The following is a 144,179-nucleotide window of genomic DNA, read 5'->3' as shown; positions in this document are numbered from 1 at the left end:
CTCTATTTTATCACCTATGTTCTCCGCCTATTCCATGTCAATTAGTCGTCGACCTTAGTCAGCATTTTCTTGGAGGATGAAGCCTAGAATGGAGGGCTGAGTCATGGTCCAAGCAAAGCCCATGGAGGCTAAATTGTGTGTTTGAAGATTCGAGGGGGCGTGATAGATGGTATCAAGAGGTTGAATGAGTCGATATTTTACCATAAGTAGCTATACAAGCATTACATAATGGGAAGTAGAGCTCATATTTCTTGCTCAACAGGTTCGAATAATCACAAATGCTCTCACTCACTTTGAATGATTAGTGTTCTTGCACTGAGATAATGGTTGTGATTGTAGGGATTGATAAGCGTGGGAGATAAGGGTTCTATTATTCAAGGTCTAAATGATATAGAGAGGCGCATTGAGAATGAGGAGTTTAACTAGAGAACTGACCAAGATGTGCTCATGAACATTGAAACAACACTCATTGATATGGTCAGTGAAACTACCAAGAAGCTACACATTGTGGAACTAATGCACTCAAGATGAAGAATATAAAAATATTAGAGTTTTGATGATAACAAACAAGAATGATTGGTTATATAGTTGCAACAATCAAAGAGAAGTCTAAGAGGACAACCAACCAATGTGAAGTCCATCAAGCCAATTGACAAGGCTTAAAATAGATCAAGATTCAAGTTACAAAGGAAGAACCTAAGCCCAAGAGCCAATAGGTAGTATATTTTTTAGACTTAGACTTAAATGTGAAGGTAGTTGACAATTTGCATGAAAGAGCTCAAATTTCCAACTTTCTAACAGGGTTGGGAATCGATTCCCTCTTCCTAGAAATCGTTTCCCTCATTCTGGAAAGGTTGGGAATGATTACCCAAGCCTGAGAATCGATTCCCCTTGCACCAGATAAAAAAATAACCGCTATAAACGGGCAAAAATGGCTATATTTCCCACAAAATGTATTTATACTCTTGAATTATGAATTTCAACATAACCAATCACTCTTTCCTTGATCAAAAAGTCATTGTTGATTGTTCTCGTTGAATCAAACATATTTATTGCTCATTCCTACTCTCTTTGATCACTAATACTCTTTGAGCCTTATCCTTGTGATATCGTCAACACCTCTAGGCCATCAATTTGTATTATTTGTACTTCAAGAGTACATAGCCATTGTTAAACACCTTCCCTTTATATTCTTGATTTGAGAGGGTTGTGAGACTCATTATATTTGAGAGGTATCGAAATATGTAAGTAAATTTGGAGTGAAGTGTAAGGTTTCTAAGAACTAATAACTAATAACTTGGAACATTATAGTTATTTATCAAGCACCCTTGAAGCTTAACCGTTAGTGAAAAAGTTGATCGAGCAGCTTCAGTCTGGACGTAGGTCACAAGTGGTGGTGATCGAATCAAGATACATGCATCTAGTTTGCAATTTATCTAACCTTCAACTCTTAATTTTATCTCTAAATTGCATTATTTGATTGAATTTGTTGTTCAATAGCTTATATATTGTTCACACATTAACATCTTCACTTAGAATTTTTTGTGCTAAATCAATTGATTGAAGAAATATTTTTTCAAAATATCAAAGGAGACATTTTACGAAAAGTTTTTATAAAATTAAATCACCCCTTTCTTGAGTTTTGAAGCCACTTCTCTCACAAGCGGTATTAGAGCTTAGACTCTTGTGTAAAGGGCTTAACTGCTTCAAGAGAATGGATGACTTCTTTGAATAATGAAATGCCCCTTGTGAGTTCTTCAACTCCTAGGCCTCCATTTTTCAAGAGAGATAATGGGGTTGATAGAATGATTCTAAAATTGTATTTTAAAAATTTGTATTATTTTTTAGTTTCTTCATTTTTCAAAAGCAACTAACACTCGGCTAAAAAAAAAAAAAAAGCATTTTAACTTTTGTTTTTTAAAATAGTAATTATCCAAACATCTAAATTTTTTCAAAAAGTTTGTTTTATAAAAAAAATAACTTTTTTTAATAAAAAGGTCCATCCAAACAGGTACTAACTTTCCCGATTTGATATGGTTTAGTGTATGAATTTCCTATTTGTGTATATACTTGGCATAACCTGGCAATAGGGTTTTACACAAGCATTCAATCAATTGTCTCTAATACCTGGCATAATCTTTGAATCCAAAGTAAGGCCTGCTGATAACATCAAAGACTAAAATGAAGGCAGAATGTCTAGACGCATCATTTCTTATCGGCAAAAATCTTATATTAGTTTCTCTATTATTGAAATATGCATTAATTTGGTCTCTTATAAGTTGAATTTGAAGAATATTTTAATTGCGAAAGAACTGAATTGTTGTATGTTTGATTAGTGATGGACTAAGTTGCAAAAAATAATTTGAGAAACCAACATTCAGTATGCAAGTGCTAACTTTGAACCTTTCCCTTGGCTAACTTCTATTGCTACAGAGGCCTTGTAGACTTGGAGAAATAGGGACATACAAGGAAAAGGGACATGGTAATAATCGGAGTCATGACATCAAACACTATAACAAAAACAATGATTGGTGTCAAATTGTCACCTATTAACTCATTGGCTTTTAGGGAGACACCGTTAGCCCTGTGATATTGCGTGTTTCTACTAATAGCTGCCCTCTTGGCAGTAAATTCACCAAACAATCTTTCATCACCAACTTACAAAAATAAAAACAAGAATATTATAGGCTCAGGTGTTGGTTATTTCCAGCCATAATTGTGCATGCATAGTAGCAATTCATAGTTTACTTCCTGTATGAATAGATGAATACTGTACATTGATTACTAAGGATTGAACGAACATAATTGCTTTGGACGTTGTTTATAATCTTAATGCCAATCACTCACCAAAATAGTTATACTGTAACTGCAAAAGAGAAAAGAAAATTGTTGAATGCCTTTGTGATTCACATTACAGTGTTGGAGGCTTTCCAACCAAAATAAGTATATATGTCACCGAACTACATTTCCCAACAAACTGTTTGTTGAAGGTGAGCTAGGTCCACTTAACCAAGTATCATGCACAGATGCAGGAGAGCCTTCCTTCACCTCCTCCATTGATTGCAAAAAATTATCAGTATTCTGTTGAACAATCAATGTCTCACTCCCTTGTCCTGCTCTCTCAAAATTTATACCACCCAGTGAATTCTCACTTCCATTACGAAGTGATGAACACGCGGACCCAACCGATGAAGCCGTGCATACAGTTTCCTCCATAGTTGCCCAACCACTGCGTCTGATGTGTTCTAGCTCCTCTGCCACTTCAATCATAGTAGGCCTCATGTCACTATGAAAAGCAAGGCATCTAAATGCAAGCTCAGCCACCTTGTGAACAGAATAGAGTGTCCAAGCATCCCTATGTGGTTCAAGGAAGGGATCTATGATCTCATCTACACAACCCCTCCTAATCCTATCAACAGCAAGTGCAGCCAAATTTATCTCACTCTGAGCTCGAGCAAAATCAACCACTTTCATGGCTGTTATTATCTCTACCAAAACCACTCCAAAACTGTAGACATCGCTTTTATCAGAAAGATGGAAGTTCTGGTGGTATTGGGGATCAACATAACCCGGAGTCCCTTGTGGGGCGGTTGAGATATGTGATGTTTCTGTCATGCCAAGCCTAGAAAGCCCAAAATCTGCAACTTTTGATTGAAAGCTATAGTCCAAGAGTATATTACTAGATTTTATGTCTCTGTGATAAATTGGAGGATCAATTGCAGAATGGAGATATGCTATAGCATTAGCAGTTTCAGTAGCAATGGTGAGTCTTACTGTCCATGGGAGTACTCCACCCCTCTCTCTCTGCAAATGTTGAGATAGTGTTCCATTGGGCATATACTCATAAACAAGTATCTGCTCTCCCCCTTCTATGCAGCAACCAAGGAGGCGCACTAAATTTGGGTGACTCACTGAAGAGAGGAGCTTGATCTCATTCATGACTTGGTCAACACTGTTGGTGTCTCTATACTTGATCTTTTTTATAGCAACGCACTCATCATTGTGAAGGTTTCCAGCATAAACTGTTCCAAAAGCCCCGGTTCCCAGCCTTTGTTTCTCTGAGAAAAAATTTGTGGCTCTCTCTATTTCTTTGTAGGGGTAGAAAGGAATACTAGAGTTTCCTGCAGCTTCTCGTAACAGGCGCTTAACTGTCATTTGTTTTCTCAGAAAAATGGAACGATGCTTGGCAAAGTAACATAGAAGAGACAGAGCAGCCACCAGGGAAGCTCCAACTGTGATCCCTGCGAACAATCATGTAGCATTGATCAAAACTCTGCATGCATGCTTTTGGATAAAAGAGAACGAATATAAGAGAATCAATGATGTATCAGGAAAATAAGAGAGAGATAAAGTAAATACAAGCTAGTCCTATAATTTGAAATTGGTGATTTACTTTGTATTCAGTTTTCTCCAACTGTGTTTAATTTTTAAGTAAAGACATGCATTCAATACTAGTCCACTACTAACAAGAAACTGTCTCAGCCAACAATGATTTTCGTATGAAACCCATTTATCAGGTAATCATTGAATAAGAAATCTATGAACTACATGTTATGTGTAAGATCATATATTAGCAGAAGTTACTGAGATTCTACCTCCAACTAGGACTCCAATTTTGATTGCTTTGCCACATCCTCCAGACCTCAGTGTTGAAGCATTGCATTTAGAAACTGATGAGAAGTCTACAAAAGAAAAAGGGATTAGAAAAGTGACAATATTTAAAGGGTAATATTACTCTCATGTAACATGAGAGTAGTTCTCTCATGTTACAGAGAGAATTCAAGTAGGACCCGCTATTTAAAAGCAAAAAAAAAAAAGAAAAAAGAAGGGACATGATCTTCGAAGTGAGAGAAAAGGAGATAACTACCTCATGTAAAATGAGACTAGTATTTCCCATATTTAAAACATAAAAGCTTACTTCTCCAAGGAAATCAAATAGTCAGTAATGTAGTTAATGCAGCTGATTTTTTTACACCTTGTATAATTTTATTCTAGGCACACATAAAATATATTAACCACCATTAGATTATTCATGTCTGAACAACAAAGTCAGTGAATTTATATCCCGTATCTAATAAGTAATTGCAACTGGATCTGCTGTGTATTCAATATTCCTGGTTGATTGAGTCAAAGCAGATTTTACTTGGATTTAGTTTATCAAGAACTCGTATCACACTCAGTTTCTATTGTCAGCATCAGCAAAACATAAATGATAAGCAAGTCGGTGATGTCCTGAACTTAGAAGTTAGCGGTTAATATCAGGTTCATTTCCAAATAACTCACATGGTGAGAATGTATTTGTAACTAATCTCTCCCCTTTGACCACTTATAACAGAATAAGAAATTAAAATCCATCCGACCAGACATGTGCTTTACCTAATATTGATCTATAAACAATCCAAATTTGCTACCAGAACATGTTGACTTTTAAAGGATTCTTTCTTTGACAAGTTACCTTCCAAAACAAGAACATACCAAGCAATGAATAGTTGCTATACTTCCATATTCTCTGCAAAATTAAGGGTGACAAATCCTCCATTAACTGAAAAAATCTCTCCATAACCTATTACCACAGAGAGGAAAGAGGATGTAGGCCATCATGATCTATTGGTCCACAAGAATAAAAAATAAAATAAAATTAACCTTATGCTTAAGTTAATGTCCCACACATGCTCCCAACAAATCAAATCTCGGCATAATGGACCAAGATAAAGCACACTGATCTTGAAAAGATTCCCACACTAAAAAAACTCAATCCTGAATAAAGCAACAACCAGATGTCAAACACCACTTGGTCATCATTCAACAATTCCAATTATTATTACTATTATTATTCCATGAAGGAGGATCAAAGTGTAATTAAATAAAAAGTATATTATATATGAAGGAGTGGACTCACTGCTCCGGCAACCGGTGCCGTTCATGAAACCATCTCCGACGAAACCTTCACGGCAGCTGCACCGGAAACCTTGTTTTCCTCCAGCAAGATGGACCACAGCACAGGTTGCATTGTCAGAACAATGACAAGGCCATTCAAGCCACCACCCCAACTCAACCACCTGAAATTGGATTGGAAGGTCTTTGCTCTTATCAACAGCAATAGCAGAGAACAAGAACTTGCACCCAATTCCTCTCCAATCATCTAGTCCCATAACATCTTGCGGATTTTGATGCTGCAATCGCGTGAAGCAACTGATATTATCACTTCTGCTATCACAACCTTCCACCTGAATCCCGTTGCCAATGAAACTCGATGTGGGAATAAAGCAACCACCAAGCTTGGTCTTACAACTCTGAACGAGAAAGCTGTTATTCCATGTTGGAGCAAAGTTATTGCCGAAAAGGGTGTCTATGAAATTCTTGCTACGGTTACATTTCGCTGGTAGACTTATGAATATGCTATCAGAGGTTACGTTTTGGACCTGTAACTCCCCGATTTTGACTTGTTTGCTGTTGCTGCAGCTTAGTTGGACTTCACAGCCATGAGAGAAACCAAAAGGGTATTGCAGAGAATGTTCTCCGCAACTGCGCTTGCAATTATGGTTGTTTTTTGCAGTTGTTGAGCAGAACATGAAGATTGTGAAGAGAATAGCAAACTTTGTCTTGTAATAGAACATGTCTGGATGCAAATTGAAACCGTAGTTTGTGGGAACAGGGTAATCATCACCCTTCTACAAACAAACAAAAAAAGAGTTACCCTGTTGAGATTCAACTTAATAGAGACAACAAAGTTTTGAGCCCTTTTCATATAAATATCTCGTTGACTATGAGAAGCTGGATTAAATGAAAAATTAAAGCTTGTGAAGGATGCCGTTGGGAAGCCATCTATCTCAATAAATGCTTAAAAGCTTCAATTTTATTCCGATGAAAAAGAAAAAAGAAAAAAAAAAAAAGAAATTGAAGGAACGGCTTTGAGGTAACAACAATATGCATGCATACCTTCAACTTCAAGGCTCTGCAACGTTGAAAATTAATGGGTATGGCAGTGGAAGGAGTAATTCACCAAGCAACTCGAAGATCGAGGTTGAAATTGTCATGTAAGAAAGAAACTAGAGTTATCTAAGTTAACGTTAACGTTGTTTGTTCCCAAGAAAACAATAGAATGAAACAGCAACGTAACATAAGCATAGGGAGCAATTTGAGGTGTTTTTCTAAGAAGCTTCTCTCGTTCACACACTGTTCTTTGGCGTCTGAGACTTGTCCTGGAACTAGAACGTAAAATACATGTCTTCATTTTACATTTTTTATTGAATGACGAATATAACCTTTTATTGAATTTTTCTTCTGCGTAGAAAAAAGCCCCTGCTATCCACGCCAAATTGTCTGCGCGTAACGTTTAAGTCAGCACCTGAACGCAAATTATTGAATTGCGTTTGAAATTATGGGGTGTTCCTTTATATTCACTTTGGGAGGGTCCCGTAAAAATATTTTAACGAAATAATATGATTAAAAATAGTAGTCTTTTTAGAAGGAAAAAATGTGTGTCATTCCAAAGAATGTAAAATTGTGTCATTTTAAGAGAGAGATAGATAAAAGAGGAGAGAGAGTTGACAAAAAAAACATAAAGGTGTGGATCACACCTTTTTGTGAGAGTGAAATGATATAAATTGTGTTATTTAAGAGGATAAACACTTTTTCCTTTCAAGAATAGTATTAGGGTTCGCTTTTTCTACGGTCAATGTAGATAACTTATCTACAGTGAGCCCAAAACGACGTCGTTTTGAAGCGGAAATTAAGGTATTTTTATAATTATAATTTATTTCAGGGTTATAATAGTCTTTTTCATTATAATTTTTTAATTTTTTAACCCAAAACGATGTCGTTTTGGGAGTAAATGTAAATAACTTATCAACATTCACTTTAGAAACATTAAAGCCATTATATTAATGATAAAAGAGGGGTGTGAAAAATATTTGGGATCATTGTTTCAAATGTTGTTCATATATATATATATATATATATATATATATATATATATATATAAGTATATGGAATCTATATTTTTTTTATATGTGGATCTTATATGTTTTTATACATGTGTAGTAGATAAAATTATTTCTTATAATAAGAGAAATATTAATAAAAAAATCATAAAAACAGAACCCAATTGGAATCAAACCAAATTGCATCGTAAAATAATAGAACCACTTTTATCTGAATCACTTTTATTTAACCTGATTTATGAACCAAACTAATTTTTAACCCTCGGATCCTAATTGAGTAACTCAACTATCCATTTCCTATCTCCATTAACTTCGAAAACCCATGGTTGTTCCAAAGTCACACTCTCGCACTTCACATCATTGTTCCAAGTTTCCAACTCCCTTCACCATTTTCCAGCCTTGGAGGACGAGATCACCATAAGGAGAAAAAGTTGGATCTAAGCGGGGGAGAAAATCAACTAAGAGAATGGCTTTTGAATAGATTGATTGATCTTTGATTTCTTATTCTCTTTTTTGGTGTAATTTTTTTTTTTAAAATAAAATGTGTGAATACTGATAAATGAATCGTATACGATATTTTCTCTGTCAGCAAAAGTAAAAGAACAAAAATAAGTTTTCTACAATTTATTTTTGGAATTTTTAAAACTATTAATTTATATGAAATATTTTAATATATTTTAAATCACTTTCTGAGTTCTTGTTTCAGTTCAAGTGGAAAATTGATTTCACATTGGGATTAAAGTTTTTCATATTATTAGAAATTATTTTTTACATATACATAAAAATGTATGGATTCTAATTTCTTTTTCTCTTCTCCTCATATGATTCTATACATTTTTATATGTATATATAAAATAAATTTATTTTGAACATCATAAAAAACTTTAAACCTTTTCACATTATACGAAATCAAAATTAGTACTCCTTACAGAAAATTTGGAATAGTCGTAAAATTATTATATTGTTACTTAAAGGTCACATGTTTGCTTACCAGAAAAAAAAATCACATAATTAAATTCAGATAGTTTTTTTTTTTTTTTTGTAAAAATACAAGGATGAAATTTCCCTTAATTACCCTTATATCCTCAATAATGGAGTTTAATAGAGAATGATTTTATTTTATCAATACTCCTTGTAAAAAAAGCTATCACTGCTTTTCAAATATTTCTTTTAGTCAAAAGAGAAAGATAAAATGTCATGCTAATAATGTCAAGACATGCGACGAGTGTTAACTAAAACTTACAATAATACAATAATATATATATGGAAAAAATATTTGTCTTTTTAAAAGATATAATTTTGAGTCATTTTAGATTCTAAACGTTGATTTTTGCCAATTAACAGTTAGAATTTATTGGGTTTTATTGCGAATTACTAATTAATTTATAAGTTTGACCCAATAAATCATAATTGTTGATTGACGAAAAATCAATAGTTAGGATAAAAAATAACACAAAGTTATATTCTTTAAAAGAAAATATTTTACCATATATATATATATATATATATATTATATATGGACTTATCATTTCTTAAGTTACTTGAGATAATTTTATCGACTACTAAATCATAACTGTATAAAGATGGATCAATGGTGATAAAGAAAAAGAGAGAAAAAGAAAATCATAACTATTCAAAAGTAAATCAAATAATATAAGAAAATAAATAAATAAAATGACATAATTAATTTTTGAATAAACAGAAATAAATATATCTCAAACTGTTTGATAAATGTTTTTCTTTTATATATATATATATATATATATATATATATATATATATATATATATATATATATATATATATATATATGACTTATTAGTAAAGAATTACTATAAAAAATCTATTTTCTTTTACTTTGTTCAATATCTTATTAATTAAACTAATTCTGATTGGTCTGATTCACTTAACATTTAGCATTTTTTACAAAATTGTCTCGTTCCACAAGTATTCTTTTACGGATTAGAACCTCATGAAATACTAAAGTTACTCTTCCCAATAGAAGGCTTAATCCCTGTTAGATGTCAAATTGATTCCAGCGAAGTGATTGCTAAAACAAAAAAAGGGTTTCCATAAAATAAAAGAACAAGGAAAAAGCTTGAGCTGAGATCCTTTATTGAATTGGTTGCTAGCTTTATTTATATTAAAAATAAAAGGAACGCTTGTGGGGTGAGCAATAAGGCGAAGTTGGAGACTTTTTATTTTTATTTGTTTTAACAATAAGGAGATATCTTCGTTCGACCCCCTTAGCTCTTTCAATTATTTTGATTTCGGAATACGGTTTTAAAGCTAACTTCTTATTAAAGCGTGCATTAAATAATTGTCACCGAAAAAAAGAAGATTAATCCATTATTAAAGATCAGAGCACAAAGATTTCACCTCTGGCCACAAAGAATTATGCTAAGAATCAAACCCAAGAATCAATCTTACACTTCTCTACGAAGTGTGTTACCCCTGCGATAAAGTTGGAGACTCTTTATTACGCTAGGAAGTAGAATATCATTCAATTTCTATCTAATTTGTCACTGTCAAATTAAGTATAGTGTAATTGTCATGCAATACAATTCTAAGAAGGAAAAAATAAATATTATGTTATAGGAAAATTTTTAGATTATGTCATAGGAACAATTAATTGTGGGATCCATTATTTTTAAAATAAAAAAATAAAAGAATTGATAGGTCAACTTTTATAATTGTGTAGAAAAATTACTTGTATTATAAAAAGAAAAAAACATTATCTTTGCAAGAGTCAATAAACCGTGTAAAGATACTCGAAATTTGTGACTCCGTGACTGTATATTTTCTTTTAGATATCAAAAAGTAAGAGAAAGGAAAATGTGGGACAGTGACATGGACACGGTTTCGATTGGGACAATTTAGCAGCAATGGAAATCTAAAAGTGGATATGTCACCTTTATGTTCCCCTGTAGGCATTTGACTGCAGTGGTAAACTAAACGCATCAAAAGGATATCGACGGAAAGGAGAATATATACACATAAATATTACTCAATTAGACATTAAAATATAATTTAAAAATGAATTTTTTTTATATTTTTATTGTGAGAGCTAAATTTTTTAATAATATAACAATATATAATTAAGTAATAATATAAAAAGATTTTAATTTCACAATATATCAAACTAAACTCGATAGTGTATAAATTTTTAATGTGAAAGAAGATAAACAATTTTTTAAGAGGAAAATGATCTAAACTTGACTTATTTTTAAAATGAGTAAATAAATATTTATTTATCTTTACTTTAAAAATATGCATAATAATTTTACCCATTAAATACACTAATTATTGAACATGTATTGATTTATTCGTTTAAAAAAAATTATTTTAAATTTTACCCTTTTATAGATTTAATTTTAATTAAACTTCAGAATAAAAAAAAAATTTATGCATATGAATTTTAAATGAATAAAAAAATTTAACCACAATAACTAATATTTAAAGAGGAGAGATTTTTTTGACTTCAGTATAAGATTAAAACGTTTTATATGTTATAATTTTCATATCTCAATCGTTGATCTTCAATCATTTAATAATTGTAATTTTTTGAATTATATCAATTAATTAATTATTAATTCTATCTCAATTATTGTTATTAGATGGATAAATATTAATAACTAAAATTAGGAATAAAACTTATTAATCTTACAGAAAAATCAACACATCCCTCCTCATATTTAAAATATCTAGCCTTTTAAATAATATATCAATGCACTGTTAAACAGGGTAAATCTTTAGAATACTCGATCAAATTTGAACTCAATAAGGGCGAATTATTACTTAGTGTTGTTTCCTTGTTTCTTAAGTTAAAATGCTAAAAAATGAAGCAAGATATCCAACTACTATTTCAATTATTTTATACTTACTTTTTATTAACGTTAAACGGGGTAATTAATTGCGCTCCACTATCTTTTTATTAACGTTAAATATACTTACTGTTTATTTAAAAATTATATATCTGTTACCAAAAAAAAAAAAAAAAAATTATATATCTATTTTTGTTATTTTGTTGTTTTAAAAATATTTCAGGTAAGCTTGAGGGTTAGCTCAAGTGATAATATATTAGGATGGATGAATAACTTAAAGAGTTGGGGTTCGAATATTGAAAAAGACATTTATTTGGTGTAAAGCTCAATAATTAGCATGCCTCTTGACTCAAAATTAGTTTTATACATGTGTATGCCCTCTTTTTTTATTTCAATCGTGCCAAATGCCAATATTCGAGAGACTTAACTTGCCAAAAATGAATAATTAAAATAATCAAATAAAAAAACTACTCCATATATAGTAATGTCACTCTCTAGTAAATCTCAATTAGGGAGGATGGGATAAAGAATACTTGTACGTAGCTTTACATTTGTATAATTACAAAAATCCAGTACTCCATATATAGTACATATATAAAAATCCAGCTTTAATTTCATATTTGCTTGGTCTGTTTGTTATCTTGATTTTATTGGTGGCTATTATAATTAGCAATAAATTGTACGCATTTTTCTTTTTTTAGTCATTCTCATTTTAATATAGTCTACTATAGCATATTTATTTTTTACATAATTCATCGAGTAGATAACTATATTTGATTTGCATAATATTGATCACTCTGGATAGTAGATTTTTGTTTATGATTGATATTTGCAAAATTCTGTATCAATGTTGTAGTTTTTTTCACTTGAAATATAGAACGAGATAGTGTCACCTGAAATATAGAACAAGATAGAATCATAGATTTTTATAAGTATAAGGTTTGCGTGCAATTAAACAACCACGGAGGACGACAAATATTTTGATCTTTTTTCTCCATGCATTACATGGGTAATACACTAGTTAATTTTAAAAAGCTATAACAGTTTAAACGCTATATAAAATAAAGGAAGTAGGTGTAATTTTTAAATAAAAATAAATATATTTGCTTGGTCTGTTTGTTATCTTGATTTTATTGGTGGCTATTATAATTAGCAATAAATTGTATGCATTTTTCTTTTTTAAGTCATTCTCATTTTAATATAGTCTACTATGGCGTATTTATTTTTTACGTAACTCATCGAGTAGATAACTATATTTGATTTGCATAATATTGATCACTCTGGATAGTAGATTTTTGTTTATGAGTGATATTTGCAAAATTCTATATCAATGTTGTCGTTTTTTTTACTTGAAATATAGAACAAGATAACTCCACCTGAAATATAGAACAAGATAGCAACACAGGTTTTTATAAGTATAAGGTTTGCAGTACAATTAAACAATCACGGAAAACGACAAATATTTTGATTTTTTTCTCCTTGAATCATATGGGTAATACACTAGTTTATTTTAAAAAGCTATAACAGTTTAAACGCTATATAAAATAAAGGAAGTAGGTGTAATTTTTAAATAAAAATAAATAAGTGTAATCAACGTTAATTTCAATAGAGACGAGTGTAATTATCTTGTAACTTTTATTTTTATTTTTTAAAAAGTATGAACATGTTGATGGTGATGGTCAACCAAGAAATTATAAAATGGTATGACCAGACCACTAGATGGAGCGAGTGGGATTTGTGCTGTGTGCGGACAGCAACTAGCCACAATTGGCTGTGCGTCAGGCCACACACAAACTCAATATATAATAATACAGTGATTTGTGAAAGGTTGGTGTAGGACAGCATCTTCAAGTGGACAAGTTAAAAGGCACCCATTATTTTATCATTGCCAAAGTTGTTGGATGCAATTTGGAGTGGGATGATGAACATGGACCTAGTCCAACACATAGCCTGGATGCTACATGTGTACTGATTTGGATACTAACATAGAATGAATGTTTCATTAACCAAACATAAATATAAGATTGCAGTTAACCAATATATATACAAACATAAATATAAGATGGCAGTTAACCAATATATATACAGAGGAGCGTTACATATATATATATAATATATATATGGCTTATCATTTCTCAAGCTGCTTGAGATAATTTTATCTCCGACTATTAAATCATAACCGTACAATGATGGATCAATGATGATAAAAGAAGAAAGAGAAAAAGAGAATCATAATCATTCAAAGGTGAATCAATTAATATAAGAAAATAAATAAATAAAACGACTTAGTTTTGAGGTAGCCGGAAATAAACTTATCTTAAGCTGCTTGAGAAATATTTTTCATATATATATATATATATATATATATATATATATATATATATATATATATATATATTAGAGCGTTATTTTTACAACTTAATTTTTTTACAACTTCTTACAATTTATTTTTTTATCATTGATTTATGTTAATCAAACGATTATAATTTATTAAAATTAATAATTAATTAATAAATGCGACCTAATAAATCATAACCGTTGGATTGACGAAAATTAATGGTAAAAAATAGATTGTAAGATTAACATTTCACACACACACACACACACACATATATATATATATATGGGGAGGGTTCTTTTGACTCAAGAGTAAGATTTTTAAGTCTTACTCCTCATCTCAGCCGTTGATGGACGGAAATCAATGATTGTCATTTATAATGTAATTAATAATTAATTAATTAATATAACTTCCTAAATTATAATCGTTGGATGGACGAAAATCAACAGCTAGGATATGGAGTAAGACTTATGGAGTAAGACTTATAAATCTTACTCTGGAGTCAAATGATCTCTCCCCTATATATATATATATATATATATATATTCTCTTGTCACAGAAGATAAAGTTATCATCTGCAATCCTAAAATTATGTCATTTTGAAGGTTGGGGAAATTAATGAAAGATATTTTGGTAAAATTCATATAATTAAAAAAAAAATTATCAATGGATAAAGTTTCTCTTGTCACAATACATAAAGTTATCTCCTGCAACCCCAAAACTACGTCGTTTACATATCTGAGCTGCCATTACCAAAGACAATTATACATAAAAGATAACGCAGAGTACAATTAACGCAGAGTACAATTATTCCATTGGGGGTATTAGCACACAAATTGTTTACATATCTGAGCCTACTTCCTACTCTTATTTATTTGTTACTTTGAGTAGGAATACAAGCTTAAACCTACTAATCATCCATATTAAATGAAATTGTTTCTATGCGATTCAGGTAAAATATAATAGCCATCCCTCGTGCTTTTACTAAAACATAAAACTCAGTTTTCTCTAAATCAGGAGTATTATAATGACCTTCACTATTAAGTCTTGAAAGAATATGATGATTCTGATGTAGATCAGTAAGTTTTGTCAGTTCTAAGATAAGTAAGTTCTAATGTAAGTTTTGATGAGTTAATCATGTGATTAACATGTTAAATATCAAGATATAATTCATGTCAAACAAGTTAAGCAAATATTAGAAAAGTTTGTGGTTTAAAATATAAATATTATGATAGTTTACGAACTATTTTGCAATTTAGCAAAACTTGGCCTATACATAATTTTGAAGATGTAATTAAATTATTTAGTAAATTTTGTGAGTTATAAGTTGTATTAATTTAAGTTAATTATGATAAGAATAATTAAGAAAAATAAGTCAAAGTTACGAAAATTATTAGCCAATTAGATTGGTTTTAATTGATAAAAGTCAAACTAAGATTACTTAGCCATTGAGTATGCTTGTCTTGTGCTCCAAGTCGGCCTTCGTCTCTATTTCTTCCCTCTCCACGCAGCTCTTCCTTTCTCATTTTCTTCATGCTTGTTCGAACCATGAAAGAACAAAGGGCAAGCTTGATTCATCAATTTTTAGCCACTTTTTATACTAAGTTCATTTCAAAAAAATCTTGTAGTATAAGATCTTGTGATCATAACCTATATCTTAGATCATCGTTTGAGGATGATATGAGTGAGATATTCCCTCTCTAAGCTTCGACCTACTTGCTACCCTAGTGAAGAAGATAGGTCATTTGATGGTTTTAAGGTTCAAGAATGGTTTCTAGGTCTTTGTGAAGATATTCAAGGTATGAACCCCCAATTTCTATGGTAAGAATTCATGATTTAAGCTTTGGTCTTCATGATTTTTGAAGAACTTTGTTGCGACTTCGGCAAGTGCACCGGTCGTAAAAGTAATAAAGTGTACTGAGTACGAGATCGTTCTCACGAGGATTGGGTTTTCAAGCACTAGTTCGCTAACAACGATTTAGTTGGACAATCAATATTTGGATTTGAGAGAATTGAATTTGAAAACAACTAAGAACATGCAATTTAGAATTTAGAATTAAAAAAAAATTGAAAAGATGATGATGATTAAGAATTTAAAAACAAGCGTAGTTAGGGTTTCGACTTTCCCCAAACTCCTCTATATGCTATGAATTAAACTGCCAAGAATCCGTTCTTAAAATATTGCCAATCAATTCTTTCTAAGTTAATTAGTGCTCAATTTCTTGTTACTCTAAATCTATGTGATCTCAGAAGAACCCTAGTTCCTCGGTTATTCCCCAAGAAAACATACATTAAGATCAAGAATTTAAAGATTGCACAATTACCCTATATCTATCCCTAGATCACAAGGATTATGATAAATTTACCAACTCAGGGTTCATGCACCAACATCCCTATTGTCATACAATTCCCCTAAATCAATCTATAAGGAGCAAACTCATAGAAAGCATTAAAGACAGATAAATTTATTCAAATATTAAAAGAAAAGAATTGAGAGATAATTTAATTCAAAGCATAAAATTCAATTGGGTTTCATCTACCCCTAACTACATAAAAATCTAGTCTAACATACTGAATTCAAAAGCAATAATAAAGAAAAGAGAACCCCAAGCCTCCATTGGTGTGATGTTGACTTGGTTCCTCAGTGTTCCAACGCTCCGCAACAGGATTCGTCCTTGTGCTGCTTCAGACGCCTCTCTGTTGTTGAATTCTTTTTAATTGGTCCCAAGGCCCTTTATTTATAGAGGAGAAACATATCTTTTAATTTCCATTCAAATCTCCTTCAAATCTTCATTCAAATCTTAATTTGGATATTGATAATAATTGGGCCTGAATTTTTACGCGTTAGAGCATTTTAGCGCTCATTAGAGCGCTAAAATGCTCTCACAGTATAATGTTGTCTGCCTTAGAGCGTTTTAACATTCATATGGGCACTAAAACGCTCTCTTCGAAAGAAACTTTGTGCTGTCAGGGCGTTTTAGTGCCTTGTTGGGCGCTAAAACACTCTCCTCCAGTGGATTTTGGCTATTTTACTTCTTTAGGGCGTTTTACCGCACTGTTGGGCGCTAAAACGCTCTCCATCAGTCTGCGAGTTGCTTGTAACTTGCTTTCTTTGAGGCTTTCTTCGGTATTCAATCATCTTCTTGCAGTCTTTGCTCCATTAGCATTCTTTTATGTCAAAATACCTTCAAAGTAAGCAAGATTACCACATGTTAGCTAGAAATCCATTCTTTATGATTTTATACTGTAAAACCTTAATTTCCATGCAATCTACTATGTAATTCTTGTATAAATTAGCCTAAAAACATGGTAAATCAAGGGTTTATCAAACATTCTCAAATTTAAATATTGTTGTCCTCATCAATCAATCAGAATAAAGTAAGGGAAATTGAAGTAGGAATTTTCAATTGTATGGAATTTGATAGGAAGGATTCAATCAGAGACATGATTACAGAGCATTCAGACTTTAAAGAATGATACATCAATTAACAAAATTCACAATTCATCAGTTAAAAGTTGCAATAAAATTTCTTAAGATCAAGAATAAGGAAAAATTTCTGAAACACTCCTTCACTAAGATTTCAATTCACTCACACTCAACTGTTTAGAGGGTTGGTGTTTCACTCGTATCCCACTGAATCAACACTACCATAGGCTTGCTTATATTCTCGCTCTCCACAGTTATTGTGACATATCTCACAGATCAAGAGGTCTTGTTTAGGGTTATAACTTGGTCTGGTTGAAGGAAGGGAAAATTTAGAGAATGAGCTCCAAGATTAAAATCCAAATTCAAAGAGAAAATAAATGTAATCGTTTAACAATTTGTAAACAACTTTCTTCTTCTTTTTGGTCCATTCTTCTTCTTTTTATTTTGAACTTTTCTCTTGTTTGTCGTTCTCTTTTCTCAGAACAAGTTTTCTTCTTTCTTTTCACTTCTTTTCTTTTTCCTCTTTCTAAGAAGTTTTCCTTTTCTTTGTTTGTTTCTTTTTCATTCTAACTAACCTTACTTCCTTAGCTTTTGCCTTTCTTCCTTGTACTCCCATACATCATAATTTATGTAATCATTTAATTATCATCTGTTTCTCAATTCAAATCTGAAAGTTAATCTCAAATAAGGTGAGGATTTATATAGGAAGTGGCTTATTCATCTTTATAGGTTTTCAAAGAATAAACAGGCCTAGGCTCAAAAGGGTTTAACTAAGGAATGTCAGCAATGGTTGGCTATTTGGCCATCTAGTTTAAAGAAAGAACATGCCTCAATCATATCCATAGAATATATCACATACCAATTCAAGCAAGAAACAAAGCAGGTTCTAGAGTATTTCATACAGTGAGATGCACACTCAATAAAAATTTTCTGTATAGGCTCAAAACCTCACGGCTATGAATGAACAATCATTTTCCTATTCTTCATCTCAAAAAATTTCATCACTATAGAGAATATTCAATGAATCATGAAAATCATTGCATTGATGCTCATTATGACAATTTATGTAAGTGCATCATCATGCTCTATATCAAATTACTAATCAAAATTCCTACCAATTTTCCATTTATTTGCACTGAGAAAATTTTAAAATTTTCACAAAAATAATGGCTTGGGGTTTTTCAAAACAAACTAAATATAAAAAATTCAATTCAAAAAGAAATAAGCTAAACCAAAGAAGAAAGGATTTGAGATAGTTCCCTGTTTTAGCCGGATGTTCTGTGTATGCTCATGAAGTTTCTCCAGCTTACTCAATTGTGCTTAGATGAACCGTGCGTTCCCCATTCCCAGATTTAAATGTTGCTATCCTCAGCAACATATTTAAATCTAAAAAGAAAACGCGTTGAGAAATAAAAACAACTAATTGTTCTCTTGTTGTTTGTTCCCTTTTCTTCACCGGTAAAATACACTCAATGATAGCCATTGGTCCCAACACCTTCTCCTATATTTTTGTATTTTTCTTTATTTAATTCAAAGTAAAAATAACTAAAACAGTGAAATTAAACTAAAACAGTAAAGTGTGGGTTTGCCTACCCTTTAGCGCTTGTTTAACCTCACAAGCCTGATCTAAGAACCCGCGTTAATTTAGGAAATTAATTAAATAAATATGAGAATTAGGAAATAATTTCATAATTGACCCTAATAATTATGAGGAGACATAAATAAGTATGGTAAGTGATTAATAACGTTGAAAGTCGTTATTCTGATGAAAAGTGTAGATACCGGTTCTGCTCCTCGGTATAAATGCGTACCGATGAAGTATCCCGAAAAATTATAATAAGTATGAGAATATTCTTAGAATAATATGTAGGACTAGTAAAACAAGTTTCAAGTCAAAATAATGAGATCTGGTGTCAGAACTGATACTGGCTTTGTAAACGCGCGTACCGGAAAAGTACTGCGAAAAATAAAATAAAAATATGACAAATCTTAGAAAAATAACTAGGTCAGAATCCTAAGTTTGGGATTAAAATGCTAAGCATAGCTATTGATGCTAATACAATGTGATTAACCTTAAGCCGCCTATAAATAGTGCATTTCACAGAATCCTAGGCTGATTCTATCAGCTCTACGTGCCTCCATTTTTCTGAAACTCCACCAGCCACCTTGCCACCCTCTTCCTCTCCACCTTGTGAGCCAAGAGGCCACCTTTCCTCTTGGTTTCTTCACCAAATCTCATTGTGTGAGTGTGCCTTAGACTTGTGAGGGTGAGAGGGAGCCTTTTTCTGGATGCTCAGCCACTGTTTGTGGGTGTTGTGAGCTGACTTCACTGTTTGGGTTGATTGAGAGCTTGTGTCTTGTTAGTGTTGATCCAAAAAGTCATTTTTGGTGAGAAAGAACCATTGTGGTGTGCCATTTTCGTGCACCTTCAAGTCAGAACCTTTGGAGCTAATTTGAGAGCTCCAAGAGCCACCTTGTTTCTGTTTTGAACCTTGGGTAAGCTTCATCAACCTTGATCATGAGTTTCCTTAGTTAAAAATGAAGCCTTGGCATGTTTAATAAGAGGAACAAGTAACTAACGTGATCACTGACCTAAAGAGGCTTAAAAATACATGCTTGAATGTTAAAATGGGTTAAAGGTTGAATCTTGTATGGATATCTTCGCGAAATGCAGAAACTGCATTCCTTCGCGAAATATCCGGATATGATACCCGGATATTGATGTCCGGGTATGGGCTATGTGATATTAGAATATGGATATCCGGATATCATATCCGGATATGCATATCCGAATATATGACCCCGATAAATATCCGAATATTCTGGAAAGTTCGAGACAGTAACAGTACTGTTCATACAGAATGATATTTTGGGTTTGGGGACCCATGATTGGTCAATGGAGACTTCTGTAATAATTAATCTAAGTCATAATGATAGGGATTAAGGGCTTATGGATTTGTTAGAAGCCTAAAGACATGAAACGTAAAAGGAATGTGTTGTCTTTATGTCATATGCTTGTAAAGTATAAATATTGATATGGTTATTGGTCCAAACAGATTGTGATTGTGTTGTGTGTGGACTTTGAGCGGGTGTGGACCTTGGATTGGATTGATTGCTTCGAGGTAAGCTTTTGTGTCCTCGGTTAGGCCATTGTTGGTTCCACCATACCCCATGGGGGAATGGTTTTATGAATGATGTGTTTTCATGTTTTGATGATTGAAATGCTTTTGAACTGTTAAGTGCAAGGGCCTTATAATATGCATGTGTTGTTCCATCGAAACGGTAAGCCTGAGTATGTGGCGTCATACAATACGGTGATTCTGTGGGTGGGTGAAAGTGGCGTCCTGCACTGATGTAGGCAATAGACGTATGTAAATTCTGCATTTCTCTGGCCAGTAGAATATCTTGACACACATGACATGATTATCTGTTGCATTGCACTGATTTTGGAACTGATATTGTATATTGCTTTTAGAACTTATATTGCACATGTAAGTGAGCTTGGGGTGGAGAAATCCTTGAGGACTCCTTGCCTTACTGAGATTTCTGTTTAGAGATCTCACCCCACGTTTGGGGCACATATTTCAGGTTCAAGTGACTCGGGGGTTGAGACCTCGGGCGGCAGGAGGCCGGAGCTTAGCTGACTGATACATGATGATTATACTGCTTTGATTGGATGCTTATTTATTCTTATTATCCTGTTATTTGACTTGAGACTCTGTTGGGCTTTTTTGCCTTATTGGGTGAGCATGGGGGTTGTCCATGCCACATTGATTGACTATGTTTAACTGTAGTATTGAGTTATATAATTGTATCAGGATTATGGTCTGGACTACGTGTTGTAGTACCGTGATTTAGATACTCACCTTTATTTATATATTGAGGTTACTCAGTGTAGTTAGCTTTATTGCAATTTACATACATGCAATATTTTGAAAAAAGATTAAGTAATCAACTTGGTAATATTAATGACGTCATAATTGAAAAGAAAAAGTTATTCCGCATTTTTACTTAAGCGTGGCTTAATCCGATGATATGATAACAAACCAGGTATACACGGGGTGTTACACTTGACGTACCTGATTTACTTTAATGGTGGTTCAAAGCATGAGCTTGATGATGACCAAGCTCCATCATTCAGAAATTGTGTCATCCCATAGTGCTCTTGTGCATATAAGTGAGATATAGTAGCCTCAAGAACTTTGAATTTGGTATTTATATGCTTTCCCTTGCTCCTAGGCTTCTCCATCTTAACTTTTGGCTTACTTTCATGAGATGACTCGTCATTGTGTTCTTCATCACCTTTCTTTTCACCAATATAGTAGACTTGATCTTTCGGTTGAGCTACAGATGAAGGGACTTCTTTGTCAAAGAACTTGAAAATTGCTTGCTCTCTGTCTACCCGTAAGATCAGCTCGCCCTTAAATACATCAATCAGTGCTCCTGAAGTTGCCAAGAAGGGTCTTTCGAAGATCATTGGAATTGTGCCATCTTCCTCTATATCAAGGATGAAAAAATCAACATAGATGATGAATTTGTCTACCTTTACCAGTATATCCTCAATGATGCCATAAGCTTGCTTTGAAGAGCGGTCAGCCAGTTGCACTATTGTTCTGGTGGGCTTCACTTCAGTAATCCACAGCTTCTTCATCATGGAGAGTGGCATGACATTGAGGCTAGCTCCAAGATCACATAAAACGTTGTCCACTTCCACTTTGCCTATAGTGCACGGAATGCTGAAGCTCCTTGGATCCTTGACTTTAGTAGGTAACTTATTTTGGCTGATAGCATTACATTCCTCTATTAGATTTACTGTCTTACATTCCTGCAACTTACGCTTCCTTGATAATAGATCCTTCATGAACCTTGCATAGATGGGCATGTTCTCTAAAGCTTCAGCAAAAGGGATGTTGATCTGCAACCTCCTGAATATTTCTAGAAACTTTGAATACTGCTGCTTCTGAATCTCTTTCTTTAATCTTTGAGGATAAGGGATTTGAGCATATGGGGAGAGATCCAAAGGCTTGTCTTGCCTTTCTAAAGCTTTCTTCTTCTCCCACTTAAATAGTTTCTTTTCAACTATTTCCAGGATTGCTCTTCTCAACTTCAATAGTATCATGTGCCTTTTCTTTAGTCTCTTCTTCAACCGATGCCTCCATATTTCTCTTCTTTTCTTCAGGTTGCTTCTTTATAGGATGAATCACTGTCCCACTTCTTGTGGTAATTGCGTTGCAGTGTTCTCTAGGATTAATGACAGTGTCTCCCGGGAAGGTACCCTTAGCTCGCTCAGTAAATTGCCTTGACAACTGGCCTATCTGAGTTTCTAGATTTCGGATATAAGCTTCTTGGTTTTGAATTGCTGATCTAGTCTCTTGCATGAAGGAAGATGTGTCCTCTCTGAAAGCATTTGCACCTTGTATGTAATCAGAAGTGGTCTTGCATAGCTGTGCAAAAGCTTTCTCCCACTCAGAAGTGTTACTTTGTTGTGGGGTATGTGGTTGCACTGGAAAGGGAAGATTGAGCTGATGGTTGGATTTGTAACTTAACCCTGGATGTTGATTCTGATTCTTCCACCCTTGATTGTAGTCATTCCCATACTGGTTCCTCCCTGGATCATTCTGGTTCTTCTCATCATACCAGAGTCCGTTTACTTCAGCAGTTTCAGGTGCTCTCATGAATTCACAGGCTTCAGTTGCATGAGTACCTGCACAAATACCACAAGTAATTTGAGAATTATTAACAGAAGAAACTTGAGAATTAGAAAATTGCTTTGTAAGAACATCTAATTATGCTTATTGTTCCTTATTTATTTGCAATATTTGTTCAATCTGGGCCAATATTGAATCATAGCCATAAAGCTTCAAGATCCCTGCTCTCCTGCCTGGCACTGGAGCATTATCGAACTCCTGAGAAGCTAAAGATTCCAACAATTCCAGTTCTTCCTCTGGAGTTTTTATTTTCAGTGATCCCCCTGATGCAGCATTCACCAAGGTTCTTGTACTAGGCGTCTTTCCTTGGAAGAAAATTCGTCCTTTCTCCCAAGCTTCAAAGTCATGTTGTGGACACTTCCTAAGCATTATTTTTAATCTTTATCATGCTTCGTACAAGGATTCACTTTCTTTTTGTTCAAAAGAGGTGATCTCTGCTTTGAGCCTTGCCATCCTTGAGGCTGAGAAGAATCTGGCCAAGAACTTGGTCGCCAAGTCATCCTAGTTGGTGATGCTTCCTTGAGGTAGCGACCGTAGCCACCCTCTTGCTTCTTCCTTCAGTGAGCATGGGAAGAGTCTCAACAAAATGGCATCAAGTGAGACTCCATTCATCTTCAATGTGTCACAATAAAGTAGAAAATTTTCAAGATGACTGTAGGGGTCTTCTGTGCTTTCTCTAGTGAACTGATATTTTTGAATCAGTTGTAACAGTGTTGGCTTGAGCTCAAAGTTGTTAGCATCCACGGTTGGTCTAACAATGCTTGTCGTCTACGAAACTCGGGCTGGCATCATGTAATCTCCCGAAGTGCTTGGGGGATTCTAAAGTGCATTGTTGTCAGCCATAGTTTCTTCCTTTGGTTCCGTAGAGCTTGATGCTTCTTCCGCTTTTCTTTCTTTTGTGCTTTTTCTGATTTTTCTTTCTGTCTTTTCTATCTCAGGATCACAATGCAAGATTCGTGGGTTAACAGTACCTCGCATAAACCAAGATTTAAAAGATGTGCATAAAATAAAAATTGCAGAAAGATAAAACAGAAAATAAAACCAGAAAAAGAATGCAGAAAACTAATGACATAAAAAAAATATGCAGAAAATTAATGCAGAATTATGAATGCATAATTTAATTGTAGAAAAATTAAAACGTCCAATCTAAAAAGTTTTTAATTACTTTTAATGTTGAAGGATCCAATACCCGACAACGGCGCCAAAAACTTGTTGCGACTTCGGCAAGTGCACCGGTCGTAATAGTAATAAAGTGTACTGAGTACGAGATCGTTTCCACGAGGATTGGGTTTTCAAGCACTAGTTCACTAACAACGATTTAGTTGGACAATCAATATTTGGATTTGAGAGAATTGAATTTGAAAACAACTAAGAACATGCAATTTAGAATTTAGAATTAAAAAGAACAATGGAAAAGATGATGATGATTAAGAATTTAAAAACAAGCATAGTTAGGGTTTCGACTTCCCCCAATCTCCTCTATATGCTATGAATTAAACTGCCAAGAATTTGTTCTTAAAATATTGCCAATCAATTCTTTTTAAGTTAATTAGGGCTCAATTCCTTGTTACTCTAAATCTATGTGATCTCAGAAGAACCCTAGTTCCCCGGTTATTCGCCAAGAAAACATGCATTAAGATCAAGAATTTAAAAATTGCACAATTACCCTATATATATCCCTAGATCACAAGGATTCTGATAAATTTACCAACTCAGGGTTCATGCACCAACATCTCTATTATCATACAATTCCCCTAAATTAATCTATAAAGAGAAAACTCATAGAGAACATTAAAGACAGATAAATTTATTCAAATATAAAAAGAAAAGAATTCAGAGATAATTTAATTCAAAGCATAAGATTCAATTGGATCTCATCTACCCCTAACTACATAAAAATATTGCCTAGCATACTGAATTTAAAAGCAATAATAAAGAAAAGAGAACCCCAAGCCTCCATTGGTGTGATGTTGACTTGGTTCCTCAGTGTTCCAACGCTCCGCAACAGGATTCGTCCTTGTGTTGCTTCAGACGCCTCTCCGTTGTTGAATTCTTTTTAATTGGTCCCAAGGCCCTTTATTTTTAGAGGAGAAACATATCTTTTAATTTCCATTCAAATCTCCTTCAAATCTTCATTCAAATCTTAATTTGGATATTGATAATAATTGGGCCTGAATTTTTACGCGTCAGAGCATTTTAGCGCTCATTAGAGCACTAAAACGCTCTCACAGTATAATGTTGTCTGCCTTAGAGAGTTTTAACACTCATATGGGCACTAAAACGCTCTCTTCGAAAGGAACTTTGTGCTGTCAGGGAGTTTTAGTGCCTGGTTGGGCGCTAAAACGCTCTCCTTCAGTGGATTTTGGCTATTTTACTGCTTTAGGGCGTTTTAGCGCGCTGTTGGGCGCTAAAACGCTCTCCATCAATCTGTGAGTTGCTTGTAACTTGCTTTCTTTGAGGCTTTCTTCAGTATTCAATCATCTTCTTGCATTCTTTGCTCCATTAGCATTCTTTTATGTCAAAATACCTTTAAAGTAAGCAAGATTACCACATGTTAGCTAGGAATCCATTCTTTATGATTTTATACTGTAAAACCTTAATTTCCATGCAATCTACTATGTAATTCTTGTATAAATTAGCCTTAAAACATGGTAAACCAAGGGTTTATGAAACTTCTTGGAGTTTTTTATGGTCATGTTTGATGGAGTCTGATGAGGTTTATGTTATGATATGTTAAAAACTATCAAAAAAAGATGTTGAAGACTTTGAAAAGATGACCTAATTCCTATGAGTATGATTCAACTGTCATTGGAAAGTCATGAAGAGTATTGTTTGATGTAAGTGAGTATGTATGGTTTAGCTTCAGTGATGTTTTAGTGATGGAAAACAAGTTGAAAATTGAAGAGAACTCATGGGATTTCCTAAAAGGCCTATTCGTTCAGCACAAGTTAAATAGGCTTGGAATCATTGTTTTGATGAGTTAAGTTATATTTGATTTCTCTTGAGTATGATGAAGTTAAATGGAACTTGTATTTATCAAAAGAAGTTTGAAAAGCTTATGTTCCCTTTGTAAGTGCCACTCGGCCGTAAAAGGGAAAAATAATGTAAGAAATGGTTTGATGATGTGATAAATGATGGAAGCTTATTTATAGATTTTGTAAGTATGTTAAAGTGAAATAATTTTGATTTATATGACATTATAACCTTGAGATCTAGAAGTCAAATTAGGATCTCTATCTGACATAATACTTAGAGGTACCCTATGAAGCTTAACAATTTCTTTTATATACAATTGTGCTAACCTCACAATAAAATATTGAGCTCTAATTGGTAGAAAATGAGCATATTTGATTTACCAATTAATAATAACTCAAATTTCTTTATAACCCTCTTGGGTTCTTGGCAAACACATCATAAAATTTGTGGCTACACTTTCCCACTTCTATTATGGTATGTCTAATGGTTGAAGTAATCTTGAAGAATTTTGATGTTCAATTTTTACTTTTTGACAAATTAGACACTTTGTATAACACCTCGGATTTCCTAAATGCATAATTATATATGAAAATATGGACTAAGGGGAAGGATTAGTGAAAATTCTGAATTAGGGGTCAAACTGCATAAGAAGGGCAAAATGGTAATTTACCAAACACGTAACCTTAGGCATGAAAAATTGAGTATAAGACCTGAAACGATAAAAATAATGCCGAAAATGGATTCAGGACAAAAAATCGAGTGGGCAGGCAAGTTTCGGAAAATTTGATGAATAGTGATTTTACCAGTGTAAAATACTGCGGTATAATTGTACCGATAAGCGCAAAAATAATATCAGTATTTTTATGAAGTAAAAACATGTCGTGAACGAGAAAAATACGTAGGCTATGAATTTATGATTTAAATTAGGTGCTTTAATAAAGTTAATTCGCATGTGGGACCCACTTAAGTGATTTAAGTGGACAAGTGGCCAATTACACACTCAAAAGCAATTTCTCTCTCCTCCTTTCCTCTTCATCTCACGCGGCCTCCATTGGAGAAGTGGAAGCCTTGCTTCAAAAACTTCAAACCACCAAAACACATCCAAAACCTACTCAAATCCAAAAGTGTAAAACATCAAAGTTGTTCCAAATCACCTTGTGAACATCTTTCCTTCCTTGAGTGAGCCACAAAATTGAATGTGCAAGAAGATCATTTTCCTATTGTGGGTGGCGGTTTTGGGCTTTTTTGTGGTGGTTGGTGGCGGTTTTGGACCGTTCAAGTGTTGAAACTTGTTCTTGGGTTGCCTAGGAGTTGATTGGTGGTAAGTTTTCACACTCTCATGGAGTTTTTATTGAGATCATAAAATGGATGAGTGTTTGATTATGTGTTGATTGGTTGATGTGGTTAGGAGCTTTTAATGATGTTGCTCCTTTGAAATTAAATGCTTAGAATGATAAATGATGAAAATTGATGCAATAAAAATTATTGTGATTTAGAAAATTATAACTTAGTGAAAATTGGAGTTGATATTGATGATTTTGTGAAATAACATGGATCTGGGATTGCATAATTGAATTATGGACCATTGGTATGAATTAATTATAGGACTAACAGATGTGTTTGAGTGTTAAATTGAATTGAAAGTCTTAGTGTATGCTTGATTGGGGAATTCGAACCATAGAGTAAATTTAGAGAAAAATGATGTGGAAAATGTGGTTTCATCAATGGTTGAGGCATTGGTGAATAAATGATGAGTTAGGTTGATGATTTAAACGCTTCAGCTAGTTGGAATGAATGGAAGATAACCATTAGGCCTATGAAATTAGGTGGGGGTATTATTGTTGTGTATGTGAATTTGTGATAATGTATGTGTTGATGGTCATTGTATTTGATCATATAGGTTGCCTCTCACGGAAACAATAGAGGTGGATTAAACTTGGAGCATACGTTGTGGAGCTTTGCTTTGGATAAGAGGTAAACCTTTAGAACTTGGGCTTTAATCCCTTGTGTGCTCCACCACACCTAGTGGAAGGTTGTGGTTGGATTTTGTGCCTCTGGACATTGTGTGAATATGTATATTCATGCATTATTGCTTGATTGTGTGACATGCTTGGAGCATGTTGTGTGTGAATTGTTTGATTTCTGGCTAGTAGATGTGTGTGGTTTGGACTTCCGCTAGAGATATCCTTTGGGGATTCCGGTCGAGTTTTGCCGTGGGGCCGACTCTGGGAGCAGTACCAGGATGATCCAAACGTGGGACTTCCGCTGGATAGGGCTCATGAGGAGTTCCAGTTGGGTTTTGCCATGTGGTCGTCTCATCCATGGGAGAGGCACCAGGAAGCTTCCCGAGAGTTATATGATGGGGTCCTTGAACGGAATCCTTATGTGGATGTTCTTGGATTTGTGCCCAGTTGTTTATGATGTTGTATGTTATGCATTTTACATGATGTTATTTGTTGCACATTGAGTGAGCCATGGGGTGGAGTGATGCTCTAGTACCCTTGGTTTACTGAGATATATCTGTATATCTTACCCCGCGTTTGGGAACATCATTTCAAGTTATGTTGAGCATGGAGGACCTTCGGGCAAGAGGCTCGCTTAGTGGAGGAGTTGAGCATGAGATGCATATGGAGGACATAACATATTGGAGGATTTCATTTGATGCATATAGCATAGTATTTAGTATTTTGGACTTAGGTTATGAACATATTTCATGTTAATATTGCTATGCTTTTGTGCGTTCATAACTATATTCTAAATCATTTGAATTTGATGTATATTCATGCCTATTGGTTGCATTGACATATTGGTGAGCATGGGACTTGTCCATGCCATTTGGATTATGCTTAAGAATTAGTTGTTGTAAAGAAGATTTTATGGAGGTGTATAATTGATGGAAGGATCAATGACATATTGAATGCGTTGAGCTGTGAAATAGTTAAGTAAATATTGAGAGGATAATTGATTAGGTACATGATTGGAAAAATTGGTAATTGTTGAAAATATAAACAGGGTGCTGCCCAATTTTCATATCCCATATGATAGAATTGGACCCCTTGGCCTTCTTGGAAGTTATAGATCTTTCTTTTAGCTTTCCAACGAGACCAAGATTGTGTAAATTGAGTTAGTATAACTCAAGTTATGGGCAAAATACCAAAGTAGGTCGAATTACCATATTTTGGTGTCTATCTCCAGACCTGTGGCGCTATTAGCGCCGTGGTGGCACTAATCACGCCAACATACAGAGAAGAGACGTAATCTTGGTGCTATTAGTGCCAAGTTGGCGCAAATCGCGCCGGAATTCTGGAAGTTCAGCATCACTCTCTTAGAAAATTCATAATTTGAGCTACGGTGCTCCAAATTGAGCGCGGTTTGAAACCACGTGAAGCTAACAAAGAAATATATAACATATTAAGGAATGAGGAGCACTTGAGAGAAATAAAATTGTTAGAGTAAATAAAAAGGCGAAGGAATTTATTGTTAAATATGGATAGAATGAGTTTTTAGCTTTGTTGGTTTATGAGAACTACTTAGCCACCTTCAAATGTAAACTGTATGGTATTAAGCTAATGTATTCATAATTCCGCTTTAAGTTTTTAGTTGTGATCACAGTTAATATATTGTCTGATACGATTATTTTAAAAGTGCGAACGTTATTAAAAAGAAAAAGTTTTTCCGTAATTTCAAATAACTGCTGTGATTGTGACTGCGCTTAATATCATAATTGTCGATAACACACCTGTCCGGTAACGGGGTGTTACACTTTGAAACATATTCCACAATATTTATTTTTATTCTTGGCCACCAAAATATTTTTTTTAGATCTTGATACATTTTAGTGGAATCAAGGTGAATAGTGAACTTACTTCTATATGCTTAATTTATACATCTTTCATCAATTTTTCTTTCCTAGGTATGACAATTCTTCCTTGAAATTTCACTAATTCATCTTCCCCTTTAATAAATCCTTCCTGTTCAAGAAATTTTTTCTAAACTTGAATCCTCCTGCTGAGCTTTTCTAATTTTGTCCATTAACTCATTCTCCACTCTTATTTCATTAATTCCCAAACTTCGAAGCAACACAGTTACAAATAATGTCATATCTCTAAATTGTTCTAATAACTCCAATTCTTTGATCATTAAATGTGACATGTGAAGAAACTTTCTGCCCAAAACATCAGCTACCATATTTGCTTTCCCTAGATGGTATTTAAGTTCAAAATCATAATCCTTCAAAAATTTCATCCATCTAATTTGCCTTATATTTAAATCTTTTTGGTCAAATAAATATTTAAGACTTTTATGATCACTAAAAACTTCAAATTTGACTGCATAAAAATAATGTCTCCATATTTTAAGTGCAAAAACCACTACAACCACTTCTATGTCATAAATTAGATAATTTTCCTCATAGGGTCTTAATTATATTGATGCATAAGCTATAACTTTTCTTTCTTACATTAAAACACATCATAATCCCTTTTTAGATGCATCACTGTAATCCTCAAATTTTTCTAATGGATTGGGGATTGTTAGAATTGGTGTAGATGTTAATTTATTTTTCAAATCTCGAAAACAATCATCATACTCTTGTGTCCAAACAAAAGAAATTCTCTTTCTAGTCAATCCGGTTAAAGGTAATACTAATTGTGAAAATTATTTAATAAATCTTTTATAATATCCTACCAATCCTAGGAAACTCCTTTCTTCAGTGATAGTCCCAGGCCTCTCCCAATACAATACAACCTCAATTTTACTAGAATCAATGGATACTCCTTCTTCAGATATTACATGAACCAAAAATTTAACTTTCTTTTTCTAGAACTCATATTTTCAAGTTTAGCATACAATTGCTTATCTTTTAAAACCTGTAAAACTATCCTCAGACAATCTTCGTGTTCTTCTTCATTTTTAGAATATATTAAAATATCATCAATGAACACTACTACAAATTGATCTGAATAAGGCTTAATAATCATGTTCATGTAATCCATAAATATAGTTGGAGCATTTGTTAATCCAAATGGCATTACTAGATATTCAGTGTCTGTACGTAGATCTAAAGGTTGTCTTTGGAATATCTAGTCTTAATTCTGATCTGATGATAACTTAACCTTAAATTTATTTTAGAAAACATTTTGGCTCCTCTCAACTAATCCAAAAATTCATCAATTCTAGGCAAAGGATATTTATTTTTACTGGTAACTTTATTTTGTTGCCTATAATCTACACACAACCTCATACTTTCATCATTTTTCTAGACAAAAAGCACTGGTGCTCCTCAGGGTGACACACTTGATATAATGAACTATTTTGATAAAAGTTCTTGTATTTGTTTCTTTAGTTCAATGAGCTCTAAGGGTGACATCTTATAGGGTGCAATAAAAATTGGACCTACTCCAGATATCAAATCAATGGAAAATTTAATTTCTCTTGTTAGGGGTAAACACAGAATATCATCCGAAAAAACCTCTAATTATTTAGAGACAATAGAAATACTAGTTATATCAGGTTTAACCTTTGTTTCTGAAAGATTAAAAAGAACATATCCTTGTGACTAAAAACCCTTCCTAAGTTGTGATCTTATGATCTTCTGGAATCTATTGAATTCAAAAAAAAAATTAGCTTTAAAAATTCATAAGTGTGGGTTCTGACATTCAATAACGGGATTTCCAATTTTATGGAACGCAATGCAAGAGACTGACCATTGTTGTGATCTACACGTTTCTAAGGTTAGGGTTAGGCACTAGATGTTGGGGAGTGGTGAGCTCCTTTAGAAGTAAATTCTTTTGTGCAAGCATCTATGGCATTGAGACAGAGCTGAATAAGCTTGTAACAGTAAGACGGTTCTCCATCGACTCTGTTAATTGGTCAAAGTGTTTATGTATCTCAGCACGAGTGTTTGCCAATTCCTTAGCTAAATCTTATACATGCATGGTGGGCGAGTTCAGAATAAAACCCCAAATGATGCACTCGAGGATCAAGAGTAACAGAGAATGAGAGAGGATAAAGTGAGAATAAAGGAAAAATAGTTATTATTAGGTATGAATTTGCATGCTCATATGAGTTGTAGCTAATTTATACATTACAAAAAGTACTCAACACCCTACACTTCTAACTAATCACTCCTAATTTTCTGCTTATTACAACAAATCCAAACAACTTTTTAATGGCATAACCAGTGGAGGACCCAAGACTTTATTTGAGAGGGGGGCGAAAATAAAATAAAAAATATTTTTCCAAGAATTGATGAAGTGAAGCCTTCCTAGCAATTGAAAGATTTGTACAGAAAGAAAATTCTTGATTAAAAAAAATGATCCATTACACAAAAACATTCTTTTCAGCCATCTCAAATATTAGTGATCTTAACAAATCATCACAAACAACAGGTTTGGATTATGCTTGAGCGCGCTCATGAATCGAGTTGGTGCCAGTACTAGGGATGATTTTCACACTTGGAATAACTGTAGTACTTGGACCAACATAAGTTCTGACCAAATTTGAAGGAAATGAAGGTTGACTCTGTGTGTAAGTGTAAATAGAGTTGTTCTGGCTCTGGGAGATTCCTTTGTTGGAAAAGGATATGAGCTAGCTCATTCGCTTTGACAGCATAAAAATCATCAAATACAATTACTTGGCCGACATAATAGATTATCAATGTGCAACTTTAGGTCCCTTGTTCTAAATAGTCATAAAGAGAAGTTTGAGATTTAGATATTTGAAACTCTATCAGGATTAAATCAAGGGGAATTGTTTTCTCATTTAACATCAGATAAAATAATTTTCTTACACAAACATAGTTTTATCTCATGTTAAATGAGATAAACAATTCCTTTAAATCAATATCAATTATGAACTAGTTTGTAGTCATTGCTAAAAAAAAAATTCTACTTGTTAATTGTTTTCAAAATAAAGTAAAGAAGCAAAACAACTCACCTAGAATTGATCAAGGTTGGAATCTCTTATGCTAGTAAACGAGGACGATAGGTAGTTTGTGAAGAGAGAAAACTATTGCCCAACATACAGTGGCCCAATGACATACAGCAGCTCAAGCCCAATTCCAAATCAGTTCCTTCTGATAATCACTTAATCAAAGAAACCAATCACGATAGAAAAGAGGACACGTAAGCAACACAGCTGGATCTATATGAGTTAGTTAGGAGGTTATGCAAACAGTTTCTAAATTAGTTAGTTTGTTTATTAGCTGTGTAAATGGATAGGTATATATGTAGAACTTGTACGCAAGTTGTATTCAGATTAATCATTTCAATGAATTCAATTTTTCCAATACTCTGTTTCTCTTCTCTGAATCTCAACATGGTATCAGAGCTCTAAGGAGCTCTGGTATCTGCTTCAGTGGATTATAGTTGCTTCTTGAATCATTCTTTCTCTTGTAGCTTTTCTTTCTTTTCTGATTAGTTCTTCTTGATAGCAATTCGGCTATGGCTAATCAAAATATCTCCCTGAGTTCTTGACGAACCCTACTCATCCTTTCTTTTTGCATTCCAATGAAAGTCCAACTCAAGTTCTTGTCACTCCTTTTCTCAATGGAACCAATTATCACTCCTGGTCTCGTGCAATGACTATGGCTTTGAGATCCAAGAATAAGCTTGGATTTGTTAATGGAGTCATTATGCCTCCACCTGAGCATGATCCTGAATTTGCAGCTTGGGATCGATGCAACACTATGATTGTAGGATGGATTCACAGATCCATTACACAAAAAATTGCCCAATCCATACTGTGGATAGAGAAGACATCAGATGTATGGAGAGATTTGCAAGATCGCTTCTCTCAGGGAGATATTTTTCGTGTTTGTGATCTTCAAGAAGATCTTTACAAACTCTGTCAAGGAGAAAAGTCCATAAGTGAGTATTTCACTCAACTCAAAATCGTGTGGGAAGAATTGGAGAATTCGAGATCACTTCCCAATCCTGTTATTCCATGTATTTGTGGTTCTGTAACACAGATGCGTTTGTATCGTGAGAATGATCATACTATTAGGTTTTTGAGAGGACTAAATGAGCAATATGCTCATGTACGATCACAGCTCATGCTCCTTAATCCACTTCCAAATGTAACAAAAGCCTTTTCTTTGGTGATACAACAAGAAAGGAAGTTTCAATCTAAGAATGTCACGAATTTTTCAAACAATCCACAAGCCATGGCTGTGTTTGGAGATCAGTCCAGAAGAGGTTCTTTCAATGGTAACAGAAGCTACAGAGGACGTGGACGTAGTATTGGAGGAAGAGGCTTTACCAGTCTAAAGTTTTGCACACACTGTAATAGAAATAATCACACTGTGGAGACTTGTTATGCTCTACATGGCTTTCCACCTGGTTACAGAAGGTATACAGGTCCTCCAGCTGTTAATGCTGCTATAACTGAAGTGCAGCAGGAGCCATCGTCCATAAGCCTCATTCAAGACCAATATCAACAGATATTGAGTTTGCTGCAGAAGCCTAACTCATCAGAAAATGTATCACAGTCACATGTTGCCAATGCTGCCTTTGTTTCTCATTTGCACAATGACACTAATCCATCAGGTATATCAGGTATCGATTGGGCGGTTGACACGGGAGCAACAGATCACATCACACACAACCTGTCAAGTTTTTCATCTTATCACTTAATTAAACCTATACATATCTCTCTTCCAAATGGTTCCAAAATAACTTCAACTATTTCTGGTACAGTTATCATTTCCACTTTACTTACACTTCATGATGTACTCTATGTACCTGAATTCGATATTAATCTGTTATCAGTTACCGAACTGTTTAACTCTATTCCTTGCATATTCACTTTTACTAACACTTCTTGTATCATTCAGAAGAAAAACCAAGCCTGCCAAAGGACGATTGGTTATGCTAAATGCAAGAATGGGCTATATGTGATAGTACAAGAAAATGAGAAGTCCACAACTTATAATTCCTACAAATCAATCTGCAATGCAGTCCAGAATAAAGATGCTTCTCTCCTTTGGCATCAAAGATTGGGGCATCTATCCAAGGATGTCTCACACCTTATGACAATTCAGTTTCCTTTTATACCATCTACCCACATCAGTCCATGTGATGTATGTCATCTAGCTAAACAACACAAGTTACCTTTTTCTTCAAGTATTAGACAGTCTACTCAAATTTTTCATTTGTTGCATGTAGACATATGGGGCCCTTATTCAGTTAAATCTGCTCATGGCCATCAGTATTTTCTTACCATTGTTGATGACTTTTCTCGTTTTACTTGGATTTTTCCTATGAAAACTAAAGCTGAAACTCGCACACATCTACATCATTTTATTCGATTTGCTAAAATTCAGTTTGATACTCATGTTAAAATTGTAAGATCTGACAATGGTTCAGAATTCATCATGAATCCATTTTATGCACAAGAAGGAATTGTTCATCAAAGAACATGTATAGAAACCCCACAACAAAATGGGGTTGTTGAACGTAAGCACCAACACATCATGAATGTGGCACGTGCTTTAGTCTTCCAATCTAAACTTCCAATCACTTTATGGTGCTATGCAGTAACTCACGCAGTGCATGTTATAAATCGCACTTGCTCTTCAGTGATTGCCAACAAGTCCCCATATGAAAGATTATACAATAAGCCTCTATTACTCACCCATTTAAAAGTTTTCGGGTGCCTTGCTTATGCTTCGACCATTTTGGCTCACAGAACGAAATTTTCACCACGTGCAAGAAATCAGCATTTTTGGGTTTTAAAAATGTCACAAAAGGGTATCTTTTATATGATTTACAATCTCAGGAACTTTTCCTTTCTAGAAATGCCATTTTTCATGAAACAATATTTCCATTTCAATCATCAACATATCTTATTTTAAATACTTACATTCCTGTTGATAATAACTCATCCATTCTTTCTTATGATAATCCTTCTTATCTTGATCCTGTTTTTTACCACCATATCCATTAAACCCACCTACTCACCACATTCATCCAGATACAGCAGACCAAGCCCAAATAGCAGCTCCTATCAACCCACATGAATCTACCCGTCACTCCACTCGTTCCCATCAACCTCCTTGATATCTGCAGGACTATCACTGTAGCTTATCTGCAATACATCAGGATCACTCGTCATCAGGTAATCTCAAACCACACCATATTCATCATCCCTTATCTCATGTTTTATCTTACAATTGTTGTAATGCATCATATAAGCATTTATGTCTCTCTGTCACCACTCATGAGGAACCTCGAACATACAATCAAGCAATTAAAAGTGATCAGTGGAAAATTGCTATGGATAAGGAACTTTCTGCCCTAGCTATCAACAATACATGGACGTTGGTTGATCTGCCACCAAATAAGACACCCATTGGATGTAAGTGGGTCTATAAGATTAAGTGTAGATCAAATGGAGACATTGAACGGTACAAAGCAAGATTAGTTGCTAAAGGTTTCACTCAATTAGAAGGGGTGGACTTCTTTGATACTTTTTCACCGGTTGCTAAACTCACTTCTCTTCGTGTTCTTCTTTCTGTTGCTGCTTCACAAGGTTGGCTTCTGGAGCAACTAGACGTGGACAATGCCTTTCTCCACGGTGACCTTCACGAAGAGGTTTATATGGAGCCTCCAAAAGGTCTTCCACTCACTGCAACCAATCAAGTATGTCGTTTAAATAAGTCTCTTTATAGACTACGACAAGCTAGTCGACAATGGTATAGTAAGCTGTCTTCGGCTCTTTTGTCCCTTGGCTATGTGCAAGCACAAGCGGATCATTCTATGTTTACTTTACAACAAGGATATGATTTTACGGTCATATTGGTTTATGTAGACGACATTGTTTTGTCTGGAAATTCTTCGCGTGAAATACAACGGGTAAAAGAGTTTCTTCATAGCAGGTTTCACATTAAAGACTTGGGAGCACTGAGATATTTCTTGGGTCTTGAGGTTTCTAGATCCAAACATGGGATTCACCTCAACCAACGTAAATATGCTCTCGAAATCCTATCCGATGTTGGTCTCTTAGCTGCAAAGCCATGCATTACTCCCATGGATTCTACCTTGTCCCTCAGTCGAACCAATGGCGCTCCTCTTGCAGATGCCACTGGTTATCGTCGCTTGGTTGGTAGACTTCTTTACTTGACTACAACGCGTCCTGATATTTGTTTTGCAGTGCAACAATTGAGCCAATTCATTGCTCACCTTCTACAAACTCATGCTACCACTGCCACTCGTGTTCTGCGCTTCATCAAAGGATCCCCAGCCTCTACTTTGTTCTTCTCAGCACACACGGACACTCAGGTTCGAGCTTTCAGTGACTCGGACTGGGCATCATGTCCAGATACCCGTCGTTTAGTTACGGGTCTTTGTATCTTTGTTGGTTCTTCATTGGTTTCATGGCGTTCCAAGAAGCAATCAACGGTTTCGTGTTCTTCCTCTGAAGCAGAATACATAGCTCTCGCATCTCTGACTTGTGAACTGCAATGGCTCCAGCATTTGTTTCATGATTTACATCTTCCATGGCTTAAACCCGCTTCGGTTTATTGTGATAATAAATCAGCCATATACCTGGCTCATAATCCAGCTTTTCACTAGCGTTCCAAGCACATTGAGATCGACTGCCATGTTACCCGGGAGAAAATACGTTCTGGTCTTCTCCATCTTCTTCCTGTGTCTTCTGCTGCTCAGCTTGCCGATGTCTTCACGAAGCCATTGCCTTTGAAGGCTTTTCTTTCCATCATCTTCAAGTTGGGCCTCATCAACCTCCTTCGTCCCACTTGTTGGGGGGGGGGGGGGGTATTGCCCAACATACAGTGGCCCAATGACATACAGCAGCTCAAGCCCAATTCCAAATCAGTTGCTTATGATAATCACTTAATCAAAGCAACCAATCACGATAGAAGAGGACACGTAAGCAACACAACTGGATCCATATGAGTTAGTTAGGAGGTTATGCAAACAGTTTCTAAATTAGTTAGTTTGTTTATTAGCTGTGTAAATGGATAGGTATATATGTAGAACTTGTACGCAAGTTGTATTCAGATTAATCATTTCAATGAATTCAATTTTTCCAATACTCTGTTTCTCTTCTCTGAATCTCAACAAAAACCTATAGCTGTCAGGTTTAAAAAAAATGTCTAAAGAGAAACATCACAAAAGCATCTGAAATATTAACCCAATTTTTAAACCGAAGAGAATAAATATTTAAATTTAGCAATTTTAGAGGGGGTGGCCGCCAATCCTACCCCTCTAAGATTGCCCGTGGGCATAACAATACAATTCTATTGCCACATCGTAACTCGAAATCCTTCATGAAGTGGAATTATCTTCACACGTGCAGATTTACTTCTCCTTATCCTGCTTCATCCGCGCGCGTAATGTACACGCCCTGTATAATGGTCACTCCATGCTTCCCTTTCTGCATCCAATTTGTATATCATTTTCTTGCTTTGATTGGTTGGTCCACCAAAACCAAAACTTTTACTTAGTCTTCTACGGAAAACCCATGCATCCGCCAGAAAATTCTTAGCAATATCCATGTGCATCTATTGACTTGCATCGACTTTGTATGTCCTTTTTCTTATCGCTTTTGCTTGTTGGCACTGTTGCCATTGTTAGAAATTAGAATAGACAATTGCGTGTCTCTCCATTCCACAATTACTGCTTATCCACATATGCAAATTCATATCTTCATGTCAATTCATTTGAAGCCTATGATCACCCTTTAAATGTAACGGGTCAGTTACTAATAGGCTCCTTTTCTTATCTTTTTCTTTAGCTGACGTTATTAGACCAACTTCATGTGGATCGTGTGTGCATATGTGTACATACACACACTCTGTTTTTCCTCAAAATGGTTTGGTTGAAAAAACTATTTTATCAAAAATATTTAATCAGCAGTAAGAGTAATGATTCGAGTCGACACTAATTAGAAAACATGTTAAAATCTTTGACACAAACACGATTTATATATTTTGTATGTTAATGCGACATGACACAAATAATTTGTTAATTTCAAAGTATGTCTCTTATTATACGAATTGACATAATACAATACAAATAACATGTCAATCTCAAAATATATTGCTTATTATTCAGGTTGACACGGTACCATAAGACATGAATAACTTATATACTGAATCACCAATGTTGTGCTCACGAATAATTTGTAAAAAAATTGATGCGGGTCAATTTCATGTTTGACAGTCGATTTGCAAAACGATATGATTTTTTTTTTTTTTATCAATTTTTTCCCAAATGAACACGACATAAATTTAAAATTGAATTAATCTGAGCACGAATTTTTTGTAGCATATTTATATCATGTTAATGGGTCATGTTGAAAATTATCCCTAATTTAAAACCACAATGCAGAATAACATCATCGCTTGGCTATCAACATTTAATTAGATGCAGAAAAAGAGGGATACCATATATAATGACCGTTAGGTGGTGTTTGGTTCACAGGTATATTTTAGTTCACTGGGGAAATATAATAACTCAGAATCCACAGAGAAAGTGAATTAGATGGAGAAGTTAAAAAAAGTTGTTTGGTTGGACAAAATTTTACTAGAAATTTTTTTCAAAATTTTGTAAAGCTATGTTTGGTATGACAAAAAATATAGATGGGTAAATGATATAAAATTACAAATTTATCCCCAATACACTTCCTATTAAACATACAAGTGGAGACCGTATGCCATTTGGGGGACCTGTGTGCTAAGTCTACATTTTAAAATTGTACCATTTTCTTTTCTGCAAGATATTGTGCTCGCGCGACATAGACTAATTTCTTTATGGAGCACCGTATGCCACAATTGAAAGTAAACTTCAGCTTTCAAATCATTTTCACCGAAAAAGTTTTCAATGTAAGATGGACTACTACTTTCTCATCTGTGTGAACAGCTTAGGTGGTTTACTACCTCCAACTGCACTAAAAGCAAAAAAACCACCACTTCCTTGGCTGCTAAATGCCCCAAACCTACGCAAGGAAGACAAGCCAACTCAACGCTCGCTGCTCACCACACAAGGATGTCTCTTGCCTTTTCAAGGGTACAATGGGTGTTAAAAAAATTTGTGAACAGTGGTTTAGCTGAGTTTTCACAAAAAACTACCTACAAATAATCTTTCTAAATAGTGCGGAAACCAATCATTCGAGGCAAAGTTGAAAAAGCAAGGGAAATTGCATGGATGGAATTTTTGTGTTAAATCGTTGAACCAAACATTAGCTTTGGCATAGGAAGCTTTTGAAAAGCAGTGAACCAAACACCACCTTAAAGAGCTTTCTTAAATAGGCACCGTGTCACATAAGCCGACGATACTTTCAATGGCCACAACGACTTCTTGTCCACCTTTATATAAAAGATTAAAAGAGCTGCAACCTACTATATTTTATTATTTTTAGCCACACTTTTGATCTTATCATTTTTAAGGAGGTGTTGATTCCAATTCCACTACGATGAAATGCAAAAGGATGATGCCCGCATCATGTATATGTAAACAAATAGCTATTTGAAAATTTAATTCGTTGTTCAATTGTGTGTAATTTTCTTTTAAAAGTAATATTTGTTTGGTATCTATATGAAGTAAAATTAAATGAAAAGTTTCAAAATCCGCACATGAAAAATCACTTGATGCGTTCAGCAGTAAAATAGCTTTTATTTGAGTCATTAAAATTATAATAGTTTATTTTATTGTTGTATCACTAGTTTTACTCAGTATGCATATATTCAACATTTAAAACGATATTGTTCCTAACATGTAAATCTTTTGCTTAATTTTCACCTTTTAAACTACTTTACTTTGGAGAAGGATATATTTATCATTAAAAAAGTTTATCACATTTACAATCAATTTAATCACCGTTGATTTTCGTTAATCTACTGTTATACTTTATTGAAAATTATTGGGTTATATTAATTAATTAATTATTAATTCTCAATAAATTATAACCGTTAGATTGATGGAATTAACGGTGATTAGATTGGTTATAAATGTGGTAAATATTTTTTTGTAGTAAGTATATCATATCTCTTAAACTTTCAACATTAACTATTTCCAAAAAAAGAAAAAGAAAAAGAAATTTAAACATTAACTTTTTTTTTGTTTATTAAACATACCATCACTCATGATGACAGTTCTATTTCTTCTTCTTTTTTTCTTTTTTTGAGATTATTCACTCGGTAATTTCATAGGTTTTCAATAAATTAATCCGGAGTTCGGATGAGTTCAGGACTAAAACTTTAAATCTCTTCAAAAATAATACTGAAAAATACTATTACCCTCACTTATCTCATACGCCATGGTTGACCAATATTTGGTAGCCCATCCGAAACAACTGAACGCAAAACCGAAGCAAAAATAGGTTATTACTTTGGTTAAGGGCCCTAATAATGCAACAACCCAATCTTTTGAATAGCGCGATTGGTCCCATCAGCGACATGGACGAGCCCATGGGCGCCATTTCATTTTTCATCGTACACTTGGTTGGCTATGGCTGAAGAATTATGACACATGATTGGGATACACTCTGAGTCTGTGTATATGACAATAATTCAACTATTTAACAGATTAAGTTGAAATTTTTAGGTGATACTATATTAATAGTTTTATATTTCTTTAATTTACCTCATCACATAAGAGTCTATTAGATTTGAAAAGTGAATGATGCATCAGGTCTAGCTAACGTATGCGAAGAAATTTTATAATATTTAATTAATTTTACTAATAGAATTGGGTGATAAAGATTGAACTCATTTCCTTTTAGTTATGTCGACTCTGATAACATATAAAAAAAAAAATTATTTCAACCCAACAGCTTAATCTCTTAAGTGAGACTAAATTAATAATTTTATATTTCTCTAACTATATTTATTCTTAAATTGTATAATAAAATAAATATGTGCTTAGGCATAAAATTACCATAAATTCAAGTCTATCTCATTTGGCTGAAAGGAGTGTTACAACTATTAGTTATACGAGTGGGTAGGAATCTGCATAGAGCGGTTTGGTTTGTTTTTGTTTTTTTAAAGCAAATCAAACCGATTTTAATTGATTTAGTTTTTAAACCAAACTAATTTTTTTTTTTTCAAATCGGTTTTGGATTTTTGAAACAAATTTGAAATCAATTCCAAAATCGGTTTATGGTTCATAATTGATTTTGATTTAAAATCAATTTTGAATCGGTTTTAACTTAAAATTGATTTTAAATTAATCAATTATTAAGAATGATGCAGACTTTTTGTGAAGCAAATATGATATTACTTTAATCTTTTTTCACTTTTTCTATTTTGAGTTATGAGAAACAACATGGATTTTTATTTCAGCTAATTAACAATGGCCAAATCCAGAGCAGTGCTGAACACAAACATCGCAAGATTGTTCGTTGCGTTTTGATGCAACATCAGAAGAAGAAAATGGTGATGCGAGAGGCTGAGATAGATTTCCAAGACGAGTTGGAATCGCCGCTAAAAAACGAGGAAGAGCTGAACAAGAACCATTCGTTCTCATTGCTAGGAAGACAATCATCAATATACTCACTCACCCTCGACGAGTTCCCGCACAGTCTATGTGAGAGTGTGCTGTTGTGCTCATAATATTTGTTATACAAGAACCAACTTATATACACTATTGTGCTCTGAATATTTGAAATTCAAAGCAAACAAAAAAAGGGTTTAAGATGGCAAAAAATGGATATCCAATTACTTTTATGTAACAATAAATAATGGTTTTAAAAAATAAAATACAGTTTAATATAAAACCAATTTTTTTGGTTATGTATTAGTTTGAATCTTTTGGATATTTTGATCATCCCTACGAGTGGGAATCAAATGGAGATGCAGGATTGCTTCCAAACAACATTTTTCAAATGATTACAACTTATTAGAATTATGACTACCTTTCTCCTTTGTGCTAATATGCATTATTGATCATTGTTTCGACAAATATTTTAGAGGCTATAATTCATTTGCAGACAAACTTTTTTGTCAGACTATGATGATAAGCAAGCTGAAGTAGTTTTAAGGAAGAAAAAGTCAAACAAGTAAGGGTGAAGAATTTCATCTCTAGGGGGCGTTTGGTTGAAGATAAATTTTTATGAATCATAAGAAAATGTGATTAGTAGGAAAATGGTTGGGAGGTGAGTTTGATAGGAAAATGTAAAAATAGTTGTTTGGTTGGGAAAAATTTTACCGGAGAAATTAGGTAACTTTTGTAAAGTCTATGTTTGACTTTTGATAAAATATAGATGGAAAAAAATGTGCTATTACGAAAATAACCTTATTTTTCAAAAATGAATCAATTATAAAAACGGCCGTGAATTAAAACGAACAGCTAAGGTATTCAAATGTGTTTGTTTTTTTCTTTATAAAAAAAGGAAAAAGAAAAAAAAAGATGAATTACGGATAGTAATGCATGGACATAAACAAAAGATGGTGTTTGCTAAAATAATAATAAATTATTTGTCTTTTATAAGAATCAAAAGTAGATAGCAACATTACAATATTAAAATATTAAAACATTGAACTACGCTCGCAACATAGGGTAAGTTGGTTGTTTGCTTATTACACCCACTAAACCAAATACATAGTTAACCGCAAATACCACATATGAAAAGGGTTTTTTTGGCCGGCCATCTCTTCCCAAAATGATAGACAAAATGGTTTGCTAGCATACTCATTTAGGTAGATAAATGTGGAACCTCTCTCAACCAAACATGGGCACCCAATTTCCTCACTTCACATTTGCCTATCAATCTCCTCAAAAACCTCAAACCAAACACACCCTTAGGGGCCGTTTGGTACACAGATTTTTTCCGGATTCCCAGGAAACTGAAATTTTTAAAATTTTAAATTTTCAGATATTATCGTAAACTGAATGTAAAAATCATATTTTTGAAAATCGAGATTCCCGAACAAATAAAAATTTCTCCTGTACCAAACGCTATTCATATTGCCTTTCAGCCTATAATTATTTTTTCGATTTTTCTCTTGTCATGAACCTACTATTTTCAGTGAAGTAGCTCCTCCTCAATACTTACAAAATTTCTTAAATTTCTTGAATAGGCAGAAAAAATTGAACTAATCTCACAAAAAGGGCGTACACAATAATGTAGGCCAGGACAGAGTCTTCCCTTTAATCTCCTGATTCTCCTCTCAATAGGATCTGACATTTTAATGGAGCAGATCATAGCGATAAAGTTTGGAGCTGAAAAAAGATTCTGCAATGTTAAATAAAAGTTTGTAACCCAATATCCATTCATAATAGATGTTTGGCCCATTAGGCCCTACACAAGAACCTAACACACACTAACATACACACACATATATATATTGAGAAAAACATCTATCCTTTTAAAGGATATAAATTTATATCATTTTAGATCTTAACCGTTGATTTTCGTCCATCAACGGTTATAATCTATTTGGTCAAACTTAATGGGCCAAATTTATTATTAATTAATTAATAATTTTGATCCAATAAATTATAACCGTTGATGGACGAAAATCAACGGTTAGGATCTAAAATGATATAAGCTTATATCCTTTAAAATGATAGATGTTATTCCCATATATATTTATATCTGACAAGTAAGATATACAAATTGTATTTTCTCTCTCCGCCACATCAGTCGACAATGTCTGATGAGAGAAAAAAAAAGAACAACTTTATTGTTATGACTATGTCGAACTAGTCAGACTTAGTTAAAAAGGAATAGTAGTAGATAATGTTATCTAAAGTAGTTGTAGAAAGATTTACCCTATATATATATATATATATATATATATATATATATATATATATATATATAGACTGCGAGGTATTCGCAGTCTAGAGAATGAAAGTCTGTTATTTATTTGAGCTTTATGTTAACATTTTAACATGTGTTAGAAGCATGTATGATTGTAGTATGATTGTACCTCTCCATAATCCTTGATACCCTATATATATATATATATATATATGGTAAATATTTCTACAACCACTTTAGATAATGTTATCTACAGCTACCCTAAAAACTACGTCTTTTTGATTAGTGAAGGATGTTTCTGTAATTTTAGGTGAATTAATGAAGGGTGTTCCCGTAGTTTTTTTTTTTTTATCATATACATTTTACTGAAACACCCTTCATTAATTTATCTAAAATTACATAAACACCCTTTATTAATCAAAACGACGTAATTTTTGGGCTAGCTCTAGATAACATTATCTAAAGTGACTGTAGAAATATTTTTTCTTATATATACATATATATATACATATATATATATATATATATATATATATATATATATATATGTATAGGTTCTAGACTTCCAGCAAACTACAATAGATCACATAATTATGTGGGCTTATAGGAAAAATGTTAGATCATCCATTCAACCTATTTTAGAAAACAAATCATAACACCCAAAAATTTCTAACATTCTCCTAATAATATTAATTAAGTTTTATTTATTTTAAAATTTATTTTGAAAATAACTCTCAGATTGAACAACTGTGGCCACTATAATAACATAAATAATTATCTGGAATGAAAGAGCTTATGATGTCTGGAGAGATTTGCAAGACCGTTTTGCTCAATCCGATATATTTCGAGTTTCAGATCTGCAGGAAGATTTATTCAAACTGCAGCAAGGTGAAAGGAGTGTAAGTGAATACTTCACTCAATTGAAGATCCTTTGGGATGAACTTGAGAACCTGAGGCCATTGCCAAGCTATAGATGCGATATTCCTTGTACTTGTGGAGTTGTTACACTTCCAAGAACATACAGAGAGAGTGATTACGTGATCAGATTTTTAAGAGGCTTGAATGATCAATATTCACAGGTGAGGTCACAAATTATGTTAATTGATCCCCTTCCAAATGTGAATCGAGTTTTCTCCATGGTAAGTCAACAAGAAAGACAGTTACAAGGAGGAAATGTTCTTGAATCATCTACAAATACAACTAATGCATTTGCTAACTCTGCTACTCAAGTTTTCCATAGAGCAGACACTTATGGACGAGGACGCGGCCGTGGCAATATCTTTGGAAGAGGACCAAACAATGGTGGTAAGCTCTACACACACTGTGACCGGACAAACCACACAGTGGAAACCTGCTTTCATAAGTATGGTTTTCCACCAGGATACAGAAGTAGATTCAATCATAATGCTCATTATGTTGAAGTCTCATATAAAGGCATTAACCAAGAAAATTCTCAACAAGCCACAAACAATCCTCCCACCTTATCACATGACCAATACCAACAAATACTGAACCTCCTACAAACACAAACACAAGATACCAATATCAATGCACATTACTTAAACCTTGTTCAAGTTTCTGCCGCACAGGTAGAAGCAGATACATCCAATCTTTTGAACCAACCAGGTAAATCTCAAATCAAGTGGCTTCTTGATACATGAGCCACTGATCATAAATCTCATGAATTATCTAAAATTTCATTCCTACAGAAAATCAAACCCATTTCTGTTATGTTACCAGATGGCCATTATGTATTGGCAACACATTCTGGAACAATTCACATTTTTCCTCATTTAACCCTTTCAAATGTATTATATGTTCCCAATTTTTCTGTTAATTTGGTTTATGTTAGCAAACTCTTGCAGAATACCAATTGTTCACTAATATTCCACGGTTCCTCTTGTTTTCTACAACAGCCCCATACCAGAATGAATACTGGTTTAGATGAGCAACAAAATAGCCTATATGTGATAGTCTCTGAAGACACCAAAAGACCAAACCATCAAGCATGTACTCACTGCAATGTTGTCTCAAAGTCAAATAATAATGACAAAGCTGCAATCTTATGGCATCGTCGACTTGGCTATGCTTCTCAACAAGTAATGCAGCAGATGTCCACTTGTTTTCCACATATTTCTTTTAAAAATTCTATAAACCCTTGCGATGTATGTTTCCTAGCTAAACAGAAGAAATTACAATTTGTACCTAGCCATACAAAATCAAATAAACCATTTGACTTACTGCATGCTGATATTTGGGGGCCATGCTCCTTGCCTTCAATTCATGGTGAAAAATATTTCTTAACATTAGTGGACGATTTCTCAAAGTTCACTTGGGTAATCCTTATGAAAGCTAAAGGTAAAACTCGACAACATATCCATAACTTTGTTGCCCTTATTGAAAACCAATTTAACACCTCCCTCAAAGTCATTAGAAGTGACAATGGCAGTGAGTTCGTAATGAAATATTTTTACCTTAGAAAAGGTATTATTCATCAAACCACATGTGTAGAAACACCACAGCAAAATGGTGGTGTGGAGAGGAAACATCAGCACTTACTGAATGTGGCCCGTTCCCTCTTCTTTCAAGCCAAACTCCCATCATCTCTTTGGCCATATACCATTTTGCATGCTACCCACACCCTTACTGAACAATTCAACTCCATAGCAAACCTTACATGGCACTCCACCCACCTTTGATCATTTACGTGTATTTGGTTGCCTATATTTTGCTTCAACCATATCTGCTCATCGCTCAAAATTCTCACCTATATTCCACAAATGTGCTTTCATTGGTTATAAACCAGGAACTAAAGGTTACACTGTATATGACTTACTTACTCATCAAATTCACACTTCAAGTAATGTCGTATTTTTTGAAGAAATTTTTCCCTTTCATGACATTAACACACCTTCCATTTCCACACCTTTACCCACTTATGACCTTCCACCAACCCTTGCCCCTCCACCAAATCCTACCATACCACTGGCTTTAATCCAACTACTCAAGTACCACTAGCAAATACCATACCAGAGAATCCTCTTCGAAGATCAACCAGAACTAGACAAGCCCCACATTATCTTCAAGACTATCATGTTGGGCTACTTGCTGCCTAGATAAATCAGTCTCAGTCAGGTACATCTTCTCTTCCTTCTTCCACCTTATATCCTTTATCTCAAGTTTTATCTTACTCACAATGTTCTCCCATGTATAAACATTTTTGCCTTAATGTTTCTATTAATATTGAGCCTCAGACTTATACCCAAGCCAGTAAACATCCACAGTGGCTCTAAGCAATGAAATCTGAACTAGCAGCACTTGAGCACAATAAAACTTGGTCCCTTGTTGACTTGCCACCTGGTAAGAATCTCATTGGCTGCAAATGGGTCTTTAAAATCAAATACCATGCGGATGGTTCCATAGAGAGGTACAAGGCACGTTTGGTAGCAAAAGGATTCACTCAACTTGAAGGTGTTGACTATTTTGACACATTCTCACCTGTTGCCAAAGTTTCTACCATTCGGGTCCTTCTCTCAGTGGCAGTAGCTAAAGGATGGCATCTTCAACAACTTGATGTGAACAATGCCTTCCTTCATGGTGATCTCCATGAGGAAGTGTACATGGTTCCACCTCCTGGACTTCCTTGCTCTCGACCAAATCAGGTTTGCCGTCTACAAAAGTCCCTGTATGGTCTCAAGCAGGCCAGCTGTCAGTGGCATTCCAAACTTTCAATGGCACTGTTATCTCTTGGTTACAACCAATCTACTTTTGATCATTCATTATTTACTGTTTCTCGGGGATCTTCATTTACAGCCTTGCTGATTTATGTTGATGATATAGTATTATGTGGCAATGATCTCAATGAAATCACACAAATCAAAGGCTACTTGGATGCTCAATTTAAAATCAAGGACCTTGGTTCTCTTCGATATTTCCTTGGCCCAGAAATCGCTCATTCTTCAACTGGTCTCATTATCAATCATAGGAAATACACGCTAGAAATTTTAGCAGAAACCGGGTTCCTTGGATCTAAACCTGTCTCCGCTCCTATGGATTCTTCACAACTCTTGCTGATCCTACTGCTTACAGACAATTAATAAGAAAACTGCTTTATCTCACAACCACTTGCTCAGACATCTCTTTCTCAGTTAATCGTCTCAGTCAATTTGTATCTAAGCCAATGGATATCCATTTGCAAGCAGCTCATCGTGTATTGCGTTACTTGAAAGGATCTCCAGCTGCTGGATTATTCTTCTGTGCATCAAGTGATATCAGCCTTCGTGCCTTTGCTGATTCTAATTGGGGGTCATGTCCTGAATCTCGAAAATCAATCACAGGCTACTGTGTTTACTTAGGATCTTCGTTAGTTTCTTGGCGCTCTAAGAAATAGGCTACGATATCTCGATCATCTTCTGAAGCCGAATACCCTGCCTTAGCCAGTTTAACTTGTGAATTACAGTGGCTACAATTCCTTCTTCGAGACTTAGGCATCCCCTGGACTCGCCCTGCAACAGTGTATTGTGACAGCATATCTGCTATTTCTCTTGTCCATAATCCTATATTCCATGAAAAATCAAAGCATATTGAAATTGATTGCCATGTAACTCGTGAGAAAATTCATTCTGGTCGGTTGCATTTGTTACCAATTTCATCTGATGCTCAGTTAGTAGATTTTTTTACGAAACCTCTTCCTCCAATGCTGTTACGGAAACTTCTCTCCAAACTGGGTATTCATGACATTCATAGCCCAGTTTGTGGGGGGTATCAGCGCACAAGACTCGACTCAAGCCCAAGACTCAACTCAAGGCTTAGTATAGTTAGTTCATTCAATGCCTCCTGGCTTTTCTGTTAATGCCACCTGGCCTTTCTATTTTTACAGCTATAGAGTAGTTAGTTGAGTTTCATTTTCAGTTGCTCTCTTTTAGTTGTAATCCTTGTTTCTGATGTAGAGTAACAATGTATATAAGAAATGCTAATGAATCAATACAAAGTAACAGTTCATTTTATTAGAAATATGAACTCCAATACATCTTGAGATAAATACAGTAGAAGAACTGCTCAATAATAATTGCATTTATAATGATATAAAATGTTTAACATGAGCACAAATTCATCAAGTCAAAATTACGTTAGTCAAATGTAATAAATGCAAACATAAGTAATTACTCCCTCAAATCAGATACATCAAAGGACCTTACAATACCCATATTCTCAACATATTTTATAAAGACTATGGGTTTATGTTCCTTGGTTAGGGAATCAATAAGCATCTCCTTAGAGGCTTTTATGATACATTTTTTTAAGCTAAAAACTAAAGAAAAACTTATTTTAAATCACTTCAGCTCTTGATAGAGATATTCTCTTATAATGCAATGATTAAATTATAGTTATATTTGTTTTGGGTGCATATCATTTCATTTTATTTATATATTCATATATTTTTTAAAATGCCCACTAGGAGAATAGATAACATATCCTCTAGGAACACGTTACTAAAAATCGTAAAAGATGAGTCTTCAAAATTTTCCTATTTTCCCCGCGCATGACACTGGCTACTCACAGTTATGGGTATAAAATTATAATCATTCTTATGATACATACTTCTTGGGTGAAAATGTAACTATAAATAAAAAATTGAACCAGATATACAAATTACTAAATTGAGAAATTACCTTTATTTAATCTAGACAAAATACGTAGTCTTGTCCAACGGACAGGTACCAATTATTTTTTGTTCTTTAAGATAATCATATCAAGGGCTTCACAGAATTATATTCATATTTTTAATTAATAAAATTCTAAACATTTTACATTTATTTGTTGAAACATATTTAATATTTGTTTATAAGATATACATTTTTTGTGTCAAGTATTGAAGATTCTATGCATCATGCAGTTATTTGTTCATAATCCGTGAAAAGCACGGGTGTTACCACTAGTTACATTTTATAAGCAACAACAAACTTATTCGATTTTTCCAAATAAGAGGTTTATCTGCAGTTTCCTCCCGGAAATATGAAACAAACAAAGGGAACAAAAAGCTACGTTATACATAACAGATTTTGTTGCAAGTGAAGCAGATGCTATTTAAGATTTGAGCCAAATTTCTCGAGGCACAAAATAAAAATTAATTCGCCGGATCAAACTGAAGTAGTACAGGTTTCGTAACCTGAGATACACTAGCAAAGTTTAGTACTTTTCCACACTCAATATACCAATTGAACATTGTATTCAAAGCATAATGACATAAGAGTCATCTGAGGCTATTTTAATAGGTGGGTAGGGAGTGATTATTTTTATAGTTAAGGAGCAGAAAAAATGTCACCATGTTGGAGCCACTGTTGTTCTTGGGCAGAGGCTGTATTGGCTTCTGAGTTGCCCAATAGAGTTTCAACTGCGCTTTTGGCTTTGTTGTAGGTCTTGCGTTGCCGGATGCGTCGGAGGACAACATGTTTGTCCAAGTTTTGAGAAGAGGATTCGGAAGACAACGAAGACTTCAAGTGGAGCTGGCTTGAGATGCCACCATCACCAACTGTTGCAGAGTTCTTAAGCTTGTACTGTAAGGCATCAAGGTTCTCCTTCTCGCTCCCTGGCAAAGCTGATTGAGCTCTAGAAATCGTGAAAGCCATTTCTCTATCTTTTTTGTTTGAAAATCAGAATGGTGTTACAACCTATTGGAGAATGGAAATGACAAAGGAGGTTCACATATATATAGTGACACAAACGGAAATAAGTGGTTTACATAATAACCTTTTTTTAATATGAAAATTTTGGTTTTGAGTTTTGCTAGTAATAAGTGGTTTCGCTTTCTTTCGAGGAGCCTGTTGTTTTTCTCAAACAAGGGTTGCAACCGGAAAAACGGGGGAAGCGACAAAAAGCGGCGTGGCAGAAGGATTGACACCGTGAAACCACCAGAGAGAGTCAGATGGCTTTGTTAAGCGGTATGTGTCATATACATGATGAAAATTTTCATTTTTCCCCACGTGGCTTAATTATGGTGAACAAATATTTCATTATGTAATTTGCTACAGAACTGATGCATTTGCTTTGAGTTAGAAGCGTCAAGCCGTCAACAATGCACTGTTTACTTATTTTTTACTTATTTATTTTCTGTCAACATTTTATCGAAAGAACAGAGAATAGTAACGATTCAATTTTAAATCGCTTAGTTATTGAAATTGAAACATTATTTTATGAATTGATTCGCACACAAAAGTTTAATATGTGAAGTAAAAACATGCTAATAGATTTCTATATTACAGTAACTGCGTATAAGAAACAAATGATGTGAAGATTTGTGAAAAAGAAAGGTATAAGTATAAAAGTAAATATTATTAAATCCGAACTGTTAATTGAATTGGTCAGGATACAGAGTTACTAGGTCATTGATTGAATCGCATGACCCGGATATATATAAAATAAAAATTTTATACTCAATTACATAATAAATATTTTAAATGGTGCAAGTTAATTAACAATCTAATGTAGCCTCATGATTAAATACTATGATTTTTATCTCCATGATAGAGGTTCTCGATCCTCACTAGGTGCAACTTTTGAATCATGGTTATGTTATCCTCGTGACATAAGTTTGAATCCTAGTGGCTACAACATAGTAAATATTTTGTGTATACATTTTCAAAATTGATTTGAGGAAGAAAACTAAGATTAGCCTCATCTATTAGTCAAAAACGGAAAATAAATTATCCGATAACATACAACGATAGAGGTAGGGTGCACGAGCTATAATTGAAGGTTACTTGAAAGGATGGTTGATAACTCTTCGAAAGTGACAACAGAGAAGAAAAACAATGGGCAGGTAAGTTGTTTTCAAGTAAACCGAGGGCTGTCCTCGTATCTTTATGCTTCTTGCACTTTACATTTTAACATCAGCGCAAGCAACACAGCTACGATATATATAATTTTAAATTTCAAATCCTACTTTGTCGTTTAAAAAATTGGAAGTTTGAAATGCTTGTCATCTCTATGACAATCGCAAACATTGACTAGAGATGAAGAATGAAAAAAAGAGCATAGAGTACATAACTAAAAGATATACCATTTCGCTGGGTGATCAACTTCCGTCCATACAATGATGTAAGTACATATAAACAGGGTCCCTATTTAGATCATCAAGATGCTCCCGTGCATCAATTTCCAATACTAAAATTATAATACTTCTCATATTGATGGAGTTGACGAAACTATTTGGTAAGAGTTTCGATTGCGTACAGTTTAGGGAAAAGTAAGATCCTTTTTTTCTTATATACATAAAGTAAGATCCTTATTAGTACTATAGTTACGCATATAAAAACATGATTGAATTTATGAATTCTATTTTTCTTATATTATAGGAGATAAATATCTTCTACTATAGACATAATATGATGAAGCCCACCACCCATTAAAAAACAAATTGTGGCACAATTTTCAATGTGAAAAAAGTATGAGATAACTTACTCGTGTAAAATGATAACTTTCTCATGTACCAAAAAGAAGGATGGATTAAAACATATTGCTCGATCTGAAACCAGCGAACTCACACCTCCAGAGGTAGGACGCTTTATACTACAGAAAGATAGGCTATTGAATTTGAACATAAAACTAATGCAAGTATGTTACGTATATTCTCATGCACATGCTGAGCTAGCTCATGTCAAGCCACAAACGGGACTTAATCCATTACATCCTATTTCCTTTTAACCTAAATAATGACAATTGTAGAATTTATTCATCAACATTTTGATCAATGTAACTCAATAAAAAACCACTAACTACTCTTCGTGCTACAGGATTGGGAATACTACGACACAGACGCCCGTCAATATATGCCAACAAACCAGACAAGACAAATTTGCCGATGCCCCATTTTCGAATGAAATTCACTTTCTGCGCTTCTTGATTAGAGTTTGCAGGCACATCTGCATGACTGTCAACCTCTGACTGCTTTTTCCACTTTATGCTGAATATAAACTTATTAGCCTGCTTTCGCAGTATGCGTATTGCGAAGCTAACAAAAAGATGTTCGCACAATGTCAAGACCGTTGGTCCTATTTTCCATTCCTGCCACAAATATCCCTGAATCAATGACTTGATATATAATTGAGAAGACTACTTCAAGATTATGCCAGTAGTGATTGTCTATCAAGAAGCATTCCGGTTTCCCTTTTCAGAAACAAGTCAAGCACTCAATATGAAATAAACTTACAACGTTAACATCATGTGTGAATTTGAAGCACCTCCAAACTAAACTAGTGCATTCCAGGCATGAAGAGAAATATTAGTTTGGGAAGCTTTAGCACAAGATCATAGATATATAAACCCACATAAGAAGAGACCAGGATGCGTTAAATGTAAAGTAGAGAATAAAGGTGAGCCATCATCATAATCATGAAAAATTATTACTGTGATAAAAGATGGTAATGTCACATAGCGATACTAAAGAGAGAAAAAAAAGTTGAAATAATAAGATAAAAGAGGCAAGCTAACAAGAATAGAACATACGCTTTCTCCACGAAGGCGGCGTAAAGGGTGGGATGTAGTTGAGGGATCTCCTTTTAGCAATGCCTTACTCACAAGGAACTCCTTAACACGATCCGTGATCTCATTGATAAGAGAATGATTTGGAGGTAGGTTTTTCAGGATAACCTAAACATGCATAAGAAGAGGACTCCATCACAACCATACAGCAAAGGGCATAATTTACTTTTCATTTTTTTAATAGAAAAAGGAATTCTCTAAGCCAGCAATGAATTACAGAGATAGGGAATATAAGATGTCCTCCACCATAAAACTAATAAAAGAGAAAATACAAAGAACCAGCAAATCAAAAAGCAAGAGTTAGAAATGCACAATGGCAGGCAAATCTCTATGCAGGTCAGAAACAGAAACCCCCTTAAGAAGATGTCCTTCGTGCATAGTTTAAAATATTTTGTTCAATAACTTCCCTATTTTTATGCTTTTCGGTATTAAAATCAAACCATTACATCATGGTACAACATATACGTGAACATCATTCTTAAAACAAGGTTCTATTGTTGAAGTTCCATTCAAAAGAATGTACTAGTGTTCTCTCCAAGCCAAGAAATGCAATTTTTTCCAGATAATGTCTAGCCTGCAAGATAATCTTTCATGCATACTTGTCCAACTATATGTAAATTTAGCTCAACAACTACCTGATTGTCAATAACTCTGACTCTAAGGTATTCTTGTCTATAAACTGTATCCAACATGGCTTGGATATATCCTTCAATGTATAACTGCAGCATGCCACATATGTAATTAGTAACCGACGACCAAATCAAGATGGAAGAACTGAAAGAATAAATATTCCCTTTGTTATGCATAAATATATAAATGCACATGAAAAACTGAAGTCATTAATATAATTAGTCAATATCCTTAATATTATCATGCCTCTTCGTGAAATTTGTTAGAATGTCTAGAAAAAAAATAAAAATAAAATAAAATAAGGGTTAGCGCTTTGTCGTTTGTATCACATCAATTTACACGAGAATCTTGTTACAAGTCTCATGCATGTGGGAGCATGTGTTGCCCCTTTTCCGGCCACCTTCACCTCCCATTGTCTTCCCTAGTCGTTTCTAGTTAGATTCATCCCCCTTCGCTCCTGTATGCCACCTTCCAATGGCTGTTTGGCTCCCTTGGTTGCAGTTTTTCCATGTTTGGTGGTTGAATCCGATATGTTTTCCTTCTCTCTGTCAAGAATGACATGTTTGGGCTGTTTCTTTGCATAGTTTGTGGTGGTTATCTCCAGTTTGTCATTGTTTTGGCTATTTTTTGGCTCTTTTCCAATGCTTGCACATTATTGAGGGGAGAAAGCTGGAAGGTGTTAGTCCTGCCGGTCTCTTCTCACGATGATCATTCTGGTGGTTAATCATACCGGCAATGACTTCCCTGTCCACCGACAATCATTCTGGTGGTGACTTCTTCCCCCACGGATGAATCATTCAAGTGTTGACATCTCTTCCCATCAACAATCATTCCAATGGTAACTTATGTTGGCTATGACTCACACAAGCCTTTAACAATTTAATTTCGAAGTTTATTAGGTCTCTAGTCTCTTACATTTTCTTCCTATTTGGAGCTTCCAAATGTTTTTCTTGAACTTGGAGTAAGTTTTTGTTCTTGCTCTCTATATTCGCCAGCTAGGAATTTTTCATTGAGCATTTTTCTACTAAAGTCTCATCTTCCTTTGTCATGCAGTATTCCAAACAACTCTTCAACATGTTGATCATTCCACCCATCAAGTTGAATCCTCCTAGTAATGTGAATTATGTTTTATATATTGAATGTTGTGATGAAGTGTTTGATAATATAACCTGAGGAAATAGGTTGATTGTGTGGGTTATTGGCCATCAGTGTATTATAGACTATCCCTGAAGGAGATGTATTCGAAGAGGTTGCTGTGAGGAGTTCCATTGGACACTCAGTTGATGGGTGATTCATTGAGTGGCCCTTGTGTACGGGGTGCACGGAAGGCTGGTATGCCTACTTGTTCTTTGGCCAATAGTCTATGGTATGGGCTTCCCTTTGGGGATTGGATCCACTTAAGATTAAAGAATAATTGTATATTGAATAATCACATAGTGTATTACAATGTACAAGAGCTCTCTATTTAAAGAGACTAAAAGACCTAATAGGTTGAGCTCATACGATGTGGGACTATATATATACTGAACTATTTTTACAACTATTCTAACAGTCCCCCTCAAGCTGGAGCATATATATTGTAAGCACCCAGCTTGCCACAAATATATTCAACCCGAGGACCCCTAAGAGCTTTAGTGAAGACATCCGCGAGTTGATCATTGGAGTTGACAAATTCCGTTTTGATTTCTCCTGACTGAATCTTTTCTCGAATGAAATGACAATCGATCTCTATATGTTTGGTTCTCTCATGAAATACACGATTAGAGGATATATGTAGTGCAACTTGATTGTCACAAATGAGAGTCATGGGTTTTTTCTGTTCACAAAGATGGAGCTCCTGAATCAACTGCTTTAACCGGATTAGCTCGCAGGTAGCAACTCCCATTGCACGATACTCGGCCTCTGCACTAGATCGGGTAACAACAGTTTGTTTCTTACTTTTCCAAGAAATCAGGTTTCCTCCAAAGAAAACACAATAGCCTGAAGTAGAGCGCCTATCCGAGGGTGATCCTGCCCAATCGGCATCTGAATAACCACAAATTTTTGTATTTCCCTGATCTGAATATAATAAACCTTTCCCTGGTGCTCCTTTGATGTAACGAAGGATCCTAACAGCAGCATCCCAATGAGAATCACACGGAGAATCAAGAAACTGACTAGCGACACTAACAGCAAAAGAAATGTCCGGCCTAGTCACAGTGAGATAATTGAGCTTCCCAATCAACCTCCGATAACGTCCAGGATCAGATAATGGTTCTCCTTGTCCGGGTAGTAATTTGATAGTAGGATCCATGGGTGTGTCAACTGGCTTACACGCCAACATACCAGTCTCTTCTAGGATATCCAAGGCATACTTCCTTTGACAGATAGAAATGCCCTATCTAGATTGTGCTACCTCAATTCCCAAGAAGTAACGCAGCTTTCCGAGGTCCTTAGTCTGAAATTGACTGAATAAATACTGTTTTAACTGACAAATTCTAACTTGATCACTCCCGGTGAGGATGATGTCATCAACATAGACTAACAAATAGATGCACTTATCAGGAGATGTGATCCTATAAAACACAGAGTGGTCAACTTTACTGCGAATTAAGCCAAACTCCTGAACAGCAGAACTGAAGCGACTGAACCATGCTCGAGGAGACTGCTTGAGACCATATAAGGATTTGCGAAGACGACACACCTTCCCAGACTCCCCCTGAGCAACAAAACCCGGTGGTTGCTCCATATAAACTTCTTCTTGTAAATCACCATGAAGAAAGGCATTTTTGATGTCAAGTTGAAGGAGTGGCCAGTGACGAATAGCAGCAAGAGCAAGAAATAGGCGAACTGACGCCATCTTAGCGACCGGAGAGAATGTATCGCTATAATCAAGGCCGAATATGAGTAAAACCCTTTGCAACTAGGCGGGCCTTGAGTCGATCAACATGGCCATCAGGTCCAACTTTCACAGTAAACACCCAGCGACAACCAACTGTAGACTTCTGTGGAGGAGCAGAAACAAGGTCCCAAGTGCCATTGGAATGAAGTGCAGTCATCTCATCAAGCATCGCTTGGCGCCACCCTGGATGGGAAAGTGCTTCACCTGTGGTCTTAGGAATAGAAATAGAAGAAAGACTAGAAACAAAGGTGAAATGAGGTGAAGAAAGACGGTCATAGCTCAAAAAAGTATAAAGAGGATAAGGGTTACGAGTAGTACGGGTACCTTTTCTTTGAGCAATGGGAAGAGCCTCTGGTGAAGGATCCGGAGAGGAAGAAGCAACAGTAGTGGGCGATGAGTCAGCAATCGAGTCGACAAGAGGCATAGTTTTGCGACGCTGATAGGTGAGAAGTGGACGGTCCTCAGGTATAGAAGCAATAGGTTGCTCATTTGGAATAGAAGCACCTGCAGCTGGCAAAGACAAGTCAAGAAAAGGGACAGGAAGAACATGATCAACCTGTGACAACTGAGATGGAATAGAATTAAAGGGTTGTTGATCAAGAAAAGTGACATCAGCGGAAACTAAGTAACGCTTAAGATCGGGAGAATAACAACGATAACCCTTTTGAAGACGAGAATAACCAAGAAAGATACACTGAAAGGCTTTGGATGTTAACTTATCCTTACCAGGAGTGAGATCATGAACAAAACAAGTACAACCAAAGACATGTGGAGTTAGAGGATAAAGAGGAACATCTGGAAGCAATAGGTTATGAGGAATGTCATTGTTGAGCACAGATGAGGGCATGCGATTGATGAGAAAACAAGAGATGAGTACAGCATCTGCCCAGAAGTGAAGGGGAACCTGCATATGAAGAAGAAGGGTACGTGCAGTTTCAATGAGATGTCTGTTTTTACGTTCAGCCACCCCATTTTGTTGTGGAGTGTGAGGACAAGTAGTTTGATGTAAAGTACCTTGTGTGGCCAAGAAATTAGAAAAATCAATAGAAACATATTCCTTAGCATTATCACTACGTAGAATACGAATAGAAACACCAAATTGAGTATGAATCTCAGTATAAAACTTTTTATAAATGGAAAATAACTCAGAACGATTTTTCATTAAATAGACCCAAGTGCAACGGGAAAATCATCAATAAAGGTAACGAAATACCGAAAACCTAAAACAAACAAGGTACGACTTGGACCCCAGATATCTGAATGAACAAGAGAAAAAGGGGCATCAGCTCGTTTATTGACTCGACTGGCAAAAGAGGAACGTGTATGCTTCCCTTGTTGACATGACACACAATCTAAAGACTGAAGACCGGATAAAAGAGGAACCATTTTCTGCAACTTCGAAAGACTTGGATGACCGAGGCGACTGTGGATAAGTTGTGGAGATTCTGTGAGAGAGAGTGCCACTGAAGGACGAGGCACATCCAGATAGTAAAGCCCCCGTGACTCACGACCCACTCCAATCATTTCCCCCGTATCCGGATCCTGCACAGAAACAGAATGGTTAGAGAAAGTAATGGTGCAAGTGAGGGAGTGGATCAACTTACTAATAGAAATTAAGTTATAAGGGATGCCAGGAATGTAATAAACAGATGTCAAGGCCAAGGTAGAGGTCGGACGAGCTTGTCCAATCCCACGAACTGGGGCTTTGGTTCCATCCGCAAGGGTAAAAGAAGGTAAATGATCAGAATAAGTAAGAGATGTAAAAAGTTTCTTATTACCACAGAGATGATCGGTAGCACCTGAGTCAAATATCCAAGTGCCAAGTGATGTAGAATGAGAAACACAAGCAACAGGATTACCAGTATATGGTTGAGACTGAGGAGAAGCCTTCTTGAGAAGAGTTTGGAGTGCAGCATAGTCCGCAAGTGAGAGAGAAACTGAACCAAATGATGCATTGTCTGACTGAGCTATATTCGCAGCAAGAGAGGTAGAATCCTTCAGTTTGGAAGATGTAATGGGCCCAATATTAGTAGAGATGATTCCTGAGGAAGTTTTGACAGGAGGACAAGGAGAGTTAACCTCCGAGAGATCAATGGACGCTGCTGCCATTTAAAAACAGAATATAAAAGCCGTAAACGAAGGCAAACGATATCCAATCAAGGAGAACCACGCGTCTAAAGTGAGACCCACAAAGAACCAAGCACAGATCCAGAAAGAGGAGAAGAAGGCGAGAAGTTCTGTCCAAGAACGGCCGGAAAAATCCACCGGAACAGTGCACACGCGCCGGTTGAAGGTGGCGCGTGAGCACCACGCGCAGAGGAGAAGAACGGCGCGTGGAGGCGCGTGGATGACACGACGGTGGTCGGACCACCACAGAACTGGTCGCAGGGATGAGACGGTCCTGATCGCAGGTAGTCTGGGCTGAAAACTCGCCGGAACAGTGCTCTGGTGGCCTGAACAGTGACGAGCGGCGGTTTTTGGCGGCTGGAAGTGGTTCCGGTGGCCTGAACAGTGACGAGCGGCGGTTGTTGGCGGCGGGAAGTGGTTCTGACAGTTGAAGAAAGAAGCCGGAGAGACACACGGCTTAGAGAAAAACTCGCCGGAAGAATGCACGACAAAGTAGAAGAGAACACCTAAGCAGTGGGCTTAGGGTTTTAGCGGAAACGGATCCCCAGAGCGAAAAAGCTCTGATACCAACTTAAGATTAAAGAATAATTGTATATTGAATAATCACATAGTATATTACAATGTACAAGAGCTCTCTATTTAAAGAGACTAAAAGACCTAATAGGTTGATCTCATACGATGTGGGACTATATATATACTGAACTATTTTTACAACTATTCTAACAGATCCTAAGAATGTTGACTCTTGGAAGTCCCATGAGGGCACCGATTTGAGTGTGACTCATCAAGGGTCTTGGTGAGTGAGGTGCACAGAGCAATCAATTTTAGTTTGCCGCATGGTCTAATGATATATTGAGAGGCTTGACATATGAGTTTATACTCTACAACCACCAAGTGGTGGGATAATTAAAATATGCAAAGAGTGATATGCCAAGGTTTGGCTCATCTCTCTAGAGCATCTCCAGGCCCCGAGTTTCCTTTCCTACCATGTTATATGGAGACTACTTTATTTTATGTTGTTTTTCTTTTTAAAGAATTAATTTGTAACAAGTTTAAAGCATAGTATACTTTAACTTAAAGGAGGTTAGAATAACTAGAAAATATCTCATAATATCTTTTAATGTATCTTAGAATAAATAGTGTCTTAGATATCTCATAGGAGTATTTTCATATTTCATTTTTTTCTTCATTTAATTAGGATTAGGAGTCTAATATTACTGTTAATAGGGGTTAATGTGTTGCCTTTTGTATCACATCAACATACACACAGAAAATTATTAATGTAAAGAACCTTGGGATACACCACCCCAAAAGCTAGCTCAAGAGGTGGGAGTGCCCAAGGCCTTATAAACTCCACATTAGTTGCTCATTCAACCAATGTGGGACTATATATCTCAACACGCCCCCTCACACAAGAGCTCATTGGGCTTGAAGAGTGGACAATGCAACAGGCCCACCTACCTGTGCTAAGAAACGCCACAAGAGAAAGTGGGGGGCGGCGAGGCTCTGATACCATGTAAAGAACCTTGGGATACACCATCCCAAAAGCTAGCTCAAGAGGTGGGAGTGCCCAAGGCCTTATAAACTCCACATTAGTTGCTCATTCAACCAGTGTGGGACTACATATCTCAACAATTAAAAGTCTTGTTCTCTGCTTTCCTCCTTCCCTATCTAAAACCATATAATTTTAACAAATTTATTTGGCACTTTCGGAGTCTCCAACTTTAATTTTTTTTCAACCAATCAGCAAAAAACAAACTAGTTGCTAAAGGCTACACTCAATTTTTTGAACTTGATTACAGCAACAAATTCTCTGCAGTTGCTAAAATAGCTTCTATTCAGTTCCTACCCATGGCCATGAATCACTAGCCTCTACAACAATTGGACATTAACAATACATTTCTTCATGGTGACTTAAAGGAAGAAGCCTATATATAGAGCCAACACCAAGGTTTATGCTCAACGGGAGTAGGGTCAAGAGCTCAAGACTGCACATAAGTCTTTCTATAGCCTCAAGCAATTCCTGCATGCAACTGAGTTTGAATTTCGGCAAAAAAATTTCCGGAAGAGAGCAATGTATCGCTATAATCAAGGCCGAAGGTTTGAGTAAAACCCTCTGCAACTAGGCGTGCCTTGAGTCGATCAACATGGCCATCAGGTCCAACTTTCACAGTAAAAACCCAGCGACAACCAACTATAGACTTTTCTGGAGGAGCATAAACAAGGTCCCAAGTGCCATTGGAATGAAGTGCAGTCATCTCATCAAGCATTGCTTGGCGGCACCCTGGATGGGAAAGTGCTTCACCTGTGGTTATAGGAATAGAAACAGAAGAAAGACTAAAAACAAAGGTGAAATGAGGTGGAGAAAGACGGTCATAGCTCAAAAAACTATAAAGAGGATAAGGGTTACGAGTAGTACGTGTACCTTTTCTTTGAGCAATGGGAAGAGCCTCTGGTGAAGAAGCCGGAAGGGAAGAATCAACAGCAGTGGAATCAATAGCAATGGACGATGCAGGAGCAAATTTCTTGTTAAGATTTAGAAGACGCTGATACGTCATTGATAGATCAGGATCCCCACTAGTCAAGATAGTATCCCGGACATTATCATACTCTTCGGGGAGACCAGAAAGTGTGGCAACCATAAAGAAATGTTCCGCCTGTTTCTGATATGCAGAAGCATTAGTAAAGTAAGGCAACATATCCAAATATGCCTGCATCAAAGATCGACTTTTGCCAACATATGTCTCCATCTGAATGTCAGATGTTTTGCTCAGTTCCATAAACTGAGACATGATGAAATGGAGCTGCTGAACATCATTAGTGTAGAGGTGTTTTGCTTCCTCCCACACCTCAGTGCAAGTTTGAAAAGAATAGAAGATGTCCAAGACGACTGGATCAATAGACTGCCAAAGGATACTCAGAAGTTGGTTGTCAATCTTTTCCCAATCAGATTTTTCCTCCTTAGGAACATCAGTAGATTTAGCCGTCAGATGGTTCCCATATCCCTGTCCAAAGAACCAAACTCGAACAGAGGTGGCCTAGTTCTTGTAATTAACAGAACCCTTCAACTTTGAAGAGGTAATGAGCCCAACATTGGTGGAGATGATATTGGGAGAACTTTTGACAGGAGGAGAGGGAGAACTGACCTCCGAATGAACAGGAGAAGTTGCTGCCATTATATTAAATCACAAAGGTATAAACCGAATAAATAGGAATGAACCTGATGACCGATCAAGAAGAGGTGCGCACAAAAAGTCAGACCCACAGAGAACCAACCACAGATCTGGAAAGAGGAGGAGGAGGCGAGCTTCTCTATCTAAGACCGACTGGAAAAGGATACCGGAACAGTGCACACATGCCGGTTGAAGGTGGCGTGTGAGCACCACGCGCAGAGGAGACGGGCAGCGCGTGGAGGCGCGTGGCTGACGCGACGGTGGTCGGACCTCCACAGACTTGGTCGCCGGGAGGAGACGGTCTTGATCGCGTGTGGTCTGGGCTGAAAACTCGCCGGAAAACTTCTCCGGCGGCCAGAACAGTGGCGGACGGTGGTTCCGATGGCCGTTGGAGGTGCTAACGCGTTTGGAAATTACTCGGAAGGGGCTTACACCCCTAGATGGTTTTCCAGAAGGACGCACGGCAAAGAAAGAGGACTCCTAAGCAGTGGGCTTAGGTTTTAAAGCAAAAACAAGGTTTTAAACGGAAGCGAGGATCCCCAGAACAAAAGAGCTCTGATACCAACTTGATATAAAATAATATGTTGTTGTATTAATCTGATACAAAGAGTTACAATATATAGAGACCCTAATGGGCTTAAGTGAGAAGTCCAGAACTAATCCAAAGGAATATTTACAGATAGGAAGTAATCTAATCATATCTAATCATATCTAGTCATATCTAATGGGCTTAAGAGAGAAGCCCAGAACTAATCCAAAGGAATATTTATAGATAGGAAGTAATCTAATCATATCTAATCATATCTATTCTAACACTAACATTAAGGCACAATATGTGAAAAGGTATTGAAATAATTTTGTTTTATATTGTTAGAGAATTGTATAAACCATTAAAAAACTCTCACCCAACAACTTAAGCTTTTGGGTTGAATTGGTTCTTTACACGGTATCAGAGCCTTGGTGTCACGGATTCAATCCTCAACGCCCCCCATTTTCTCTTGTGGAATTTTCTTAGCACAGGTAGGTGGGTCTGTGCATTGTCCACCCTTCAAGCCCAGTGGGCTCTCGTGTGAGGAGGTATGTTAGAAAATAGTATAAACCATTAAAAAGCCCTCACCCACTAGCTTAAGCTTTTGAGTTGAATTGATTTTTTACAATAACAAAAGAATCAAGAGATATTCTTTGGTTCAAACATACATCCAATGAAATATAGAGATTTTCAATGTAATTAAAATTAATCTTAATATACCATAGATGCAACAAAATATTATGCAATACCTCATCAACTCCAGGACTTCGATCAAGCAATATCTTTTTATCAGGGCCACCTTCCATCAATGCAGTTCCCAGAACTGATGGTTCCATAGCCAATTTTAAAATTCCTTGGTGAAAGCCACTCACCTTGAAAATTAAATGTTAAAAATGCAAATGCCCAAAAATTAATAATAAAACACAGAATAAGTACCTTCCAAACTGAAAGTATAGAAATTAATAAACAAAAGTTGGTAATTCAGTACCAATCCATTGAAACCATTTGCCTCTGCACCTTTCAGAACGGAGTCTGATATTTCAGCTACAGCTGCAAAAGCTATATTGGAACCAGCTGATCTCAACTGCTGACCATCATAAATTGATTAGTAAGATGACACTCCATGATCATAATTGTTATTCAATGAAAATTTGATAGACAACAAAGAGCTAACTTACAGTTTTCCCTAAATCACCAAAGTAGCGTTTTGTACCCGAAAAACCTTCACCTTTGATGCATTTACTTATAAATTTGAAAGTACCTGATCAACAGCAAAGCACAAAAAAATAATACAAATAATTAGTAGAAACAACATTGGATTACATGTCCTAACGTCATATTTAAATAGTATAAGTAACTATCTATCTGCACATCAACATTGGATTACATGTCACTGCAGAAGTTTAAAGCCCAAAATTAATTGAGAAATAAGTAACCCTCCCACATATCTATTTGTTCATCCAAGTCTACACACACACAGTTCAAGGAAATATCGTTGAAAAGAAAATAACTCAGTTCATGTTGATACTGAATCTCCTAAAGATGGGGAAAGACCAGAAGGTGGTGCATAATTTGCACGTGTAGAAAATCGAGAGGTTGGCAAATGGAGACGGACATGAGCGTTATTCTAGCCAATGAGAAGAATGAAATTTTACATCAACGAAGCTTCGATTGGTGAAGTGAGACCACAAGCCACCTCATATGGTAATTTCCGGCCATCACACAAGCACCGTCACCGGAAACCATCCCACTCGCCCAGATGCGCCTCCACACTCACAGTGACCCTTCGACACTTGTAATACACACATCACCAAGCCGAATGTTTTCTTCATCGCGTTGTGTGTGTCGTTTGGTTCGTCGGCTCCTCCTTTTCTTGACTCAGATGTCACAACTAAGTTAGAGCTATTTGATTTCTAGGGCATCACGCCAATCTCACTCTTCTATAGAAGCGTCATTCTTGAAATTTTTTGCATCATCATCTTCCCGCAATATCCAATCCTTTGGAGAGAATTTGGCTATACAAAATATTATTTATTAGTTATCGGTTCAATGGTAAGAACTATATGCAATCGTCTCAATTGGTCAAGATGATCATCCGGGCTAAAGGGCATGATGGGTTATCTCACCTGAAAAGTCAAAAAACCTGTTGAGAATGATTCCAAATATGAGGATTCAGAGATTAATAACTCCTTGGAGATGACTTGGCTAACCAAATCCATGGAATCGAAAATTAGTCAAACTTATCTATTCATTGATGCCAAGGAGATTTGGGATGATATCACACACAAAATTTCAGATTTGGAGAACATCTTTCAGGTCTTTGAACAGAAAAACAAGTTAAAAGATCTATATCAGAGACGTATGACCGTTACTCAATATTTTAATGAGCTGAAAAACCTTGGCTAGGACTATACCTTCATAATGCAATGACCTTGGAGATTTGAAAGGTGATGTAAAATTCAAGAAGCATTTGGAGAAAGAACGGATCTATGAATTCCTTGCCAGCCTTTACCGAGATCTTGATGAGGTTAGAAGGGCAAATGTTAAGACAATACCTTTATCTTCCTTTGCTGAGGTGTGGAGAGAAGCTAATAGAAGGAGAGTTATGCTGGAAGAGAAAAAAAATGTGAAAATGATGATGTGTTTACCTTGACTGTCAAAGGTACTATTGACTGCCTCTCTAGCGATCCGAAGTACCCAAAAAAATGTTGGGATCTTCATGGAAAACAAACAAATTGGAAACCAGAGAAGCAAAATAAAAGTCATGCATATCAGGCCTCAGTTAGGAATAAGAGAAAGGAACCCCGTGGCTCAGTTGACTCGAGCGAAACATACTCCTTAGCAAGGCTGAGTATGTGAAACTTCAAAGGCGCTTGAAACAACCCACTATGGCAGCTAGCAATGTGGCTCAACAAGGTATTGTAGTCCATGTTGACAATAATACTCGTTGGTTAGTTTATTCTGGGGCATCTGATCACTGGATAGGTACTATTTTGTTCCTACACTACATGTTATGAGCCTGCCCGAGTAAAAATAACATATAGAAGCATTTCCCAAATTGTTGGAAAGGATCAATCAAACTCTTCTAGCACATATTGCTGACTTCAATTTTACATGTTCCTACCTTGGCTTGCAATCTCATTTCTATTGGCAAATTGACTTTTGAGTTGAATTGTCTTGCTAAATTATCAATGAATGGTTGCGTCTTTCTAGAACAAGATTTAAGTGTGACTGACACTGCTAGAGAGGAGAGAGGTTACTACTTTGGGGATGTGAACCATGTGGAGAATGATCATCTTCTCATTTCAGATTCTAACAATGATGTTATGTTGTGGCATCGTAGGTTATGCCACTCCATTTTCAATTACCCTGAAAAGTTCTTACCAAACTTATTTATTAACAAAAGTCTGAATTCTTTTTCGTGTGATATTGGTCAAATTGCAAAACATTCTCGTGTTCAATATTCCCCTAGACCTTACAAAGCATCTTCCTCCTTTACTCTAATTCACAGTGATATATAAGGACTAACCCATGGAAAAGAATTTCAGGTGCTCGGTGATTTGTCACATTCATGGTGACCGTTCCAAAGTTTGGTGGGTTTATCTTCTCAAGGAAAAATTAGATGCCAAACTTACTTAGAAAAGTTTCCATGCCACGGTCCAAAACAAGTTCCAGACCTTCGTTAATTGCAACACTGCCCTTGGAAAGAATTTATCCCAAACAGGATAGCCAAGAGAAAAAATCATCATCTTCTTGAATTTGCTCGATCCCTTATGTTCACCTAGCATGTTCCTAAATACTCGTGGGGGGAAGCAGTCCTTATTGCCTCATATGTTATCAACCAGATGCCTTCCCATGTCCTCCAGTTTCAATCTCCAATTTCTCGCCTTGTTCAAACCTTTGCCTTCCTTTAATCTATCTCCTCTCTTACTCCTAAATTGTTTGGTTGTGTTGTGTTTGTCCATATTCCCTTGCATCAGAGGTCTAAGCTTGACTCTAAGTCCCTTAAGTGTGTCTTTATTGGCTACTCTTCAAATCAACGAGGCTACAAGTTTTATTCTCCCTTTTTACGTAAGGTTTTTGTTTCTATGGATATCACTTATTTTTAAACCTAGTCTTTCTTCTCCCAGACTTCTCTTAAGGGGGAGCCTATAGGTGAAGATAAAGATAAGTAATAGGAACCTGCAGAAGCCAGAGTGTTACCACTAACATTGGAAGAAAAGGGATAACCACAAGTGAAACAGGAAAGGCTTAACCACGGATTTGTAATTGGAGAAAGTCTCCTCAAAGTGTAAATAATCCCAAACCTCTACACTGTCAGGAGAAGCTACACAGTGAACTGATCAACAAAGTTTATGTCTCTTACCAAGTTCATCCGCTGATGTGTTAATTAAATGACTTCCTAAAGAGAGGTCTTAGGATCATCCTGACAAGCTAGGAATGTAGTCCTCTACATCTATCGTATAGATTTCCCCACACAATATTTTCTATCATTTTTAAATCATTGTAATTATTATAAAATATTATATTACCATAATTTAGTCATTATATTAGGAAAGTAATTATTTAGCTAGGTCTATATATAAGAATAAATCCATATAAAAATTTATTTAGGGATAATGTTCAGTATTTTTTCCATTCAAATTAATATTTTCTCCAATTCTTCCTTTTTCATATTTTCCCTAAAATTTAAACAATGGTTGCAATTAAATTCTCATGAAATTTAACCACCACAGTCTATTAAGGAAAAATACAGAAAAAGCACGAAGTGGAAGTTGATGCCAAGTAGATAACAGAGAAAAAAAAAATGATAACAGACAAGAGACGAACAGTGTAAATTATTAGAAAATAGAAGTAGGAGCAGACACGAAACTATACAATAGTATATGACATACCCAAAGTGAACCTCGGAAGATTCGGCAACCCACGGGATGGATCAAAGAAGACATCAAGAGATGATGAAGCCAGGTCATCAAAAATTGAAACAAAATCTGGCGGAAGCAAGGGGCTTCCTTTAGCAATATACATGGCTCTCATAGCATACCTGGACAAGTTCTTCAAATTTCAGCCATAATACAAAACTAAAAAGCATGAATATCATAGGCTTACCATGAATAATGTTGTGCACATTTAATAACTAATTCACGCATTGTTATCAGTGCATGGGTAATCAGGACCCCATTCAGTTCTACTACCATATTTTTAACAGTAGGCACCTGAAAAGAGAAAATAAGGATATAACTAATTCCATTAGCATACATCATGGTTTATAAGAGAGAAAAAAAGGTCAATAAAGTATGCTAAACAAACCTTAACCACACTATGAATCAAGGACCGCAGAGCCTCCTGTGCTGAGCTATAACTTGAACGCAATTCCCCAGGAATAAAGTTTGCGGTGATCTACAAAATACAAGATAGATTCTGAAATAGTAATTAAGACAAAGTATTCAAACTAAAGGATAGATAGACATTAAGGAGGAAGGAAACCTTTATTGGATGGATTTCAAAATGATCAAAGTAAAACAACTGGCTTGGTGAGTCACTAAGAGATGTTCTCCAAAATGAAGCAATTTTCATTAATGTCTCCTCATCAAGGTTCAAATCAATTGGCTACACAAAAAATGTCAAATCATACAAGAGTACGACCAATTCATATATGGAGCAGTTAAATTCATTTCGTAAAATTGAATAATATAGGCTTCAAATAATCTAAAAAAGATTAAAAGAAAGTAGAACCAGGACACAAGAAACAAAAGGGAGAAAAAGGTAGACTCCAGCTTTACCTGAAGAAAAATTGACGAATATCTAAATTGCTTAACACTGGAATCGGATGTAAGTAGAACAAGAACAACTTTCAGTACACTATCATTTGAGTCATTGTAATCTAATTGATGTCTGCGAAGCATTGATGCAAAAGGAACTCCCTTCCACTTAAGCTCCAAATTCATGTACTTGATCAATAACAAATAAGATGTGATCAGTAAAGCCCTTAACTGGAAATTTCTAGACTAAGTATATAAAAATATGTGCAATAAAGAGTTCAGCCATGCAATTGCATTAAGCATTATTACTCATAATATTAATACCTGTACACTGAACTGGTTATATTTGTGGTGGTTATTAGAAACAGTAATCATATGCAAATTCCCAAGCTTTGCAACTACAATTGGTGTAAAATCTTTGTGCTCATTCTCATCTTCCTCCTTCAAAATAGTAGCTTACAATATCAGTAGTAGCAACTAGCAAGTATGAAAAGAAAAGTGGAACTTAAAAATTAGAAAAAGGCATAACCATACCTACTATGCTTTCATTATGAATTGAATACAGTAACTTATTACGTACAAAAGGAAATATTGCCACCCTTTTCTAACGGCTCATGACACGAGAAAACATCATAATCACTCTACTTCTGGCAGTGTTTGAAACTGAGCCACTGATATATAATATGTATAATCCTTGATTACATATACATGTGAAATTCCCATTTTAATTTTATTTCTTTTTTAAGATGGATGGACTTAAGATTCCGTACAAACTACAAACTGAGAAATGCTATGATCTGATAAAGAAGGGAGCTATATATGTCTTTTGTGCCAAAACTAAAAAAAAAATCATTTAAGTTCACACCACACATTAGCAAGCATAAACTGTGAAATCCCAAGTGCAATTTCAACAAAAATCAACAGACATTAGACTTTGGTGGATTCAAGCACTCAACAAAAGCAAGAATACCTGTTTTACATGTTCAAGTAGGTGAACCGCAAACTGAGAAACTCTCAGTTGAATTTTTGCACACAAATCAAGAACAGTATCTCTCTTGAAACTATCAAAGATCTCACAAATTCGCAGAACTCGGGTTGGTCCCTCTGCATATATTTCATACCCCACTTTTGCCATCTCCATGCCATTATGCTCACTGAAACTCGCCATCTGTTCTCTTGATCTTTTGTCTAAAGGCAAACGTGGAGCCAACACTCTTTGTTGCCCAAGTTTGTAAAAAGTTTTCCATGCTCGCACCTTATCCAACTTAATCTCTCGTAATTGAAGGCTATCTACAACAGAAAACAACAGTGCTATAGATTTTAATATAAACCACTCTTGTACCGCTAGCCTACTTCAAACTTCAGATCCACCTATACACTAAAACAAGAGAGGAGTTAATAATAACTATGAAACAATGCAATTAGCATGCTTTAGTTTTCTTACTTCTTTTATTTATGATGAGTTTTATTTGGGTTTGTTGTAAATAGAATAGTATAGAGTAGTTTAGTGAGGGACAAAGTCCCACATCATATATATCTCTTTGTAACTCTATCAGTTAGTTATATAATAGAGCCTTTGTTGTGTAGTTAAGACATACGGATTTCATCACATATCTCTCAGGTCCTGATATTCAATATGGCATCCAGAGCCTAACCAAAGGAACCCCAATGTGTCTCGCTGATGTATCCACTATCCACTGAGTAAAGTTATTTCCAGAAATTGACTTGAAAAAGGGTTATGAAATATTATTGATTTTTTTTTGAATATGTACATAGGGGTCTCTATTTATAGAGACTTCTTGACCTAATTTTGACCTAATGGGCTTGATCCAATATACAAGTAACGGACTAAATAAATACAAATAAATGACTACATAATTACTAATAAATGACTACATAATTACTATTTACAACACTCCCCCTCAAGCTGAGGAATAGATATTTATCATTCCCAGCTTGCTAGCAAGTTCTTGAAATCTATCTGAAGGAAGCCCCTTTGTCAATAGATCAGCTAATTGACGCCCAGTGGGAATGTATGGAGTGGTAATCAACCTGCTATCAAGTTTCTCTTTGATGAAATGGCGGTCGACCTCAATATGTTTTGTCCGATTATGTTGAACTAGATTATGAGCTATACAAATAGCGGACTTATTATCACATAGCAGCTTCATAGGTCCCTCACATTTTATTTTTAGATCATCAAGTACAATTTTCAGCCACAGTAACTCACAAATGCCTTGAGCCATAGCTCGAAATTCAGCTTCTGCACTTGATCTGGCGACCACATCTTGTTTCTTACTTCTCCATGTCACCAAGTTACCACAAAGAAACATGCAATAACCAGTGGTAGAACGACGGTCAGTCACGGATCCAGCATAATCAGCATCTGCGTAGACTTCTAAAGATAGATTGTCATCACGTCGGAATAACAACCCTTTACCAGGAGTACCTTTCAGATACTGAAGAATTCTCTCTACTGCCTGCATATGTTTCTCCTTTGGATCGTGCATAAACTGACTGACAACACTAGCAGCATAAGCTAAGTCTGGTCTAGTATGGGCCAAATATATCAATTTCACAACTAGTCGTTGATATTGTCCTTTATCAACTGGAGGACTCTCCTCTTCATAGCACATCTTGTGATTCTGCTCAATAGGAGTATTAGACGGTTTACACCCGAGCTTTCCTGCTTCTTTGAGAAGATCAAGAACATATTTCCTTTGGCTGATAAAGATTCCTTTGCTCGAATGAGCTACTTCTATCCCTAGGAAATATCTCAGTTTCCCAAGGTCTTTGACTTCAAACTCGGAGGCAAGCCGTGTTTGCAGAATCTGTCTCTCCACAAAATCATCACATGTGATAATAATATCATCAACATATACAAGGAGCATAGTAAGCTTCCCATTTTGGGAGTGCTTGAAAAAAAGAGTATGATCTCCTTGACTTTGTTTATATCCTAAGGTCATCATAACCTTAGTAAACTTTCCAAACCAGGCACGAGGTGACTGCTTCAATCCATACAAGGCCTTTTTTAATTTACAAACTTTATTTTCTCCCTTCACAGAATCAAAACCAGGCGGAATTTCCATATAGACTTCTTCTTCTAACTCACCATTGAGGAAAGCATTCTTCACATCAAATTGGTTTATATCCCAATTGTAATGGACAGCAAGGGATAACAAAATTCTCACCGTATTCATCTTTGCAACTGGAGCAAATGTTTCTTCATAATCAATGCCATAAGTTTGAGAGTAACCTTTGGCAACTAATCGAGCTTTGTATCTCTCAAGAGTTCCATCAGAATTATATTTCAGGGCATAAACCCATCTGCACCCTACAACTTTCTTTCCAGTAGGTCTATCAATAACCTCCCATGTTTTATTTTTCTCCAATGCATTCATCTCCTCTTGCATGGCTTGAGCCCAATTCCCATCTTTCAAGGCTTCATGTACTGATTTTGGGATTGCAATAGAGTCTAGTGCTGAAACAAAGCTTTTGTGCTGCACAGACAGATTAGCAGAGGAAACAAAATGGGAGATAGGGTATTGAGTACAAGAGGAACAAGATTTCTTAGGACATGATCTTTTTCCTTTTCTAAGAGCAATGGGTAAATCATCAGAATCAGTAGTAATGGGTAAGTCATCAGAAGTATCATGATCAGAAATATGAGATTCAGGACTTACCAGTGGTTCAGACGATTGAGGTTGCTGCTGAGGCAATGTGGGCTGTGTATCAGTCATAGGAGGATCAGTCACAGGAGGATCAGACATAGACACATTGGGAACAGGAACAAGAGGAAGAGACACTGACTCAGGTGAAGGAGTAGACACTAAAGATTCAAATTCAAAGAAGGAAGGTGATGAGTCTTCTAGTGAATTATTCTGCCCCTGAAGATGAGGACCTTGGAAAAAGGACTCAGATTCCTAAAATGTAACATCCATAGAAACAAAAAATTTCCGACTACCAGGGTGATAACACTTGTAGCCCTTCTTATCAGGAGCATATCCAAGGAAGACACATTTAAGAGCCCGAGTGGGTAGACGGTTGATCAAGAACGCTGCAGTAAGAATGGCATCTCCCCAATAGCATTTGGGTACATGTGTTTGAAACAGTAAGGCACGAGCAACTTCAAGAAGGTGACGATTTTTTCTTTCAGCAACCCCATTTTGTTGAGGGGTGTCTACACATGTAAGTTCATGAATCATACCTTGATTTCGTATAAATTGGGAAAAACTGTGATTAACATATTCAGTACCATTATCTGTTCTTAGTCTCTTGATTTTTCTACCAAATTGGGTCTCAACCATTTTATAAAATTGAAAGAACAGATGTGGTACCTCAGACTTTTCATGCATTAAGTAAACCCAAGTTACACGAGTGCAATCATCAATAAAAGAAACAAACCATCTATTTCCAGAAGCATGAGGGACTTTAGAAGGACCCCAAACATCAGAATGAATAAGATCAAAAGGTTCAACACTCTTAGTATTACTAGAAGGAAAAGACACACGATGATGCTTAGCAAACTCACAAACATGACAATGAAAAGACTCAACAGGCTTAGATAAAAACAATGACGGAAATAAAGACTTGAGTAAACCAAATGGAGGATGTCCCAAGCGCTTATGATGAAGCCAAATCAAAGAATCAGCAGTTGATTGACCATGAGACATCAAGATGTGATCTGTTACTTTATTTGCAGGAGATTGTGACACCAGATAGTACAGCCCACCTTGCTCTTTAGCACTACCAATCGTCTTCCCCGTGGCGAGATCCTGAAAAACACAATGGGTAGGGAAGAAGGTTACAGTACAATTCAGATCTTTTGTAATTTTATGAATAGAAAGAAGATTCGTGGAGAGTTTAGGAACATGAAGAGCATCTTTAAGATGTAAGGACTGCTGTAAGTTTATGTCACCAGAACCCGCAACTGATGTATGTGAGCCATCAGCTATGGCTATAGTATGAGTTCCAATGGTAGGATGATAAGAAGCAAAGGAATCAGCACAACAAGCCATATGATCAGTAGCACCAGAATCAACAACCCAGGAATGTTTAAAATCATTACATGAAGAAAGGAAAGAATGAGTTTTGGGGCTCATACCAGTCAAAACCAAAGCACTAGTATCAGATGGCTTACTCAGATAATCAAGGATGGTTCGAAGCCGTTCTAACTCATCTAGACGAAATGCAGGTTGGGTCTCATTAGGTGTAGGAGTTATTCCAAAGGAAGTAAAATGCGCTTGACCACGCATCCTTGCCATCTTTTCTAAGACAGTTTGCTTTCCATGGAGGCGAAAGCATAAATCCTTGATATGACCTGTTCTTTTACAATAAGAACACCATCGATCATCTCTCTTAGGTTTAGAAGATGCACCATCATAAAACTTTGTAAAGGAACTCCTTTGAGAAGAGGCCATACTGCACAAAAAACAGTCAACGAAAAAGGCTCTAAGAAGCCAAAAAATTCGGAAAAAATACCAAACGATGTCCAATCTGAGAAAACAACACAGATCCAGAAAGAGAACAAGGAGACGAGAAGAATGGTGGTGGTCCGGTCCAGAAACACTGCCGGACGCGCCTCCACGCGCCGGAGAAAGTAGCTGCGCGTGGGCTTCACTCGCGGACAAAGAGGCGGCGCGTGAGAGCGCGTGGCAAGGCTTCTCCGGCTGAAATTTTTCCGGTGTGGTCGTCCGGTGAGCGCGCACCTGTCTGTGGGTGGTTGCAGTTGAAAAGTCACCGGAAAGGGTTCTAAACGGTGAAGACAGAACTGGTTTAAGGCGGTCGGAGGTGTTTGGGTCGTTTGTGGCGGAGGAACGTTGCGTAGAATGATAGAACGAAAAAAAAAAGAAGGTCAACAGTAGTCCCCTTGGTCCAAAAGGTCCCCGGAAAATTTTTTCCGGTGGCGGCTGATAGCGGCAAGAGGCAAAGAAATTAGGGTTTTGTAAAAAAAAAAGACAATAGGCGCGGAAGTAGAGCCCTCAGGATCGAGAGCTCTGATACCAACTTGAAAAAGGGTTATGAAATATTATTGATTTTTTTTTGAATCTGTACATAAAGGTCTCTATTTATAGAGACTTCTTGACCTAATTTTGACCTAATGGGCTTGGCCCAATATACAAGTAACGGACTAAATAAATACAAATAAATGACTACATAATTACTAATAAATGACTACATAATTACTATTTACAACAAATTGTCACGCCCGTCAATTTTCAGTCTCAAACTCCCTCCAGCAACGATCACAAGGTCCCTATCTTTGCCGTCAATGATCGCTGTCACCGGGAACTTTTCTAGCAAAGCATCCATGGTTTTGATCGCCGTAACCAGAAACTCCAAGCCACGCGTATATGACAAACGCGCGTTTCAGGATCTTGCAGTGGCGCATGGAGGCATGTGCCATATCCTCTCCAAACGCTACTTGGACAAAGAACTCACCCTCTCGGTGATTCCAGATCTGTCCAGATCAATTAATTTCGACGCCATTGCGGACTTCACAGAGACTTTTTTACCTTTGCATTACTATTCACGCCTTTTTTCTTCTTCTTTTTTTATCTTTGTTAGATGACCTATGGTTGACTCTACACTCCGTGACGCATCTAAGGATGCTCCGAAGCCCGAGGAACTAGTTTTCACCAAATTATGTTAATGCTCCATATGCATGGACAAGTTGAGTGGCTCTAATTATAACTCTTTGGGCTTCTAATCTCAAGCTTTGGCTTGATAGACAAGATTATGCTGATCATCTCACCACTAAGACTGAGTTTATTATGGCGGATGACCACCTTTAGTGAAAAAAGGTTGATGCCCAATTATCTAGCATCATCAAGTCTATTATCCACCTGTCATTGAAGCAGATCTTTTGTGCTCACTTACTTGTGAATCTGTTTGCGTCAAGGCAACGCGCTTAATACGAACAACACTTAGCATCTCTATGGTGTCTGTAAAAATTTGATGGCTGTTATCGCTCCCCGACACTTTGATGTTCCTATGTCCACATATTTGGGGAAGGTTCATGGTTTAATTCCCGACTTCAATGAGCTTCTATCGCCTGCTAAGGAACTTGAGAAACGAAACACCTTCGTGTTATTGGCTCTCTATGGCTTGCTCCTGGAGTAGTTTGCCAACCAAGATCAAATTTTGGGCTCTACCAATGTCTTGACTATGGATTCCATTTGGTCTATATTGCTTAGGATCACACCTAAGCCTGCTACGGAGCTTGTAGTGCCTGCTCCCTCTCCGTTTAATTCTTTTAATCATGTCTCCAAAGGTTCTGGTTGTGGACGCAAATCCTCCAACGATCGCCCTCACTGCACTCATTGCAATATACTATTGATCGTTATTGGGATCTTCACTGTCACCCTCCTTGCTCAACTTATGTTGCTCAGGTCTCATCCTCTGCCTCTAACTAAGTTCATTGCTGCACCACAACCACATCAGTTTATTCTCACTAACTTCAAGCAATGGTATGAGAAAAAATGTGCTCCCAGTCGATTGTCTATATTGCACACGCGGTAAATTCCTTTGTTGGCCTCTCGCAATCACACTCTCTTGGGTCTTGGGTTCTCGATTCTGGTGCGTTAGGTTATATTTCTAGTAATAAATCTTTATTCACTTTTCTCTGTACATTCGGTCCCCAGCCCAGTATCACCATTGCTAATGGTTCATTGGTTCCGTCCCAAAGAGATTGACATTGTTCTCCTCCTTCCATCTATTTCCACTGATAATGTGTTTTATGTCCCTAATCCTTCTTTCAACCTTATTTTCATTAGTTGCTTAACTCGGTCTCTTGACTGTAATATTTGCTACATTAAAAATTGTGATTTTGCAAGTCCGGAGCTTAAGGAGGACAATTGGCGCCGGATTTGAGTCCAACAACCTTTATCTGCTTTCCACCTAATTCCATGTGCGCTTTGCTGTGGATTCTCCAATTACTATTCACATTTAGTTGGGTTATCCGAGCTTTGCTAAACTCCAGAAGATGGTGTCGCGTTTCTCTACTTTATCTAGTTTGTCGTGTGAGTCATGTCAATTAGGAAAACACACTCGTTATTCATTTCCCCCACTGCGTCAATCGTCGATATTAGTCTCCTTTTCTTTGGTCTATTTAAATGTTTGGAGTCCTAGTCGTATTGTTTCTACAATGGGATATCGGTATTTTGTAAATTGATGACTACTCTTGATGTATTTGAATATTTTTAATGAAAAGTCGGTCTGAATTATCTTTTATCTTTCACGAGTTTTCTAATGAAATACTTATTCAATTTGGTGTTCCCATTCGCATTTTTCGTAAAGATATTGCCCATGAATATTTGTCTCGTCAATTTCAAACTTTTTTTTGCATCTCACAGCATCCTTCACTAGACATCGTGTTCACACCCCCCACCCCACGCAAAAAAAAGAAGAAAAACATAGGGATGTTCAACGCAAAAATCGTCACCCCATTGGATTACTCAGACCCTTTTACTCTGTGGACATGTCCCTTCCATTTCTGGGGAGATGTTATTCTCACTACATGCTATCTCACTGATCGCATGCCCTCCTCCATCCTTGATAACTAGGTACCACACTTTATCTTATTTTCCCATTAACCGCTGCACTCTCTGCCTCTCACGTCTTTGATTCTATTTGTTTTGTCCATAATCTTAATCCGGGTCTTGACAAGTTGTCCGTTTAAGTCCCATAAATGTGTCTTCCTTGGTTACCCTCTGTCACAAAAGGGTAATTATTGTTACACTCTCAGTCTTCACCGTTATTTTATCTCGACGGATGTTACTTTCTTCGAGTTTGTGTTTTTCTTTGACTTTACCTCCTTTCCCAAAGTCACTATCAATGCTGAGTTAACTATATCCCTTGTTTCAATTAAATATGCCCAACCACCACCGACCCTAACCACTCATCAAAATGTTTCGGCACCACAATCCCCTCCAGGTTTACCACCGTTGACCGCATCCGCCTATACCCCTGATTATTGACCTTGTTGTTGAAGCTCTAATACTCTCATCCGACGTCATCTTTTTCTACAGCTCCAACCTCACCACCCGACCTTAACCAGCCCATTGCTCTTTGCAAAGATATTCGTCATTCTCATAATCTCTCACCTCATTATGTTACTTTGAGTTATCATCATTTTTTTCCCTCGCATTTTGCTTGTTTATCTTCTTTGACTTCTGTATCTATTCCTAAAACTATAGGTAAAGCATTATCTCATTCCAGATGGTGACATATTATAATTGACGAGATGTGTGCACATTAGAGTAGTAGTACTTGGGATCTAGTTCCACTTCCCTCAGGGAAGTTTGTTGTTGGTTGCAGATAGATATACACTGTCAAAGTTGGTCCTAATAGTTAGGTGGACCGTCTTAAGGCCCCAGTTTGTGGCCAACAGATACACTCAGATGTTTGGCCTAGATTATGGCATCACATTCTCTACAGAGGCGAAAATGACCTCTATTCACCTCTTTCTTACTATGACTATTATCCGTCACTAGCCTCTGTATCAACTGGACATCAAGAATGCTTTCCTCCCTAGTGATCTTGCGAAAAAAGTTTATATGGAGCAACCTCCTAGGCTTATTGCTTAGAGGGAGTCTGACCTGATTTGTAGTCTCTGCAAGTCCCTATATGGTTTCAAGCGGTCTCCATGGGCTTGGTTTGGAAGATTTAGCACTTGTATACAGTAGTTTGGCATGTCTTAGAGTGAGGCTAATCACTCGGTATTATATCGTCACTTTGTTTCATAATCCAATTATTTGGTGATGTATGTCAATAATATTGTCATTATAGGTGATGATCATCATGGCATAACTTAGGTTAAACATCTTTGCCGTCATTTTCAGACTCGTTATTTCTTAGCGATAAAGGTGGTCCAATCAATAGATGGTGATATCCCAAATTCTCTAGGAGACAACTTAGTTGGATGCTAAGTCAATCCACACTCCCATGGATCCAAATGTCATGTTTTCGTCAAATCAGCAGAAATCATTCTAGATCCAAAACGGTATAGGAGATTAATTGGGAAGCCGAACTATCTCAGTCACTCAACCAAACATCTCTTTTGCAGTCAAGTAGTAAGTCAGTTCTTGAATTTTCCTTATGAAGATAACTAGAATGCATTGATCCGTATTCTCAAATAGATCAGGATGACTTTAGGAAAATGTCTTTTCTATGGAAACAAGGTCATACTAGAGTTATGGGATACTCAGATTCTTATTCGGCATGTTGCCCCACTAATAGGAGATCCACCTCTAAGTATTGTGTATTTGTTAGAGATAACTTGGTTTCCTAGAAAAGCAAGAAACTGAGTGTAGTTACCAAATCGAGTGTTGAAGCAGAATATTATTCCATGGCCACAGTAACTTGTGAACTCATTTGGCAAAAACAACTGTTTAAGAAACTCAAGTTTGAAAACACTGGATCGGCATCTCTCATTTGTAATAATCAACTTGTTTTACATATTACTTCTAATTCAATGTTTCATGAAAGGACTAATAACATTTACATAGACTATAATTTCTTTAGAGAAAAGGTCCTCTCAGAAATATCGTCACCAATTTTGTTAACTCAAATAATCAACTAGTTGATGTATTCACTAAGTCTTTGATAGGTCCTCGAATAGATTACATATGTAACAAGTTTGATGCACATCATCATATACTTTAGCTTGAGGGGGAGTGTTATAAATAGAATAATATAAAGTGGTTTACTATGAAGAACGAAGTCTCACATCATGTATATTTCTTTGTAACTCTCTTTCAGTCAGTTATATAATAGAGCTTTTGTTGCATAGTTAAGACACATGGATTTCATCACATACCTCTCGGGTCTTGATATTCGAAAGGGTTCACCGATTGCCAACCTTAACTAATTCGGGATAAAGGTAATATTGAAGTTGATATTTTATTTATGATGAGATGAGTATGTATCAAAATAATAAAGCCCAAAGTCCATATAATACTGTTAAAGATTGCAAGAGTAGTGCAGTAAAAGAGTGAGATCTTGTTGTAAATATTAGGTCTTTTATTATTATTAGTATTTGTTGTATTGGGCCTAGCCCATTAGGTCAAGAATTAGGTTTTTTAGTCTCTATAAATAGAGACATCTTTGTATCAGATTAATACACAATTATAATAATATTTTTCTGATTACTCTTTTCAAGTTGGTATCAGAGCTCTCGATCCTGAGGGCTCTGCTTCCGCGCCTACGAAACCTTTCATTCTTTTTTTTTTTTTTTTCGTCTCTCGCTGCCATCAGCCGCCACAGGAAATTTTTTTCCGGGGACATCTTGGACCGTTCCTCTTATTTTTCCTCTTTACTCAGCACCCAAACAACACCAGATTATTTTTTCCTCACCCTATTCACTGTGTTCATCGTGTTTCAAGAAAAAAAAGCATCTTGTTCATCGCGTTTGACCATTTTCCGACTGACTTTCAACTCTGAACAACCACAGACGGGACCGCCACCTCCGGACAACCTCACGGTGGAAAGCCCAGCTCCGGCCAACGTCGCACGCGCTCTCACGTGCAACTTTTCTCTCGGCACGTGAAGCCCACTCGCAGACCACTCCACCGGCGCGTGGGGGTGGTTCTCGGCGGCGGACCAGTGCAGTTCTTCTCGTCTCCTTGTCTTCTTTCTGGATCTGTGTTGTTTTCTCAAATCAGACATCGTTTGGTATTTTTTCCGTATTTTTTTTTGGCTTGGAGCTTTTCTTTGACCATTTTTTGTGCAGTATGGCCTCTTCTCAAGGGAGTTCCTTTACAAAGTTTTATGATGGTGCATCTTCTAGACCTAAGAGAGATGATTGATTTTGTTCTTATTGTAAAAGAACAGGTTATATCAAGGATTTATGCTTTCGCCTCCATGGAAAGCAAACTGTCTTAGAAAAAATGGCAAGGATGCGTGGTCAAGCGCATTTTCCTTCCTCTGAAATAACTCCTGCACCTAATGACACCCAACCTGCATTTTGTCCAGATGAATTGGAATGGCTCCGAACCATCCTTGATTATCTGAGTAAGCCATCTGATACTAGTGCTTTGGCTATGACTGATATGAGCTCCAAAACTCATTCTTTCCTTTCTTCATGTAGTGATTTTAAACATTCTTGGGTTGTTGATTCTGGTGCTACTAATCATATGGCTTGTTGTGCTGACTCCTTTACTTCTTATCATCCTACCATTGGAACCCATACAATAGCCATAGCTGATGGCTCACATACATTAGTTGCGGGTTCTTGTAACATCAACTTACAGCAGTCCTTACATCTTAAAGATGCTCTTCATGTTCCTAAACTCTCCATGAATCTTCTTTCTATTCATAAAATTACAAAAGATTTAAATTGTACTGTAACCTTCTTCCCTACCCATTGTGTTTTTCAGGATCTCGCCACGGGGAAGACGATTGGTAGTGCTAAAGAGCAAGGTGGGCTGTACTATCTGGTGTCACAATCTCCCGCAAATAAAGTAACAGATCACATCTTCATGTCTCATGGTCAATCAATTGCTGATTTTTTGATTTGGCTTCATCATAAGCGTTTGGGACATCCTCCTTTTAGTTTACTCAAGTCTCTATTTCCATCATTGTTTTTGTCTAAGTCTGTTCAGTCTTTTCATTGTGATGTTTGTGAGTTTGCTAAGCATCATCGTGTGTTTTTTCCTTCTAGTAGTACTAAGAGGGTTGAACCTTTTGATCTTATTCACTCTGATGTTTGGGGTCCTTCTAAAGTCCCTCATGCTTCTGGAAATAGATGGTTTTTTTCTTTTATTGATGATTGCACTCGTGTAACTTGGGTTTACTTAATGCGTGAAAAGTCTGAGGTACCACATCTGTTCTTTCAATTTTATAAAATGGTTGAGACCCAATTTAGTAAAAAAATCAAGAGACTAAGAACAGATAATGGTACTGAATATGTTAATCACAATTTTTCCCAATTTATACGAAATAACGGTATGATTCGTGAACTTACTTGTGTTGACACCCCTCAACAAAATGGGGTTTCTGAAAGAAAAAATCGTCACTTTCTTGAAGTGGCTCGTACATTATTGTTTCAGACACATGTACCTAAATACTATTGGGGAGATGCTATTCTTACTGCAACATTCTTGATCAACCGTTTACCAACTCGGATACTTGACCATGTAAGTCCTATTCACTCTATAACTTCTTTTTTCCCTTCCAACTATGAGTCTTCCTCCACGAGTGTTTAGGAGTGTCGCTTTTGCTCATGTTCATAAACATCATCACAGTAAGTTGGACCCTAGGGCTATTAAATGTGTTTTTCTTGGTTATGTTCCCGATAAGAAGGGCTACAAGTGCTATCACCCTGGTAGTAGGAAATTTTTTGTTTCTATAGATGTTACATTTCAGGAATCTGAGTCCTTTTTCCAAGGTCCTCATCTTCAGGGGGAGAATCCTTCAACAGAAAGCTCATCACCTCCCTTCTTTGAGTCTTCAGTGTCTACTCCTTTACCTGTGTCAGTGTATCCTCCTCTTGTCCCTATTGTTCCTGTTCCTTCTGTGTCTGATCCTCTTGTGAGTGATCCTCCTGTGACTGATCCTTCTGTGACTGATACATCAAGTTCACCAGAGATACGGAAGATTATGACACCTAAGTTGGTATATCAAAGAAGGAAACAACACATTGCCTCAGCAACAACCTCAATCGTCTGAACCACTGGTAAGTCCTAAATATCATATTTCTGATGACTTACCCATTACTACTGATTCTGATGATTTACCAATTGCTCTTAGAAAAGGAAAAAGATCTTGTCCTAAGAAATCTTGTTCCTCCTGTCCCTCTTGTACTCAATACCCTATCTCCAATTTTGTTTCCTCTGCTAATCTTTTTGTGCAGCACAAAAGCTTTGTTTCAGCACTAGACTCTATTGCAATCCCAAAATCAGTACATGAAGCCTTGAAAGATGGGAATTGGGCTCAAGCCATGCAAGAGGAGATGAATGCGTTGGAGAAAAATAAAACATGAGAGGTTATTGATAGACCTAATGGAAAGAAAGCAGTAGGGTGCAGATGGGTTTATGCCCTGAAATATGATTCTGATGGAACTCTTGAGAGATACAAAACTCGATTAGTTGTCAAAGGTTACACTCAAATTTATGGCATTGATTATGAAGAAACATTTGCTCCAGTTGCAAAGATGAATACGGTGAGAGTCTTGTTGTCCCTTGTTGCCCATTACGATTGGGATATAAATCAGTTTGATGTGAAAAATGCTTTCCTCAATGGTGAGTTAGAAGAAGAAGTCTACATGGAAATCCCGTCTGGTTTTGATTCTGTGAAAGGAGAAAATAAAGTTTGTAGATTAAAAAAGGCCTTGTATGGATTGAAGCAGTCACCTCGTGCCTGGTTTGGAAGGTTTACTAAGGTTATGATGACCTTAGGATACAGACAGAGTCAAGGAGATCACACTCTTTTCTTCAAGCATTCCCATAATGGGAAGCTTATTGTGCTCCTTGTATATATTGATGATATTATTATCACAGGTGATGATTTTGTGGAGAAACAGATTCTGCAAACACGGCTTGCCTCTGAGTTTGAAGTCAAAGATCTTGGGAAACTGAGATATTTCCTAGGGATAGAAGTAGCTCATTCAAGGAAAGGAATTTATTCAGTCAGAGAAAATATGTTCTTGATCTTCTCAAAGAAGCAGGAAAGCTCGGGTATAAACCCTCTAATACTCTTATTGAGCAGAATCACAAGATAGGCTATGAAGAGGAGAGTCCTCCAGTTGATAAAGGACAATATCAACGGCTAGTTGAGAAATTGATATATTTGGCTCATACTAGACCAGACCTAGCTTATGTTGTTAGTGTTGTCAGTCAGTTTATGCACGATCCAAAGGAGAAACACATGCAGGTAGTAGAGAGAATTCTTCAGTATCTTAAAGCTACTCCTGGTAAAAGATTGTTATTCCGACGTAATGACAATCTCTCTTTAGAAGTCTACACTGATGCTGATTATGCTGGATCCGTGACTGACCGTCGATCTACCACTGATTATTGCATGTTTCTTTGTGGTAACTTAGTGACATGGAGAAGTAAGAAACAAGATATGGTTGCCAGGTCAAGTGCAGAAGCTGAATTTCGAGCTATGGCTCAAGGCATTTGTGAGTAACTGTGGCTGAAAATTATACTTGATGGTCTCAAAATAAAATGTGAGGGAACTATGAAGCTGCTATGTGACAATAAGTTCGTTATTTGTATAGCTCATAATCCGGTTCAACATGATCGGACTAAACATATTGAGGTCGACCGCCATTTCATCAAAGAGAAACTTGATAGCGGGTTGATTATCACTCTATACATTCCCACTGGGCGTCAATTAGCTGATCTATTGACAAAGGGCCTTCAGACAGATTTCAAGAACTTACTAGCAAGCTGGGAGTGATAAATATTTATTCCTCAGCTTGAGGGGGAGTGTTGTAAATATTAGGTCTTTTATTATTATTAGTATTTGTTGTATTGGGCCAAGCCCATTAGGTCAAGAATTAGGTTTTTTAGTCTCTATAAATAGAGACCTCTTTGTATCAGATTAATACACAATTATAATAATATTTTTCTAATTACTCTTTTCAAGTGATCTAAAGAAAGCTTTGTCAACTGTTTCATACCAAATTTTTAACATGAAATTTAAGACTAGACCATCCACTTTTAAGTTGCATGTCAAATATTTTTTGTTCGAAAAAAAAAAATTAATTTAGGAACATTAAACACAGGAGTGGTTAATGTAATAATCTCATACCGAATAAACCACTTAACTGGTTAATTTTCATAAATTGGATTTTTTTTTTTTGCCAAAATTTCATAAATCATAGCTTTCCCAAACATAAGCACTGCCCCAGCAGTACTGATGTAAAGAATAAATTGAAGGAAAAGAGTCTATAACAAGATTCAAATGAGCACCATTGATCCGGACAATCAGTGTACGAGGAAGGGTTAAATCATCCCAGACATAATCAGCACTGCATGCAGGTCCCAGAACCTCTGGCTCTAATGAACCCTGGAAATTTCTCAAATGATGTGAGGGACAGAAGAATAAAAAGGTGAGCGATCGAGTGAAAATGGAAAACAAATAGAATTGTTATACAACCTTTTGATAATAAGTTATTGATAGACCATGCAAACAATTCTCAATTCGATATGGCAGACTCAGATTTGGTGGCTTACAGAAACTCAAAACAAGAGTAGAACCTTCTTCTACTACGTGAACAGCTGCAAATTGTGTCATTGTGTTGTCTGAAATTGTAACTTCACTAGTCTGTTTTCGGAATTTTAGGAAAAAATGCCCTAGTGAAGCTATACACACTGGCCCAGACCATCCAAATCCAGGCTCATTTGTTTGAATCTGAATATATAGCAAGGAATTGTCACTGGAACTTCTGTGCTTTCTGATGAAATGCTCAAATACACTGAACTCTCTTGTCTTGCTAATTCCTTCCTTCAGTTGAATTGGCATTCTCTGTTTGCTGTCAACGGAGATAACACCTGCCACCTCGTCCTTCACAGACAGCCAAGTTACTTTCAAGTTACTGAAGAAAAATACACACTCACATACACACTTAAACTCGCATGTACTTAAAGCATACCTGAAAATAGCATTGGCGAACAGTGATACATCCTTCAGATTCATTACAAATAACATATCGTGGAACCAAAGTCACCGTTTGTGATGGCACAACAATTTCTCCTGAAGAAGGACCAATAGACACTCCAAGCTTTGTTACAGATTTAATCCCAGATCCTTCTTCTTTCTTAAAGCTTATTTCTGCAAGGCCTGATAAAGAACCCAAGTCTAGTCGTGCGTCAGATGTATGGTCATCCAGCAATTTCAATTGCACTCTTTCAGATCTGGAAACATGGAGTAAGACATTGTAGAAAAACACATAACATATTAACTCCACCAAATCTAGATAGCATTACAAGAAAGCACAAATTTGACATATTAAACCAATAAATGATGGACAGTAACTCATCTTACTTTAAGAACCATGATCTGTTTGACTTTGGAGGCAAACATGTGCCTAGCTCCGATAGAATGTTTGAATTCAAATTGTCTAATTCAATTCTGCATTCGAAGTGCCAACCAATATGTCAAGAATGGACAAAGTAGAGATTAATGTTCCTATTAACAATCTAAAGGTGTAGGAATCACCTGGATAGAGGCCACCTTTTAGTTGCAAGAACATAAATCGGAAAGTCTGTATCATTCTTCATGGAATAGGATGCAAAAATAACAACCTGCATGCAGCTCCACAGATTCACAAGATACTAGAGTAACCAAACCAATCCATATGGAACTTCACAATTAGATATCTATTCTACTCAATGTTAATGAATACAAAGGCTAGCATAATAACCTCCAGCATGCCCCTGTTTCCACGGTACAGTCTCAAAGTTGCAAAAAAATTTCCTTCATCAAAGTCCAAATTTATATCCAGATGTTGGACATCATTGTTCTGCTTCAGTAACTTCTTCACACAATCCCCACTATTTATGGGCTTGGAACTTAAATTAGAAGAACTTAGAGTAACAGTGAAGTATATAACTGCTGGATTGGCATAAAAGTCAACAGTTGAACCATATGATATAGTTGCCTGCTTCCCAATTTTGTCATATCCGACCAGATTCAACTGATCTGCATCACAATTAAAAGTAAAAGTTAATTCAGTGTCAAAAGAAAAACATTCTTCAAAGCATGCATTTCTTTACCTGTTTCACTTAAAAGGACATCTATCTCAGAATGCAATAGATTGGTCATCCGTACAGTAGGAAGAAGATATATTTCTTTCTGCTCTAGCAATGAAACTGTTGAATTCTCGTTTTTTAACACAGCTGCAGACTTTTCATGTGGTGCAATTGGGATATCTCTGGCGATTGTCTGAATGAGAAAATGCATAGTGCCTATACATACACCCTCAGACTTGAGGATGCAATGTGCTGTGCTAAAGGAACATTTAACTGATTTTACAAATAAAGCCTTGCGAACTTTGTAATTTAGTTTTTCAAATATTCCAGATAGACGGACAGCTTTTCCACCTTTAATATAATCCGACCATTCCAATGAAAGAGAATTTTCAGAGTTTACCAAGTCCTCTGTTATTTTTGGTCTAAATGAAAATAAGAAGTTACCTGAAAATTAATCATTAAACCACATCAACACAGTATAAAGGTCAATTGATACAACTGAGTCTCAGAAGAACAGAAAATAATGAATGCTTGAGAAGGAAACATATTTATCCAGGAAAAAAACAAACAAAAACAAAAACTAAGACATAGTAAACAGTATTCAACTTAACCCATTGATGATGAATCTAAAAAAAGAAAAAAACTTTACTCTGTTTGGCCCTGAACTATGCATTTAATTTAAAATGCCCTTAAATGTTTCTTTAATTTAAATGTTAGATATATAATAAAGTGATTTATTATAAGTCTTTACCTAAAAACATAAGCTTTTGGGAGAGTTGATCCTTAACATAGTACCAAAGTGATATGATCCACCATGAGCTATGTCTACGATTCTACTGTATTGAGTTCCATAGAACTCCTGTGTATGTTCTTTACCATGTCCCCCCCCCCCCCCCCCCCCCCCCCCTTTTCCCCCCAAACTCTATTTTTCTCTGAAACACTCGTGTTTTGAGGCTTGTGATAGTGTGAATCTGCTTCCGGTACTCTCACAGGTGGTGGATGTTGGTGGTTGCAGCCAAGACCAGCAAATGGTTGGGAGAGCTCATTGCCGGTTAATAGCTGCATTTGGCTGGAGCTCATGCTAGATTTTCAACAAATTGTTTCCCACTTTGTTTCCTTTCTATCCTGTATTTCAGATTCATTCTTCAAGTTTTATCTTTTTTCTAATTGTTCTTGAAATATTTAGGTTATTTCAGATGTTCTTATGGTTAGGGAATCCCTGTCGAGTTGCCTTTTCTCATTGTTTCTCTCTGCTTGTGTAGCTATTATTCGTTGATTTCCCAATCACATCAGAGTTTGTCTTCCTCTCAGTAATCTATTTCGGTGCTGTGGTGGCTGTCAACAGCCTGTGGTGATTCCAACTGTGCAAGCTAATTGTGATTCTAGGTGTATTTGCTTGTTTCTTTGCTTTGCTGTAATGGGTGTGTGGATTGAAGATTTTGGACAATACTAAGGGCCTTGTCTGTATTATAGGGGTGGTGTGAGACTGATCCACTGTTTTGAGACTAGTAATGAGGACCATTAATGAAAAAGGTTGAAGATGGTTGAATAATATGTTGATAACACCTTCTACTTAGGGAAATAGTTCCAAATTCCTATTTAGGAATTGTGTAAATATTTCAGTTTTTATTTTGATTTGATTTGATTTGGTTTGGTTTCCTGATATTAGTGATTGTAAATCTTTGTATGTAAAATGAACGAGAGTGCTTAGGCATTCCTCAAGCATTTCACAAATTCTCATTTTACATGGTATCAGAGCTAGGTTCATCAAGCCATCAGAAACCCTAATTACCTTCACCTTTTTGCATCCAATCAGTACCATCCGTCGTCTAGGGTGAGACCTATCTTGCTAACAAGGTCCCTGTCAACCCAGAAGCCATTGGTCGGCCACCCTTTAGAGCTACACCACCGAAACCTGCATCACGTGCCACCATGCACGGAAACTTCTATCAACGTATGAGTCTTCTGTCAGCGCACGAATCCCTTGCGCCACCTTGATAGTGTCTATTCTTCATGTCGTCGGTCTCGTCCTGCTCGTCAAAGACTTATCGTCCGGTATTTATGGTTAGCATCCCGACTTTGGTTCATTTTGGCAGTGGGTCATTAGTTTCACTCATTTCTTTTGTACCATCATTTCTTTCTGTGCGTATCCAACCATGTGCCACTTGTCTCAACTGCCTGTATTAGTAGTTAGGGCCTCAAGATCCAGAACCCCTTCTAGTTCTAAAGGTTATCGTTCATCCAGAACGTCAAATCAATCTCATAATGTCTTCTCCAGTAAACCATCTTATTTTGTTTCAGAAATACAATTCCAAGAGTATCTAAAGTCGAAAGCTCAGTCCCCTACTACAACTATTTCTCATGCAGGTAATCCTATGGTTTGTATTCCTCATACAAGTAATAATTCAACATTGTGGATTCTTGATCTAGGTGTCTCTGACCATATAACCAAGAATCGATCATTTTCTTTCTTCTTTTTCTCTACCTGGCCTTTCTAATTGAGTCACTCAAGATTTTAAAGTGACTACCCAAAGTATTGGTCTTGTTTCAACCATGGAATCTATATGATTAAAATAGGTCTTATTTATACTTGGATGTCCTATTAATTTGATTTCCTTAAGTTAGCTTACAAGAATTGTTTAGTAACTTTTAATTTTGATTCTTTTGTCACACAGGATCATGGTACGGGACAAACAATTGGTGTAGGATAGGAGTCATACAGACTTTATTATCTCAAGACAACACCTCATCTGGAGTATGTTACTACTAAATCTCCTAGTTTCCTCCATTAGCGTCTCTGTCATCCTAGTCCTCTCATGGTATTTTGAATAAATATTTGTGTCTGCACATACCCTCAACAAAATGGAGTGGGTGAAACAAAAAATCATCATCTTATTGAAATTGCTCATACAATGTTATAACAACCTAAGATGACTTTGCACTTTTGGGTGATGTTGTCTTCAGTGCTTCCTACTTAATCAATCATATGTCCTCATCTATTCTAAACAATCAAGTTTCATTTTTTATTTTAGAACCCAAACATCCTTTATATACCGTTCCTACTCAAGTGTTTGGATGTACTTGTTTTGTCCATGATTTTTTTCCAAGTCGTGATAAGTTATCACCTCGGGCTATTAAATGTGGACCTCCTTGACTATTTCAGGTTGCAAAAAGGATATCATTATTCACCTGTGACTCGTCAATGGTATACCTGCTAATTTCACCTTCCTCTAAGACATGTCTTCATCTTTTGAGATTTACTTGTTCCCATATTTTGGTCCCCTTGTGTCTCCTTTGCAGGTAACACTTACAAAATCCACAATTATTCAATCTATGCAAGTCCACTGCGTCTCACCTCAACAACCCCTTATTACCTATCAATGTCCTCCAAAGGAGGTCATTCCTATGACTGAGGGGGCAGCCACGGATCCTTGTCAATCATGTTCTATTGCGGACCTAGCCTTTCTCACTTATCCATTTGACCCTAGTGAGTCTATTAGTGATTTTCCTATTGTCATTCGAAAAGGTTTTCAATCCACTCGCAATTCACATCCTATTTATAACTTCTTCAATTTTCCCCGTTTATCTCCATCATATTATGCTTTTGATCTTCCTAGTAATCTGTTAAACTTCCTAAAACTATTGGTGAGGCCCTTTCACACTCTGGTTAGAGACAGATCATGATTGATAAAATGATTACTCTTGAGCACAGTGGTACATGGGACTTGACTTTTCTTCCTCCTAAGGAAAACGATTATTATATGCATATTCTGTCAACGTAAACCCAAATGATCACATCAATCGTCTCAAAGCTTACCTAGTTGTTATGGCCTTGAATACATTGACACATTTTCTATGGTAGCCAAAATGCCTTATATTCGCCTCTTTTACTTGACATGGCAGCTTCCTTCATGATGACCTTGATGAAGAGATTGATATAGAGCAACCATCTGGGTTTGTTTCTTAGGGAGAGTTAAGTTTGGTTTATAAGTTGAAACAATCTCTTTATGGGTTGAAGCAATCCCTCAAGCTTGGTCATACTTATTAATCGCAGATAGCAGCGCATAGCGCCTGACCCTCCAAACTGCTATTGCGCTATAGCGGGTAGCGCTACAATGCTACTGTGCAAAGTGTACCTAAGTGATACACTAAATTGTACTCCACAAATATAAAACTTCAAATATGAAAATGTGACAAAAAAACAAGTTTGAAGGATCTCAAACTCAAACATAAATGATTTCAAACATTAAAATTCAAATCATAAGCAAATTGAAGGAATTAAAGTCTCAAATAATGTAACACAACAAAATAAAGTGGCAAAAATAGTCAAAATTCAAACTGCCACTTAAATGAAATGTCAAAATCAAAGAACTTAAAGGAACTAATAATAATTGAAATCATGAACATCCAAATTTTCATCTTCATTTTCACTTGTATCTAAGTTGTAAATCTCTTCCTTCTACAACGAGAACACTTTTGCGAAAACTACTGTAGCAGTAGCGCCGCGATTCAACCACAATAGCGGCCGCTACACTTCGTCTGACAGTCGCGGGGCGGTCTGTGGCGGCCAGCCGTTGCACTGCAACGCAACTCCACTATAGCGCGCTAAAGCGAGGCTATTCACAAGTATGAGCTTGGTTTGATAAGTTTAGAGTTGTTGTGCATAAGTGTAGGTTGAGACGGATTGTAACTGATCATTCAGTCTTCTATCGACGCTCCATTTGGTCGATGTATTTATCTGATGGTTTATATTCATGATATAGTTATTACAGGGAATGATCATGAAGAAATATCACATTTGAAGGAGATTCTGTTCAGTCACTTCTAGACCAAGACTTGGGCAAGCTACTTTTTTGGTTTTGAGATAGCTCAATCCATGAATGGTATTGTGATTTTACTAAAAAAAGTATGCTTTGGATATATATTATACGAAACCAGTATTCAGACTGCACACCTATTAACATCCAATGGATTTGAAAAAATAACTATCAGCATTGTATCAAAATAAGATAGCATCATTTTAAAATATTGATTTTTCTATCCTTTAATGCCCCCTTCCTTCTCTTTCTTGGTTCCAACACAAATGCTTTCTTGCTTCCAGCAGGCTGTTCCTTGGCATCATTTATGTGGTATATGGCTAATTAGGAAGGAACTTAATCCAAGACTCCATCTTGAATTCTAGTAAAATTAAATGTCTAGAAATCAAGAATAACAATTTGAATAGCAAAGTTAAGAGAAAATCCAGCATAATTAACTAAGACAAAAGAGCTACGAATACTAAGCAGGCACACACACAATCATATTCACCTTTCATGTAGCAAAGCACAATGCATCAAAATAATGATAGAACAATATTTAAAAAATAATGCTAAAATATCTAGGAGTGATAGTGGTGCATCTGAGAAGTAGAGAATAGGAAAGAGGAGAAAAGATGTTTGAAATGAAAAAGAATAGCAAACGATAAAATTACATAGAGATGAAAGCGTATACCAACACTTAAAGACATTAAAGCCCTCTTTACTCCCCCAGAGAAGTTTATAGCGTCAAACATCGCCATGCAATCATCAATTGAATCCCCTGGTTTCAACAACACAGAAGCAAACTCATCCTCCTTTGGCTCAAGTCGCTGGAATTGAAGTTCCATTGAAAACGCAGTTTCATTATGTATTCTGATCAAAGGCGAAACCACAACAAACAAACCAACCTAAAAAAAAATATAATCATTAAGCCTTATTGATGTAGATGAGAAAATTATCTCTATGAATTATATATATATATATATATATATATATATATATATATATATATATGCACACAACTATTTTTATTTTATGATAATTAGTAACACATGATGCAAATCGATACAAAACAAAAACGATACAGATCAAATGTGTGAATCTAAATAGACCATGATGCAACTAAAATTGGCTTGAAGTGTCCGTGTCTGCTTACGTGCATCATTTTGGGCTTTTTAGTTTATTTTTTATTTTTAATAACAATATCATAATTTTGCATTTTTATTTTAATTATTTTCTTATTTTAGGCTTACTTTTTTGCTGATTGATTTGTAATAAGCTATCTTTAAATTAACAACATATAGAAGGGTGTCGAGGACTCAAATTATAGGTTAATACATTTTGAATATTGATTATTGGTTTTGAGAAGAAGGGTTCTCCTTATCAATCTCAAATTCGTTTGTTCAGTCTCTTTTCTATGTGTTTCGACATTAGTTGGTATCCAGAGCTCAGATTGGCTTTCGCTAATGGCTGAACAGAATCATGTTGGGCATGGATGGCAGGTTCACAATGGCTGGGGACATGGAATTGCTCTAGAGACCAAGATGAACACTCGTATCAGAGAGACCTACACGACATAGAAAACAAAGACCTATGACAACGAGTTGAGGAACTAGAACGACAATTTGCAAGATCACAGTTGTCTGTTCAAACTGAAGACAAGATGGAATCCTGAGATGCATCTGATTACGAGGAGAGAGACGTCAATCTCTTTACGGTTTTGAATCAAAAGCGGAATTAAGGAATTTGTTGCAAAGTTCAATCCTCTCTTCCAAATATTGTGAAGATGATCAAGATTCCTGAGGTTAAGGGCAAAACTCATCTGGATGAGTTTATCAATTGGTTGTATACCGTTGAGAAGATCTTTGACATGAAAGATCTAACCGAACACTAGAAGGTCAAATTGGTGGTGATCATATTGAGGAAGCATGCCTCTATTTGGTGGAAGCACGTGAAAATACGTGTTAGGGAGGGAAAATCAAAGATTATGATATGGGATGAGATGAAGAAGTTGCTACGAAAGAAGTTTCTGCCTAATTATTACAGGGAGGAAGCATTTATCAAATATCACAACATAAAGCAGGACGATTTAACAGTTGAACATAAATCAATGAGTTTGACCGCTTGAGGATGTGTTGTGATGTGGTTAAGGAAGATGAACAAACGATTTCTTGATATTTGAAAAGGTTGCGAATTGAGATTTCCGATGTTGTTTAGTTGTATCAATATTGGAGCTATAATGATGTGTGTAGATTGGCTTTTAAAAGTGAAAGGGTAGTGCAAAAGGAAGGAAAACAATCTCAAATTTTAGAGTCAGTTTCCTAAGTCGGTGACAATTGCTAATCCGACACCAATGGTAGCCAAGGAATCCATTTCCAAACTTGTTCTTTCAAGGAAGAACGAAGTAGTAACAAATCTACTAGAGGGGGAGCTATAGCCGAGATGTGCTACAAGTATCAGTGGATTGGGCACTTCGCTACGTATTGTCTAAATGACGAGATTTTGACTCTTATAAAAGCTCCAGCATATGACGGGATCCTTCTCTAATATAAATCCAATGAAGAGCAGCACAATGAGTATCCACTTGTTGAGGCTCCACTTTATGACGAGGTCCATGTCTATGATGAATTTGATGGAGAGCAAGATGATGAGAATCCAATTGTCGATACTCCAGTCTATGACGAGTTCCCTGTCTATGATAAATATGATGGGGAGCAGTACGATGAGAATCCAGAGGCAGATGAAATTCTTTAGTGATTATGGTGAGTCCCTAATTGCCAATAGCGCTTTAAATGATGCTATAGAGAAGATGAATTGTGGCTTAGGCATAACATCTTTCAGACGAAGTGCACTAGAGGAGGCAAGTTGCAACATGATAAAAGAGAGAGGGAGCTGCAAGAATGAAGGCTTTAGATGCAAACTTTAAAATGAACATATAAGATATTGGTTTTCATTATTCACATTGTACTTTCATTGAAAATGAAGTATTGGTGGAAAGTCAATTACTGAAAATCCAAATATCTTAGACAAAGCTAAAGATCAATCCAAAGATGCCATGGGGAATGATCCAAAGACTTTACTTTGCAAGCAAAATTGTGAACTTGGGCACAATCGACATAGCAACCTTGTGCTCCATAGAGATAATGATTTAACTTTTGGTGGAAGTTTAAGTGGAGGTAGTACGCGACAATGGAACTTGATGTTACCTCAGGCAGAATTTGCCTATGATGATTCACAGATACGATCATAAAACCGAACTACAGGCAATAGTCCTTTTGAGATAGTCTATGGGCATAGTCCAGTTACTCTTTTAGAACTCACAACATTTCAAGTCCCTAGGCAGTTTAATTCAAATGCAGATGAATATGTCAAGCGTATCAACGAGTTGCATTCATAAGTTCTACCCTTAATTAGGGAATTTAGTAATATTGTACCAGAAGAGTCGTCACTTGGGTTACCACCTGAAGATGTTGATATCAATGAAGACAAATCAGATTCGAGAGGGAATCTTTTCCTAGTAGGGGAAGATGATGCACCTAGAAGAGTTGCATTCATTACTGTTGACGATTGATGAGTAGGAGAATAACTTGTTTTAAATTTGGTTACTTATGTATTTCGTTAGTTAGATTTTATTTTGGAATTTGAATTTTTATGAAATTATATAATTTTAAGTCATTTTTTATTATGTTTTCAAATATATAGTTCAATACGATTCACGATTCATGACATGAATTGCGATTTAACAACCTAGTTTTATAAAATTATAAAATGTCGGATTATATTTAAATTTGTAATTTAATTTTAATATTTTTAAATAATGTATATTATTATTGATTGTATTTAATTGATTTATTTAATAATTTAATAAAAGGAAATTATTAATATTATATATATATATATACATATATAAATACATACACTCATTTTTAAATATTTTATTTTATTGATTATAATAATTCTATTTATTACTTTTAAAATTTATATTAACCCAATTTCATATTTGCAACAAATATATGTTATAAATGGAAAGCAATTATTTAGGTATAGAACAATGACATTTGCAGATACCTCTGAACTTCTAGAAATGTTAACCACAAACATTGGCCCGGGGAATGTTCTTGAATCTGTTCAATGAAAAATAAAAAAGATAAGGACAGCTTGGTAAAATTTGCATGATCTTAAATATTAAGCCAATGAATAAACCACAAAAGTTAAGAACATGCAACATCCTTGACCACTCAATTCCTTAGCCATGGTTAACAATGTAGAGTAATGAATAAATATGAAATATCTTGTTTACCAATCATTCTCCTTCATGATCAGATAATCGTATTTATATTGTATGTCATAAATGATTCAAGAAGATATAATATGAAAATTGATATTTCACTTAAAGCAACACACTACTTAAGAAATGTAATTTATGTTAGAATATACATACAGGATTTGGGAACAGTGTCCAAAATGCCATCGTTCCTCAACTTTTTTCCCTAAATACCACGCCAACAGTGTTAATTTCCAATATGCCACGTGGGCAAGTTCGCTGGGCATTGTAGCGAACTTGGTTGCAATTAATGTACGTTTTCACCTGTCACGCCACGTGGCAGACATGCAACGAAGTTTGCTGCCCGCCCTAGCGAACTTCATTGCATGTCTGCCATGTGTCATCGTGGCAGGTGGAAACGTGCAGGTGCATTAATTGCAACTAGGTTCGCTACCTGGAGTAGCGAACTTCGTGTCCACCAGGAACGTGACACATCAGCAAACTGAGTTCATTACAGTGCCCAACGAACTTGTCCACGTGCCATATTGAGAATTAACACTGTTGCTGTGGTATTTAGGAAAAAAAGTTAGGGAACAGTGGCATTTTGGTCACTCTTCCCAGTATGTGTTATTTTACTAAGTCGTGTAAATAGGGCCCAAGCCCATATAACTCATTATTATAAATAAAATCCTTGTGTGGTGTGATTTGATACACATTTCCATTAACTTCAAGTTGGTATCCAAGCTCTCGATCTACGATGCTATGCTTCCACGAGACACTAATCCCACTTGGCACATTGCCCAATGGTTGTACATCTTAACAGCAAGTCATCACTGTCATGCATACTACCAGCAGATCTACAACAGTCTATGACCCGTTCCACCGTTATCAGCCACTGTTTGATCGCTGTTCGACCCCACCCCACCGCAGCCAGCAACTTTTTTGGCGACTTCTCCCAACGGACTTCCAGCAATTGAAACCGCCTCCTCACGACAGTTCTTTCTATGCATACGCCATCTCAGTCGAAGGATCGAAGCACTCTCACACACCTGAGGAAGTTTGCGGCTATTCTACCTCTAGCCATAGCACCATAGATGAGCTCGCCTCGCTCCCCTCTATTATGAATTGGCCTCACATGTCAATGGATCCACCCCAATCAATCATGTTATGGCAAGCCAACCGATGATTTGGTCACTTTTCTGGCGTTTCCTCGCAAGTAACCACCCATATTTTAGACGAGGGTCTCTTCCTCTACCGTTTCTGTAAGCTCTAACCAAAATTCTTCTAGACCAACCGCTCTATGCTCCTGTGGGCTCGCTAATATGAATATACCGTTTATTACCACCAAAAAGTTGACTGGGTTAGCTACATACAAACTGTGGTATACCTTTATTAAGATCTGGTTTACTAGTCAAGGATATTTGAATCATCTCATCATGTCACTTGAAGATATTCCCAAGGCCAATAGTCTAAATAAAGAGGGTCGATGGCCAACTTCTAAGCATTCTTTGGCAATCTAATGATTCGGACATCGTTGACCTTTATTTCAAGAGCTACTATAAGGTATGGAAAGAAGCCAAAAATTGCTACGCGAATAGCATCCAACAATTATATTCTATTGTCTCTCATATGATGGAGTTGCGCAAGTCACCAGACACATGGAAAATTATCTTGCCAAGGTTCGAATTTTTATGCAATAGTTTTATGCTTTGTTGCGCCCAACAAGGATCTATTTGAGCACAAGAAGTTGCATTAGTACTTCTTTATGGTCATTGCTCCTTCTAGTCTTCCACGGGAGTTAGATGCGATTCGCCAACAAATTTTGACCATCGTTGATACGCCTTCCCTGTCACAAACATTCCAGCGGCTATTGAACATCTATGATGAGCCTGCATCCATTTTTGCTTCTTCAGACATGCATGCCAATGTCAGATTTTGCTACTCTCGTCTCTTATGCCAATGACTCCAATGGGAACAATGGATGTGGTCGTGGTCATGGGCGCAGACAAAGGCATCAGTGCAATCATTGTCAGAATTTAGGCCATATGAGATAGCAATGTTGGAGAAGCATGGAAAACCACCCTTTGCCAACTTTGCTCAATCGAGACTACATCACCCTTTATCTAACACTCCCAAATTTCTAACAATTTATAAAACATTCTTATAATAAAGAAATTGTCAAAATTCACGTTTTATTTATTTATGATCATAAAAATATTTCGGAGGCTAATCTAAAACTAATTTGAGGAAATGTTACTGCTGCACCTGTACAGGGACAAGTGCAAGGCTAACTCTATTACATTCAAATAAAAAACAAAGACTACGTTTTTATACATAATATTTATGATTAGCTAAAAATTCTGAGTCGTTATCCTGCCCACTACTAGCCCATTCCTTGCAACCTGATTTACTGAAAGTCTAGTCCCCCGAAGGATCATTGCAATCAACAAACACAAACACAAAAGTCAGCAAAGCTGGTAATCCTAATCAAAACATAATTATATAATTCAAAATAATAATCAAATCAAAAATGTAATCACAACAATTTCAATATTCATCATATATATATATATATATATATATATATATATATATATATATATTAAATCTATTTTTATAATTTATCTTTATTAAATTCCTTTAGTGGGAAGAGAACCATGGTAGACCCGGGAAACCCTGTCAGTCTACCCTTTGACCCAGGAAACCCTGTCAGTCACAAATAATCAAATTGGCCATAATCAAAACATATCTTCCTAGTGTGCACACATCTTCCCAAAGTTGCTACTAGTATCCCAGAAAACCCTGCCAAACACCACTTTGGGAAAAACGGATAATATTTGTTCACATCGTATAAATATATCGGAAGCATAAAGCCCAAAGGTCGTGTTCCTCACTTTAGGAGGTACCTTCCCAAAGCTATCCTCCTACTATTAATTTATTTCAAACACACAATTACGAAAAATTCAATCATAATTATTTAATCTTTAAGTATTATCATTTCTAAATGAGTTTCTCAAGGGCATCATAATTTTCCAGAGTACCATAATTCAAACATCTATCATCATAAATTTTCGAATTTATTTAAGGGATATGATGATTCAAATATTCCACATTTATCATAGTAAAACCCAAATCATCATAACTTTCCAATTTATTTAAGGATATAACAATTCAAATCTTCAACATTTATCATAGTAAAACCCAAATCTGATCATCATCATAACTTTCCAAATAATTCAAATATTCCACATTTATAATAGTAAAACCCAAATACGATCATCATCATAACTTCCCAAATAATTCAAATATTCCACATTTATAATAGTAAAACTCAAATCCAATCATCGTCATTCAAATAATCTCATCACATCAATTATCATAGTTATTCAAATAATTCAATCATATAAATATTCAAATTCAATCATAAAACACATATTTGAAAAGTTTTTCTTAAAGAGTACCATAATTTCCAGAAATATTCAATAAGATCCATTATACATAATCAATTCTCATATCATAATCATAATTTCCAAATTTATTCAATAAGATCCATATATTGCACAAAAATCAATTTTTATATCATATATTGCACATAATCATAATTTCCAAAATAATAAAGTTTTCCAAAAATTATTATAATTATAGTATGTAGTAATTTAAATAAAAATTACCTAAAAAGTATTGTTCATACAAAATTAACCTAAGAACACCTAGGAATTAGGATTACCTGGTCTCCGTGTTTGCTAACCCTAAAAGAAATAGTGATTTGAGTAGAGAAGCGGTTGGTAACCAAAAGAAAATAATGATTTGAGCAGAGAAGCGATTGATAACCAAAGGAAAATAATAAAATAAAAATAAATAAAATAAAATAAAATTTTGAAGTAAGAAGAGAGAGTAGCAGAGGAGAAGAGAAATACTGAAGATTGGTTAGGGTTACGCTAAACCTCTATTTATAGCTGGAGATATGGGCTTTATCATATCTAATCCAATCAAATAAAAATTGTTAACTCATCCTAATCTAATCACATTACCAATCAAATATTAATGCATAAATGATCAATCAATTAATAATTCAATTAATCGCAATTTATCATTAGTCCTAATAATATATATATACATTATTATTATTACTACTAATTTGTAATTTATTATTATTACTACTAATTTGTAATTTATTATTATTATTAATATATTATTATTGTAAATTACTATTATTTTTCTGGGATTTTACACTTTACTTCCTCCGTGACTATTTTAGTGCAAAATATGAGACTTTCCTCCGACACAAGTCCGCTATGGACACCGGTAATCTTGCTACTTATTATTCTCAACTGTCTCTTGAGCTTTGGATAATTGACTATGGTGTTTCTTATCACCACCGAGGTAATAGGGATCTTCTTACTTCTCTTACCTATTTGATAATTTGCTTTATCCTTATCTATGGCACCAAGCGAATTGTTTGTGATATCAGACAAGCCAACCATATTCCTCCTTACCTTTGAGTTTTGTGCTTTGTGTCTCTGGCTTCCCTTTTAATTCCAAATTTATTAGTCAACTAGCTCGTCCTCTTTCGTGCTCCATTAGATTAACTAAAATTTTGCTTTTGTGCAGGATCCGAGTATGGGAAGGACAATTGGAGTAGGACGTGTCATGAGATATCTACCATCTTGCTACGCCTAGCTCCCCAGTGGCATGTTCCATCACAAACTCTCTAGAGCTTATTTATAGTCGTCTTGGACATCCAAGCTCCAGCGGGGAAAACACACGTTCTTCCTTCACGAGTCAGGTCAATAAATGAGCTAATACTCGCTTTTCTGTTGTTCATTCCGAAATATAGGGTTCAAGTCAAATCGTGTCTATATTAGGTTTTTAATATTGTCACTTGGAAGGCTCGAAACAACTTTAGGAGAGAGGAAAAGAAATCAAGAATTGTTATTTCTTTAGACAAGGAGCCATAGTAACAAAATTTATCTTTAAACAATTTTACTCTAGAGCATATTAGGTAATCTTGGTTTACATAGGCCAGCCCAGCTGATAAAAAATTATTTAACGAAAATGCATGGACAATATAGTAGTTAAGAAAGACCTTCTCTTGACATTATTCGGGTTCTCCAAGCAAAAGTTTGTGTTTGTGAAAGTAAGAGATGAATAGAAGAAGTTGCAAGCGAACCAAAATCAGCAAGTTGGATAGAAATAGAAGTTGCAGCTTCTGAATCTCGATTTTTAAAGTCAGATAGCCTCCTGTCACAAAACAAACACAAATTCCCAATCATTGAAAAATAGGTATCCAATATTAACCATTAAAATTTTGATATCCAACAACAAATATGAACGAACAATAACTTAATTACATGCCTCAAGTTCTCAAAATAGAAGAGAGCAGGATAGGAAAGAGAAAAGGGAAAGATGAGATCCTTTGGAAACCTTCCCACAACATCATACAAGCACAAAATCTGAACACAAGTATCAAGACCTACCATCCAACAATATAATATCAACCTGGATGAGGCAAAAATCAAGATCTAGGATGAAATAGTCAAATTTAGAATCAAAATGATTGTGAAATATTATTTACAAATGTCATGAACCAACTATCCCAAAAAATTTAAACTGATAGATGAAAACAGATAAATGATCTTATGTTATATCTCTAACATACCCCTTAACACAAGAGCCCTTTGGGCTCGAAGCGATGATAATGCACAAGCCCCACCTTCCTTGTGCTAAAATTCAATTTTATTAGAAGAATGGAGACGACAAGGATCGAACTCCAAATCACTTGACCAAAGAGGCTCTCATACCATGTCATAAATCAACCATCCCAAAAGCTTTAACCATTAGGTGAAGACACATGAGTAGTTTTATTTTATATCTCTAAAAAATAACAACAAAGAATAATTAATCAGGAATACACACGCTATGGATGAAAATGGAAATCAAATTAGTCTGCGAATAAAAGTTCTTTTGTGTGCCAAAAAGCTTACACTTTCCATAATAAGAACTATATCATGTACACTCTCCATAAGTAAACTTGTTTGATATTTTATAACACATTATGTACATGACAGTGCATGATAAACTGCATACCTTAATAAAACGGAGGCAGACTGTTTTCTGGGTATTGTTACCCCTTGCTGATTGAAATGAAAAAGAAGATTTAAGCCTGACTGATTCTCCACCTGCCATCTAGCAATTATTATTAGTTGATTGTATTGACACCAATCGCATCATCAATTTGGTGGTGCTTAAAAATCAGGATATTTGACTTAAGGTATGCAAGACATAGACAAAGAGAAGCTCAAATAAGAAATTGTGTGTTAAGTAAAAATGGAAAATGAGAGAAGAAACATCAAGCAAGGTTCAATTTTTAAAAAAGAGAACCTTGCAGCAGTTAGCCAGAATCATGGAGCTTCGCAGTGAATAAGGACCAGAAAGGTTCAATTTCCCAATCATAAAGAGAAGCACATCCAACGAATTCTCACTTAGGGATACATCCAGCTGCCCAGACGATCAAGAAAGTTTAGAAAATAGTGATAGAAAGTCCAAATGAAAGTAAAAAAAAACCATAAAATCAAATATGACTAACAACCTCTTTAATTCTGCAGAAGAAATTAACAGGAACAGCACGAGATGCATATTCTGAAAGCTGGACTTGAACATTACATCGGTAAAAAGAGCAAATTTCAACAGGATGGAGAAACTCTCCCCTAAAATAAAATAAAAAATATAAAAAAAAAAAAAAAAAATCAATAATGTAGTTCAAATAAAATGTGATTGGTAAAAAGGAAATGTACAACTCAGATGGGAATTTAGACAAACCATAAATTCCTTTGAGCATCAAAATAATGTAGTACTGCACTTGATGTGCTTATGACCCGGGATTTTGTAGCTAAACTTTGTATGATAAGTTGTGTATTGTTGACGAATAACCGAATGAGAGGGAAGAGATCTTCTGTATCCGAAAGCTCATGAACAATATTCAGAGAAATTTTCTCAATTTTAATATCAATACACGGAATTTTTCCACACTGCCAAGAAGTACTTTCTTCATTAGCATGCAAACTAGTTTGCGGTGCCATTCTCGGGTAGCTAGCTGTCTCTGAAACATCATAAGGAACAGAAAGATCATTAAAAACTTTGAACTTGATTGGATTCCCCGGCTTCCTGACAAATTCTGGAGCACCATCAGCAAAAGCAATAGCACAGTTATTCTTTTGGTTCAAAAGGTAGAAAGTTCTCTTCACTGATTGATTGCAAGCCTCCCAGTCAGTAACTCCTTCATAATTTTCACTCTCAAGAGGATAGACTCGCCAGAGTGCACATCCTCCATCATTAGTACAGGAGACGTCAACAAAACATGATCCTGGCCGAAAATTTAATCTCAATGGCACACCCATCTCATTCCTAGCAAACAATGATACCAAAGAAAACCACAAAACTGTAGACTTCCATCTCCTTTGGATGCAGTGTTTGACCTGCAGAAAAGCTTTAGTTAATACATTTGCTACATGCACATCATGAAACCACAAAAACTAAGGACAACCAACATTTCCAATCAGAGAATTAAGATGAAAGGAAAATTTAGCTCGAAAATGAAGCAGTGAAAGATAAAAGACAACTATACCGTATTCGACAAGCATAAACCTGAGCATCCAACCACTGAAGTTTGCCAAAGCATCTCTCAATTGAAATAGAAGATTTCATAGAATACATATTTAAAATCATATTCACGAACATATACATAAAAATCACACCGAGCACAACAACAAGCACCATTACTGACTTAATAAGCAACTAATGAAGATATTCTAAACAACAGTCCTAGAGAACTACAAACCCCATTGCAATATTGTGTTTCAAATTTCCTCAACTTCAACTAACAGTAAATAAAGAATAAAAATTGCAATACTTCCTTACATCCCACAGAAATTGTTCACACACAATACATAAAAGAGGTCAGACCTCCTCATGGAGCATTATCTTTCACTAACTACCCTTCATAAAACATTAACTGACTTTCTTCTGAACTGAGGAGAAATTTATCCTCTATTACAACATAGTAATTGTCCTATACTGTTCACAAATCATAAACTACCCATAACTGCCTACAGCTAACATAACACATTATTACAATACAGTAACTACACATTATTCCTTTTTCCAGCTTACGAAATTTGTCAACTTTCTAAACATGGGAAAGCAACTTACTCACCTCAAGGGTATATTTAACCTTTATAGGGGTAACTTGGGTGTACCTCCTAAAAACAAAATCTGAAGTTCTGGCAACCTTTAAAAACTTTCACATGCTTATTAGAAACCAATTTCAAACTAATATTCAAATTCTGAGGTCCGATAATGCTAAAGACTATTTCCACCATGACCTTATCTACTATCTCCATACACATGGCATAATCCATCAAAGCTCTCGTGTTAACACACCCCAACAGAATGACCTTGCAGAAAGAAACACTAGACATATCCTAGAAGTGGCTAGAGCTCTCATCATATCATCCAATTCTCCCAAGCAATTTTGGGGTGAAGTCATCCTCACTGCCACATACCTTACTATTAGAGAATAGTATAAACCATTAAAAAGGCCCTCATCCAACAGCTTAAGCTTTTGGGTTGAATTGGTTCTTTACATGGTATTAGAGCCCTATATATATATATATATATATATATATATATATATATATATAAAACTATTGATGGACCTTCACTACCAACTTGAGTTGTTGAGTTGAAATGGTTGTTTATCATGGTACTAAAGCCTCGGTGACCACGGGGTTACGAGTTCAATTCTCACAGCCCCCCACTTTTTAGTGGAAATAAGTCAACACAAGTTAGAACCAAAAAATTGGGCCAAAGCAATATCCACGCTTGAAGTCCAAGGGACTCTTACGTTAGAGGGTGTGTTAGAGAAATATAATATATACATAATATTAAAATCATTGATTGGATCTTTACTTACTAGCTTGATCTGTTAGATGATATGGTTGTATAACAAGCAATAAATTTGGTTAAGACAGAAGACAACTATACTGTATTCCACAAGCAAAAGCCTAAGCATCCAACCACTGAAGTTTGCCAAAGCATCCTCTTAATTGAACTAGAAGAATTCATAGAACACAAATTTCAAGTCATATTCATATCTTATACATAAAAATCACACCAAGCACAACTAGCAGCATTATTGACTTAATAAGTGGCCAATGAAGATATTCTAAACAACAGTTCAAGAACAATAAACCTCAGTGCAATGTTACATTGTGTTCCTGTTTTCCTCAACTTCAATTAACAGTAAATAAAGAATAAATTCTGCAAGACTTCCTTACATTCCACAAAAAATTGTTCGCGTACAATACATACAAGAGGTTAGATCTCTCCAAGGAGCACTCTCCTTCACTAACTTCCCTTACATAAAACATTAACTGACTTTTTTCCTAACTGAGAAATAATTTATCTGCTTATTACAGTATAGTAACTGTCCTAAACTGCCCACAAATCATAAACTACTCATAACTGCCTACAACTAACATAACACATTATTACAATATAGTAACTACACATTATTCCTTCTAGTACAGACTTTGAAAGGTAGTTTTCTTGCACATATCTTGTTAAGTCTCTAAAAATACCTTTTTTTAAAAACAGATAATCAAGAGTTCGACAAGGTCTTCAAGTATTGATTACTAAAAGGAGAGAGAGATCAGCAAAGTTTGCAGCAATTGCAGATAGAGTCAATGATTGAACAAAGACTCCCAAAAAATAAAATAAAATAGAAAGGCAGATAAGCTGGACTTATTTCATACCCTGAAAAGAGCCCTTTCTCCTACAAGAGAATAATGAATGACACCGCCAATACTGAAAGTCTTTTCTTCTCCTTCAACAGTAAAATACATGTGTTGGTTGACATCTTGAATAGCAACAATTGCCCCTACACGAGATCATGGCTAATTACAACAGCAATTTTCCAAAAGATTATAAACAGATAACATAAAGCTTGAGTCTGAGTACCATCAGGAATCATTGCTTCCAAACTATTGTCAACTTCATGCCTAGTAGAACAATGGTTTCTCTCCAATTCTCTTACTGTATTCTGACTGGATATCCCAGAGAGTGAGGAGGCCATTGACAAAATTGTCTGGCATATTTGGATAAATGAAACAAACGTAACATACCTTTAGTAGCAGTACATGCTAGAAAGAAAAATTAATAATACAAGATTGCAAAATTTAATTTTACAATAACAGCAGCAGGTACAATTACTGACAAAACATTATAATTAGTAGGAAAGTTCACCTGAATTTCAGATACAGAAAGTGTTATATCAAAACCTGAAAGAGAACCAATGCCAAACCAACACCGAGACAAATGCAAAGAACCATTATCTGGCCTTTCTAGTGACATGAAAGCTCTTAATGCTTTCAAAATTTGGTTCCGATGACTTAACTGGAGAGGAACAGGCTCTTTTGAACTACTTGCATCACTAACTGATTTCAATTCACCATAGTTCTGAAATCCTGAAAAAGGATCTGCAGATGCAAGGTGAGATGACAAATCTTTTGATGTGACAGAAGAAAAATGAGGAATTGATGTTTCATCATCCACTCTCTCATGAATAATTTGAGAAAGGATTGACAGACGAGAAAGGTCAACTGTTAATTTTCTCCCAATAGTTGCCAATTCAAATTTCAGATGGATATCAACTTCCAGTACAATTTCTCGGATACCACCTGCAGTAATGAATTGCATATTTAACAAAAAATTTCCCATTTACACTGCAAAACTAGAGAAGACGTTAATTACCAGATTCGTTTTCAAGTGCTAAAACAAGAGAAAAGTAAGACAAAGATAAGTCAAATGCATCCGGCAATCCACTTTCAGCTTGTTGAGATGTGCTAACAGTCCCTTGATCAATCTCATCATCAAGATCATCGCTCTCTTTGTCATGATGTGCCTTCCTGATACCTTTATTAGGTTGCTGTGCATGAGAAGTGAGATTCCCAATATAGTGAAGATATGAAGAATAGTTATCAATGGCCATTGCCAAAGATGCTGTTTCAAGAACAATTAGACCACCCTGCCCAATAATATTTATAATTTATTAGGACAAGATGTAAATTTTAAATCTTGAGATCTTAGCATTAACAAAAAACAGTTTCATCTGTAAAATAGATAAACTCCTTGAGATTCAATTTGTAATAGAAGGATATAGATGCAGGAACATGCCCGAGAGATTATATGCCCTCACTAGATCTTCAAATTATTACCTGGATCTCCCAGGATATCAAACGAAACTCTCCACCGATAGAAAGCAATGCCTGAAGCTTATTTGATTTATGTGCTTGAACCAGATCACTCTTCATTGAGTATCTTCCTATGAAGATATTAGTCACTGCAACATTTATTAGTAACCAGCGACTTGCTAAAGCTGGCGCACTGGTATTTGTAGGAGACCCCATTTTTTTAACTAAGCAGAGAGATTGATTATTTGATCTTTCAGAAACTGTCAAATTGGTTTCTCGTACCAAGTAAGATATATTACCATCAGAATTAAAACTACCAATAGTTTTGCTCTCATTTCCCAAAGATGAAGTATTCTGATCCAGACCCAAACATAAAGTAAATGCGAAACTAGAAAGAGATATTTCATGTAAACAATTAACAGAGCGCAATACAAGATTTTCAAGTACAACATGATCATTGCTGTTTCCAATTGAGTTCTGATATTCAAAAACAAAAGACATGACTTCTGATAAATCAGTGAGGAGATCCATTTTCCCTTCTTCACAAGATATTACAGTAGTTGCCTGCTGAAAAGAAATCCAAATTCCAAAGTCAGGAAACTTTTGCTCAGCCAATTTGTTGCTGGTTAAAAAGTCAAACTTTCTGGTATAACTTTCCAAATTACTACTCGTCCTAGAATTATGAAGAATGACATCCATCGACTTAAATCTGCAGGTCCCATTAATAAAAAAAGGGCAGATATTATTTGCCAGTAAAGCCCCTCGTATAGTGGCCTCACTGCTATCAGGTCCTGCAAACAATGCCTCTTGTTTCATAATTTCAGGACGTATGCAATCAACATCTTCAAAGCTACTGAACAGATAAGATACCACAGAAGATAAACTTGCAACTGCCTGTCAATAGGGAAAAAGATCCTTTAGTCATGACTTGGCAACATGCATATATAAATTAGTACAGAAATGTGTTTATTAAATATACTCTTGCACATCAAAGCAAAAGGAAAGCAAAATAACCACGTAGTTTAAAAAATTCCACCAGTACTACCTCAATGTTTGAATAAAGCGAATTTTTCTTTTGATGTATCCACTTGAATATAAAGTAATATGCTGTGTATTAATCAGATACAAAGAGTTACAATATATAGAGACCCTAATGGGCTTAAGTGAGAAGCCCAGAACTAATCCAAAGGAATAATATTTACAGATAGGAAGTAATCTAATCATATCTAATTGTATCTAATCATATCTATTCTAACACTCCCCCTCAAGCTGGTGCGTATATATTGTGAGCACCAAGCTTGCTACAAATGAATTCAACCCGAGGACCTCTAAGAGCTTTAGTGAAGACATCCGCTAGTTGATCATTAGAGTTGACAAAAGCTATCTTGATTTCTCCTGACTGAATCCTTTCTCAAATGAAGTGACAATCAATCTCTATATGTTTGGTTCTCTCATGAAATACAGGATTAGAGGATATATGTAGCGCAGCTTGATTATCACAAATGAGTGTCATGGGTTGTTTCTGTTCACAAAGACGAAGCTCCTGAATCAACTGCTTTAACCGGATTAACTCACATGTAGTAATTGCCATTGCACGATATTCAGCTTCTGCACTAGATCGAGCAACAACAGGTTGTTTCTTGCTCTTCCAAGAAATTAAGTTTCCACCAAAGAAAACACAATAGCCAAAAGTAGAGCGCCTGTCTGAGGGTGATCCTGCCCAATCAGCATCTGAATAACCACAAATTTCTGTATTTCCCTGATCTGAATACAACAAACTTTTTCCTGATGCTCCTTTGATGTATCGGAGGATCCTCACAGCAGCATCCCAGTGAGAATCACAAGGGGAATCAAGGAACTGACTAACCGTACTAACAGCGAAAGAAATGTCTGGCCTAGTCACCGTAAGATAATTGAGCTTCCCAATTAGCCTCCGATAACGACCAGGATCAGATAACAGCTCCCCCTGTCCGGGCAATAACTTGACATTGGGATCCATGGGTGTATCAATTGGTTTACACCCCAACATACCAGTCTCTTCTAGGATATCCAAGGCATACTTCCTTTGACAGATAAAAATGCCCTGTCTATATTGTGCTACCTCAATTCCCAAGAAGTAACGCAGCTTCCCGAGGTCCTTTGTTTGAAATTGACTGAATAAATACTGTTTTAACTGACGAATTCCAGCTTGATCACTCCCGGTGAGGATGATGTCATCAACATAGACTAACAAATAGATGCACTTACCAGGAGATGTGATCGTATAAAATACAGAATGGTCACCTTTACTGCGAATTAAGCCAAACGCCTAAACAGCAGAACTGAAGCGACTGAACCATGCCCGAGGAGACTGCTTGAGACCATATAAGAATTTTCGAAGACGACACACCTTCCCAGACTCCCCCTGAGCAACAAAACCAGGTGGTTGCTCCATATAAACTTCTTCTTGTAAATCACCATGAAGAAAGGCATTTTTTATGTCAAGTTGAAGGAGTGGCCAGTGACGAACAGCAGCAAGAGCAAGAAATAGGCGAACTGACGCCATCTTAGCGACCGGAGAGAATGTATCGCTATAATCAAGGCCAAAGATTTGAGTAAAACCCTTTGCAACTAGGCGTGCCTTGAGTCGATCAACATGGCCATCAGGTCCAACTTTCACAGTAAAAACCCAGCGACAACCAACGATAGACTTCTCTGGAGGAGCAGAAACAAGGTCCCAAGTGCCATTGGAATGAAGTGCAGTCATCTCATCAAACATCGCTTGGCGCCACCCTGGATGGGAAAGTGCTTCACCTGCGGTCTTAGGAATAGAAACAGAAGAAAGACTAGAAACAAAGGTGAAATGAGGTGGAGAAAGACGGTCATAGCTCAAAAAGGTATAAAGAGGATAAGGGTTACGAGTAGTACGTGTACCTTTTCTTTGAGCAATGGGAAGAGCCTCTGGTGAAGGAGCCGGAGTAGAAGAATCAACAGCAGTGGGCAATGCGTCAGCAAGAGTCGAGTCGATAGGAGGCACAGTTTTGCGACGCTGATAGGTGAGAAGTAGACGGTCCTCAGGTATAGAAGCTATAGGTTGCTCATCTGGAATAGAAGCACCTGCAGCTGGAAAAGACAAGTTAAGAAAAGGAACAGGAAGAACATGATCAACCTGTGACAATTGAGATGGGATAGAATTAAAGGGTTGTTGATCAAGAAAGGTGACATCAGCGGAAACTAAGTAACGCTTAAGATCGGGAGAGTAACAACGATAACCTTTTTGAAGACGAGAATAACCAAGAAAAATGCATTTAACGGCTTTGGATGTTAACTTGTCCATGCCAGGAGTGAGATCATGAACAAAACAGGTACAACCAAAGACATGTGGGGATAGAGGATAGAGAGGAACATCTGGAAGCAATAAGTTATAAAGAATGTCATTATTAAGCACAGATGAAGGCATACGGTTGATGAGAAAACAAGAAGCAAGGACTGCATCGGCCCAGAAGTGAAGAGGAACATGCATGTGAATAAGAAGAGTTCGTGCAGTCTCAATGAGATGTCTATTCTTATGTTCAGCTACTCCATTTTGTTGTGGAGTGTGAGGACAAATAGTTTGGTGTAGAGTACCCTGTGTGGCTAAGAAATTAGAAAAGTCAACAGAAACAAATTCCTTAGCATTATCACTACGTAAAATACGAATAGAAGCACCAAATTGAGTATGAATTTCAACAGAGAATCTTTGATAAATAGAAAATAACTCAGAACGGTTTTTCATTAAATAAATCCAAGTACAACGGGAAAAATCATCAATAAAGGTAACAAAATACCGAAAACCTAAAACAGACACACTACGACTAGGACCCTAAATATCTGAATGAATAATTGAAAAAGGAGCATCAGCTCGTTTATTGACTCGATGAGCAAAGGAGGAGCGTATGTGCTTTCCTTGCTGACATGACTGGCAATCTAAAGTCTGAAGACCGGATAAAAGAGGAACCATCTTATGTAATTTTCAAAAACTAGGATGCCCGAGGCGACTGTGGATGAGTTGTGGAGATTCTGTGAGAGAACAAGCAACGGAAGGACTCGGCACAACCAGGTAGAACAGACCCCGTGACTCACGGCCCACTCCAATCGTCTTCCCCGTACCCGGGTCTTGCACAGAAACAGAAAGGTTTGAAAAGGTGACAATACAGTTAAGAGAGTTGATCAATTTACTAACAGAAATTAAATTATAAGGGATGTTAGGAATGTAATAGATAGATTTGTCCAATCCCATGAACAGAGGCCTTAGTGCCATCACCAAGAGTAAAAGAGGGTAAATTATCAGAATATGTAAGGGAAGAAAAGAGTTCCTTATTACCACAGAGGTGATGAGTAGCACCTGAGTCAAATATCCAAGGACCAAGTGATGCAGAATGAGAAACACAAGGAACGGGATTACCAGTTTCTGAAGCAGAGGCCTGAGACTGAGGAGAGGCCTTCCTGAGAAGGGTCTGGAGTGCTGCATAGTCTTCAGAGGATAGAGAGACTGTACCATTTGAAGCAGTATCCGATTGAGCTATATTAGCAGCATGAGAAGGTCGCAAGTGAGGATACTTTATGTAGCAACGTTCCTCATAATGACCAAGTTGCTGACAATAATGACAACGAGGTCGCTGACCACGTCCTCCTGGGCCACGTCCTCCCTGGCCCCTACCACGACCACGTCCACCTCCAATGTTCCCGCGAAAGTCAGTACGGGAAACTAGAGCAGTGGAATCACCAACAGCAGATTTCTTATTAAGATTCAGAAGACGTTGATACGTCATTGATAGATCAGGATCCCCACTAGTCAAGATAGTATCCCGGACATTATCATATTCTTCGGGGAGACCAGACAGTGTGGCAACTATAAAGAGACGTTCCACCTGTTTCCGATATGCAGAAGCATCAGTAGGGTAAGGCAACATATCCAAATATGCCTGCATCAAAGATCGACCTTTGCCAACATATGTCTCCATCTGAATGTCGGATGATTTGCTCAGTTCCATAAACTGAGAATGATGAAATAGAGCTGCTGAACATCATTAGTGTGGAGATTTTTTGCTTCCTCCCACACTTCAGTGCAAGTCTGAAAAGAATAGAAGATGTCCAAGACGACTGGATCAATAGACTGCCAAAGGATACTCAGAAGCTGGTTGTCAATCTTTTCCCAATCAGATTTTTCCTCCTTAGGAACATCAGTAGACTTAGTCGTGAGATGGTTCCCATGTCCCTGTCCAAAGAACCAAACTCGAACAGAGGTGGCCCAGTTCTTGTAATTAACATAACCCTTCAACTTTGAAGAGGTAATGGACCCAACATTGGTGGAGATGATATTGGGAGAACTTTTGACAGGAGGAGGTGGAGAACTGACCTCCGAATGAACAGGAGAAGTTGTTGTCATTATATTAAATCACAAAGATATAAACCGAGTAAATAGGAACGAACCTGATCACTGATCAAGAAGAGGCGCGCACAAAAAGTCAGACCCACAGAGAACCAACCACAAATCAGGAAAGAGGAGGAGGAGGCGAGCTTCTCTGTCCAAGACCGACCGGAAAAAGCTGCCAGAACAATGCACACGCACGGGCAGAAGGTAGCGCGTGAGGCCCACGCGCAGAGGAGTTGGACGGCGCGTGACGACTGCGATGGTGGCCAGACTTCCACAGACTTGGTCGCCAGGAGGAGACGATCTTGATCGCGTGCGGTCCAGGCTGAAAACTCGCCGGAAAACTTCTCCAGCGGCCTGAACAGTGACGGACGGTGGTTTTGGTGGCCGTCGGAGGTGCTAACGCGTTCGGGAATTACTCAGAAGGGGTTTACAGCCCTTGATGGCTTGCCGGAAGGACGCACGGCAAAGAAAAGAGGACTCCTAAGCAATGGGCTTAGGTTTTAAAGCGAAAACAAGTTTTTAAGCGGAAACGAGGATCCCGAGAACAAAAGAGCTCTGGTACCACCTTGAATATAAAATAATATGTTGTGTATTAATCTGATACAAAGAGTTACAATATATAGAGACCCTAATGGGCTTAAATGAGAAGCCCAGAACTAATCCAAAGGAATAATATTTACAGATAGGAAGTAATCTAATCATATCTAATCATATCTAATCGTATCTAATCATATCTATTCTAACATATCCCTTTAAAATTCCAAAACACCTTCTAAAGCTATGATGCACAGATAGAAGTACCATTGTACCAGCATTGGTTGCGACATCGGTATGACAAAGGAATATGAAATTTACTTAAAAATAAGAACATGGCAACATACTACATAACATGCATAGCAAAAATTCTATATATCATCTCATAAAACATAGAAGCCATCAGAAAATCATCATAAATAAATAAAAATAGTTAGGGCCTCCAAATTTAAGGGGTTAAATCAAGAAAAAAGAGTTTTTAATTCAGCATTGGGCATTATAAACATTATAGAAAACTAACATGTATCAAATTCTTATGATATCCCACTTGTAGCGGCACAAAAATATTCATAAATAAAAACTGAAAATTATAGAAGGCTAGAAGTACATGATGGTGTTTGCGGAGTATTCAATACAGACAAGTATCCAACATCAGTACGAAAGACATTTTATAGTATCTGCGGTTCCTTGCTTTATAGTCCAGTCTGTTAATGTTGACATTTGTACATGTACTTAATAGGATTAATACATGTCATGGACCAACACCCGTAAAAGCTTAAGTTGTTTAGTGAAGGCTCATGAATGATTTTATATCTAACAATACTATTAATACATTGCAGTATAATATGCAATATCAAGAAACAAATATCCAAAAACCTCAAGCTATTAAGTGAAGCCCAAGAATGTTTTTATATCTCTAACACACTGTTATTAGCAATACCCCAATTAGGAAGGTGAATGTGAAAAGAAAAGGTTGGGCCCAATGATGTAGCTGGATCTGGCCATGTTTGTAATAGTAGTTAGAGTAATATTATATTAATAGATAATGTTACATATATTAGATAAAGTTCCCTATTATTAATCAATATTGTTAGATATAGTAGATAGAGTTATTTGATATTTGTTGAATTTATTGGGATTTAGTCATAGATGAAGAAGAAGGGAAAAGACTCAATAATATTTTATACTGATGTGATTACAATAGACGAAGCACTATCCCAATTTATACTAAATAAGGAAACCCTAAAGTAAGGAAACAAATCATGAAATATAAGGAAATAAAGAAAATAATCCTAATAGATCATACATTAAACTATATTAAGATATAGCGTTAATGTTATACGATATCTTCTAGATACTCTTAAGACTCACTCCCCCACCACGAGCGCAGTGACAGAGCGTGACGTCATTGCTCCGCCTTGGACCACCATGGTTGTGGTCACTTAGCCGTCCTAAGTCTAGATCTGTCCTCACCTCCTTGATCACACATTGTTCGGATTGTGAGTCTTTGATTTCGCCACAAAAATCAATTCTTTTTGGTTCACCCAAGTCTCTTTTGCTTAAACTGACGAGTCTTTGATTCATCGTTGTTTGGGACATCCAGAGACTCCGTGGTAATTACACTCTCTTTTTGTGCTTCATTTTCCTTTTTCATCCATGGGACAATGGTGTGCCCATTGTAAAGGGTCTGGACACACAAAAGACATGCGTTTTCGCCTTCATGGGAAGTAACAGGTTCCTGAGAAGCTTGGTAAAGCACCCCATATGAGCCTATTCGGCTAGGAGAGTTGGAGCAACTTAAGGTCATTGCTTATGTTCTTAGTAAGCCTCATGAAACTTTTGTTTGGCTATGTTTGGTAAGGACACACTCTACATCTCTTCTTACTTCTTGCACTTATTTGAAAAATTCATGGATTATGGATTCAGATGGAACTAATCATATAACTTGTCTAGCTGAGTCGTTTCTTTCTTATCACCCTACTGTTGGTAGTATATAGTCGTAGCTGATGGATCCCCCAAATCAGTTGTGAGTTCTAGCAACATTCAAATTCAACCCTCATTGCTTCTGAAAAATAATCTTCATGTTCCACAACTCTCCACCAATCTTATCTTCACTAATAAGCTTAGAACTGACTTCAATTGTTTTATCACATTTTTTCCTACTCATTGTGTTATTCAGGATCTCACTAATGCTTGTTAATAGTTATACAAGTATGGCATGCAAGCATGTACACGACAACAATAAGAGTATAATATCGTTCCATTTTCTTCGAGACTAAGTCCCATTTTCCATTATGTAAGCTCCTTAGTCAGACTTTATTGAATCTACCTCAGCTACTACTCTACATAATAATGAGCAAGAAGACTTAGATGATGAGGCTAAGACTAGTAGTTTATCTCTTACTTCATCCGACATGCCCCCCTAACAATCTATAGAAGGCTAGGACTCCTGAATTATTGTATTAAAGGAAGAAATAACCCAAACTTCCCCACCAGCAACTGCAATCGTTGTAACCACTAGTAAGTACTGAATGCACTATTATTTCTGTTCTTGAATCTAATATTATAAGTTCGATGACTTACCCATTGCTTTAAGGAAAGGAAAGAGGTCTTGTACCCAATACCTTATATCTCATTTTGTCTTTTCTAAGAACCTTTTTGTGCAAAAAAAAAAAAAAAAATTCAGCACTCGATTCCATTTCAATCCTGACATCAATCTATGAAGCATTTCAATATTCTCCTTGTTTATGTTAATGACATTATCACAGGGAATGATAAAGTTGAAAAACATGATCTGCAAGAAAAATTGACATGAAGAGGAGAGTCCTTCAGTTAACAAAGGACAATACCAACTATAGGTGGAAAAATTAATATAACTAGCTCATGCTCATACTACACCTGATCTAGTGTATATAGTTAGTATTGTTAGCCAATTCATGCATGATCTGCGGGAAATCACATGCACACAATAGGCAGGATTCTCTAGTACCTTAATGCCACTCTTGGCAAAGGATTGTTATTCCAGAGAGGGGGAAATCTATAGCTAGAAGTTTATACTAACGCTGATAGTGATAAGTCTGTGACTGATTGACGATCTACTTCGAGCTATTGTATGTTTTTTTGTGGAAACCTAATAACATGGAGGAGTAAAAAACAAAATGTAGTTGCTAGGTCGAGTGTAGAGGCAGGATTTCGAGCCATGGTCCAAGGTATTTGTGAATTGTTATGACTCAAAATCATTATGGATGATCTCAAAGTTAAATGTGAAGAACCAATGAAAATCCTATGTGACAATAAGTCAGCTATTTCTATAGCTCACAATCTGATATGGCTCAACTTCATAAAGCCCTATCAATAGGGAAGAGGTACTCATGAGTCCTGGTGTGCGTTTGTCATCAGTGATGAAATTGGCCCATCGAATTGATCTGAGGAACGCGGCGTGGGCTGAGGAAGGAGTGGGCTTCTTTGGTCCTAAACACAGCGTTGGGCCTCAAAAATTAAATATGGGCCCAAGGAGTAACACCCATTGGAACTCATCTAACGGTGGGTTAGGGCAAACCACTCAGAAATCAGTCTCTGATCTCCCAAACTTTTCCCAAACACGCACGATGCAAGAGCAACCAACGCAGGGAAGCGTCGTCGGAAGCCGCTCGACGGAGGCATCCAGGAGTAAATTCCGTCGTCTTTCAGATGAGCATAAGATGGGAGTAGCAGAGATGCGGATGTGTGGTTACACAAGGATGGATAAGATAAGAAATGAAGATATTCGACGAAAGGTCGGAGTAGTACCGGTAACCGAGAAGATGAGAGAACATAGATTGAGGTGGTTTGAGCACGTGATGAGAAGGCCCCTAGATGCTCCTGTAAGAACAGAAGTTTGTTACCAAGAGCTCAACCCAAAAAGAGGCCAAGGCCGAGGTCGGCCGAAACTTACTTGGGGGAAGGTAGTAAAACAAGATTTAATGGAGTGGGATATAGATTGGCGGACGGTATGTCTTAGAACAGAATGGAGAAAAGCTATAAGTATGGTGGAGGGTTAGACCCGTTGTTATTCCTATGTTCCAGATGGTCCCTTTTAAGTCCTTTTCCCCTTCATTTCCCCCACTTCTTCTTGTCCCTTTCTTTTTTACTTTTATTTATTAATATATACATATATATTTTATTTTTTTTATTTTTATTTTTATCTTTTTCAACCGTTTCGTATCTTTCATATGGGTTCATCTACCACTGACCCCAATTAATTTAGGATAAAGGTGATGTTGATGTTGATGTTTCAAATGCTGAGACTCAAGAGCGAAGACGCAAGGGGTTATGCTTCAAGTGTGACGAAAAGTGGGGGCCAGAACACAAGTGTCCCGCGCAACATCTTCATCTTCTCATCACTAACGAAGACGATGCTGAGGATTCGAGGTCAGGGGAGGAGGCTGAGGGTGCTGTGGCAGAAGCGCTGCGGATCGAAGAAGATGCCGCTCTCCAACTTTCATTGCAAAGCATGATGGGTATTACGTTGAGTCAGTCCATGAAGGTATGGGGAACGATTGGTGACAAAAGGGTGGAGGTTCTTATTGATTGTGGAGCGTCTAGTAATTTCATCAAGTTGGGGTTGATCGACAGTTTGGGGTTGAAAGTAGAGGAGACACCCCAGTACACTGTGGTGATTGGGAAAGGTAACAAAGTGACGTGCTAGGGGGTGTGTAGAGGCGCGATTGTAGGGATACAGGACAGTGTCATCACTCAAGACTTGTATCTGTTTGATCTAGGGGGGCTGATGTAGTGTTGGGGTTTGATTGGCTCGAAGGATTGGGAGAAATTAAAGCAAATTTTAGAGAAATGACCATCAAATATTTAGCTGGTGGGAAGGAGACAACCATTAGGGGAGATCCCTCTCTCTCCAAAACTTTTGCCTCACTAAAATCTATGGCAAAGGCGTTGGAGCAACAAGGACAGGGCTACTACGTGAAGTAGGAGGATTCCAATCTCTCTCAAAAATTTCAGACAGAATGGAGGGAGTTAGATAAACTGCTCCTGGAGTTTGGTGATATCTTAGCAGAGGCTAAGGGATTCCCACCAAAGAGGAGTCAAGATCACGCCATTGTGTTGAAACTAGGTGCTCAGTTGCCTAACAACAGGCCATACAGGTATCCTTTTTTCCTGAAATCTGAGACTGAAAAATTGGTAGCTGAGTTGCTAGGTGATGGCATGATTAGGCCAAGCATAAGCCCGTATTCGAGTCCTGTTATTTTGATAAAAAAAAAAGATGGGAGCTGGAGAGTTTGTGTGGACCAATGTTGTTAAAACGTAATTTCTACATAGAAACGGTAGGGGTGAGCAAAAACGTAAAATCGTGAAACGTAAACGAAACGTAAGAGTTTACTACGCACCAAACAAAAAATATATATCCAACATATATATAACCAAAACATATAAATACATAAATCATCACACATTTAAGTCCAAATATTAAAGAAAATAAAAATTAAATTCAATATTATTTATTTTTGGGAGACTTAAAAACAATATTAAATTGCAATTTTACATTTCATGTCACGTGTGCGCTGTAGTGTGTGGCCGTGTGGGGGTGCAATTAATTAACACGCCTAACGTTTCATTCATTCCCTCGCCCCTTCTTTCTCTCTCTCTTACCTCATCACTTCTTTCTCTCTCTCTTACCTCATCACTTCTTTTTCCCCTTCTTTTCTTTATCTATTCTATTCTATTTCTTTTCCCTCTAATATTCCTTCTTTCTCTCTCTAGAATTCTTCTTCAGTCTCCACTCTCCACTGTCATCTTTTTTCTCTCTCACTTTCCTCCTCCTTTTTCCTTCCATTTTCAGCTTCCCCTAAAACCGTCCAAATCAGAATGCTTACTCGCTGTTGTTGTCTTCTACTCTTCTTGGTTTGTCCGAATCTGATTAAAGACCGCCGCTTGCGAAGGAGACTAGGAGAGAGCAGATAGAACAGAAGACCCAGACGAAGAGAGTCATACAATCGGGTATTTTATTAAGAGATATTTTATTAATAATATATTTTAAAACAAAAAAATCATTATTTTATTTTACTGGACAAAACAGAAACAGACGGAACGCTTTATCTGGCCCAAATTTCGTTTTTTTTTTAACACTGAGTCAACTTGGTAAACTCGCCGAGTCAACCGAGTTTACCCGCCGTTTCAACTCATTTTCCGTTTCAGCATCCGCTTCAACACGTTTTTTAGTCAAAAAACGTAGAATCGTATGTTTCAACCGTTTCGACACTACGTTTTAACAACACTGGTGTGGACTATAGGGCCTTAAATAAGGTCACCGTTCCGAATAAATTTCCCCTTCCCGTGGTTGATGAATTACTGGATGAAGTAGGGGGGTTAACGGTATTCAGCAAGCTGGACCTCAAATCTGGTTTTAACCAAATCCGAATGGTGGAGGAGGATATACCCAGAACGGCTTTTAGGACTCATGAGGGGCACTACGAATATTTAGTAATGCCATTTGGTCTTACTAACGCCCCATCTACATTCCAAGCACTCATGAATGATGTGCTGAAGCCGTACTTGAGGAAGTTCTCTCTGGATTTTTTTGATGACATATTAGTTTATAGCAAGGTGGCTGATGAGCATGTGGACCCCCTGAAGAAGGTATTTAATGTACTGCGTACTCACAAATTTTTTGCAAACAAAAAAAAATGCGTATTTGGACAAAGACAGGTGGAGTATCTAGGGCACATAATCACTGAAGGAGTACAGGCAGATCCTTTAAAGATCAAGGCAATGGAGGAGTGCCAGTTCCAAAGAATGTGAAAGGCTTAAGGGGGTTCCTTGGGTTAACAGGATATTACATAAAATTTGTCAAGGATTATGGCAAAATTGCTCGTCCACTCACGGATTTGTTGAAAAATGATTCCTTCAAATGGAGTGAAACTGCACAAGCTTCCTTTGTACAGTTGAAGCAATTGATGACTGTTGTTCCTGTACTAGCTCTACCTGATTTCTCCAAGACATTTGTTGTGGTTACTGATGCATCTGGTAAGGGTATTGGGGCAGTATTAATGCAAGAGGGCAGGCCAATGGCATACATCATCAGAGGGTTTTCACAGCATGCAATGGGGAAGTCCATCTATGAAAAAGAACTCATGGTTGTCGTGTTTGCTGTCCAGAAGTGGAGACCGTACCTGTTAGGAAGACATTTTGTGGTTAAAACTGACCAAAAGAGTCTTAAGTATTTACTGGAGCAGAGGGTATTAGGAGAGGGATAGCAAAAATGGGTCTCTAAGCTAATGGGGTATGATTTTGAGATTCAATATTAACCAGGCAAAGTGAATGTCGTTGTTGATGCATTATCACGGGTGAGGAATTTTGCCTGCTATCTAAGGTTCAATTGCCACAATTAGGAGACATTGATCAAGAAGTACAAGCAGATCCGAGGCTTATGGGAATAATCCAAGATCTTTTGGGAGATCCAGCATCTCACACTGGGTTCCACCTACAAGGAGGGCGTCTGTTTTACAGAAACAGGTTGGTTTTAGCCAAATCTTCTCGATTCATTCCCTCTATTCTTTCAGAATTTCATGATTCTTGTATTGGAGGACACTCTGGCTTCTCTAGGACATACAGGCGAAAGGTGGGAGTGGTCTTTTGGGAGGGAATGCGGAAGACAATCCAACGTTATGTGATGGATTGTGCTATTTGTCAACAAAACAAAATCCAGAACCTATCTCCGGTTGGATTACTACAGCCGCTACCTATACCATCTCAGGTTTGGACTGATGTGTCCATTGATTTCATTGGTGGTTTACCAAAGGCTCATGGAGTGGATACTATCCTTGTTGTGGTGGACCGTCTCACCAAATATGCCCATTTCGTACCATTGGCCCACCCCTACACTGCTAAGGAGGTTGCTGGTCTGTTTGTTAAGGAAGAAGTGAGGCTGCATGGGTTCCCTCTTACAATAGTGCCTGATAGAGACCGGTTATTCCAGAGCCACTTTTGGTCTGAGCTGTTTAAATGCGCAGGTACTAAGCTTAATTTTACAACTGCTTACCATCCTCAATCTAACGGCCAAACCAAGGTAGTAAATAGGAGCCTCGAAACATATTTACACTGTTTTTGTAGTCCTAGACCCCGTACTTGGCCTAATTGGCTGCATTAGGCTGAGTATTGGTATAACACCACATACAAAAACTCCACAGGGATGTCCCCATTTAGAGCACTGTATGGAGTGGATCCTCCTAGCCTCCTGCGAGTTGGGAATAGCTTCCCCACAGTGGATGCAGTTGCCTAGTTACTAGCTGATAGGGAAGCCATCCTAGATGAATTAAAGGAAAATTTGCGAAGGGCTCAGGCTACTATGAAGACTCAGGCTGATAAACGAAGGAGAGAGGTTCAATTTGAGGTGGGTAACCTGGTTTACTTACGTTTACAGCCTTACCGATTGAAATCCTTGGCTGCTAAGGTAAATGAAAAGCTAAGCCTCCGTTATTACGGGCCTTATGAAGTTCTAGCTAAAGTGGGTGAAACGGCATATAGGTTGGCTCTTCCTCCCTCTAGCAAAGTCCATCCGGTTTTTCATGTGTCCTTACTCAAGAAGGTTGAACGTCCTGTTATCAATGCTCAACCATTACCTTCTGGTCTCTCTGAGGAATGAGAATTAATTGTGGCACCAGAAAAGGTTTTGCAATGGCGCAGGGGTCATCAGGGACAATTACAAGTGCTCATTCAGTGGCATGATCTTCCTTCTTTTTGAGAATTCGTGGGAAGACTATAATGATATGCAAGTTCAATTTCCGGACTTTCACCTTGAGGACAAGGTGCTTTCGTTGGGGGGAGTATTGATAGGGCTCAACTTCATAAAGCCCAATATGGCAAAGTATATGTCAGGGACCGTAATAGGGGTAAATGGCCCAAGAATAATATTACTGATATGTGCTGTCACATTCCATTGAGCATGCTGAGTCAGCGGATTTGTTACAAAAGTTTGTTACTCATGCAGCGCCTGAGGGTGTTATAGGGGAGTCGTGAACGAGAGTAACGACACCTTGGAGGTCATAGGGATTGCTGATGCAAGTGGGAGATCTCAGGGCATCTCGAAGGACCCTGAAGCTTTATTGTTTTCTGTTAATTTTCCTTTATTTCTCTTCTGCAAATTCTGAGCTATAGCATGTAGCCCGAATTAATCTTGTTGAACCTTGTTGAATTCACTGGAATGAAACTTCTATAGAGCATTATTCTGGGAAATCTGTTGTTATTTGTTTAGTTCCTATCACAATCCAATCCAACATGATCAGACAAAGCATATTCGGATTGACCATCACTTCATCAAAGAAAAAAATAGACAACGGACTAATTACTACTCCATTCATTCTTTCTAGTCACTGATAGATCTAAAGAACTAACTAACAAGCTGGGAATGATAAAAATCAATCCTCAACTTGAGAGGGAGTGTTGTAAATAATTTAAATTATTGTATTTTATTTTATTAGTTTTTGGGTTTATTCCCTTTCCCTCGTTATTGTATTCGCTTTGATACCATGTTGAAGGGCGGCAACAGTACAAAAAGGGGAGAAGGACAGGTTTCGCAGGTGAAAATCGAAGACAAATTAAGGAAAGGCCTTTATTTCAGCTTTAATGAAGAATTCCCAAATATGCCCTCATTGCAAAACAAGATCAATCCAGCTAACGACGGTGGAAGACGAAGCTTCAAGAAACACAGAGAACGCTAAAGATGCTATGGTACCAAAGGAGAAGGAAGACCAGCAAAAGCAACGATTGAAGTCATGAAGAAGATTTTATTGGCACAATCAGCTTAGCGGATAGTGCAAAGTCCTTGCTGGTAAACATAAATTTATCTCTCCTTTAAATTTGTTTCATTGGGTTCAACATTACAAGAGAATTGGAAAGTCTTATGAATATTCGGCCGAAGATAGTTATTACCTTTTGGTTTTTGGCAAAAAGACAACGTGATGAAGATGAGAAGTCTGTTATTCAAGAAATTCTGAATAATATTTTTGGGTTAAAATAAAAATAAAAAAATTATACGATCAAATTTTAGTTGTAGAATTCCGTTCACCATCTCCCCTCTTAGATTTTGAGGTTAATGGACCTATTGCCACATCATTATCCTATGATAGTTTCAGAATAGAAGAATCTCATGATATGCATGTTGTTTTACCTCTAATGTATGGATATGCTACTAAGTTTGCCCAGCAACAATTGATTTACTAGGTAATGTTGTCATTATTGCTGCTGGAAGTGAAGCATGTGCACCATTTCCATTTAAAAATAGGAATCGGTTGCTTTATTGTATTTTAACTTTAATGGACCAATATGCCAATGATGGCTTTGTGGATTACAATGAACTTTCGCGTAATTTCATTGCCATAAGTGCCTGCACTGCCTTGGATGTTAGTGTATCTATTGGAGTTGCTGTTTGCAGCAATAAGGTGGCTAATTCTGAGCTAGAAGGTGTGGACGTTTAAAACAGTAGTCCAGGTGAACCATGGGTATATGGAATTACAGAAGGAGAGTAATCGAACAAGAAAATTGGAATTAGATTTCAGGGCCTATCAAATTGCTCTGAATCTGTGTTACTTTTCTGTATTTTTCTTTGCTTTCATTATCATTTCAATTGCTCTGTTTTACTTTTCGTAAGCTTCCTTAGCTGATTTCATTTTGGATCAGTTTTTGTCAATACAACCTTCCATATTCAGTTTCTATTTTCTTTTATCAATTTGGGAATCCTATCAAAGACCCAATAATATTGTATATTGATATCTTACGAAGTGATTGATGTAATTCCAAAAGATAAAGCACCAATCTCTATTTATACTAAATAGGGGAATCCTAGAACAAGGAAACAAATCATGAAATATAAGGAAATAGATAAACTAATCCTTAGAGATCTCTAAGATACACTAAAGTATAATAAGATATAATTTTGATATTATACGATATCTTCTAGATATTTCTGATACTCAAAACAATATTAATTGATGTTGTTAGATATATTAGGAAGTTACATGATATTAAATGATAATTAGATATAGTAGATAGAGTTACTTGATATTAATTGATATTGTTAGATATATGAGATAGAATTACTTGACAATAAGGGATATTGTTAGATACGGGAGTAAAGATTTCCTAATATTGGAGGATATTTCTCTGAATGGTCTGTAGTTAGGATATAAGGAAAAACAGGGCAGAGAAAGATTATTGAGTGCTAAAAGTTGAATGTCCGGGAGAAACCAGGCTCTCAAATTCCTGGGGGACAGCCAGTTGTCATTCTTTATCTTCATAAACTTGGGTTTTCCATAAATCCAGGGATAAGGGAGATCCTATAAATAAAAATCTCTTTTGTTTTCCTTGGGTGTTCCCTAAATTCTGGTCCAGTTCTATCACACACCCCTCATATAATATCTTTTTGGGCTTGAAGCATAAACAATGAAATGTTCATTTTACCTTGTGATAAAATACAACTTAATATGAAGAGTGGAGACGGCACAGATTGTACTCCAGACAAATTGGTCATAAAAGCTTTGATACCATGCCAAAAGCTATATCTCCTAAATGCTTAAGCTATTAGATGGAGACCCAAGTATGATTTGACATCTTAATAGACTGCACATAGCTCTTTCTGTCCTAAACCTAAGTCAAATACTGTGTGTTTTATGTGTAGAATCTGTAGATCAAGTTCATAAACAACATAACATTTATTTTTACATTTACACACGAAAATGCTAAGCCTAAACAATAAATCCCAACCCCTATTCTGTCCTAAGACAAATATTAGAATTATCTAAAAGAAATTGAAAAAAAAAATATATTAAGAAACCCAAACTGCCTGCATTTTTTATTTGTTTTTTTGCGCATGGATTAATAGGGATTACTTATTGTTAGATACATAAAAAACAGTACTGTACTCTTTGGTGATACCTAATATTTTTCTGACAGAAATGATTCATGTATACTAAATGAGAAAACAATAAATATAATTTGATTCAACCGGGGAGGAAAAAAAATCACCTTAAAGATCATATACATCTCATCCAAAAAGGACAAAACAGTGAATCCTCCTGACGTTATGTCGAGAGCAGCTGAAAAGGCAGACATTGTTGTGCTCAATGAATAAACATAATCCCTGCAATATGAAATTAATCATAAAAAATCACAATCACGGCAAGGCAGAAGCTAATGAAAGAACACATTTTTCAATTATGGATAGGAAGGAGAGGCCCAAAACTTCTTACCTCCACTATTGTATGATTCTATGTCCAAAATCTATCACAAACACAAAGAAATGGGGGGGGGGGGGGGAAGTAACACTTGAATTTAATAATATTGAATTGTAAAAAAATCTGTACAAGAGCTCTCTATATAAAGAGTACTAAAAGACCTAATGGGCTAAGCCCAAAATATTCTTCTAGAGTATTCTAGCTATTACAAATAAATAAATAAATACTAATTCTAATATTTACAACACTCCCCATCAAGCTGAGGAATAGATATTTATCATTCTCAGCTTGCTAGTAAGCTCTTGAAACCTATCATTAGGAAGACCCTTAGTCAAGACATCAGCCAATTGATGACCAGAAGGGATATATGGAGTAGTAATCAGGCCACTATCGAGTTTCTCTTTGATGAAGTGGCGATCAATTTCGATATGTTTGGTTCGATCGTGTTGGACTGGATTGTGGGCTATGCAGATGGCTGACTTGTTATCACAGAGTAACTTCATAGATCCTTCATATCTCACCTTGAGATCATCCAGAATGATTTTCAACCATAACAACTCACAGATCCCTTGAGCCATGGCCCGAAATTCTGCTTCTGCACTTGATCTAGCAACCACATTCTGTTTTTTACTTCTCCATGTTATTAAATTTCCACAGAGAAACATACAATAGCCCGAAGTATATCGTCTGTCAATCACAGATCCAGCATAATCGGCATCTGTATAGACCTCTAAGGAGAGGTTTCCTCCTCTCTGGAACAATAGTCCTCTGCCTGGTGTGCCTTTTAGGTATTGGAGAATCTTGTCCACAGCTTGCAAGTGTTTCTCCCTTGGATCATGCATGAATTGACTAACAACACTAACTGCATAAGCTAGATCAGGTCTAGTATGAGCTAGATATATCAATCTTCCCATTATTCGTTGATATTGTCCTTTGTCCACTGGAGGGCTCTCATTTTCACTTCGTAGTCTGTGATTCTGCTCAATTGGAGTACTGGAAGGTTTGCACCCGAGTTTTCCTGTTTCTTTAAGAAAGTCAAGAATATACTTTCTTTGACAAATAAAAATGCCTTGTTTAGAATGAGCAACTTCTATCCCAAGAAAATATCTCAGATTGCCAAGATCTTTAATTTCAAATTCAGCAGTCAGTCTTTTCCTTAAAGCACATTTCTCATCTATATCATCTCCTGTTATGATCATATCATCAACATAAACTAGAAGGATAATGGTCTTACCTTCTTGAGAATGTTTAAAGAAAAGGGTATGATCTCCTTGACTTTGCTTGTATCCCACTGAAAGCATAACTTTAGTAAATTTTCCAAACCAAGCACGCGGGGATTGTTTCAAGCCATACAACGCCTTCTTCAATCTGCAAACTTTATTATCTCCATTTGTAGAGTTAAATCCTGGTGGAATCTCCATGTAAACTTCTTCTAATTCGCCGTTGAGAAAGGCATTTTTCACATCAAATCGTTTCAAATCCCAATTAAAATGAGCAGCAAGAGATAATAGAATTCTTACAGTATTCATTTTGGCCACTGGAGCAAATGTTTCTTCGTAGTCAATACCATAAGTCTGTGTGAACCCCTTGGCTACTAGTCGAGCTTTATATCTCTCAAGAATCCCATCAGAATTATATTTTGGAGTATACACCCATCTGCACCCTACTGCCCTTTTCCATTTGGCCTGTCAACAACTTCCCATGTATTATTCTTCTCCAATGCATTCATCTCATCCTGCATGGCTTGAACCCAATTATCATCCTTTAATGCTTCATGTACTGATTTCGGGATTGAAATGGAGTCAAGTGCTGTAATAAAACTTCTATGCTGCATAGAGAGATTCTTAGAAGAAACAAAAGGAGAAATAGGATGTTGGGTACAGGATCTTTTCCCTTTCCTTACAGCAATGGGCAAGTCATCAGAATTAATATCAGGCTCAAGAATAAAAGAAGCAGTGTATTCAGTACTTACCAGTGGTTCAAGCGATTGCAGTTGCTGGTGGAGCAGTGTGGGTTGTTTCTTCCTTTGATATACTAGCTCAGGTGTCCCAGCTTTGCGTATTCTTTGTCGATCAATAGGAGGCATGTCACATGAGGATTCAGATCTATTATCAATCTCAGCAGCATCTAAGTCTTCCTTCTCAACTTGGGTACTAGGTGTAGGCAAAAGAAAAGGAGACTCAGACTCAGAGAAAATGGATTAAGCTTCTATACCGTTCTCCCCCTGAAGATGAGGGTGTTGAAAGTAGAACTCAGATTCATGAGAGCTAACATCCATAGAGACAAAGAATTTACGACTTGGAGGATGGTAACATTTGTATCCTTTTTTGTTGGGAGCATAGCCAAGGAAGACACACTTAAGGGCTCTAGGTTCTAATTTACTCTGATGCTGTTTATGGACATGGACAAAGACAACACATCCAAAGACACGAGACTGGAGACTCTGCATAATAGGAACAGAAGGAAAGAAAGAAGTCATGAGATCAACAGGACTTACATGGCCAAGCACCCGGGAGGGTAAACGGTTGATCAAATAGCTGCAGTTAATACAGCTTCTCCCCAGTAGGAGTTGGGTACAGATGTCTGAAACAACAATGCTCTAGTAATTTCAAGCAAATGTCGATTTTTCCTTTCAGCAACCTCATTTTGTTGAGGGATATCCACACATGTGAGCTCATGAGTCATTCCTTTGTCTCTAATAAACTGGAAAAGATGCTGATTAACATATTTCGTACCATTATCTGACCTCAAGCGTTTGATACTTTTACCAAATTGGGTTTCAATCATATGATAAAACTGAATAAACAACTGTGTCACTTCTTCCTTATCTTTCATCAAAAATATCCATGTTATCCGAGTATAATCATCAATAAAAGAGACAAACCATTTAGCACCAAAAACATTAGGGACTTTGGAAGGGCCCCAAACATCAGAATGAATAATAGTAAATGGTTCAATACTTTTTATTTCACTACAAGGAAAAGATACACGATGATGTTTTGCAAACTGACAAACATCACAATTAAAAGACTCAACAGACTGAGACACAAACAAAGACGGAAACATAGACTTAAGTAAACTAAAAGAAGGATGACCCAAGCGCTTGTGATAAAGCCAAATAAGAGAATCTGAAGTAGACTGATGAGTCATCAAAGTCTGATCCTTGGTATCTTCTGCAGCAAAGTCTGGAACCAGATAATACAACCCATCCTGCTCTTTAGCAACTCCAATCGTCTTCCCCGTGGTGAGGTCCTGAAAAACACAATAAGTAGGGAAAAAGGTTACAGTGCAATTCAAATCTGTAGTAAGCTTATGAGAAGAAAGGAGATTGGTAGAGAGTTGAGGAACATGGAGAGCATTCTTAAGACACAAGGAGGGTTGGATTTTAATGTTACCAGAACCTGCAACTGATGTATGTGATCCATTATATACAGCTATAGTACGAATACCAACAGTAGGATTATAAGATAGAAAAGGGTCAGTGCAGCAAGTCATATGATCAGTAGCACCAGAATCCACAATCCATGAAGTTTTGAAATCAGTACAAGAAGCAACAAAAGAATGAGTGCATGAGTTCTTACCAGTCATAGTCAAAGAACCAGTACCAGAAGGCTTATTGACAGATTCAAATACGGACCTAAGCCGTTCCAATTCCTCACGACAAATAGTAGTAAACTCACCGGGCATCTGTGAAGTCCGTGAGGTCTCATTAACAGGAAAGATGTCTGAGGGGGCAAAGAAGAACTGGCCACGTGGGGTTGACTTACCAAACTTCTCCTGAACCTGTTGCTTTCCATGAAGACGGTAACAAACCTCTTTTGTGTGACCTGGTCTTTTACAATAGTTACACTAACGTCCCTCTCTACTAAGCTTAGGAGGAAAAAACCTTGGTGATGGCTTAGCTGAGACCATAGCAGACCCGTCAGTGAGTTCAGAATCAGAAGGAGATGGAGTTGTAACTTTAGATGAGAGCATAATGGATCCTTCAAACGCTTTGGTATCCATCATGACAGTCTTGCAACTTTCTTCACCCCTGACAATGTGAAAAACTTCAGAAAGAGACAGTAATTTTTCCTTACCAAGAATTTGAACTCGAATAGGATCATATTCTGAGTTGAGACCACAAAGAAAATCATAGATCCTATGGCGTTCAATGGAGGTGGTCAGAGTGGCTGCATCCTTGCTACATTCCATCTTCAAATTCTCGTACTGATCAAGCTCAGTCCATAACCTATTCATAAAAAAAAGGCCGACCCAGTTCAAGACCCACTCCGTGAGTGTCTGGGGAAGGGAGAGAGAGCCCTGCTTGGTAGAAAAAATCTGATTCCTCAGATCATAACAAGTGGCAGCATCTTGCTTCGTTGAGTAAGTCTTTCTGAGAATATCCCAAATCTCAAGAGCGGTAGGTAAGAACATGCAATGTTGACTAACCTCAGGAGTCATAGAATTCCATAACCATGTCATAATAAGAGAGTCTTCATCATCCCAGTCAGCAAATTTTGGATCTGTTTTGGCAAGAACAGGTCCTTCAAGATGAGAAATTTTACAACGCCCTTTAAGGATGGTACGAACAAGTTGAGACCATTGCAAATAATTCTTCCCATTAAGATGATAATTCTGATGAAAAGGAGGAAGGTCGGTTGGAGAAAGCATAACCATCGAGTTAGCCATCGAACGTGTACCAGATGATTGATAGGTTGGAGTATTTTCAACGTTCGACATAATAAGGGCTGAGAATAAGAAAACAACCAGAAAACAACGAACAAAGTGTCAGTGAACAGTAATAAAACACTGTAGAATGACCCTAACCGAGTTGAAATGCCACGATAGTCACAAATCCAGATGCGCAAGAAGGAGACGAGCTGAGCAAAGGTGGTCCGAGGTGAACCCCCTCTATCACACGCTGTCACGCGCCGGAGAACTCCTCGGCGCGTGGGTGTCACGCGCAGAAGAAGGAAATGCGCGTGGAGGCGCGTGGATGGTCTGCCGGAGCTGGGCTTTTCAGGTGATGATCGCCCGGAGGTTGCGCTCCTGTCTGTTGGTGGTCGGAGTCCAAAAGGTCACTGTAGCTGTGCGTAACAGTGAAAAACAGGTCCGATTTACTGTTTGCATGGCTGTGTGGTGACGTCGTTGACCAGAAACAGTAGATAAAGGATAGATCAGAGGAAAAGAAGTCCAATAAAGGTCCTCTCGGTCCAAAAGGTCACTGGATAATTTTTTCCGATGACTGACGGCGGCGAGAGGCAAACAAAAAAAAGGTTTCCGCCCTAATAGCGGCAATTGCTGAAGCAGAACCCTCAGAATCGAGAGCTCTGATACCAACTTGAATTTAATAATATTGAATTGTAAAAAAATCTGTACAAGAGCTCTCTATATAAAGAGTACTGAAAGACCTAATGGGCTAAGCCCAAAATATTCTTCTAGAGTATTCTAGCTATCACAAATAAATAAATAAATACTAATTCTAATATTTACAAGAGTAACTTCTAATCAAAATTTGAATATGTTATAATAACCAAATAACCATTAAAACTTCAACGGTTCTACCTTACACGAGAACACACAATATACCATATAGTGAAAACTAGAGGAAGATTATGATTGTCAAGTACGTTAACACACCATTCTCAAAAATAAGAGGCATAAATTCATTCAGCAGAGGTTTCAGTCCCAGTATATATCATGGGACGAAATTTTTTCATTGGTTTCTTATAGGTTTCTGCTTTTTGGAAGGATATTTCTTCAATGGACATACAAAAGGATTTGTCGGCTCCTTTTTTCTATAAATATACAAGAGAATTTTAATAGAGAGAAAAGAGGGAAATGACAACAAGGGAAGAAAATAATAAATCCTCCTAAAGAGATCAACTAAAAGAAAACAGCAAGACTAGCAAGCTCAAATGGGCAACAAAGCTGTCGAATGTCTTTGTAAATCAGAGAAGGAAACTCCTTTAAAAATACACCAGACAGAGACCATAAACATAAACTGTACTGCAATATAAGCAAAGAAATGCCCTTGAAAATGTGTGGATCAGCATTACCAAAGAATAGCATAGATGGCATGCTGCCACAAAGTTCTAGCCTCTTCATTCTTTTTAAAACCCTTAAAACACATCATTGGAAACTACTCCAAGGTGGAACGACATGCCTCATATTCACCGAAAACTGCATGCAGATTACTCCACAATAAATGGCCACCTGTTTCCTAACTACCCTTACACACTATAGTAAATAGCTGTGCAGAGGTCTACGAATCTGTAACCTATTTATTGGTATCAATCTTATTAATCACCATTATCCAAGCAAAATATTTGACCTTAGGAGTTTTAAATATTCAAATTGACTCTTTTATACTAAAATTTGCAACTTATTATTTCTTTTATTGTAATCACATTTGAAGGACATCTTAGTTTTACTATTCATTTCCTTCTCTTATGCAATAGACCTACAGTTTATCAAAATAAAAATTTATTTATTCCTCAAAAATCATGTACACCATATAAAGCAGAGTCCAAAGTATCTAAATGTTGCCTGTGACATACTTTCTCCTCCAACATACAGCAACTCTAAAACAAACTTTGGAGCACATAACCAAGCTACTCACAAGGAAAAAGAGAGGAGAGACAGAGTGAAGCAATAAGTTTCACAGGCAGCCAGCAGCCTTTTTTAATATAAAACATGAAAGAAACAATACCACGGACTAAGTTTCCTAGCCAAACAACATAACAGAAAAAGTCAACACATTCCCCATTTTGTCTACATCTGCAACACCAGCTAAAGCCAAATAAAAAAGAATAAATTAGACAGAAAAGAAGTACTGTCTCATTCCAACTGCTTTAAAGAAAGAGAAGAGAAAAGAAGCACAATACCTCCTAAAAGAAAGGAAACAACAAGGAAGTTTAAAATAAAAGAGAAAAATGAAGAAAAGAAACACCGGTTCAAAAGAGCTATTTGTTTTGGACAATTACCTTAAATAAACCATGACCCGAAACCCACAAGGAGTCTAAAAAAACAATCATTTCACCTAAAAAATGAGAAGGAAGAGATATCTTTTAAAAGATTTGGCCTTTTCACCATACTTGTGAATAGCCCCGCTTTAGCGGAGTTGCGTTGCAGTGCAGCATCTGGCCGCCACAGACCGCGCCGCGACGGTTAGGCGAAGTGTAGCAGATGTAGCGGCCACTATTGCGGCTGAATCGCGGCGCTATTGCGCCACTATAGTAGTTTCTACAAAAGTGTTCTCGTCGTAGAAGGAAGAGATTTACAACTTAGATACAAGTGAAAGTGAACATGAAGATTTGGATGTTCATGATTTCAATTATGATTAATTCCTTAAGTTCTTTGATTTTGAAATTTCACTTAAGTGGCAGTTTGAATTTTGACTAATTTTGCCACTTTTTTTTTATAGTAAACACTAATTTTGCCACTTTATTTTGTTGTGTTACATTATTTGAGACTTTAATTCTTTCAATTTGCTTATGATTTGAATTTTAATGTTTGAAATCATTTATGTTTGAGTTTGAGATCCTTCAAATTTGTTTTTTATGTCACATTTTCATATTTTAAGTTTTATATTTGCGGAGTACAATTTAATGTATCACTTAGGTACATTTTGCACAGTAGTGTTGTAGCGCTACCTGCTATAGCAGTTTGAAGGGACAGCCGCTATCCGAGATTAATAATATTGCTTTTCACTCCCACCAAATTCACCACACCCCTGCTAAAGAGCAAAATTATTTAAAATAAAAAGCATCTTACTCTCCTTTCTACTCTCTAATCTTTGAAAAATGGTCAGAAAAAAGACTCCAAGTTATGCAGACTTATTCGATGTCTCCCCAAACGAACCAAACAATTTATTCCACGACTGCCAACTGCCAAGCTACCTCAAATTCCATAAGAGCTGACCATTTTCATTAACATAATTTTAATCGAGCTGTACCCTTCACAAAAAAGACCAAACTCAAGAAGACGAGCAATTTAATATCAGATAGAGATTACATCAAGCAGGCCAAAGCCAGAGCTAACCAAATCAAGTCACTGTGTTCTGTAATTTATCAATAGGCTAGTCTCCACACACATCAACTCTTCAAAGTTGATGACAAACACACACCCAAAAAAAAAAAAGCCTCAGCATTACTGAAAACATCAATAAAAACAATAAATGAAGATATCATAGAAAACAAATAAACTAGGCACAAAAGAAATAGAGTTCATCAAGATATAAGACCCATAAGGAATCATCATCATAAAATGCGGGAAATAGATAACAAATACAAAGTATCAGCCTATAGCCGAGATCCTACCTAAAGGATAATATCTGGACAGTGATTGGCTTCAACATAAAAAGTTGAATCTGATGGTTTTCTGCTGACTTCTCCAGACAAGCATTTAACCCATTCAGATGAAGGTAGGAACTAGTTGAAATCTTTCCAAAAGATGCATATTTATCATTATTCGGTTTTGGAATTTCAATCACCCGAGGTTCCAATGCAATAGACTCAGCTTTGGCATCTCCATGCCCCAATTGACTTGTCAATGATGTCATATCAAATACAGAAGGGGAACCAACAGCCACTTCAATCTCATGGAAATCAAAAGTGAGGTCAAAATTATCCTGACTGATAATGTCATTAACGTCTTGACCACCAAGATTGGCCCCCCTTCTGTGTGAAAATCTTACAGAAGGACCATCAACAAACATTCCAAAATGAATTTGTTCCTCTGGAAGCTTTTGAAGCAAGGCCATAATCAATCCTTTGGAATAACAGTCATATTTGTTAACCCAAGCATTTTCTATTTCGCCCACAAAATTTGAAGTAATGCATGCTTCCCTCCTGTCCTCCCTGCAAACAGTATGTTGTATCTGACTAAGAATTAGAGACACCGATGATACTGAAGAATGAGTCAAAACTAAATTTAACTTTCCCAGCATTAAACCACATTCACAAAATCCAAAATCTGAATTCCTATGGTCTGGTATTGTGGAAGATATCTCAACTTTACTGAGAAGGCACGGATTTTCAGAATACTCAATCTCACTTGCATTAAAATTGCTGCAAATTCCTTTCCAACTCACGGACAATTTTCCCATAAAGCTTTCAATATAAGAATGACAAGAGTCTTCAGCCTGGGCAGCATTAGTTTCGGAAAGGAGAAATATTTTTGCAGGTTCAATCCACAAAATTGATTCCATAACATCAATATCTTCCTTTCCGTTTCCTTTAGTTGAACTAAGTGTATGCATTGTACTAGTGTCTGCTGACATTGTAAAAGGTGCAGTTTCAACCTTCATTTGCCCACATGATAGAAAGACTCTCTGTTCAAAAATATCTTTTACAGATACTAATAACAAAGCATCAATACAGAAACATATTGAAAGGAAATCTGAGTATGCAATCCCAGTGCGTGACTGTAACTTCTCACATACAGATGGTTGAATTTCATTGATTTGGGAAATTGTCATTATGATTTTCCCAAAGTTCAGCACAAAACAACTTCTTTGACAAGGATCTTCGATAAGACTTCCCAAACAACATCCATCAATATCTGGATCTTGCACTACATTTTTCCCAAAAGAGATGTTCACTAGGCAATAGATTATCCTTGACATTTCTTTCCACATAAATGTCAGTATAAAAAGAAAAGGGCGAAAGAAATTACTTCTGGTCACACATTCCTCATGACAATCAAATGGAACTTTCAGTGCTGCTCTATGACGGGCTATTCGCCTTGCCAGTGCAATGCCTTCAACAGGCAACTTTTTCTCAATGTCAGAGATCAACTCCCAATGGTTTCTAGCAGAACTCAAAATTAGTTTGTTATGAGACATCTTAGAAATGGACTTTTTCCATATGTGGCAAGTAGAATATCCAATTAGAAGCAAGATATTCTCGTAAGCATTGACATAGTGTATCCATTGACCTATAATACCAACCAATCTTTGCAATGACAATCTAGGAGTTATAATCACATGGCCAATTCTGTTGGAAGCTATTCTCCATAGTTCTCTCGCACCTCTAGCTTGATTGTACTCACCAGATAGCAATTTGTAAAAAAGTAGACATATAGATATGTCATCTGGAGATAATGAAAAAAACAGTTCTGGAAAACAGAGAGTGCAATCTACCAGCTTAAGATCTCTAAATTTAATGAAAATCTGCAAATCTGATGAAAGCAAAACACGGTTCACGTGATGCTTTCTAATTAATCCAACTCTGAATCCAATGACGTTTAATGTAAATGAACTCTCTTTCATCGGAACAAAAAGTGTACTGAGAAAACCTCTAAGAAGACATTTTTGATCCAGATACTTAGATCTTGCACTAAACTCCTTTATTTCTCCAAAACACAAAAACGCATCATTTAAGATGGGGAATTGAACCTCCACATGAATGCGATGTGCCTCTAGATGACAGTTTTTCAGAATAAGACTCAAAAAAGATGTTGTAAAATCTTTCCCCTCAGGTACAGCAAATAAGATCCTCTCCAAAATGTGATGCAACGAGCAACCCTAAAATTTACACAAAAGGTAACAGTAATCACCAAAATGACATTATATTTAACAAATTGATTCAGCATGGGAAAGCTAAAAACAAAAAATCAGCAGCTTAGGTATGTCTTTCTCTTTGGACTCAGAGGACAAATATCAATCACAAATCACCTTTTTCTTATGTTCAACGAATCTGCTGACTAGGCATCAAGTGATCTTCCCCATTCTAGTAGTATTCCCCCATTATAAAGACATACAAATTATTAAATCATGACATTGAGACAGCTAGGATCTTCCACATTCAATAAACTAAAGTAGTTTCAGTATTCTCCAATATTTTTCATATATCTCATACAACACCGGTGGAAAACATAGTATTCCAACTCCAACTAGTATGCAAATCAGTATAAGTACAAGGTAAAGCAACTTCGCATTAACCAAGGGATAATCTATCATTAGACTAATAATCTAGATGAAGCTCCACCAGTTTCCGATGAAGAACCTCACCAAGTAGCAAAACTCATCTACCTCAGTATGAATTACTCGAATAAGAACATACGTTACCTCAGGATCAAGTGCCGAAAGATTGTTTCTGAGATAATCCGAATAATCATACTTCGACGTCCGCAACCGTCTCGCGCATCCGTCTTCTTCCGGCTTCCTTCAAAACCAAACAGTTATGTCAGTTACGGAAACGATGCTTATTCAACTGATCAGAGTCAAAATCACAAGAGAGAGAGAAGAAAAAAGGCTCATAATGGATAGGACTCACTCGAAAGATTGCACGACGCGAACGCCATGGACTTCTATTGTAAAGGCCGGCGAGTGCCAGCTTGAGAATCGAACGGTGAGGCGTTCGACGGTTAGGTCCTTGAAGAACAAGAGAGCAGGAGCGTCGAAGAGCTGGTTGAGAATCGAGACGTCGAAGCGGAGGTTCTTGGCAACGGCGAGAGAGTTGAGGAACCCTAATTTGAGATCGAGTTGAGGCTCTTCTAGCAGCCATGGCTGGAGCAGAGACAGTAGTCTCCGCCGGATTATGCTTTTCAAGGGCATAGCAACAGTGTTATCATGGATTGACTGGTTGATTCTGTTTCTTAATTTGTATGCAGGTTGAGTTGGAGGTGAATTTCAAGAAAGGAAGTAACGGAATTTAGTTTGGGAGTGAAATGCATGAGTGAATCGGCGGGAAAAGGAAAGGGTAGGTGTGGGCCCACGTTTCTATCCGACTGAACTGAACGGAACGCGTGTAGAATGGCGGTGCCTTGGGTTGGACACTTCATGACACTTCCATTCCAATCGTTATCCCATTTTAACGTTTTGCAATCTAATTCGTTTCTAATGAACGATTAACTTGAGAATTATTATGACAAACAAGAACTATACTAAAATTGTACAAATCACGTTATTTTGTATGTTATAATTTTTCAACTCTTTTTAAATATGAAAAAAAAGAAGGGATGAATTGATAATTTAAATAGCTATTTTACTATTTGGTTCTATTTTTACTTATTTTAAAAGAATTATATTGAGATTAAAAATTTGTTTTAACTTGTTATAGACCTGGCAAAGGCTCATGTCTGCGAGAAGCCCAAGCAGCATAAGCCCAAAGGTAAGCTCTATAAATAGGAGCTAAAAATCACAGGTATGACTGATCTCTCTAACCCTATTTTATGGAATCACGACAGTGCACACACACACCCCCTCTGGTTAAGGCCATCATATAGTGTGTAGTGATTCGTTGTCCCCAAGATACCTAATTCATAGGTATCTAAAGAGAAAGCACTAAATCCAAGATCAATCATCTGACCAACGGTCGGACACCTCTGCCTCAGGCAGAACATTGGCGCCGTCTGTGGGGAACGAAGATTTTTCTTACTATTACTACGTGATTAAAGGCAGATGATCGAGATGGCAAGGACAACCAGGAGTAGATATCGACAGCCTTCAAGATCGAATTCCAGGCATCATCCTGTTCCACCAATCAGGGAGGATCCTGTGAATCATTATATAGACAATAATGAGGTGCATGTTAGTAACGTGCATTCAGATTCGGCATCAACCCCAGTCGTCAATCCGAATGCCCCATATGTGCAGGGTTTACAACCAATGGAGGACCAAGTTGCAGACGCGATGCAGTTTCTAAAAGGTGCAATTGGTGATCCGCGGATGACGGATCTGGATGCTGCTGCGGATCTGCGGGTGACGGATCTGGCCGTTGCTGCGGTCCTTCGGAGAATGGAAGAGATGGAAAGAAGGCACGAGCTCGAACGGGAGGAAGGTGATAGGCAGATGCGAGAGCTGGAGACTAGAGTAGGGCGAGTCTCTAACCCGAATCCGGAGCAAGCTATAACCCGGGTTATGAATGACTTGAGGATCACGAATCCCTAGGGAAACAATGACAGAACCCGGGCTCAAGTGAGAAATATCAGACATGTTGGGAGCCGATCTCAAAGGAACGCTCCCGGCTTGGCTTTTAATCAGTAACCTCGGCACGAGGAAACCCGAGATGAAGGAATAAATAAAGAAAGGCAGAGGGAGAGTTCCCAGTTCATAAACCCATTCAGAAACCCGGATGACGTATCCGGGATCTATAGGAGGAAGTATCACAGGGGACAGTACAACGATAGCCCCTTTGTGGATGAGGTTGTGGATGCACCCTTCCCAGAAAATCTAAATTTATCAGAACTCCTCAAATATGATGGAACGCAGGATCCCCAGGTGCACTTGGATGACTTTGATACGGCAATGTACATCAAGGGAATAGAAGAACATTTGATTACCCGTTTGTTTGCGACTACGCTGACCGGAGCTGCTCAAACATGGTTTTCATCTTTTCCAGTGGGATCCATCAGATCCTTTGAAGAGCTTGGAGGGAGGTTCTTGCTGAATTTTGCCAATAGCAAAAAATAGCCGAAGTCAGAATTTGCGTTGGGAAAAATAAGACAACAAAATGGGGAAACCTTGCAAAAGTACTTGGACCGTTTTAAAATGGCGGCCTTGCAGGTTCCCGGGTTGTCAAAAAATGTTCATCTACATTTAGTAATCGCGGGGTTACATGGCTCTTCTCGGTTGGCTAAGTCCGTCTACAAAGACCCATTCCGAACTCTAATAGAGTTCACAGCACGATCGAAGAAATATCTAGAGCTTGAACATATGGAAATCGAGAATATGGATCAAAGGCAGTACCCCGGCCAAGCAGAAAAACTTGACAGCAGGAAGCAAAACGGTTACCGAGGTAAAAGGCAAGATGATAAAACTTCAGCGAAGGGGAGATTTGACAGGTATGCGCCTTTGAATTCGTCCAGATCACAAATCTGGAGGGAGGTAGCATCCACAGAGATGAAAAGGGTAGATAGACCTCGGCCATTACTCAATCTAGCCGGGTTGGACCAATCTCGGTACTGTGCTTTCCATGATGGACCCGGCCATACTACTGATGAATGCTGGGACCTAAGAGACGCGATTGAAAAATATATCAGAGACGGAAAGCTGCGACAATATCTTATAAGGACGCAAGGATGGAAGAACAATAGGAAGAGAATAGGAGGTCGGCCAATGAGCCCACCGTGAGAAAAAAGGCACAAGGAAAAAAGTCGGGGCAAGAAGCCGACCAGAGAAGAGGACGAGTTCGTGGAACCTGAGTTCGAATGTAATGTGATTAACGGGGCTTTCGGAGGAAGAGGCGATACCATGAATGCCAGGAGGAAATACTTAAGGGAGGTGCTCTCGATACGAGAGCGGCCCAAGTTTAAAAAGGTCGAAAAAGAACCACAATACTATATTTCACCAAGAAAAAGCTGGAGGATGTCATGCCAGGACATGTTGATGGGTTAGTTATAACGAGAACACTAGTCAACTGTAAAGTCAAAAAGATATTTGTGGACAACGGCAACTGTGCCGACATAATCCTGTGGCAGGCTTTCCAGAAAATGAACATGGATGAAGAAGATTTGAAACCTTGCAATACGGCTTTGATCGCATTCAATGGCCGTAACACCATCCCCAAAGGATATATAGATCTAAGACTCACTCTAGGAATCAAGGAGGCGTACAAGTCCGAAAGAGTAAGGTTCATTGTTGCCGACTTCCCTTCAGAGTACAATGTGATTTTGGGAAGACCAACGATCCACGACTGGGATATGCTGGTTTCCACCAAACATCAAAAACTTAAGATGATTGGTAAGCAAAACACGATCATCACCATTGCAGGAGACCAAAAAGAGTCTCGGGATTGTTATTTTAAGTCGGTCAGGGCAGTCCAAAGTGACCCTAAACCTTCAGTCGAGATGAGAACTGACAGCCAACAGGATGGCTCAAACAGGGAGAAAAAGACGCTGATCAACATGGTAGAATTGGACATGAGGGATGATACTCAGATTTCGAGACCGGAACCCGATGGCGAGTTGGAAGAAATAAGCATTGGGGACGAAGAGCAAGTTGCAAAGATTGGTAAGGGGTTGACTGAAGAGGAAAAGGTTCGACTTACCAAATGCCTGAGGAAAAATAAAAACGTTTTTGCTTGGAAGTCCTCAGAAATTCTCGGCGTACACCCTGCCTTTTGCTGTCATAAGCTTGCAGTATACCCCGGGTCTAAGCCGGTAGCGCAGAAGAAAAGAAAGCTCAGCCCAGAGCGTCGGCAGGTGTTGGAGGATCATGTGAAGGAATTGTTGGAAGCAGAATTCATCAGAGAAATACAATACACAACCTGGCTGTCCAACGTGGTAATGGTTAAGAAGCCAAATGGAAAATAGAGGGTGTGCACAGACTACACAGATCGAAATAAAGTATGCCCTAAGGATGCATACCCTATGCCTAACATAGATCAACTGGTTGATAGCTTATCTGGTTTCCAAATATTGTCCTTAATGGATGCTTATTCAGGGTATAATGAAATTCTGTTACACCCAGAAGACCAGGAAAAGACTACCTTCATCGCAGAAAAGGCGAACTACTATTACAATGTGATGCCCTTTGGATTGAAAAACTCAGGGGCCACCTACCAAAGAATGATGAATCAGGTGTTCGCGGACCAACTAGGTAAGAGTGTTGAGGTGTACATAGATGACATGATTGTCAAGTCGACCAATTCGGCAGTACACATTGAAGATCCGGAGCATACCTTTGAAAAACTAAGACGATACAACATCCGGTTGAACCCAGCCAAATGTGCTTTCGGGGTCCTTGCAGGAAAATTTCTGGGGTTTATGTTGACTCACAGAGGCATCGAAGCTTACCCGAATAAGTGTCGAGCAGTGCTGGAAATGAAGGCCCCGGCAAACAAGAAAGAGATACAGCAATTAACAGGAAGGCTAACCTCCCTCACTAGATTTTTACCTCGATCTGCAGAAACAGAACAACCTTTCTTCAAGCTACTTCGGAAGGAGGTTCAATATGGGTGGAGTTCGGAGTGTGAGGCCGCATTCCAAGAAATTAAGAAGCAACTGGCTTCACCACCAGTGTTGACCAGACCAAGAGAAGGGGAGGCATTGATAATATACCTCTCTGTGGGAGATGTAGCTGTCAGTTCGGTCCTAGTTCAAGAAAACGAAGAAGGACAACAACCGATCTACTTCGTGGGCCGTCTCTTGCAGGGTGCGGAACTCAAGTACCAAAAGTTAGAAAAGGCTGCATTTGCCCTGTTGATCTCGGCTAAGAGGCTCAGAGCATATTTTCAGGGACACCAAATTGTGGTTAGGTCGGACCTGCCAATCCGGCATATCCTTCACAAGCCTGATTTAGCAGGAAGAATGATGGCTTGGGTTGTCGAGCTATCAGAATTTGATATAATGTTTGAAAGTCGTAAAGCAATCAAGTCCCAAGCATTGACAGATTTTATCAGGGAGCTTACTTCGATCCAAATGGAAGCTTCAAGCAACCCAGACACATGGAAGGTATATGTGGATGGGTCTTCTAACCCCAAAGGTAGTGGGGCCGGGGTCATCATAGAAAACCCGGAAGGAATATCGATGGTGTACTCTATGCAAATGCATTTTGAAACATCAAATAACCAGGCAGAATACGAGGCTTCATAGCCGGATTGCATCAGGCTAAGGATCTCGGAGCTCGGAAGCTACAGGTGTATAGTGACTCTCAATTGGTTACTTCCCAAATTGAAGGGAGCTATCAAGCCAGAGGACCACTGTTGACTAAGTATTTAGACTCTGCGAGGCAGTTAATTGCAGAGTTCGAGAAGGTAGAGGTCAGCCATATTCCAAGAAATGAAAACAGCAGGGCGGACATATTGTCTAAGTTGGCGAGCACCAAGGGATGGGGAAATCACAGGACGGTAGTTGAACAAAGTATCCCAGAACCCACATATGTTATGCAGATATCAGAAAAAGATGACTGGCGTTACCTTATCATCGATTACTTGGAAAATGGAACCTTGCCCATCGCTAAAGAAGAATCTAGGAAATTAATTAAGGATGCAGCATCATACACCATGATGGAAGGGCAGCTTTACAAGAAAAGGATCTTTTCGCCCCTGTTGAAGTGCTTGATTATGGATGAGGCCAAATATGTCCTGACCGAAATCCACGAAGGAATCAACGGCCAACATATTGGAGGTAAGGCTTTAGCCCGGAAAGCGGTTAGAGCCGGATATTTTTGGCCATCCATGGGTAATGATGCGAAAGAGCATGAGCTTAAATGTGATCAATGCCAGAGACACGGAAAAAATCTTCTAGCCCCCCAGAAGAGTTAAGTTTAATCACGACACCATGGCCATTCTTTAAATGGGGAATGGACCTTCTGGGCTCGTTTGCAACAGCGGAAGGGCAGTTGAGGTGGCTGATAGTGACCATTGATTACTTCACTAAGTGGATAGAAGCAGAACCGGTTGCAACGATCACCTCGGCTCGAGTTCAGCGTTTCTTTGAGAGAAACTTGATTTGCAGGTTTGGAATTCCAGCCAAGGTGGTTATTGACAACGGGACCCAGTTCACGAGTAAAGCATTCCAGGAATTGATGGCAAACCTCCACATTAGACATCGATTTGCATCCGTAGAGCATCCTCAGACTAATGGGAAAGCAGAAGCAGCAAATCAAGTTATCATAGAAGGACTGAGAAAGAGGATAGACCAATCTGCTAAAGGGAAGTGGGTTGAAGAGTTGTGGTATGTCCTCTGGAGATACAGAACCACGATGCAAACGTCTACTGGAGAAAGTCCATTTAGATTAACCTATGGATGCAAGGCCATGATCCCGGTGGAATTGGGAGAACCTTCATGGAGAAGGGTGCAAGCCTTATCTCAAGCAGAAGAAGAGAATAGTAAAAAATTAGCGGTGGAGCTAGATTTGATAGACGAAGCTCGAGTTATAGCGCATTGCAAAAACTTTGCTGCAAAATAGCTTGTTACTACCCGTTTTAATAGAAAGGTGAAGCCCATATCGTTTGTAGTCAGAGACTTAGTTCTACGAAGAGCAGACGTAGGAGGACGAAACGCGACTGAGGGAAAGTTAGCCCCAAAATGGTAAAGACCATTCAGAGTCAAGTAAAAGCTAACAAGAGGAGCTTATGTGCTAGAAACTCTGCAAGGGAAAAGTGTGAAAAGAACATGGAATGCAGATAAACTGAAAAAATACTTTAGTTGAAAAGAAAGACAGATCTGACGTTTCCCTGATGTTTTCCTCTTGTAGTTACAATTTCAGTTATGAATAAATGGAATAATAAATCAGGCATTTCCCCAAAAGAGTGTTTTCTTTTTCTAACCCGAGGTATTTGAACCATCTTGCCCAAGGGCAAGATCAAGCACAGTTAATATAACGTCGAGCAGAACTAGGCTTGTTTTGTATAGGAATTAAAGGAGTTTTCAGAGGAAACCAAATGAAAGACTTAAACCATAGTTAATATAACGTCGAAGTAAATGGAAGGTTGAGTCTAGTTTACATCAAATGAAAGATTAAACCATAGTTAATATCCTTCTCCTTAGTGTCAGACCCAGTACAA

General features: G+C 36.9%; 4 protein-coding genes and 1 non-coding gene across 6 annotated transcripts; 2 read left to right on the top strand and 3 right to left on the bottom strand.

Annotated features, from left to right (window-relative positions):
* Window positions 1–2,821: 2,821 nt before the first annotated feature.
* Window positions 2,822–7,167, bottom strand: LOC133304531 (wall-associated receptor kinase-like 14). 2 transcript variants are annotated; one of them, XM_061504580.1, is made up of 4 exons: window positions 6,940–7,167; window positions 5,900–6,671; window positions 4,596–4,682; window positions 2,822–4,241 (listed from the first exon to the last, which is right to left on the bottom strand). In XM_061504580.1, the coding sequence occupies exons 2-4, from the start codon at window positions 6,615–6,617 to the stop codon at window positions 2,953–2,955; spliced, it is 2,094 nt and encodes a 697-aa protein (XP_061360564.1). In that variant the 5' UTR covers window positions 6,618–6,671; window positions 6,940–7,167; the 3' UTR covers window positions 2,822–2,952. The 2 variants fall into 2 exon arrangements, with proteins under 2 accessions (XP_061360564.1, XP_061360565.1); XM_061504581.1 differs by lacking the exons at window positions 5,900–6,671; window positions 6,940–7,167 and adding exons at window positions 5,476–5,563; window positions 5,644–5,781.
* A 16,413-nt stretch (window positions 7,168–23,580) lies between these two features.
* LOC133304542 (small nucleolar RNA R71) lies at window positions 23,581–23,687 on the top strand. Its single transcript, XR_009750610.1, has one exon. It is a non-coding gene; the product is annotated as a small nucleolar RNA R71 (small nucleolar RNA).
* A 27,429-nt stretch (window positions 23,688–51,116) lies between these two features.
* On the bottom strand, window positions 51,117–51,591 carry LOC133304530 (uncharacterized). Its single transcript, XM_061504579.1, has one exon. The coding sequence runs from the start codon at window positions 51,569–51,571 to the stop codon at window positions 51,245–51,247; it is 327 nt and encodes a 108-aa protein (XP_061360563.1). The 5' UTR covers window positions 51,572–51,591; the 3' UTR covers window positions 51,117–51,244.
* A 1,938-nt stretch (window positions 51,592–53,529) lies between these two features.
* On the bottom strand, window positions 53,530–137,358 carry LOC133304532 (uncharacterized). The gene is given in 37 exon segments (XM_061504582.1): window positions 53,530–53,804; window positions 53,807–54,005; window positions 54,447–54,590; window positions 55,118–55,201; window positions 64,572–64,694; window positions 64,811–64,906; window positions 65,001–65,083; window positions 68,718–68,866; window positions 68,932–69,038; window positions 69,133–69,222; window positions 69,310–69,432; window positions 69,606–69,773; window positions 69,909–70,025; window positions 70,555–70,874; window positions 85,502–85,598; window positions 85,689–86,096; window positions 86,185–86,446; window positions 86,577–86,663; window positions 86,751–86,836; window positions 86,956–87,233; window positions 87,308–87,727; window positions 92,774–92,987; window positions 96,148–96,203; window positions 101,430–101,584; window positions 102,431–102,522; window positions 102,725–102,841; window positions 102,933–103,050; window positions 103,163–103,818; window positions 106,156–106,280; window positions 106,361–106,487; window positions 106,646–107,079; window positions 107,153–107,426; window positions 107,617–108,486; window positions 125,534–125,648; window positions 134,046–136,252; window positions 136,796–136,892; window positions 137,004–137,358. Coding segments are annotated over 37 exon segments (9,420 nt in total). The 5' UTR covers window positions 137,285–137,358; the 3' UTR covers window positions 53,530–53,763.
* A 3,681-nt stretch (window positions 137,359–141,039) lies between these two features.
* Window positions 141,040–143,581, top strand: LOC133304534 (uncharacterized). The gene is made up of 3 exons (XM_061504584.1): window positions 141,040–142,153; window positions 142,243–142,797; window positions 143,001–143,581. Exons 1-3 carry the CDS (start codon window positions 141,040–141,042, stop codon window positions 143,579–143,581), a joined length of 2,250 nt encoding a protein of 749 aa, XP_061360568.1.
* Window positions 143,582–144,179: the final 598 nt, after the last annotated feature.

This window comes from Gastrolobium bilobum, unplaced genomic scaffold (assembly GCF_033153095.1).
Source record: "Gastrolobium bilobum isolate Gb01-03AN ecotype WA unplaced genomic scaffold, APGP_CSIRO_Gbil_v1 utg6296, whole genome shotgun sequence".
In the NCBI taxonomy this organism is placed as follows: Eukaryota; Viridiplantae; Streptophyta; class Magnoliopsida; order Fabales; family Fabaceae; genus Gastrolobium; species Gastrolobium bilobum.
Note: the sequence above shows the minus strand (reverse complement) of the source record. Positions and strands in the feature narration are given on the sequence as shown.

Coding starts and splice junctions, on each gene's coding strand:
- LOC133304534 (XM_061504584.1), top strand. CDS start 141,040: ATGCCTAACATAGATCAACTGGTTGATAGCTTATCTGGTTTCCAAATA. Junction 142,154..142,242: donor TGGGTCTTCTAACCCCAAAG/GTAGTGGGGCCG, acceptor TCAAATAACCAG/GCAGAATACGAGGCTTCATA. Junction 142,798..143,000: donor CAACGGCCAACATATTGGAG/GTAAGGCTTTAG, acceptor CGTTTGCAACAG/CGGAAGGGCAGTTGAGGTGG.
- LOC133304530 (XM_061504579.1), bottom strand. CDS start 51,571: ATGGCTTTCACGATTTCTAGAGCTCAATCAGCTTTGCCAGGGAGCGAG.
- LOC133304531 (XM_061504580.1), bottom strand. CDS start 6,617: ATGTTCTATTACAAGACAAAGTTTGCTATTCTCTTCACAATCTTCATG. Junction 4,683..5,899: donor CGGCACCGGTTGCCGGAGCA/GTGAGTCCACTC, acceptor TTTCTTTTGTAG/ACTTCTCATCAGTTTCTAAA. Junction 4,242..4,595: donor AATTGGAGTCCTAGTTGGAG/GTAGAATCTCAG, acceptor GATTGTTCGCAG/GGATCACAGTTGGAGCTTCC.